At 45.3% G+C, this 144179-nt stretch overlaps 1 non-coding gene across 1 annotated transcript; it reads right to left on the minus strand.

Moving 5' to 3' along the window:
• Positions 1-42351: 42351 nt before the first annotated feature.
• Positions 42352-42426, minus strand: Trnas-uga (transfer RNA serine (anticodon UGA)). The gene has a single exon. It is a non-coding gene; the product is annotated as a tRNA-Ser (tRNA).
• Between the last annotated feature and the right edge of the window lie 101753 nt (positions 42427-144179).

A 144179-nucleotide genomic window follows, 5' to 3' on the forward strand; every position in this document is an offset into this window, starting at 1 on the left:
ACGAAGTGGTTGTAAGTTTTACCGCGAGAATGAATTAAAGTGCCAAGATCCGTCTTGCAGATAGTACCATGAGGTGTCCCTACATCGCGGGACCAAGCTCGAGAATTGGAGAGAATCATGATTGCAGTCTTTTATTTATTTATTAAAATGGTTCAAATGGATCTGAGCACTATGGGACTTAACATCTGAGGTCATCAGTCCCCTAGAACTTAGAACTACTTAAACCTAACTAACCTAAGGACATCACACACATCCATGCCCGAGGCAGGATTCGAACCTGCGACCGTAGCGGTCACACGGTTCCAAAGTGAAGCGCTTAGAACCGCACGGCCACACCGGCCGGCTTTTATTTATTAGTTGCTGTTGGATTCTACCCTAGAAGATATTTCAATCCGTGTTTGACAGTTATTTTTACTATTAAAATTCTAAAAAAATGTTCAAATGTGTGTGAAATCTTATGGGACTTAACTGCTAAGGTCATCAGTCCGTAAGCTTACACACTACTTAACCTAAGTTATCCTGAGGACAAACACACACACCCATGGCCGAGGGAGGCGGGACCAGCCGCACAGTCCATGACTGCAGTGCCATAGACCGCTCGGCTAATCCCGCGCGGCTGTTAAAATTCTCAGTGCATTAAAACCGCTAAGACAGTTCGATATGATAGTAGCAACAAAATTCACTAGATCGCAGTTCGAACAGAACCCGAGGTTTCCGAACTGTGACGTAAACTGTTCGGACAGTTAGAGTCATATTCAAACACAGCCCTAGTCAGCACAAATATCAGAGGAGGCAGTGGCATACCACCTCCAACAGGACAATGCCTAGTAAAACAATGAGATTTGTCATAACAATCTTCGAATTGATCACTGCTTAAACTTTTTTTGTATAAATCATGTAATATGTAACGTCGTAAGGTCTGTGAAGCTGTTCGCAGACGATGCTGTTGACTGTAGTGAGGTTCCGACATCATAAGATTTCAGGGATTTGCAGGAAGACCTGCAGAGGGTCGACCATTCGTGCAGGCTCTGATAGTTGATTTAAGTAATGAAACACTGCCCCAGTTAAGAGCTTTTCCATGCTTACGGGTTTCGAGAATTTATTCTCATCGTCAAGTGCACGTACTGATATAGATATTTTATGTAATGTTTCCATGTGTATTGTGTCGCTTCTCTTGCCCTGAAGTAATCGTTCTGTGGTTGTACTACAACTGGAAAATCGCACAAAACAAATCTTGGGATTTTTTTTTACATGCTAATGTTCCAAAATAGTATTTTGGTCTGTCTCCTTACAATTACTGTGCCACCTGCATAATACAGAAATCCATGCACATGCAAAACAATTTTTTTTTAAAAATCTCAAGTATTTTTCCGGTTGCTGTAAAACCACAAAAAGTCGACTGCAAGAGAAGAAAGGCTGAACGATACACATGCAAACATTACACAAAATATCCTTGTAAATATTTGCGCCATTGCTCGCTATTTGCTCGTCAGAGTGTGGGACCCTCATCAGGATGGATTAATAGAAGAGAGAGAGAGAGAGAGAGAGAGAGAGAGAGAGAGAGAGAGAGAGAGAGGTCCAACGAAGAGCGGCGCGTTTCGTCACGGGACCGCCTAAGCGGCGCGAGAGCGTTACAGAGCTGCTCAACAAACTCCAGTAACAGACGCTGTTGGATTACGGAGAAGTTTCTGAGAACGCACTTTCCAAGGAAAGTGAGGCAACTTACTGTTCCGTCCGACAAACGTATCGCGAAATGATCATGATGAGAATATCAGAGAAATTAGACCCCATACGTAAGTTTACCGACACTTACTTTTGCCGCGCACCGTTCGCGAATGGAACAAGCAAGAGCAGGAATCGTAGTGCGCCCAGAAGTACCCTCCGCTTCACTCCTTAAGATGGCTTGCCGAGTGTAGATGTAGATTGTATGAGCAGACGTCATGTTGCTGAAGGCACTGACGTTTTAACAAACTGAGAAGGGTATATTTGCCCGAAACCTTTTATCTCAGCTACATGAAAGCTATGTGAAACTTCAGGTATTGTCCCGGCAACGTATACACTGAGGTGACGAAAGTCACGGAATGCCTCCCAATACCGTGTCGGACCTGCTTTTGCCCGGCGTAGTGCAGTGTCTCGACGTGGCGTGTAGAAAACTATAAAACAGGCAAAAAACGTTGACATTCTCGATTCCCAGGATGGTAATATGTATATAATTGGTACACGTAGAGAGAGAACATTTAATAAGATACACTGAGGGGTCAGCGTATATGTGGTCTGCACGGAACCTCAGTGCATGAGTCTTACTAGCACGGGCTTTTTTTCTTTTTCCATTGACGCCGACTGTGTTCTGCAATTCTTTCCAGTTCCTATATCATACATGCATTTCAAAGTGCTCAATTCCTCTTTTACTTATTAGTCTTGTAGTCAACTATGAGTATGTACATTATGACTTTGTGATCTTGATGTGTCCACAGAAAGAACTAGGAAGAACACAACTGGTTTCTATAACTTTTCTTGTAAATTAATGATAAGGGAATCGAGTATAGTTCTAAGCAGGTATGCCCTAAACATTTAAATTAAGATGTCCACTTAACATTACATCATTGTTTTTATGAGTCAAAACTTTAATACTGCTTCTAGTTGTCCTACAAATATCTCAAAATCTACATCTACATCTACATCCATACTCCGCAAGCCACCTGACGGTGTGTGGCGGAGGGTACCTTCAGTACCTCTATCGGTTCTCCCTTCTATTCCAGTCTCATATTGTTCGTGGAAAGAAGGATTGTCGGTATGCCTCTGTGTGGGCTCTAATCTCTCTGATTTTATCCTCATGGTCTCTTCGCGAGATATACGTAGGAGGGAGCAATATACTGCTTGACTCTTCGGTGAAGGTATGTTCTCGAAACTTCAATAAAAGCCCGCACCGAGCTACTGAGCGTCTCTCCTGCAGAGTCTTCCACTGGAGTTTATCTATCATCTCCGTAACGCTTTCGCGATTACTAAATGATCCTGCAACGAAGCGCGCTGCTCTCCGTTGGATCTTCTCTATCTCTTCTATCAACCCTATCTGGTACGGATCCCACACTGCTGAGCAGTATTCAAGCAGTGGGCGAACAAGCGTACTGTAACCTACTTCCTTTGTTTTCGGATTGCATTTCCTTAGGATTCTTCCAATGAATCTCAGTCTGGCATCTGCTTTACCGACGATCAACATTATATGATCATTCCATTTTAAATCACTCCTAATGCGTACTCCCAGATAATTTATGGTATTAACTGCTTCCAGTTGCTGACCTGCTATTTTGTAGCTAAATGATAAAGGATCTATCTTTCTGTATATTCGCAGCACATTACACTTGTCTACATTGAGATTCAATTGCCATTCCCTGCACCATGCATCAATTCGCTGCAGATCCTCCTGCATTTCAGTACAATTTTCCATTGTTACAACCTCTCGGTACACCACAGCACCATCTGCAAAAAGCCTCAGTGAACTTCCGATGTCATCCACCAGGTCATTTATGTATATTGTGAATAGCAACGGTCCTATGACACTCCCCGGCAACGTATACACTGAGGTGACGAAAGTCACGGAACGCCTCCCAGTACCGTGTAGGACCTGCTTTTGCCCGGCGTAGTGCAGTGTCTCGACGTGGCGTGGACTCAACAAGTCAGCAGGAAGTCCTCTGCAGAAATACTGAACCACGACGGCTCTGCAGCCGTCCATATCTGCGAAAGTGTTGCTGGTGCACGGTGTTGTGCACGAACTGACCTCTCCGTTATGTCCCATAAATTTTCGACGGTATTGATGTTGGGAGCTGTAGGTGGCCAAATCGTTAGCTCGAATTGTTCAGAATGTTCTTCAAACCAATTGTGAGCATTTGTGGCCTGGTGACATAATATCGTTATTTGGGAACATGATTTCCATGAATGGCTGAAAACGGTCTCCAAGCAGCCGAACCTAACAATTTCCCGCTAATGATCGGTTGAGCTGAACCAGAGGAACCAGTGTATTCCTTGCAAACACGGTCCACACCGTTATGGAGCCACCTCCGGCTCGCACAGTGCCTCACTGACGACTTGAGTCCATGTCTTCATAATGGTCTCCGCCACACTCGAAGCCTACCACGACTCCTTACCAACTGAAACCTGGACTCACCTGACCAGGTTTAACATTTTTTAAATGTTCGGATAATAAGTTGCCGTCTCTTTATCTAAGAATACAGGGTTATTACAAATGATTGAAGCGATTTCACAACTCTACAATAACTTTATTATTTGAGATAATTTCACAGTGCTTTGCACACACATACAAAAACTCAAAAAGTTTTTTTAGGCATTCACAAATGTTTGATATGTGCCCCTTTAGTGATTCGGCAGACATCAAGCTGATAATCAAGTTCCTCCCACACTCGGCGCAGCATGTCCCCATCAATGAGTTCGAAAGCATCGTTGATGCGAGCTCGCAGTTTTGGCACGTTTCTTGGTAGAGGAGGTTTAAACACTGAATCTTTCACATAACCCCACAGAAAGAAATTGCATGGGGTTAAGTCGGGAGAGCGTGGAGGCCATGACATGAATTGCTGATCATGATCTCCACCACGACCGATCCATCGGTTTTCCAATCTCCTGTTTAAGAAATGCCGAACACCATGATGGAAGTGCGGTGGAGCACCATCCTGTTGAAAGATGAAGTCGGCGCTGTCGGTCTCCAGTTGTGGCATGAGCCAATTTTCCAGCATGTCCAGATACACGTGTTCTGTAACGTTTTTTTCCGCAAGAGAAAAAGGGGCCGTAAACTTTAAACCGTGAGATTGCACAAAACACGTTAACTTTTGGTGAATTGCGAATTTGCTGCACGAATGCGTGAGGATTCTCTACCGCCCAGATTCGCACATTGTGTCTGTTCACTTCACCATTAAGAAAAAATGTTGCTTCATCACTGAAAACAAGTTTCGCACTGAACGCATCCTCTTGCATGAGCTGTTGCAACCGCGCCGAAAATTGAAAACGTTTGACTTTGTCATCGGGTGTCAGGGCTTGTAGCAATTGTAAACGGTAAGGCTTCTGCTTTGGCCTTTTCCGTAAGATTTTCCAAACCGTCGGCTGTGGTACGTTTAGCTCCCTGCTTGCTTTATTCGTCGCTTCCGCGGGCTACGCGTGAAACTTGCCCGCACGCGTTCAACCGTTTCTTCGCTCACTGCAGGCCGACCCGTTGATTTCCCCTTACAGAGGCATCCAGAAGCTGTAAACTGCGAATACCATCGCCGAATGGAGTTAGCAGTTGGTGGATCTTTGTTGAACTTCGTCCTGAAGTGTCGTTGCACTGTTATGACTGACTGATGTGAGTGCATTTCAAGCACGACATACGATTTCTCGGCTCCTGTCGCCATTTTGTCTCACTGCGCTCTCGAGCGCTCTGGCGGCAGAAACCTGAAGTGCGGCTTCAGCCGAACAAAACTTTATGAGTTTTTCTACGTATCTGTAGTGTGTCGTGACCATATGTCAATGAATGGAGCTACAGTGAATTTATGAAATCGCTTCAGTCATTTGTAATAGCCCTGTAGATGGTGAATGCAACTAGCCGCTATCTCTGTGCAATATCTTGTCTGTATAGACGTGTATCTGTTGCCTTTAAGATACCTTCACCTTCACACATAAGTCTATACAGTAAAGTAAGGACTCTTGGCTGATCTGTGATAAGACAGCCGAAAAATTTGACTAGTGGAGGATTATTAGTATTATCTCTATTTTCATTCGCTCTCTGTCTCTTTCTCTCCTTTATCGATGTACAGTTTTTAATATAATATTTCATTACGTGAAATCAGCAAAATAGGATCTTTGGTGGAGTCCTTCGTCTTGGTAATCAGCGGCTGGCTTGCTGTAAGAGATCTTTACATTTATTATTACTGAAACATTGCAGTCAGTCGGGAGAATCAATCGTTTGGACAATTTGTTCCTTTTACGAAAGATTGCGAATTCCAGATGTGTACGAAGCCTTTTTGGACGCTTTAACACAGACTCAGTGATTGCAGGCTCTCTTCGACACAGCTGAAACTTCCCCACTAATTACAGGGCCAACGTGATCATCAAATGATTCAGAAAAAAACTCATTCGTTCATTCACTCCAGAACTAAAAAGTCACAAGCCTTATTTATGGAGGAAATTGTGTATTAAATCCATCTCCATTACATATCCAAATCTCCGGTGATTCCACGCCTTAATTATTTTCCTTTTACAGTTTCTTTCTTCTCAAACAAACCGCTAGCGGCACAATTGTTAATTGGCTCGCTTTAGCGAGAAGAAAAGCAGAATATGTATCTCTCAGAAACACGTAAATCCCTCAACGGATACTCCAGAAGCTGTCCTAGTTACCACTCTAACAACCATGGAGAATGCATATATGCATCTCTGTTATTTCAAAGAATAAACGCACTAGAAAATACTTTGGCGTCGTCGAGCTGTCGCCGCATATATTACGACAAAATCAGATCGGATAACTTTTCCAAAGTGAATGAATGTGGTAGGTTTGATTGAAAATGATTAATTGGTGCGTGGTAGAGGGTACTTTCTGTGGGGACATTACACAGGCCATGGTTTTCCAGTCGTCTAGGGCCCAACTGATTCTGTCACCAGCCCAGGAGAGGCGCTGCAGGCGACGTCGTACTGCTGACAACGGCAGTCGCGTGCATCGTCTGTCGCCACAGCCCATTAACGCCGCATTGTCCCAACGGATACGATCGTCGTACGTCTCACACTGATTTCTGCGTTCGCTTTACGCAGTGTTGCTTGTCTGTTACCACTGACAACTCTACACAAACTTCGCTGCTCTCGGTCGTTAAGTGAAGGCCATCGGCCACTGCGTTGTCGGTGGTGAGAGGTAATGCCTGAAATTTAATATTCTCGGCGCACTCTTGACACTGTGGATCACGGAATATTGAATTCCTTAACGATTTCCAAAATGTAATGTCCCATGCGTCTAGCTCCAACTACCAACTGGGTTGAAAGTCTGTCAACTCCTTTCGTGCGGCCATAATAAAGTCGGAAACTTTTTCACTTGAATCAGCTGAGTGCAAATGACAGCTCCACGAATGCACTGCCCTTTAATACTTTATGTGCGCGGTGCTTCCGCCATCTGCATATGTGCATATCGCTATCTCACGTCTTTTGTCACTCCAGTGTATGATAGAGTTCAAAGTTCACAACCACAATCGCGGAAGAGTAGTGTGGCAGGATCCAGCCATTATAGATTCCCATTTGCGTGTGCTCTGTACTTGGGCCAACTATGGCACTGCTTGAGTTAGCAGACTGTTGTGACCGTGGTCACACCGTCGAGTTTATCCCATTACACGGATGCTACGTTATAATCATCTATAGGCTTGAAGCTCTTCTGTCCGTGTTTGCTTACAAGTAAATTTGATTCTGGAGATTGCCTTGAGCAAAAAACAATTTTCATTTTTCTACTAGTTTCTTAAAACCTCAAATTTATATGTGTGCAAGTAGTAAAAAGCATTTTTCCTGTTTTATAGAAAGGTAATGAAAAGCCACTGACGATACTGAAACTTCAGCGAAACATGTCTGGAAAATAAAAATTGTGTTTTGCTCACTGCGGACACTCTCCAAAAACAAATCCATACTAGGTAATTTTGATACCACGTATTTTTTGTAGTCAGTTGTAGCTATGGAATCGAAATTTCCGGAAAACTGTAGTCTGCAAAGGGGGAAACAATTTTCTGAGTTGGTAACATTCTTCTCTTATATATCTGCGGAGATCTTCAGCGACTGTGTAATTTTTTATTTACTTATTTATTTATTTATTTTTACTATTTTTTCTGACTCTGCGCTTTGCGTTTTTATTGCGTCATTTGAAACCTCTTGTAAAGGAGAGAACAGAGAGAACAGTAAGCCATGTAAGCAGGAGATCCCGGGTTCGGGTCCCGGTCGGGGCACACATTTTCAGCTGTCCACATCGAGGTATATCAACAACACCTGTCAGCAGCTGAGGTTTTCAGTTAGTCATCATTTATTCCAGGGAAAAGCTGCACGGTCATCAACAGTAACTGTTCTTTCGAGAACATGTTACTGTCTTCGTATATATAGTTATTTCTTCTTTGCCTGGTTTGCTGTGAAGTTTCTGCAAACGTAGCTAGTTAACTTGCTAAATACAAACACAAAGGCAGGCGGTAAAACGCTCTTTTCTCCTCCCAAAAGCACAGTTGCCGCATCGGGTTGAGCCCTGTTTAGCGATGCTTACGCTTTTAGTACCCTCCAAAATGCACTGTCCGGTGGTTTGCGGCGTAACTACCTGTCATTTCGGATCCTAACCGGTCGCGTCTGGGACCGTTCGGTGCTGGTGTCACGCCTACTCGACGAGCTTTCCTGCCACTGGAGCAGTACTTCAGAATTTGTCGCAGCAACTTCTCGCATTCTGTTTACTTCACAGTTGCAATGGTTAAGAGCATTCTGAGTAAGTGGTGTGCGAGCTTGTCATTCGCCTTATGTCCTACTGGTTACCTTTCGTATCGCTGCCTAATAATACTGTCACGTGCTAAGAGAAGAGACTACCTCTACAAGTTTAGTTTGTTTCCACTGTATCTCACAGAGTGGGGCCAAATGGCACTGTACCTAGGCTCGACTTCTTCTTCGCTGCTATTCGAGAAGACGCTCCTAACGTTCTAAAGAGAAATGCCTGAAAAACTTTCATCAATAAATATCTTCTGGAGTCGTCCACTGTAAGGAAATGACACAAAAATTCACAAAATTTCTTACGTAACTAGTGGGATACTTGGATACTGGAGTAGTGCTAGTTAGTGTAAGGAAAACATGAAACTAACGAAAGTTATTATTTATTTAGCAAAAATTCTGAGAGATCACAATGGCACTTTTAGTTATGAATTGAACAAGTTATATCCTGGTTCTTTTCGTAATGTGAAGTTACCTCTCAAGGATAGGATTCGCTAATGAAATTTCTATACAAAGTTTAAGATGGTTGTTGACTTGGCAGAATGGCTGAGAGGCGCGCCTACTCAGCTTGAATAATTATCCTTTAGAATGTTGCTAGGTACAGTCGAGGCTGTCGCATGCAAAATGCAGTGAAGTGTACTGTTGTGGAGGAAATATGGGACTCGCAATAGCTGTAGCACACAATACCGTAAGCTGCAATGACTGCTGTCTGCGCCGCTCGCTGCTGACAAATAAGATAACTCTCGTTTTATCTGGATTGACCTTCGCCAATCAAACTCTCCCTAAGCCTTGATGAAGTCAAGGATTCCTATTCGCCCCTAGCCTAACTACTGGCGAGGTACACCTGCCAGATAACCAGTCCACCGCAATGCCACTCAAAAATTCGCTCGCAGGCGTTTAACTGTAACTCTGTCCGTTCACACCGCACAATAAGTGTGGTGGCCAACACAGTGAACAACGGTTAATCGCAAGGACTCAATATAGAGTCGCATTTCGATTAGCTCTCGACAGAAAAATGGCTCTGAGCACTATGGGACTCAACATCTTAGGTCATAAGTCCCCTAGAACTTAGAACTACTTAAACCTAACTAACCTAAGGACATCACACACACCCATGCCCAAGGCAGGATTCGAACCTGCGACCGTAGCAGTCCCGCGGTTCCGGACTGCAGCGCCAGAACCGCTAGACCACCGCGGCCGGCAGCTCTCGACAGAGGTTCTCTCCCAGTGAAGTACTGAGGAGAGACTTGTTCCTCGCTCCAAGAACGACAACAGAACGGCGCTTCTCCACGCCAGACATGAAGGGGTATATCTTTCGGTCTCTTCCATTACTCCTTCAGCTCAAGGCGTCAGAAATATCGTCTGCCAATCAGCATTGCGCTTCTAAAATGGGAGAATGACGTTTCGTTTAAGGCGACCAATCCGGAAACCTGTAGTATCGGCGTTTGGCCTTTGCTGTCTCGCTGTGAAAACCTCTGCAACTGCGTGCTATGTGTAAAGAATGCGTAGGCTGGCCGCTCCCACACAATGTAGCGGAATTTGCTTTTAAGCCGAACACGGGGTCGTTCCTCCTTTCCCTCGGGCGAACGCTGTCCGCTCCACGGGCGGCCACTGGCCGACGTAGATGCGTTGGGACTGGCCTCCTGGCTTGAGGTTGCCTGTCTCGAACTAAAAGATCCTGTGACCGTCGTATCTGGAATGTATGTGTTTACGCCAGCCTCGAGTATTTCAACCACGGTGCGCACTTGTGATTTATTAGTTATTTGCATATTGTTTACATGAATTCATACAATATTGACTTTATCTTATCGAGTTTGGGTTCGAATGAAATGTCTTGATGTGCGGAATATGATTGTGAGGGCGGAATATGTAAGCAATGAAGGTCAGGAGACCACGATGTCTTACAGCTGTCACTGGGTTCTAGATGTCTGTCCTTTCAAATCATTACCACGCTGCACATGACTGCAATGTCGTAGACATACACTTGATGTAAATCGTGGGAAAGTAGAGCATTTTATTGTATATCGCGACAGACTTACTTCAGCACAGATCAGTAATTTTTTTTCACATTACATGCATATGTTTTTACACTCTACTACAAATTTCTTCTTACTTCCATAATTGTCAGTAACGTAAATTAACTTTTCAGTTTGAGCAGACCGTATCTAACTAGCATCAAGGCATGTAAGAATTTGCACGGAAGCAGTTACTGTGAACGTGTTGTCGTGTCTCAGCTAGTGTCCCCCCCCCTCCTCCCCACACGCGCGATTTCACTTGTAATTTCAGGAGAAAAAGGTGAGGTAAGTCGGCCACTGCAAGGCAAACCACGGCTATTGACAGAAGTTTGCCGTTTACACTTTTTCGATCTACGTACTATAAGTTATCACAAGGAATATTTTTAAGTGACAAAGAATATAATAAACAGGAATTACATGCATTTTTCTGAAAGCTTACATAGTGACCACTTTTTCCCACCTAAGTGGGCAATACGGCGGGTGCCATCTCAACAGGGTCCCATGTACGTTGATCTTATTTCCGGACATATTTTCCAGGCATCTTGATGCTCTAGTATCTGAAACAGTACCAACTGGCCGCAACAGATCGACTTCAATCGGATTTTTATATTAGTCGAAACAGAAAAGAGGCGATTTTAAATAAAATAAATTACTTGATAGAAACTCGTCAAAAGGGGATACAATGACAGAGAACAGGTTAGTATATAAAAGGATTTAGACGTGAGTCTGGTCTGTAGTATCATACATGATATGTGGAAGCAACTAATTCTTATTAGGGTAAACACGTTTGCCACTTTTCCTGAACAGTAGTGTGGCCAGTTTTATCGATCGGACAGCATGTTGTCGTTAATGGTTCACAGATGAAACTATCGGAACGAAAGAAACAATTAGGAAGGAGCTATATGTTTAGGCTACAACGCGTTACTTCAACATTAGTATGGTAGGAAAGTATTAATTCTACGTTAACTGTGGTGACAAGAAATAAATGAGCTGCCTTACATCACATGACTGAAAATCAATAAAAATAACGGAACAAGCTTTCTTTGTCAAACTCACTGCCAACAGTGGTGTTCGCAAATCACTTTATGAGTAGGGCAATCACACCTGTAGAAATGCATTTGAATACATAAATATTCGTAACAGCTGGCATGAGAAGAATTATTGATCTATTGGTTCACAACTACACTCCTGGAAATTGAAATAAGAACACAGTGAATTCATTGTCCCAGGAAGGGGAAACTTTATTGACACATTCCTGGGGTCAGATACATCACATGATCACACTGACAGAACCACAGGCACATAGACACAGGCAACAGAGCATGCACAATGTCGGCACTAGTACAGTGTATATCCACCTTTCGCAGCAATGCAGGCTGCTATTCTCCCATGGAGACGATCGTAGAGATGCTGGATGTAGTCCTGTGGAACGGCTTGCCATGCCATTTCCACCTGGCGCCTCAGTTGGACCAGCGTTCGTGCTGGACGTGCAGACCGCGTGAGACGATGCTTCATCCAGTCCCAAACATGCTCAATGGGGGACAGATCCGGAGATCTTGCTGGCCAGGGTAGTTGACTTACACCTTCTAGAGCACGTTGGGTGGCACGGGATACATGCGGACGTGCTTTGTCCTGTTGGAACAGCAAGTTCCCTTGCCCGTCTAGGAATGTTAGAACGATGGGTTCGATGACGGTTTGGATGTACCGTGCACTATTCAGTGTCCCCTCGACGATCACCAGTGGTGTACGGCCAGTGTAGGAGATCGCTCCCCACACCATGATGCCGGGTGTTGGCCCTGTGTGCCTCGGTCGTATGCAGTCCTGATTGTGGCGCTCACCTGCACGGCGCCATACACGCATACGACCATCATTGGCACCAAGGCAGAAGCGACTCTCATCGCTGAAGACGACACGTCTCCATTCGTCCCTCCATTCACGCCTGTCGCGACACCACTGGAGGCGGGCTGCACGATGTTGGGGCGTGAGCGGAAGACGGCCTAACGGTGTGCGGGACCGTAGCCCAGCTTCATGGAGACGGTTGCGAATGGTCCTCGCCGATACCCCAGGAGCAACAGTGTCCCTAATTTGCTGGGAAGTGGCGGTGCGGTCCCCTACGGCACTGCGTAGGATCCTACGGTCTTGGCGTGCATCCGTGCGTCGCTGCGGTCCGGTCCCAGGTCGACGGGCACGTGCACCTTCCGCCGACCACTGGCGACAACATCGATGTACTGTGGAGACCTCACGCCCCACGTGTTGAGCAATTCGGCGGTACGTCCACCCGGCCTCCCGCATGCCCACTATACGCCCTCGCTCAAATTCCGTCAACTGCACATACGGTTCACGTCCACGCTGTCGCGGCATGCTACCAGTGTTAAAGACTGCGATGGAGCTCCGTATGCCACGGCAAACTGGCTGACACTGACGGCGGCGGTGCACAAATGCTGCGCAGCTAGCGCCATTCGACGGCCAACACCGCGGTTCCTGGTGTGTCCGCTGTGCCGTGCGTGTGATCATTGCTTGTACAGCCCTCTCGCAGTGTCCGGAGCAAGTATGGTGGGTCTGACACACCGGTGTCAATGTGTTCTTTTTTCCATTTCCAGGAGTGTAGTTTAGTGTCTATAAAGTCAGATTCCCAGGTGCCAAACAACACAGGTTTTCAGAGGTGGAAACCGTGCCTCTGTAAAACTTAGGACAACAGTCTGGCACTTGTGGATGTGCCTTTACAGTCACGAAACTAGTCGTGAACCGATAGGAGATCAGTAAATGTTCTCACGGCAACTCTTGCGATTATTTGTTTTTTTTTTTTTAAACAGTGATGTTGTGTATTAGAACTAATTTGACCACTTCTCGGCGGACGCTGATCACTCAGCGGGGCTAAAAGTACTACTTTTTGCTCCCTGGCCGCTTTACCTTGCTCCCCTATTCCCAACGCTACTGTGTCATGACGTTGTGCTATAGAAAACGAACTATGTTTAGTAGGAGTGGAGCTGATCTCCGTGTGTCGACTAATAATAGCAAAAAGAAAAATAAAACAAATAAATTAAAAAAATATAGAAAACAGGAAATGAACTTTCTTAAACTTGTTTTGGAGAGGTTTTGTTGAGAACTGGTGGTCGTGTTACGAGGTACATTACATTTTTAGGCAATCCGTGCCTCAGTCTGTAAAAACGGAGCCCTTGTAGGATCGCTTTCTTGCCCGTCGCTCTGTCTGTCTATTAAGACCCTCTTTTCTCAGGAAAATATGGCGTATCAAACCCTGTATAATATGGCTGTGTAAAAAGCTGAAGCTTCCAAGTTAATGCAATCAAAAGATTCTGCCATTTATGTCGTGTATTTTGATACAAACTCACTCATCAAAGACTTTAGGTTAGTTCCTGTTACCACAGAATCGTGAAATTTGTCAAGAATCAAGATTTTCACAGTGCAAGTAAAGTTAAAAACATCTGAAAATTGTTAAACTGTAATTAAATCGTCTCTCTCTACGTATATAAACTGAAGTTTCGTACTCGCTTCGTTATATTCATATGTATAAAACAAGCAAAAATATAAATATGTAGAAAACTATAAAAGAGGCAAAAATCGTTGAGATTCTCGATTCCGCCGTAGAGAGAGAAGATTTAACAAAATACACTGAGGGGTCAGTGTATATATAACCCTCAGTGCACGAGTCTTACTAACACGTGCGTCACCCTTTTTTTTTTTCATTGACGCCGACTGTGTTCTGCAATTCTTTCCAGTCCCTATATCATACATGCATTTCAAAGTGCTCAATTCCTCTTTTACTTATTAGTCTTGTAGCCAACTATAAGTATGTACATTATGACTTTGTAATCGCGATGTGTCTACAGAAAGAACTAGTAAGAACACAACTGGTTTCAATAACTTTTCTTGTAAATGTAATGATAAGGGAATCGGGTATAGTTGTAAAACAGATATGGCCTAAACATTTAAATAAAGATGTCCACTTAACATTACATCATGGTTTTTATGAGTCCAAAACGTTAATACTGCTTCTAGTTGTTCCACAAATATCACAAAATCTATATCTTCATCTACATCCATACTTCGCAAGCCACCTGACGGTATGTAGCGGAGGGTACCTTGAGTACCCCTATCTGTTCTCCCTTCCATTCCAGTCTCGTATTGTTCGTGGAAACAAAGATTGTCGGTATGCCTCTGTGTGGGCTCTAATCTCTCTGATTTTATCCTCATGGTCTCTTAGCGAGATATACGTAGGAGGGAGCAATATACTGCATGACTCCTCGGTGAAGGTATGTTCTCGAAACTTCAACAGAAGCCCGTACCGAGCTACTGAGCGTCTCTCCTGCAGAGTCTTCCACTGGAGTTTATCTACATCTCCGTAACGCTTTCGCGATTACTAAATGATCCTGTAACGAAGCGCGCTGCTCTCCGTTGGATCTTCTCTATCTCTTCTATCAACCCTATCTGGTACGGATCCCACACCAGTGAGCGGTATTCATGCAGTGGGCAAACACGTGTACTGTAACCTACTTCCTTTGTTTTCGGACTGCATTTTCTTAGGATTCTTCCAATGAATTTCAGTCTGGCGTCTGCTATACCAACGATTAATTTTATATGGTCATTCCATTTTAAATCACTCCTAATACCTACTCCCAGATAATTTATGGAATTAACTGCTTCCAGTTGCTGACCTGCTATATTGTAGCTAAATGATAAGGGATCTATCTTTCTATGTATTCGCAGCACATTACACTTGTCTACATTGAGATTGAATTGCCATTCCCTGCACCATGCGTCAATTCGCTGCAGATCCTCCTGCATTTCAGTACAATTTTCCGTTGTTACAACCTCTCGATATACCACAGCATCATCTGCAAAAAGCCTCAGTGAACTTCCGATGTTGTCCACAAGGTCATTTATGTATATTGTGAATAGCAACGGTCCTATGACACTCCCCTGCGGCACACCTGAAATCACTGTTACTTCGGAAGACTTCTCTCCATTGAGAATGACATGCTGCGTTCTGTTATCTAGGAACTCTTCAATCCAATCACACAATTGGTCTGATAGTCCATATGCTCTTACTTTGTTCATTAAACGGCTGTGGGGAACTGTATCGAACGCCTTGCGGAAGTCGGGAAATACGGCATCTACCTGGGAACCCGTGTCTATGGCTCTCTGAGTCTCGTGGACGAATAGCGCGAGCTGGGTTTCAGACGATCGTCTTTTTCGAAACCCATGCTGATTCCTACAGAGTAGACTTCTAGTCTCCAGAAAAGTCATTATACTCGAAAATAATTCGTGTTCCAAAATTCTGCAACTGGTCGACGTTAGAGATATAGGTCTATAGCTCTGCACATTTGTTCGACGTCCCTTCTTGAAAACGGGGATGACGTGTACCCTTTTCCAATCCTTTGGAACGCTACGCTCTTCTAGAGACCTACGGTACACCGCTGCAAGAAGGGGGAAAGTTCCTTCGCGTACTCTGTGCAAAATCGTACTGGTATCCCATCATGTCCAGCGGCCTTTCCTCTTTTGAGCGATTTTAATTGTTTTCCTATCCCTCTGTCATCTATTTCGATATCTACCATTTTGTCATCTGTGCGATAATCTAGAGAAGAAACTACAGTGCAGTCTTCCTCTGTGAAACAGAGAAAGACATTTAGTATTTTGGCCTTTAGTCTGTCATCCTCTGTTTCAGTACCATTTTGGTCACAGAGTGTCTGGACATTTTGTTTTTATCCACCTACCGCTTTGATATAAGACCAAAATTTCTTAGGATTTTCTGCCAAGTCTGTGCATTGAAGTTTACTTTCGAATTCGTTGAAGGCCTCTCGCATAGCCCTCCTCACCCTACATTTTGCTTCTTGTAATTTTTGTTTGTCTGCAAGGCTTTGGCTATGTTTATGTTTGCTGTGAAGTTCCCTTTGGTTCCGTCGCAGTTTTCTAACCCACCATCTGGAACCCAGAACATTGTCCATATTACTGTGACGTTTCCGTGAATTTCTACTTCTACATCAGAACCAGCAAAACGTTGTGCATAGCAAGTCTAAGAGTATCAATGTTCTTAGGTCTTTAATCCTTGTTAATAAAAGGGAAAAATGCAGCTTCAAAGTCAGTTTTCAGATTGGTTTGTATTCCGAGAATAACTTCCAGCATAAGGTCCACGTGCACATAGTGAAACGAAACAAAACTACACAACGACGGTAAATAACTAGAAGAACGAGACTCCGCCATGTTGTTGTTGTTGTGGGCTTCAGTCCTGAGACTGGTTTGATGAAGCTCTCCATGCTACTCTATCCTGTGCAAGCTTCATCTCCCAGTACCTACTGCAGCCTACATCCTTCTGACTCTGCTTAGAGTATTCATCTCTTGGTCTCCCTCTACGATTTTTACCCTCCACGCTGCCCTCCAGTACTAAATTGGTGATCCCTTGATGCCTCAGCACATGTCCTACCAACCGATCCCTTCTTCTAGTAAAGTTGTGCCACAAACTCCTCTTCTCCCCAGTTCTATTCAATACCTCCTCATTAGTTATGTGATCTACCCATCTAAACTTCAGCATTCTTCTGTAGCACTACATTTCAAAAGCTTCTATTCTCTTCTTGTCCAAACTATTTATCGTCCATGTTTCACTTCCATACAGGGCTACACTCCATACAAATACTTTCACAAACGACTTCCTGACACTTAAATCTATACTCGATGTTAACAAATTCCTCTTCTTCAGAAACGCTTTCATTGCAATTGCCAGTCTACATTTTATATCGTCTGTACTTCAACCATCATCAGTTATTTTGCTCCCCAAATAGCAAAACTCCTTTACTACTTTAAGTGTCTCATTTCCTAATCTAATTCCCTCAGCATCACTCGACTTAATTCGACTACATTCCATTATCCTCGTTTTGCTCTTGTTGATGTTTATCTTATACCCTCCTTTCAAGACACTGTCCATTCCGTTAACTGCTCTTCCAAGTTCTTTGCTGTCTCTGACAGAATTACAATGTCATCGGCGAACCTCAAAGTTTTTATTTCTTCTCCATGGATTTTAATACCTACTCCGAATTTTTCTTTTGTTTCCTTTACTGTTTGCTCAATAAACAGATTGAATAGCATCGGGGAGAGGCTACAACCCTGTCTTACTCCCTTCCCAACCACTGCTTCCCTTTCATGCCCCTCGACTCTTATAACTGCCATCTGGTTTCTGTACAAATTGTAAATAGCCTTTCGCTCCCTGTATTTTACCCCTGCCACCTTTTGAATTTGAAAGAGAGTATTCCAGTCAACATTGTCAAAAGCTTTCTCTAAGTCTACAAATGCTAGAAACGTAGGTTTGCCTTTCCTTAATGTTTCTTCTAAGATAAGTCGTAGGGTCAGTATTGCCTCACGTGTTCCAACATTTCTACGGAATCCAAACTGATCTTCCCCGAGGTCGGCTTCTACCAGCTTTTCCATTCGTCTGTAAAGAATTCACGTTAGTATTTTGCAGCTGTGACGTATTAAACTGATAGTTCGGTAATTTTCACATCTGTCCCTGCTTTCTTTGGGATTCGAATTATTATATTCTTCTCGAAGTCTGAGGGTATTTCGCCTGTCTCACACATCTTGCTCACCAGATGGTAGAGTTTTGTCAGGACTGGCTCTCCCAAGGCCGTCAGTAGTTCTAATGGAATGTTGTCTACTCCCGTGGCCTTGTTTCGACTTAGGTCTTTCAGTGCTCTGTCAAACTCTTCACGCAGTATTCTATCTCCCATTTCATCTTCATCTGCCTCCTCTTCCATTTCCATAATATTGTCCTCAAGAACATCGCCCCTGTATAGCCCTCTATATACTCCTTCCACCTTTCTGCTTTCCCTTCGCCATATTGCAACAAAATGCTGATTCATCGCACGCGATTCGTCAGACTGCAGAGAAATTCCGAGCGATCAGCGATCGATCTCTGCGGTCTTCGATTTGCGCATACAAGTCCGATCTGCGGGCAAATCACGCAGACCTGTAAGACTGGACTGCTGCCATCCGTACCCCCCGTTTGACGGCCCTTCGCATCCGCATCCCGTACGCTGCACAGCCTGTCAGGATGGTCCTCACTGCCAGTAAGAACTCCCCGATAACGCTTCAGTTCGACGCTGGCGCAACGTACCGCGAGGGGCTGCACTTGCTCTGCGCGCGCGAGCTTCCAGACGAAAGGCCCACCAGACCCGCAGCCGACTGTGGCGCGTGACGTCACAGCGCCGCTTCTCGGCCCGCTCCACATGTAGGCCAGGTGCTTCCCGGTCCCATCTGACGAGCTGCGCCCTGCTGTACAGTGCGCGCACTACCCGGGGCATTCGCCGCGGCCCCGTTTCGGGAGCCGTCCCACAATTATCCTCAGTAATGACGGGCACCGTCCACGGGACGTAATATGGGACTGGCAGGCGGGGAACTGAACCTCGAGCCACCAGTACTGCGCCAGTGCACCGCGTCGCTTTCATTTTCCGGTAGAAAGTCTCGTGATCCGGATCTCGCTCTCGCGATCCACTGATCGGGATCATCTTCGCCGCGGGAACCACTCTCCACATCGGAATGTCGAGTTTCCTCCATTTAAAATTCACGTTAGTGGTCGGTGGTCGCGCCTGCGTAGTTTATTGGTGAGCGTGTGCCAGTGCAATGCAGAGGATCTGGGTTCGACTCCCGGTATTGCCAGGGATTTTTCCTCGGCGGTGCGCTCAGGCTCGTGATGCCAACTGAGGAGCTGCGTGGGTGAGAAGTGGCGGCTGCGAGGTCTGAGAAGCCGACGACGGCCGTGACAGGCGGTGTGCCGACCCCACGTCCTCCACACCGCGTCCAGTGGCGCCGTTGGCAGATGATGGGACGGTGGTCGCTCGGTACCGATAGCCCCCTTAGGGCCAAAACGCGGAACTTTGCTTTGATAGTGGTTCGTACCGCTCTGTTTGGAATTCGACAGTTAACATCCCTGCATCGTGGTAATAGTGACGTCGTACTATTATGCAATACACACTGAGATGAGAAAAGTTACTGGATACCTCTTAATATATATACAGGGTGTTTCAAAAATGACCGGTATATTTAAAACGGCAATAAAAACTAAACGAGCAGCGATAGAAATACACCGTTTGTTGCAATATGCTTGGGACAACAGTACATTTTCAGGCGGACAAACTTTCGAAATTACAGTAGTTACAATTTTCAACAACAGATGGCGCTGCAAGTGATATGAAAGATATAGAAGACAACGCAGTCTGGGGGTGCGCCATTCTGTACGTCGTCTTTCTGTTGTAAGCGTGTGCTGTTCACAACGTGCAAGTGTGCTGTAGACAACATGGTTTATTCCTTAGAACAGAGGATTTTTCTGGTGTTGGAATTCCACCACCTACAACACAGTGTTGTTGCAACAAGACGAAGTTTTCAACGGAGGTTTAATGTAACCAAAGGACCGAAAACCGATACAATAAAGGATCTGTTTGAAAAATTTCAACGGACTGGGAACGTGACGGATGAACATGCTGGAAAGGTAGGGCGACCGCGTACGGCAACCACAGAGGGCAACGCGCAGCTAGTGCAGCAGGTGATCCGACAGCGGCCTCGGGTTTCCGTTCGCCGTGTTGCAGCTGCGGTCCAAATGACGCCAACGTCCACGTATCGTCTCATGCGCCAGAGTTTACACCTCTATCCATACAAAATTCAAACGCGGCAACCCCTCAGCGCCGCTACCATTGCTGCACGAGAGACATTCGCTAACGATATAGTGCACAGGATTGATGACGGCGATATGCATGTGGGCAGCATTTGGTTTACTGACGAAGCTTATTTTTACCTGGACGGCTTCGTCAATAAACAGAACTGGCGCATATGGGGAACCGAAAAGCCCCATGTTGCAGTCCCATCGTCCCTGCATCCTCAAAAAGTACTGGTCTGGGCCGCCATTTCTTCCAAAGGAATCATTGGCTCATTTTTCAGATCCAAAACGATTACTGCATCACGCTATCTGGACATTCTTCGTGAATTTGTGGCGATACAAACTGCCTTAGACGACACTGCGAACACCTCGTGGTTTATGCAAGATGGTGCCCGGCCACATCGCACGGCCGACATCTTTAATTTCCTGAATGATTGGCCTCCCTATTCGCCAGACATGAACCCCTGTGACTTCTTTCTGTGGGGACACTTGAAAGACCAGGTGTACCGCCAAAATCCAGAAACAATTGAACAGCTGAAGCAGTACATCTCATCTGCATGTGAAGCCATTCCGCCAGACACGTTGTCAAAGGTTTCGGGTAATTTCATTCAGAGACTACGCCATATTATTGCTACGCATGGTGGATATGTGGAAAATATCGTACTATAGAGTTTCCCAGACCGCAGTGCCATCTGTTGTTGAAAATTGTAACTACTGTAATTTCGAAAGTTTGTCTGCCTGAAAATGTACTGTTGTCCCAAGCATATTGCAACAAACGGTGTATTTCTATCGCTGCTCGTTTAGTTTTAATTGCCGTTTCAGATATACCGGTCATTTTTGAAACACCCTGTATATATATATATATATATATATATATATATATATATATATATATATATTGCGTAGTGCAGGAGCTAGACGTGGCATGGACTCAACAAGAAGTTAAAAGTCCTGTGCAGAAATAATTTGTCATACTGTCTCTATAGCGTGTATTCACTATTTGTTCTGGTACCGAGCTTTAGCGATATCACAAAGCATTTGCTTTGTTTACGCTACACTCACGAGTGAAAGTGTGTTAAGTTCAAGGTTACGGCCGAAAGCCGCTGTCCGTGTGGGCGGCCGATTTCACAGGAGCGGGAGCTGAAGAAAACGCCTGCCGTCCCAGCACAAAGACACTGGCCTCCGCGCCGAATTAGTTGCACTATTAATGGCTGTCACACATGCTTCGGGAACTGAAGTAGGAATCCCTGGATGCAAGGCGACATTCTTTTCTAGAAACACTACTGAGAAAATTTAGAGAACCAGCATTTGAAGCTGACTGCCAAACGATTCTACTACCGTCAACATACAATGCGCGTAAGGACCGCGAATATATCGCGAAAATATTGCCAACGTGCAGGATTTTGTGCACAAACTGACCTGTCGAACTATAAATGTTCGGTGGGATTTATGTCGGGCGATCTGGGAGGCCAAATTTTTCGGACAGAATGTTTTTCAAAGCAATCGCGAACAATCGTGGCCCGCTGGCGAATTTTCATCCATAAAAAGCCCAACGTTCTTTGGGAACATGATTTCTACGAATGGCTGAAAATGGTCTCGTCAAGTAGCCGAACATGCAGCGACCCAGTCCATTCCATGTAAACACAGCGCACACCAATACAGAACCACCACCAGCTTTCGAAATGGTGCAAATGGCCCTGAGCACTATGCGACTTAACTTCTGAGGCCATCAGTCGCCTAGAACTTAGAACTAATTAAACCTAACTAACCTAAGGACATCACACACATCCATGCCCGAGGCCGGATTCGAACCTACGACCGTTGCGGTCGCTCGGTTCCAGACTGTAGCTCCTAGAACCGCCCGGCCACTCCGGCCGGCACCAGCTTGCAGAGTGCCTTGTCGACAACTTGGTTCCATGGCTTCTGTGCCACACTCGAGCCTTGCCAACTGAAATAGGGACTCCTGTGAGCAGGCCACGGTTTTCCAGCCGTCTAGGGTCCAACCGATAGGGTCACGAATCCAGGAGAGGCGCAGCAGGTGATGTGCTGTTAACAAAGCCACTCGCGTCGATCGTCTGCTGCCATAACGCATTAACGCCAAATTTTCCCGCACTGTCCTAACGAACACCTTGATTTCTGCAGTTATCTCGCGCAGAGTTGCTAGTCTAATAGCACTGACAACACTACGCAAACGCCGCTGCCCTCGGTCGTTACGTCAAAGCCGTCGGCCACTGCGTTGTCCGTGGTGAGAGGTAATGCTTGAAATGTGGTATTCTCGGCACACTCTTGACACTGTGGATAACAGAATTCCCTAACGATTTTCGAAATACAATATCCCATGCTTATGATTCCAACTACCATTGTGCGTTCAAAATGTGTTAATATCCGTCGCGCGATCATAATCACATCGGAAACATTTTCACGTGAATCACCTGACTAAAAATGACAGCTCCGCCTATCCACTGTCCTTTAATACCTTGTGGACGCGATACTACCGCAGCTGCGTACGTCTGTACCGATATCTCATGACTGTTGTCACCTGAATGTAAGGCTCTGCCCCTCCTCTTCCTTCTTTTTTTTTTTTTTTTTTCATACAGTGTAGGTCGCGTAAGAGGGAATACTGCTTTTATTTCGGGAACGAACCTTTCGGCAAATGGTTTTACGCAGACGGGAAAAGGTTTGATCGTCTTGACTATTGTATCAGCGGATAAATTTAACCAAAATGTTTTTGTTTTAATGGCATGATATGCTTTCATTTAATAGCAATCGAAAGGTCTTGAAAAGTCGAGTGCAGCGATATAACGCTTCTCAACGTCGGCGTTGAAAGCTTGCGCAAATACACTCCTGGAAATTGAAATAAGAACACCGTGAATTCATTGTCCCAGGAAGGGGAAACTTTATTGACACATTCCTGGGGTCAGATACATCACATGATCACACTGACAGAACCACAGGCACATAAACACAGGCAACAGAGCATGCACAATGTCGGCACTAGTACAGTGTATATCCACCTTTCGCAGCAATGCAGGCTGCTATTCTCCCATGGAGACGATCGTAGAGATGCTGGATGTAGTCCTGTGGAACGGCTTGCCATGCCATTTCCACCTGGCGCCTCAGTTGGACCAGCGTTCGTGCTGGACGTGCAGACCGCGTGAGACGACGCTTCATCCAGTCCCAAACATGCTCAATGGGGGACAGATCCGGAGATCTTGCTGGCCAGGGTAGTTGACTTACACCTTCTAGAGCACGTTGGGTGGCACGGGATACATGCGGACGTGCATTGTCCTGTTGGAACAGCAAGTTCCCTTGCCGGTCTAGGGATGGTAGAACGATGGGTTCGATGACGGTTTGGATGTACCGTGCACTATTCAGTGTCCCCTCGACGATCACCAGTGGTGTACGGCCAGTGTAGGAGATCGCTCCCCACACCATGATGCCGGGTGTTGGCCCTGTGTGCCTCGGTCGTATGCAGTCCTGATTGTGGCGCTCACCTGCACGGCGCCAAACACGCATACGACCATCATTGGCACCAAGGCAGAAGCGACTCTCATCGCTGAAGACGACACGTTTCCATTCGTCCCTCCATTCACGCCTGTCGCGACACCACTGGAGGCGGGCTGCACGATGTTGGGGCGTGAGCGGAAGACGGCCTAACGGTGTGCGGGACCGTAGCCCAGCTTCATGGAGACGGTTGCGAATGGTCCTCGCCGATACCCCAGGAGCAACAGTGTCCCTAATTTGCTGGGAAGTGGCGGTGCGGTCCCCTACGGCATTGCGTAGGATCCTACGGTCTTGGCGTGCATCCGTGCGTCGCTGCGGTCCGGTCCCAGGTCGACGCGCACGTGCACCTTCCGCCGACCACTGGCGACAACATCGATGTACTGTGGAGACCTCACGCCCCACGTGTTGAGCAATTCGGCGGTACGTCCACCCGGCCTCCCGCATGCCCACTATACGCCCTCGCTCAAAGTCCGTCAACTGCACATACGGTTCACGTCCACGCTGTCGCGGCATGCTACCAGTGTTAAAGACTGCGATGGAGCTCCGTATGCCACGGCAAACTGGCTGACACTGACGGCGGCGGTGCACAAATGCTGCGCAGCTAGCGCCATTCGACGGCCAACACCGCGGTTCCTGGTGTGTCCGCTGTGCCGTGCGTGTGATCATTGCTTGTACAGCCCTCTCGCAGTGTCCGGAGCAAGTTTGGTGGGTCTGACACACCGGTGTCAATGTGTCCTTTTTTCCATTTCCGAGAAATGTTTCAAACTGAGAGGCACGGTGGGCGGAATCGGCTGTTTCAGTGTAATCACAACCAGCTGTGGTTCTCACACCAGGCGCCGTTGTTGTGTAAATCCTTTAGACTGTTTACTTTTTTTCACAAAAGCTATTCACCTTAGTCAAGGAAACAAAAGAAAAATTCGGAGTAGGTATTAAAATCCATGCAGAAGAAATAAAAACTTTGAGGTTCGCCGACGACATTGTAATTCTGTCAGAGATAGCAAAGGACTTGGAAGAGCAGTTGAACGGAATGGATAGTGTCTTGAAAGGAGAATATAAGATGAACAGCAACAAAAGCAAAACGAGGATAATGGAATGTAGTCGAATTAAGTCGGGTGATGCTGAGGAAATTAGATTAGGAAATGAGACACTTAAAGTAGAAAAGCAGTTTTGCTATTTGGGGAGCAAAGTAACTGATGATGGTCGAAGTAGAGAGGATATTACATGTAGACTGGCAGTGGCAAGGAAAGCGTTTCTGAAGAAGAGAAAATAGTTAACATCGAGTATAGATTTAAGTGTCAGGAAGTCGTTTCTGAAAGTATTTGTATGGAGTGTAGCCCTGTATGGAAGTGAAACATGGACGATAAATAGTTTGGACAAGAAGAGAATAGAAGCTTTTGAAATGTGGTGCTACAGAAGAATGCTGAAGATTAGATGGGTAGATCACATAACTAATTAGGAAGTATTGAATAGAATTGGGGAGAAGAGGAGTTTGTGGCACAACTTGACAAGAAGAAGGGACAGGTTGGTAGGACATGTTCTGAGGCATCAAGGGATCACAAATTTAGCATTGGAGGGCAGAGTGGAGGGTAAAAATCGTAGAGGGAGACCAACTGATGAATACACTAAGTAGATTCAGAAGGATGTAGGTTGCAGGAAGTACTGGGAGATGAAGAAGCTTGCACAGGATAGAGTAATATGGAGAGCTGCATCAAACCAGTCTCAGGACTGAAGACAACAACAACAACAACAACAACAATTCACCTGAACCTGAGCACTTAGACACAGTTCAGTAGCTCTTCTAAGAGCTTTGTGGTATACTAGAAATTAGCATATGGTTCCATTAACAATAGTCGTAGGTAACCTTGCATCTAGGTTGGTTCAAATGGCTTTGAGCACTATGGGACTTAACATCTATGGTCATCAGTCCCCTAGAACTTAGAACTACTTAAACCTAACCAACCTAAGGACATCACACAACACCCAGTCATCACGAGGCAGAGAAAATCCCTGATCCCGCCGGGAATCGAACCCGGGATGCATATAGGTCACATGAAGTACAGCCAAGTGGAATTACGTTATTCTTAATAGTGCAGCGCTATGTTCTTGCTGCATATTGATGTTATACTTGTCTAGGTGCAACCGATGGATCTCTTGTTGGTGAAGCCGCTATGACGCTGCTGTTTTCTCTTTGAGAATGATGGCTCGTTACAGTCTGACTTTCCCCCGACATTGATGTGACTACAACAAAGGGCTACATCACTTCGATAATACAGCAATTAGACGTGGCTACCTCTGCAATTTCCGTGAAGTGGTATAGGGCGCCACGGAAAAATGTACGTGTACAATGCGATGGGGATATCGACCACACTACGGGAGTAGGACTGCCACGCCCAAAAATAGAGAAACTGGACTCGGCGTTATATTCTGCCGGACTCTGTACCTTAAAGGCCAGACTACTTTTTTTGTTATAGAAATGGTCAGTTGTGTATTTTTAATTGTTTGTTAATAATCAATTGCAGTCAGTTTTATGCGGGATCAATCTTAAACTGGCTTAAACTAAAAATGACATAAACAGTAACCAGCTTTGGTATGATCCTTATGATAATATTATGTCAACGTCAACTAAAGACTCTTCATAAAGGAAAATAAGCAATTATCTGCACCTCTTGGACGAAAACGAAAGGATACTCGTTTGAACCCACTTTATCAAGAGTGTTATCTTTCTTGGAAATCATTTCGTGCGACTTTGTATTCTGTTCCTTTGTCTACTGGGCGTTGATGAAGGAGAACATCCTTTCGATATTGGTGTTGTGACCTGGAATAGCAAAGTAATATTCTGCTAATTTCAGTAATTCCGAATAAAATTCTTCATTATGCTGTGATCCGAAACAAGCTGTGCACTTTTTATGCACCAAAAGCTATTTAAACACAGAGTCGTCGTTTTTTGTGGCCTGAATTTCATGAAATTTTGCCACTCATCAAAGAATTTACCGCCACTCTACTTCACGTTTTCCTATACAAAATGCTACAGTTTCTGCTGTTTGTTTCCAGGTTAGAACATCAGCTAATGACACCCCCTGCAAGTGGTTTTGTTGAGTACTGAACCCACAGTTCTTGAAATAGTGTGTTAACCTCGTTCGGCCTATGAAGAAAAACATACGACACAGACATAAGAATATCAATGCTCGGTATGTCTATTATTCTTCTCTTATATCTCCTCATTCCTCGCGCTTACGTCATTAATTTGGAACAAACCTTAGTTACGCGTTCTCCTCTTCAACGCTAAAAGGTCTAACGAAAGACGGACACAGGCTTGACTTTTACATATTTGGTCGGAGACTACGCAATACGCGAGACCAATGACATTGTCTACATCTACATTCATAGCCTACAAACCACCGTGAAGAGCGTGGTACTTAACATTGGACCACAGTTATTGTTAATTCCCGATCCAATCGCAGCAAGAAATAGCGTTTAAATGCTCCGGTGCGCGCTATGCTTAGTCTAATCTTATATTTAAACTTTACATCGCGGGAACGCAAACGTACAGTAAATTCAGAGTAAGAATAAATTATCTGCAATCATATTTTGACATGGCCGACTTCAAGGCTTCAATCTTTATTTTCAGATGTACTTGTGAACAGTTCTCGTATTTTGGAAAGGTCTATACAGGCTAATTCAGTGAAGCTGGCAACCAAAAAAATTAGTCCGGAACCGTTTAAAATGTAATATTGTTTTCACCCAGATAAACTGTGAGAAAGTCCTCACTAAACAATCTATAGTACGTTTTCATAGCCTTATTAATTACAGAGATATTGCTATCAAGTTTGCTTTTATAATTACTATATTTAGAACTTAGCTAATTGACGCTGTACATATATTTCACCAGGCTACAGGAACGCTTCACAGACGCTTCTGAGGATGAGACTGGAGGCATTGAAGTCAGTACTATGAAAAACATTGAAGGTCATTTAATTGCACTCTCGCGTATATCCATTCTTACTCTCAGTTAGTCCAGTTTGTCTCCGCTGCTGTCAAGTGGTTTCTACTGACTCTTCTACTGGAGGATTCCGTCTGTATGGAAGACAGTAGCAATGACCTGAAGCAGCGAAAGAAGCCATAAATGGGAAGCTGGAGAGAGAGCAATTCCAGGTGGAGCGTGTCGCCTGGATGCTGGCGATTTTTGCCCAGCTGGAAACCGTGAGAAACTCGCGACAATAGAGCAGTAAAGACGGGAGAGTGTATGGAAACGACGAAAAGTGCTTCTGCTGTTGTGTTTCGTGCACTTTTTCGCCGATGTGGTTGAGCTGTGAGATTCTATAAACGTCAGCGTGTATTCACTATTTGTTCTGGTACCGAGCTTTAGCGATATCAGAAACTCCCGGCATTCGCTTTGTTTACGCTACACTCACGAGTGAAAGTGTGTTAAGTTCAAGGTTACGGCCGAAAGCCGCTGTCCGCGTGGGCGGCTGCTTTCACAGGAGCGGGGGCTGGAGAACACGCCTGCCGTGCCAGCACAAAGACACTGACCTCCACGCCGAGATAGTTGTACTTTTAGTGGCTGTCACACATGCTTTGGGAACTCAAGTGGGAATCCCTGGAGGCAAGGCGACATTCTTTTCGAGAAACACTATTGGGAAAATTTAGAGAACCAGCATCTGAAGCTGACTGCCATACGATTCTACTGCCGTCATCATACATTGCGCGTAAGGACCGCGAAGATACGAGAAATTAGGGCTCACACGGAGGCATACAGACTCGCTCAGTATGCGAGTGGAAACGACCAGTAGTGGTACATGTTACCCTTCGCTACGCACCGTACTGTGGGTTTCGGAGTATGTACGTACATGTAGATGTAGACTGCATGATTACAAGCATGCATGACCAAGTATTTTGCGCAAACACGCTTGACCGGTTCAAATGGTTCAAATGGCTCTAAGCACTATGGGACTTAACATCTGAGGTCACCAGCCCCTTAGAACTTAGAAATACTTAAACCTAACTAAGCTAAGGACATCACACACATCCATGACCGAGGCAGGATTCGAACCTGCGACCGTAGCGGTCTCGCGGTTCCAGACTCAAGCGCCTAGAACTGTTCGGCCACACCGGCCGGCACGCCTGACCGTCTGCAGAGTAATTTTGCACAAGCATAAGGAATATTCAAGCTTTTTGGCGATTGATCGTTATTCAGCATACAAGTTTGAGCAAGCATAGCAAAGTGCATATGCTTCAATAAGTATACCGGCAATGTGGACGCTTGTACAAGAAAATGTCAGTTGGGAGGCAGTCTTCGTAGCCGTCTCATATCTAGCAAATAGCTAAAAAAGCTTATACGAGTAAGCGAAAGCAAGCCTTGTTTCAACAGCCTTAAATCGGAAGCCTCCCGCAGAAAGTAAAACAGGTATGTTGTGTGTGTTATACGAGCGTCGCTCGATAAGTAATGCAACACATTTGTTTTCTGAAAGCAGACTGGTTCCATTCAGGATTCCAATACACCATAGTATGCCCCACGTGACTACAAAACATTATTTTGCAACATGGCCTCCGTTGACGTTCAATGCGACGGCCGTACTCCACCTTACTGGGCGGGTCTGTATGCCCGCGTGGTACCACTCTACCGAGCGATGTCGGAGCCGACTTCTTGCTGCATTAATAACCTCCCCATCATCCACGCACTGCTTCCGTGGAGTGTATCCCTTATTGGGCCAAACAGATGGAAGTCGGAAGGCCCGATATCCGGACTGTAGGGTGTATGAGGGAGAGCTTTCCAGTGAAGTGGCAACTGACCCTTAACATAGACAAATGTAATGTATTGCGAATACATAGAAAGAAGGATCCTTTGTTGTATGATTATATGATAGCGGAACAAACACTGGTAGCAGTTACTTCTGTAAAATATCTGGGAGTATGCGTGCGGAACGATTTGAAGTGGAATGATCATATAAAATTAATTGTTGGTAAGGCGGGTACCAGGTTGAGATTCATTGGGAGAGTCCTTAGAAAACGTAGTCCATCAACAAAGGAGGTGGCTTACAAAACACTCGTTCGACCTATACTTGAGTATTGCGCATCAGTGTGGGATCCGTACCAGATCGGGTTGACGGAGGAGATAGAGAAGATCCAAAGAAGAGCGGCGCGTTTCGTCACAGGGTTATTTGGTAACCGTGATAGTGTTACGGAGATGTTTAACAAACTCAAGTGGCAGACTCTGCAAGAGAGGCGCTCTGCATCGCGGTGTAGCTTGCTCGCCAGGTTTCGAGAGGGTGCGTTTCTGGATGAGGTATCGAATATATTGCTTCCCCCTACTTATACCTCCCGAGGAGATCACGCATGTAAAATTAGAGAGATTAGAGCGCGCACGGAGGCTTTCAGACAGTCGTTCTTCCCGCGAACCATACGCGACTGGAACAGGAAAGGGAGGTAATGACAGTGGCACGTAAAGTGCCCTCCGCCACACACCGTTGGGTGGCTTGCGCAGTATAAATGTAGATGTAGATGTAGAAGTCTTGTAAGCTCCGCAGACTTGCGTTGTCACGGAGAAGGAGAAGTTCGTTTGCATTTTTCTGGAGACGAACACGCTGAAGTCTCTTCAATTTCCTGACGGCAGCACAGTATACGTGAGAGTTGATCGTTGCCGCATGACAGAGGACATCAAACAGAATCACTGACAACTCCAGAGTCCCAGGAGGCCGTCGCCGTCTCTTTACCGGCTGAGGTGGTGTGGCGCCGCTCCATGGGCTGTTCGAACTGATGAACCCACGTTTCAACACCTGTGACTATTTTTGACAAAAAATTGTCACGATCAGCCTCGTAGTGAGGAAGCTATTCCGCACTGACGGTCCTTCGTTGCTCTTTATGGATTTCCAGTGACATTCTTGTTGCTATGTTTCCCCTTTCCTTAGGTTTTACTTTCTTATGTAGCATTTTCCTTCTTTTCCTGCTTTCTTTGAGTGTGTGCTTTAGTTTTCTTAGGTCTGTCCACATTCGTTCCTTTTAATGTGTGTCAGGGCGCTGATGACCCCGATGTTGAGCGCCCATAAGCCCCAACACACCACCACCACCACCACTGCCCCAGCCTGTGGACGAGTCTGTCAGGAGTACCAGAAGAGACGTTCAGTCGGGCAGCGAAGTCTCTGACTGCGTCTGAAAGTTATACAGGGTTATTACAAATGATTGAAGCGATTTCACAGCTCTACAATAACTTTATTATTTGAGATATTTTCACAATGCTTTGCACACACATACAAAAACTCAAAAAGTTTTTTTTAGGCATTCACAAATGTTCGATATGTGCCCCTTTAGTGATTCGGCAGACATCAAGCCGATAATCAAGTTCCTCCCACACTCGGCGCAGCATGTCCCCATCAATGAGTTCGAAAGCATCGTTGATGCGAGCTCGCAATCCTGGCACGTTTCTTGGTATAGGAGGTTTAAACACTGAATCTTTCACATAACCCCTCAGAAAGAAATCGCATGGGGTTAAGTCGGGAAAACGTGGAGGCCATGACATGAATTGCTGATCGTGATCTCCACCACGACCGATCCATCGGTTTTCCAATCTCCTGTTTAAGAAATGCCGAACATCATGATGGAAGTGCGGTGGAGCACCATCCTGTTGAAAGATGAAGTCGGCGCTGTCGGTCTCCATTTGTGGCATGAGCCAATTTTCCAGCGTGTCCAGATACACGTGTCCTGTAACGTTTTTTTTTTTTTCGCAGAAGAAAAAGCAGCCGTAAACTTTAAACCGTGAGATTGCACAAAACACGTTAACTTTTGGTGAATTGCGAATTTGCTGCACGAATGCGTGAGGATTCTCTACCGCCCAGATTCGCACATTGTGTCTGTTCACTTCACCATTAAGAAAAAATGTTGCTTCATCACTGAAAACAAATTTCGCACTGAACGCATCCTCTTCCATGAGCTGTTGAAACCGCGCCGAAAATTCAAAGCGTTTGACTTTGTCATCGGGTGTCAGGGCTTGTAGCAATTGTAAACGGTAAGGCTTCTGCTTTAGCCTTTTCCGTAAGATTTTCCAAACCGTCGGCTGTGGTACGTTTAGCTCCCTGCTTGCTTTATTCGTCGACTTCCGCGGGCTACACGTGAAACTTGCCCGCACGCGTTCAACCGTTTCTTCGCTCACTGCAGGCCGACCCGTTGATTTCCCCTTACAGAGGCATCCAGAAGCTTTAAACTGCGCATACCATCGCCGAATGGAGTTAGCAGTTGGTGGATCTTTGTTGAACTTCGTCCTGAAGTGTCGTTGCACTGTTATGACTGAGTGATGTGAGTGCATTTCTAGCACGACATATGCTTTCTCGGCTCCAGTCGCCATTTTGTCTCACTGCGCTCTCGAGCGCTCTGGCGGCAGAAAACTGAAGTGCGGCTTCAGCCGAACAAAACTTCATGAGTTTTTCTACGTATCTGTAGTGTGTCGTGACCATATTTTAATGAATGGAGCTACAGTGAATTTATGAAATCGCTTCAATCATTTGTAATAGCCCTGTAGCATTGCAGGCGTCACAGCTGTGCGCGGCGGGCAGGCAGGCCGGAGATGGGACAAGTCTGCGCGACCGTTTTGCGGTGGTAGCAGACTCATCGCCCAACGACTCACAGTGCTTTTGTTCACTGCCAAGTCCCCACAGACATTCTGCAAGCGTTTATGAATATCTGCGATGCTCTGATTTTCCGCAAAAAAAAAAAAGATAACGATAACTCTATGACTGCTCTCTGCTTCGAACGGACCTCCATTACGGACGTCATTTTGAAGTCTATCTACAGTGTCGCCACCTTTCGGAGCTTCATCAGACTATAGGGGCCGAAGCAGGGAGTATTCATCGATGTCCCACAACAAATTCGGAAATTATCAACCGGACTTAGCTGAGAAAAAAAATGTGTTGCATTACTTATCGGAAGATCCTCCTAGAGTAAAACAAGCGTACAATCAAGCAATGTTTTTATTTTCATTACTAGTTAAAACTTTGTTTAAAAATTTTGAGCTTGAAATATGAAATAACAGAACTGATTCTCAGGAAAATAACTGAGCAGTGCCCAAATTGCGTTTGTCTTATTTTCGGCCAGCTGTCGCGTCTTGTTGCACGTCAGCTGCGGCGTACAGCGGCAGCCTGAATGCAAGCAGGCAGCACACATTTCTACCAGAGTGGCGATGACTGACAATGCTTTTGAATTCATGAGAATCTCAAACTAAAAAAAAAAAAAAAATTCTGTCGCATGGTGTCATGATTCTTTCTCATTTTTAAACAGATTTTGTACCTCACTCCATTACTATCCAGTTTATCAAAACACTACCGAGTTCCACTTTTTTAGACGCCATTTTGTCTGTTGACTCAGTAATTCTTACATTTAAATACACTCCTGGAAATTGAAATAAGAACACCGTGAATTCATTGTCCCAGGAAGGGGAAACTTTATTGACACATTCCTGGGGTCAGATACATCACATGATCACACTGACAGAACCACAGGCACATAGACACAGGCAACAGAGCATGCACAATGTCGGCACTAGTACAGTGTATATCCACCTTTCGCAGCAATGCAGGCTGCTATTCTCCCATGGAGACGATCGTAGAGATGCTGGATGTAGTCCTGTGGAACGGCTTGCCATGCCGTTTCCACCTGGCGCCTCAGTTGGACCAGCGTTCGTGCTGGACGTGCAGACCGCGTGAGACGACGCTTCATCCAGTCCCAAACATGCTCAAGGGGGGACAGATCCGGAGATCTTGCTGGCCAGGGTAGTTGACTTACACCTTCTAGAGCACGTTGGGTGGCACGGGATACATGCGGACGTGCATTGTCCTGTTGGAACAGCAAGTTCCCTTGCCGGTCTAGGAATGGTAGAACGATGGGTTCGATGACGGTTTGGATGTACCGTGCACTATTCAGTGTCCCCTCGACGATCACCAGTGGTGTACGGCCAGTGTAGGAGATCGCTCCCCACACCATGATGCCGGGTGTTGGCCCTGTGTGCCTCGGTCGTATGCAGTCCTGATTGTGGCGCTCACCTGCACGGCGCCAAACACGCATACGACCATTATTGGCACCAAGGCAGAAGCGACTCTCATCGCTGAAGACGACACGTCTCCATTCGTCCCTCCATTCACGCCTGTCGCGACACCACTGGAGGCGGGCTGCACGATGTTGGGGCGTGAGCGGAAGACAGCCTAACGGTGTGCGGGACCGTAGCCCAGCCTCATGGAGACGGTTGCGAATGGTCCTCGCCGATACCCCAGGAGCAACAGTGTCCCTAATTTGCTGGGAAGTGGCGGTGCGGTCCCCTACGGCACTGCGTAGGATCCTACGGTCTTGGCGTGCATCCGTGCGTCGCTGCGGTCCGGTCCCAGGTCGACGGGCACGTGCACCTTCCGCCGACCACTGGCGACAACATCGATGTACTGTGGAGACCTCCCGCCCCACGTGTTGAGCAATTCGGCGGTACGTCCACCCGGCCTCCCGCATGCCCACTATACACCCTCGCTCAAAGTCCGTCAACTACACATACGGTTCACGTCCACGCTGTCGCGGCATGCTACCAGTGTTAAATACTGCGATGGAGCTCCGTATGCCACGGCAAACTGGCTGACACTGACGGCGGCGGTGCACAAATGCTGCGCAGTTCCTGGTGTGTCCGCTGTGCCGTGCGTGTGATCATTGCTTGCACAGCCCTCTCGCAGTGTCCGGAGCAAGTATGGTGGGTCTGACACACCGGTGTCAATGTGTTCTTTTTTTCCATTTCCAGGAGTGTAGTTTAAAGAATACAAAAGAAACAAGTGAAAAATCATGAAAACAAAAGGATTCCAAGTGAACGAACTGTGAACGAGACGTTGTCAAGGTTGTCGGTGAGTCGAAAATGTTTTCATTCGCTCTTTCTCTCACAGGTGCGTCGCTCGCTGAATTGTTGGCCTGCAGGTGATCGCGCGTTCTGTGTTGAAAGTATTGGAGCTGATCATGCGGACAAGAGATTGTGTAAATAATAAAACTGTAATAAATCATTGCCAGCTTCATTCACTGTGTTACGTGCATCGAGGTGAAAGTGCTCGATACCAGTAAGTGTCGAGACTGCCTACAGATGGTTAGCACCGCTGCCTCTAGATCGCTGGGCCGCAGGTTAAATTCCGGCCGGGTCGCAGATTTCCTTCGCTCAGGGTCTGGGTATATGCGTTTACCTAATCTTCTCATCTCATCTTCATCACAAAGACGCGCGTGTCACCGAAATGGCACCGAATAGAAAAATTGCTCAAAGCGGCCGAACAACCCCATTTGGGGTCTCCCAGCCAATAATATCATACAATCATTTCATTTCAGCGGTTCTCTTTCATCACTTTCCTCTACCACTGTTACTGGACTTCCTATGATAGTATTTGCTGTTTGCAGAATCGCAGATGCCCAGTGTATTGTAAAATGTGATAACATGTGAGAAAAAGGTAATGAAATGACACAATCTCAGAGGCTTTTACTATCTCATACAAATACCATTTTACGTAAATAGACTGAAGGGGCGAGTGAAAATTTGTACCAGAGCCAGCAATCGAACCTGGGTATCGTGCTTACTAGGCGTGTACGTTAGCCACTAAGCTGCCTGGGCCCAGCAGTTCACACACCTGCTTGCATTACTCTGGCACGCCTCCGTAGTAAGCAGGAGGCCTGGTTTCGATTCCTGCCTTTGGTACTTCAGTCTGCATACAAAACATCGTCTCTCTATGAGAGCACTAATGTTTCTGTAATTGCGTCGTTTCATTTGTATAAGTACCTGCACCTGGGTTTCAGGCTGGACCCCCGTTTACGTTCGATGCCAAGGTGCTATTCCAGAATATGGAGAGCCTCGGCAAATCCGTTCGTATGGAAGGGGGAATTTAAAGTAGACTGGGGCGTCAGGAAGAACTTATATCTAGGAGGGAGGCGTGCCAGGGTAGTCCGAGCAGTCGTGTGAACTGCTTTGCCAAGGTGGCTTAGTGACTAACGCACCTGCCTAGTAGGCAGGAGACCCGGGTTCGATTCCTGGCCCTGGTATAAATTTTCACTCGCCCCTTCAGCCTATATACGAAAAATATATTTTTTTATGAAATCTAAAAATAGCTTTCGCTTCATTTCCATTGTAAGGGCTTGGATCAGGGAACTGATGACAAGAGTGTAGCACTGTGTCCGAAGGCAATCGCGCTACAGTATTAACCTTTCTTTCCTGAAGACAGGTCCGACGGCTGGGAGTCTTTGGCCCTATTTGCTACTGACATTGCTTGTTCTGAGAGTGATAAATGGCTGGCGTGGTCGGCTGCGGAGGGTATCAAAGAAGGCGTTACCACGGGATACAGTGTACTTTAGAAACGGATGTATTGCATTTGATACAAAGGGTTGTACACAATAGCATCTGAGGTTGTGGGGTGATGGGGGAGGGGCAGCGGCTGGTCCCGGCGGAGGTTCGAGTCCTCCCTCGGGCATGGGTGTGTGTGTTTGTCCTTAGGATAATTTAGGTTAAGTAGTGTGTAAGCTTAGGGACTGATGACCTTAGCAGTTAAGTCCCATAAGATTTCACACAAATTTGGGAGCGGCAGGAGGAGTGGGGGCGAGGGCGGGCATTGTTTTGAGATTTTACACCACCACTTGCTACCACTCATCATCGGTTACATATTACAATTCCCTTCAAACTGATACCGAGTTGACACATCGTCTGTTTGACGAGGAAAAATTCGAATTCGGTACGCGAAGATTTTTTTTTTCCGGAGTGGGCGGTAGGGGGCAGCTGCTTCACCTGCCTCTCGCTCTGGCCCACAGCCAGGGTTGGATCTCTCTCTCCGTCCTCCTCCCCTCTCCCTCCTCCCTCTCCCCCTACCCCACCCCAATATAATTTGCCGTCTTGCTCACTTCTAGCGTACAACAGATACCTACGATTTTGGTAGTTGTTTGTTGAGGTCTTCAGGCCTGACACTGGTTTGATGCAGCTCTCCACGCTACTCTATCCTGTGCAAGCTTCGTCATCTCCCAGTACCTACTGCAAACTACATCCTTCTGAATCTGCTTAGTGTATTCATCTCTTGGTCTCCCCCTACGATTTTTACCCTCCACGCTGCCCTCCAGTACTAAATTGGTGATCCCTTGATGCCTCAGAACATGTCCTACCAACCGATCCCTTCGTCTGGTCAAGTTGTGCCACAAACTTCTCTTCTCCCCAATCCTATTCAATACTTCCTCATTAGTTATGTGATCTACCCATCTAATCTTCCGCGTTCTTCTGTAGCATCACATTTCGAAAGCTTCTATTCTCTTCTTGTCCAAACTATTTACCGTCCATGTTTCACTTCCATTCAGGTCTACACTCCATACAAATACTTTCAGAAGTGACTTCCTGACACTTAAATACTCGATGTTAACAAATTTCTCTTCTTCGAAACGCTTTCCTTGTCATTGCCAGTCTACATTTTATATCCTCTCTACTTCGACCATCATCAGTTATTTCGCTCCCCAAATAGCAAAACTCCTTTACTACTTTAAGTGTCTCATTTCCTAATCTAATTCCCTCAGCATCACCCGACTTAATTCGACTACATTCCATTATCCTCGTTTTGCTTTTGTTGATGTTCATCTTATATCATCCTTTCAAGACACTATCCATTCCGTTCAACTGCTCTTCCAAGTCCTTTGCTGTCTCTGACAGAATTACAATGTCATCGGCGAACCTCAAAGTTTTTATTTCTTCTCCATGGATTTTAATACCTACTCCGAATTTTTCTTTTGTTTCCTTTACTGCTTGCTCAATATACAGATTGAATAACATCGGGGAGAAGCTACAACTCTGTCTTACTCCCTTCCCAACCACTGCTTCCCTTTCATGTCCCTCGACTCTTATAACTGACATCTGGTTTCTGTACAAATTGTAAATAGCCTTTCGCTCCCTGTATTTTACGCATGCCACCTTTAGAATTTGAAAGAGAGTATTCCAGACAACATTGTCAAAAGCTTTCTCTAAGTCTACAAATGCTAGAAACGTAGGTTCGCCTTTCCTTAATCTTTCTTGTAAGATAAGTCGTAAGGTCAGTATTGCCTCACGTGTTCCAGTATTTCTACGGAATCCAAACTGATCTTCCCCGAGGTCGGCTTCTACTAGTTTTTCCATTCGTCTGTAAAGAATTCGTGTTAGTATTTTGCAGCTGTGGCTTATTACACTGATTGTTCGGTAATTTTCACATCTGTCAACACCTGCTTTCTTTGGGATTGGAATTATTATATTCTTCTTGAAGTCTGAGGGTATTTCGCCTGTTTCATACATCTTGCTCACCAGATGGTAGAGCTTTGTCAGGACTGGCTCTCCCAAGGCCGTCAGTAGTTCCAATGGAATGTTGTCTACTCCGAGGGCCTTGTTTCGACTCAGGTCTTTCAGTGCTCTGTCAAACTCTTCACGAAGTATCGTATCTCCCATTTCAACTTCATCTACATTCTCTTCCATTTCCATAATATTGTCCTCAAGTACATCGCCCTTGTATAGATCCTCTATATACTCCTTCCACCTTTCTGCTTTCCCTTCTTTGCTTAGAACTGGGTTTCCATCTGAGCTCTTGATGTCCATACAAGTGGTTCTCTTATCTCCAAAGGTCTCTTTAATTTTCCTGTAGGCAATATCTATCTTACTCCTAGTGAGATAAGCCTCTACATCCTTAAATTTGTTCTCCAGCCATCCCTGCTTAGCAATTTTGCACTTCCTGTCGATCTCATTTTTTGCCTGCTTCATTTACTGCATTTTTATATTTTCTCCTTTCATCAATTAAATTCAATATTTCTTCTGTTACCCAAGGATTTGTACTAGCCCTCGTCTTTTTGCCTTTCATCCCTCAAAGCTACCCATCCTTCTTCTACTGTATTTCTTTCCCGCATTCCTGTCAATTGTTCCCTGATGCTCTCCCTGAAACTCTGTACAACCTCTGGAGTCCACATCTGCCCCTGGAAACGTCTTACAATTTAAAACCTGGTCCCTAAATCTCTGTCTTACCATTATATAATCTATCTGATACATTTTAGTATCTCCAGGGTTCTTCCATGTATACAACCTTCTATCATGATTCTTAAACCAAGTGTTGGCTATGATTAAGTTGCGCTCTGTGCAAAATTCTACCAGGCGGCTTCCTCTTTCATTTCTTCCCCCCAATCCATATTCACCTACTACGTTTCCTTCTCTCCCTTTTCCTACACTCGAATTCCAGTCACCCATGACTATTAAATTTTCGTCTCCCTTCACTATCTGAATAATTTCTTTTATATCATCATACATTTCTTCAATTTCTTCGTCATCTGCAGAGCTAGTTGGCATATAAACTTGTACTACTGTAGTAGGCGTGGGCTTCGTGTCTATCTTGGCCACAATAATGCGTTCACTATGCTGTTTGTAGTAGCTTACCCGCACTCCTATTTGTCCTATTCATTATTAAACCTACTCTTGCATTACCCCTAGTTGACTTTGTGTTTATAACCCTGTAGTCACCTGACCAGAAGTCTTGTTCCTCCTGCCACCGAACTTCACTAATTCCCACTATATCTAACTTTAACCTATCCATTTCCCTTTTTAAATTTTCTAACCTACCTTCCCGATTAAGGGATCAGACATTCCACGCTCCGATCCGCAGAACGCCAGTTTTCTTTCTCCTGATAACGACATCCTCTTGAGCAGTCCCCGCCCGGAGATCCGAATGGGGGACTATTTTACCTCCGGAATATTTTACCCAAGAGGACGCCATCATCATTTAATCATACAGTAAAGCTGCATGCCCTCGGGAAAAATTACGGCCGTAGTTTCCCCTTGCTTTCAGCCGTTCGCAGTACCAGCACAGCAAGACCGTTTTGGTTATTGTTACAAGGCCAGATCAGTCAATCATCCAGACTGTTGCCCTTGCAACTACTGAAAAGGCTGCTGCCCCTCTTCAGGAACCACACGTTTGTCTGGCCTCTCAACAGATACCCCTCCGTTGTGGTTGTACCTACTGTACGGCTATCTGTATCGCTGAGGCACGCAAGCCTCCCCACCAACGGCAAGGTCCATGGTTCTTGGGTGGGATTTTGGTAGTAATGCAGTAAAATAAATTAAACGTTTTGATGTAATAATGAGACAATCAAGAACACACCCATCGACATACAATGAAGACTTTCACGACCGGATGGTACTGTTGTTGATAATTCTTCCGGGTTATATGGCCGTGGTCCATGGAATTCTTCTATTCCTAACGTTTCGTCCAATACTACGTTGGACATCTTCAGAGGTATGGCTGGTCCTCTTGAGTCCTGCTGAGTCCGGCAGAACTTGAATGCTGAAATAATTTAATGAAATGGTGGCACTTTCATTATTATAGTCAATTATTGATGGGTGATTAATAAATCAACACAGGATTGATCTTTTATAAAAAATTATGACAAAATTTTATTCATCATTATACAGGACAAACAATAAAAGTTAAGCAAGATAGCAAGTAAATCATAATCTCCAGATTGAAATTCTCACTCTGCAGTGGGATGTGCGCTGATATGAAACTTCCTGGCAGGTCAAAACTGTGTGCCATTCCGTGACTCGAACTCGGGACCTTTGCCTTTCGCGGGCAAGTGCTCTACCAACTGAGCTACCCAAGCGCGACTCACGACCCGTCCTCGCAGCTTTACTTCTGCCAGTATCTCGTCTCCTATCTTCCAAACTTCCCAGATGCTCTCCTACCAGGAACTTTCAAATCACGAACTGTTGGAAACACAAATAGATGCCACAAATAGTTAACACTACACTGGGTGGCGATTGGTTGGCAAGGGCTAAGGTTTGTCTGATTAAACCGTTTACTCTGACTCAGAACGTGGATAACGCATTCTGAAATTATCTGACACTGAATAAACTTGATGGATTTATTCTACCCGCAGGTTATACTTCGTTGGTGCAGATGAGAACAAATGGCGAGGCTGTGATTCCGCTTGCCCTAACAAGCCGGAGCAGCAGTGCCGTACTCACCCCTGTCTCTACGTGCAGCGCTGCCTCAGGGGACAGTCGTGGAGCAAGCATCTGTTGACTAGCGATGTGCGGCGCCTGTGATTCGTTATCACAGGCGCGAAGTATGCAAAGTCACAGCTGGCGCTCTGTTAGATGGATCACAGTTACTCTCTACTGGAGCCCTGAAGTCTCAGCGGATTCCAGCATGTGACGCTCCCGTTCGCCAGTCATACCATGGCCAATTTGACTCTCTTATATTGTACAGGGCTATTACAAATGATTGAAGCGATTTCATAAATTCACTGTAGCTCCATTCATTGACATATGGTCACGACACACTACAGATACGTAGAAAAACTCATAAAGTTTTGTTCGGCTGAAGTCGCACTTCAGGCTTCTGCCGCCAGAGCGCTCGAGAGCGCAGTGATACAAAATGGCGACAGGAGCCGAGAAAGCGTATGTCGTGCTTGAAATGCACTCACATCAGTCAGTCATAACAGTGCAACGACATTTCAGGACGAAGTTCAACAAAGATCCACCAACTGCTAACTCCATTCGGCGATGGTATGCGCAGTTTAAAGCTTCTGGATGCCTCTGTAATGGGAAATCAACGGGTCGGCCTGCAGTGAGCGAAGAAACGGTTGAACGCGTGCGGGCAAGTTTCACGCGTAGCCCGCGGAAGTCGACGAATAAAGCAAGCAGGAAGCTAAACGTACCACAGCCGACGGTTTGGAAAATCTTACGGAAAAGGCATTTCTTAAACAGGAGATTGGAAAACCGATGGATCGGTCGTGGTGGAGATCATGATCAACAATTCACGTCATGGCCTCCACGCTCTCCCGACTTAACTCCATGCGATTTCTTTCTGTGGGGTTATGTGAAAGATTCAGTGTTTAAACCTCCTCTACCAAGAAACGTGCCAGAACTGCGAGCTCGCATCAACGATGCTTTCGAACTCATTGATGGGGACATGCTGCGCCGAGTGTGGGAGGAACTTGATTATCGGCTTGATGTCTGCCGAATCACTAAAGAGGCACATATCGAACATTTGTGAATGCCTAAAAAAACTTTTTGAGTTTTTGTATGTGTGTGCAAAGCATTGTGAAAATATCTCAAATAATAAAGTTATTGTAGAGCTGTGAAATCGCTTCAATCATTTGTAATAACCCTGTAGTGCCCACAAGGAAATCAAAAGTCAGGTGGCAGACTTGACGTGAATAAGACTGCCCTCGGCACAACAAGTTGTCTGAGACGACTTAGGTCTAAAGTGTCGGTACAGCCCAGTCCTCACCACAGGCTCCCCAGTCCATAACAATGCCAGTGCGAAGTCACGCTCAGGATGAGCGTCCCAAGTGCAACCCACTGAAGGCCAGATTCCTTTCCAGTCTGAATCCGAGGACGAAGTTTCTATGCTCCTCACTTTCCATCAAACTCGGTGAACTCCACAAAAGCTCAAAACAAGGGCTTTGTGCCAATCCCAAGACTCCACGAGCTCCATGTGTCCCCTCTAACTCATCTGATCTACCCGTCGGCAAATCCTAATCAAAGTTAATAATATTCTTCTCTTTCCTGGAGAAGCAGCCAGTTCCTGACTCGTAAATTTCTATGCAGGGAGTAGAAGACATTGTGCTCCCGACATGTTTCTTCCCACGGCCACTTTAAGCAGCTTGTTTTGAGAATGAGATTTTCACTCTGCAGCGGATTGTGTGCTGATATGAAACTTCCTAGCAGATTAAAACTGTGTGCCGGACCGAGACTCGAACTCGGGACCTTTGCCTTTCACGGGCAAGTGCTCTACCAACTGAGCTACCCAAGCACGACTCACGCCCCGTCCTCACAGCTTTACTTCCGCCAGTACCTCGCCTCCTACCTTCCAAACTTTACAGAAGCTCTCCTGCGAACCTTGCAGGAGACGCCGGCACGGTAGCTCAGCGTGTTCGGTCAGAGGGTTACGTGCTCTCTGTAATAAAAAAACTGAGTTAATCCATCAACAACGAACTTCAATGGATGTCTTACGACGTCCGCCCCGAGCAGATGCAACGAAAAAAAAGCGAACAAAATGAGATTTAAAAAACAAAACAAAAAAAAAGTTGGTAGAGCACTTGCCCGCGAAAGGCAAAGGTCCCGAGTTCGAGTCTCGGTCCGGCACACAGTTTTAATCTGCCAGGAAGTTTCATATCAGCGCACACTCCGCTGCAGAGTGAAAATCACATTCTGGAAACATCCCCCAGGCTGTGGCTAAGCCATGTCTCCGCAATATCCTTTCTTTCAGGAGTGCTAGTTCTGCAAGGTTCGCAGGAGAGCTTCTGTGAAGTTTGGAAGGTAGGAGGCGAGATACTGGCGGAAGTAAAGCTGTGAGGACGGGGCGTGAATCGTGCTTGGGTAGCTCTGTTGGTAGAGCACTTGCCCGCGAAAGGCACACAGTTTTAATCTGCCAGGAAGTTTCAGCATGTCTTGAGTTTCTGTTTAGCCATAAAGTGAATAGCACATTTATCACAGAAATCGTTATCTGGACGGCCGAATGTTACACTGTGTCTGATCAAAGGCCTCACCTAAACTAAGAGAAGTGCTATTGTGTTCCAACATAGACCATTTCAGAGATGCCTTAATGTCGTGTTCCATCCTAAAATTCCTTCAAAGTCCTGAGGCTCCCCAAAAACCTCGGTAAGCACAGGGACAACACCACCTGGCGGCTCCATTGACAGCATCCAGTCCATGGTGAACATGGAAACTCGTGGAATTTTATGGCCGCTCTCCCTGTTTACAAAGGGCGTTTACAGCACTGTCGAAACACCTTGGCTGGGCAACCTACATATCTCCTGCACCTCTGCACCTGCCGTGGTAGAGGTAACTAACTGGTAGATCCAGTTCCCTCTGTTCGAAACATTGTCCGCTGACTGGTCCGAGAAATCCTTAGGACCAGTGTTCTGTCCCCGGTAAGAGCTTCGAGGTCGTTTCCCTAATAGCTGCACATGGCTTCCAAGCCCCAAACGTCTACTGCAAGATTTACTGTTAAATCACTAAAATGCCTGCTCGTTCCCAACTCCAGGAAATACTGTTCGAAGGAGAACCACCATAAGGATCCTGCATGTATTAACAACGTACATGCTCCCATTAATTTCTACTCATGTTTAAATCTTACTGTTGTCTCACAAAAATGATGTCTTGGGTGTAAAATCAACATTAAAGAGTAGCCTTGAATATGAAAAATAGTGAGGGAGTGATTCATCCTCTCTCACATTAATCATATTTTATTCACATTGTCTTTCCTATATGTGCTTTAAGAAAATCCTTGAAGTGCTTCACATGTATCACTCAAAACATCAGGCAGTACCTGATAGACGTCAGCTATTAAAATGCGAAACAATCACTGAAATAAATGTCTCCTATTCTAATACCCAGGTTGTAAATGTTCACTTTCTTCACTTTATGTTGATTGTGCAGCAACTACTGCTTTGAAATTTCCTTCTTAATTTTAATGAGAAGCCAGCGAAAAGCACCAACCGACATATGTGCAAAATTTTCGAACAATGCTAAGGAAAGGTGGACCTACATTTCTCGCTTACGTACAAATATAGACCCCAGTTTATCTTTCCTACGCTTTTAGCGTACTTTACCGAAAACGAAGAGAATCATCTTAGAATATCAAAGTGGCTCTAAATAGATAGTGTTGTATCCTGTGTACCGATTATTAGCGTACAAAACAAAAATACAGTGTTCATAGGCTATGCACGTAATTTCGCGTTATCTTTCGTTCCCTCCAGTGTAAACACTTGCTCACAGATGCAAGCGAATGGTAGCGAACACTGGGAAACTGTCTGAGAATGCTTGTTCGCTAGTGTTGGCTTCCAATCACTCCGGAGTAAACCAGGTTTCACGCTCATTTCCATTTCGTTCAGCTTTTTGTTTCTCAAGTAGTCTTTGACTTGGCGTAAGTTGGGGATGAAGCTCTCTTTGCTTACGTAACAACTTTCTAACACGCTAATTGAACCACTGTCCGTCCTTTCCATCCTTCACAACCTTTTTCGACATTGCTTGTCCAAGACTTATTTACATTGCCTTTGTGTTTTATCCATTTGTGTTAAACATTTCGTCCTCAGACTGAATATTCGATACTGACGGCTAGCCTATCCTTGCGATATACATTCCAGTCTGAATTGAGAAATTGCTGCTTATCTCACAAGAATGCTACTGCACCGCAGTTACGAATATCTTTGATTGGAACGATCACGTAGTTAATGCTGCGGGAAAAGCAATCCAAAGACTGCGATTTATTGGCAGAACACTTAGAAAATGCAACAGGGCTACTAAAGAGACTGGTTACACTACGCTTGTCCGCCCAGTGCTAATATATTGCTGTGCGGTGTGGGGTTCGCATGATATATGATTGACAGAGGAGATCGAAAAAGTTCAAAGAAGGGCTACTTGTTTTGTATTAACTCGAAATAGGGGAGAAAGTGGCCCGGATATGATAGCCTACGCGAACTGGAGTGGCAATCATATAAACGGCGTTTTTCGTTGCGGCAAGATCTTCTCATGAAATTTCAATCCTCAGAGGGCGAAATATTTTGTTGTCGCCCATCTACAAAGGAAGGAATGATTATCATAATAAAATAAGAGAAATTAGAGCTCGCTTGGAAAGATTTAAGTGTTAGTTTCTCCGGCGCGTTATTCGAGAGTGGAACGGTAGAGAAATAGCTTGAAGATAGTTCGATGAACTCTCTGCCAGGCACTTAACTGTGAATTGTAGAGTAATCATATAGATGTAGAAGACATCTACGAAATGTCCTTTACTTTATTACATTATCTGCACTTTTCTTTCAACGTAACAGAATTTTTAGAAACATTGGCTCTATGACTCCGTTGATAAGTGCTAGACGCAAATTCAGAGGTCGTGTGTTATATTCCCAGTAAGGCCTTGAATGTTTTCTGCCACCTGTTCCGTCCTTTCCCTCAGGCAATCATTTGATAATGTGAAAAATTACAGTTTGATGCGTTGGTGTAAGTGCGTACTAAATTGTATTATGGGTCCCCTATAACCGCTGGGTAAGTCAGTTCAGGGATCGATGGAAGACAAGGCGCGAGCGTGCGATCTCTAGTTGAACCGTGCCTAATGAAACACTTAAATTCAACTCAGTCTTCGGACTCTGGACAGCTTTACTAAATAATATACTACCATATACAGCTTAACTTGCGATCGTGTTATTGTAATGTAACACAATAAAATCTTGTGCCCAGGGACTCTGATTCTGTGGTAACTTCCTGAGAGCTACACGAATTGCATCTTTCAAAGTAGCAACCGTGTCCTAGTGGTTACCAAGACGCTGTCTGCAGTACGCGCCGACGTTCCAGCGTGGGTGCAGGGTAAATTTAGCTTTGGAAACGGCTAAGAGAGTCACGGCATCATCCAGCTTCTGGAGTCCATGGTTGAGCAATCGTTCCCGCCCTACCTATTCGTGTCGCAGAGCAGAACCACATGTGACCCAGAAGCGCTGAAAACAATGAAAACAACAGAATTGTCTCCGTCCTCTCCTGGAACATGTCGCGCTGAAACTGCACGGAATGACGTTTCTTTACTTTGGTTTCATCTGCAGTTCACAGACGGCTAGCCGAGGCCGCGTGTTATGAGTCCACATGATTTGGGCTATAAATAAAGCTACAAAAGCCGATCAGTAAGTATTATTGGTTTCTGTTACGAAGCGCAAAAGAGATATTTGATAGGTGGCAACAGCACCAATCCTTCGGACAACATTCTCTTTTCATTCTGTCAGATGAGACAAAACGCAGAGAAAAGACATCACACTCTACTGGCCATTAAAATTGCTACACCAAGAAGAAATGCAATGATAAACGGGTATTCATTGGACAAATATATTGTACTAGAACTGACATGTGATTACATTTTCACGCAATTTGGGTGCTTAGATCCTGAGAAATCAGTACCCAGAACAACCACCTCTGGCCGTAATAACGGCCTCGATACGCCTGGGCATTGAGTCAACCAGAGCTTGAATGGCGAGTACAGGTACAGCTGCCCATGCAGCTTCAACACGATACCACAGTTCATCAAGAGTAGTGACTGGCGTATTGTGACGAGCCAGTTGCTCGGCCATCATTGACCAGACGTTTTCAATTGGTGAGAGATCTGGAGAATGTACTGGCCAGGGCAGCAGTCGAACATTTTCTGTATCCAGAAAGGCCCGTACAGGACTTGCAACATGCGGTCGTGCATTATCCTGCTGAAATGTAGGGTTTCACGGGGATCGAATGAAGGGTAGAGCCACGGGTCGTAACACATCAGAAATGTAACGTCCACTGTTCAAAGTACCGTCAATGCGAACAAGAGGTGACCGAGACGTGTAACCAATGGCACCCCATACCATCACGCCGGGTGATAAGCCAGTATGGTGATGATGAATACACGCTTCCAATGTGCGTTCACCTCGATGTCGGCAAACACGGATGCGACCATCATGATGCTGTAAACAGAACCTGGATTCATCAGAAAAAAATGGCTTTTTGCCATTCATGCACCCAGGTTCGTCGTTGAGTACACCATCGTAGCCGCTCCTGTCTGTGATGCAGCGTCAAGGGTAACCGCAGCCACGGTCTCCGAGCTGATAGTCCATGCTGCTGCAAGCGTCGTCGAACTGTTCGTGCAGATGGTTGTTGTCTTGCTAACGTCCCCATCTGCTGACTCAGGGATCGAGATGTGGCTGCACGATCCGTTACAGCTATGCGGATAAGATGCCTGTCATCTCGACTGCTAGTGATACGAGGCCGTTGGGATCCAGCACGGCGTTCCGTATTACCCTCCTGAACCCACCGATTCCATATTCAGCTAACAGTCATTGGATCTCGACCAACGCGAGCAGCAATGTCGCGATATGATAAACCGTAATCGCGATAGGCTACAATCCGACCTTTATCAAAGTCGGAAACGTGATGGTACGCATTTCTCCTCCTTACATGAGGCATCACAACAACGTTTCACCAGGCAACGCCGGTCAACTGCTGTTTGTGTATGAGAAATCGGTTGGAAGCTTTCCTCATGTCAGCACGTTGTTGGTGTCGCCACCGGCGCCAACCTTGTGTGAATGCTCTGAAAAGCTAATCATTTGCATATCACAGCATCTTCTTCCTGTCGGTTAAATTTCGCGTCTGTAACACGTCATCTTCGTAGTGTAGCAATTTTAATGGCCAGTTAGCTATTGTTGACTGAATTTTTCTTCTTACTCGGAGTATCTTCAGCTTTATAAAACCCTGTCAACTGGTTGTCAGTTTCTCTCCTCTCTTTACGCTGTATAAGTTTCATCACAGTTTATCAACTCTTGAATTTTGACAAGCATTTCAATACAGTTCAATACAAGCATATTTTGGAGCCTCAAGGATCGTCGAAATTTCAGTGAACATATCGGGAGGACACTGGTGTACAAGCAGCTCCAGAAAATTGTAGCAAAGTTCAGCAAGTTTTGGAGACAATCGACGCTTGTTGCAAAGACTGGAGGTTGACAATCAACATAAATACCTTTACATTCGCGTCCATACTCTACAGCAGTAGCCGGTAGAGACACAAGCAGCAACAGGGAAGTAACCGATTTTGTGACTTTTACGAGTTCCTAAACAGGAGCGAATTTTGTAATCTGTGTGCTATAATAGTTTAGTTTCTTGAGTTTCTGCGTGTTAATTTAATATCTAATAGCTACAGTTCTCGCGTTTACGTTTGCGTCGGAAAGTAAACCGATTTTGTGACGTATTATAAGTTCCTAATTTAGTTCCACCTGAGTGCTTCGGTAGTTATGTTTTTGAATCTCTGTGTATTAATCTAATTTATTAGACACAGTTCGTGCGATTTCATCTGGCTCTACAGCAGAGTTGCGCATCACGTGCCGATAGTCCGTTTATCTGCTTGGTTTAGTTTTCCACGGTCGTTAGTATGGGCAGGGACTGCGATTGTTGTGTGCGGATGCGATCCAAGTTGGTGACACTTCGCTCTCAGCTTCAGGCTGTGATGGCTTCGGTTACACAGCTTGAGGCTGCAGTGGATGGGCACCACTGTTGTGGGCCGGCCGTGGGGATCCAACGGACGTCCAGCACGCCCGAGTCCTCCGATCGGTCCTTACCGGTGACCAGCCTAGTTACTGCTCACCCTCACCTGTGGTCGAGTGGGAGGTCGCTCTGTTCCGTAGCAAGCGGCGAAAGACTTTCCAGGCGGCCGCACGTAAGAGCTCCCCGGTTTGTCTGACAAACACGTTCCAGGTGCTGTCTGTGGCTGACACTGTCGCTCAGCTACATGCTGTCGCCTTTCCTGTTTCAGAGTAAATCTCTCAGTCTGCAAGATCCGGACAAACACAGAGGATGGGATTATTGGTAGTTGGGAGCTCCAACGTTAGGCGCATTATGGGGCCCCTTAGGGACATGGCTGCCAAGAAGGGAAAGAAAACCAATGTCCACTCCGTGTGCATACAGGGTGGAGTCATTCCAGATGTGGAACGGGTCCTCCCGGATGCCATGAAGAGCACAGGGTGCAGCCAACTGCAGGTGGTGGCTCACGTCCGTACCAATGATGTGTGTCACTTTGGATCAGAAGAGATTCTCTCTGGTTTCGAGCGGCTAACAGAAGTGGTAACGGCTGCCAATCTTGCTTGCAGAATGAAAGCAGAGCTGACCAATTTCAGCATAGTCGACAGGACCGATTGCGGACCTCTGGTACAAAGCCGAGTGGAGGGTCTGAATTAGAGGCTCAGACGGTTCTGCGAACGTGTAGGCTGCAGATTCCTCGACTTGCGCCAAAGGGTGGTTGGGTTTCAGGTTCCACTGAATAGGTCAGGCGTCCACTACACGCCGGAGGTGGCTACACTGGTAGCAGGGGCTGTGTGGCGTGGACTGAGCGGCTTTTTTAGGTGAGAGGGTCTCGGGAAAACACAAGAACGGCTTCAGTCACAAAGGGTGTAGGCCGAACACAGGAAGAACGTAGGGCCCCCGTGGGCAGGAAAAGTGCCGCAACACGACGTGACATGGAGTCAACTAATGTCTGAAGTAGTGCTGGAGGGAATCAACACCATGAAGCCTGCAGTACTCTCCATAAATCCGTAAAACTACGAGGGGTGGAGACCTCTTCTGAACAGCACGCTGCAAGGCATCCCACATATGATCAATAATGTTAGTGTTTCAACTCAGAAGAGTGTTCCCGAAGCCACTCTGTAGCAATTTTGCATATGTGGGTTGTCGCGTTGTCCTACTGGAATTGCCTAAGTCCGTTAGAATGCATAATGGACATAAATGGATGCAGGTGATCAGACAGGATGCTTACGTACGTGTTACCTGTCAGAATCGTTTCTAGACGTATCAGGATTCCCTTATCACTCCAACTGCACACGCCCCACACCGTTACGGAGCCTCCACAAGCTCGAACATTCCCCTGCTGACATGCAGGGCCTGTGGATTCATGAGGTTGTCTCCATACCCGCACACGTCCATCCGCTGGATACAGTTTGAAACGAGACTCGTCCGATCAGGCAACATGTTTCCACCCATCAACGGTCCAATGTCGGTGTTTTCGGGTCCAGAGGAGGAGTAAAGCTTTGTGTCGTGCAGTCAACAACGTCACACGAGTGGGCCTTCGGCTCCGAAAGCCCATATGGATGATGTTTCGTTGAATGGTTCGCCCGCTGATACATGTTGATGGCTCAGCGTTGAACTCTACAGCAATTTGCGGAAGGATTGCGCTTCTGCCACATTGAACGATTCTCTTCGGTCGTCGTTGGTGCCGTTCTTGCAGGATCTTTTTCCGACCGCAGCGATGTCAGAGATTTCATGTTCTATCGGATTGCTGATACACTCGTGAAATGTCGGACGGGAAAGATCCCTTCATCGCTGCCTCGGAGATGGTGTGTCCCATCGCTCGTTCGCAGATATAACACCGCGTTCAAATTCACTCAAACCTGCCATTGTAGCAGCAGTAGCCGATGTAAGAACTGCGTCAGACATTTGTTGTCTTATATAGGTGTTACCGACCGCAGCGCCGTATTCTGCCTGTTTACATTTCTCTGTATTTGAATACGCATGCCTGTACCAGTTTCTTTGGCGCTTCAGTGTAGTTTAGTGCGTTGATTACAGCAATGACATTCACAGAGACTGCAAAATGACGTTCGCGGTAAATTCAGAGAAATCGGACGTCATTCGAAGACCTACGGGCAGTTCTGCCCCCCGCGCTTCATTCTCAAATAGAATAGGGATGGGAGGAAACGTTAGTGGTGTACGAAGCACCCTCAGCTACACAACATGAAGAGTTGCGGATTATTAATCTAGATGTAAAAATGATGTTGTGTTGCATACCTTCGAGGCTAGCTCTCGTGATCTCTGCTGAGCAAATGAAATATTTTTTCATCTGTCTTTATAAATTTGTCCTGAACTTTTTTTTATTTTTAAAATTTCCAGCAAATCGCTGTAAAATCATTTACTTCGCTCTCTCGAGAAAAGTTTCAGAGCCACTGCGGCGGCGCGGTACTTTCCGTCACTTTATGACGGACGTGTGAACATTGTCGCGGCGCGGTACTTTCCGTCACTTTATGACGGACCTGTGAACATTGTCTCAGCAGATCATCAGTAGGAAAGCCGAGTGAAACCTGCTGTACTTCGACGTGAACCAGGTTGCTATTTAAGTCACTAATCTACGTTTCGGGAGAAAGTTTGCACACAAATGAAAGGTTGGAAATTTTGTCCTCAATTAATATATTCTGAAACTTGGTTGAACAAGTATCATTGCCAAGCCCGTGCTAGTCTTAACACAGTCACTCACAATCCCTTTCACTCACGTTAGCAAGTTTATGGTGTCGCATTTCCCGAAAACGTAATAGCTACAAAAATACTGATTGTTTTTGATTAAGAATGCTCGCCAAATATTAAGTCTATCGGTAACAAATGCAGTCACAGTTTTTAGCCACCGAACTGCTCAATACGCCACGCGGAATATATGTCTTTTTTCGTCACAAAATTCACTTAAAATTTCCGAAATTTCTATACGCCCTTCGTAATAATTATGCGGTCACTTTACCACAGTTTTTATGTATGAAACACTGCTAGGTCCGGCAACTTATCGTTTCCATCGGAACTACTACTACACACGTCCGACCTGTTTCATGGCTAGGCTCCCACTCTGTTGGGGTTACACCGGTTCTATTCATCTCCAGTATAACCTAACTGTTAAAATCGCTCAAAATAACTGGATTCGTAAATAAGCCATTTTCGGTATTTTATTAACTTCGGCAAAGATTGAAAAGCTCTGGTGAAGGTGGAGGAGTAGAAGATCACGCTCGGTACGGAGTTGAGGTTTCTGGAGAAATCAGTGCCATTGTCGCCAGCAAAGACTGCGAAGCTGGAGGACACTGGAGAGGCGGCAGCGACACCGAAGGGTCACAAGTTGATGTCCTCCCTGCATCGTCACTTTTGAATGGTATCCATTTTTCACTCTCAGACAACCACAAAATTGTGAATTAACTAAACAAACAGTTTTTTCCTTGCTTCACAAATCTTCTTCTGGTTATGCACAACCTAGGTTTCGGGTTAAGCCCATTTTCAAGTACATTACTGATTCCAAAGATGACAATGCAAAGATAAACATGAAGATAAGGCAAAGATACTCATCTCTACTTCTTAATGTATCGATCCTTGGCTTAACGTAAATGGTAATTGCAGCACTTTACATTAAGCCAAAATTCGATACATTAAGAAGTTGAGATGACTCTCTCTGCCTTATCGTCATAGTTATTTTTGCATTGTCATCTTTGGAATCAGTAATAGCCGGCCGCTGTGGCCGAGCGGTTCTAGGGACTTCAGTCCGTAACCACACTGCTGCTACGGTCGCAGGTTCGAATCCTGCCTCGGGCATGGATGTGTGTGATGTCCTTAGGTTAGTTAGGTTTAAGTTGTACTAAGTCTAGGGGACTGATGACCTCAGATGTGAACGTCCCATAGTGCTTAGAGCCATTTGAACCATTTGAATCAGTAATGAATTTTAAAATGGGTTTATAACCGGAAACCTAGATTTTGCAGTAACCGTAATAGAATTTGCGAAACAAGGCAAAAAAGAGTGTTTGTTTAGTTAACAAAATTAAGTGTTCAGTTATTATCCCAAGTTTATAGCAAGTCAATAAAATTATAATTAAATCAATAAAATGTAGCTGCTCTTCCGCAGAACATTCTGGATGTTTTCTCCTTAGATGATGTCTCAAGTATGTTGTGCTTCCTCCAGTTTTTAATCTTTTAAGGAAATGGAGCATTATACACTACTGGAAATTCAAATTGGTACACCACGAGGATGACGTGCTACAGATTCGAAATTCAACCGACAGGAAGGAGATGCTGTGATGTGCAAATGATTAGCTTTTCAGAGCATTCACACAAGGTTGGCGCCGATGGCGACACCTACAACGTGCTGACATGAGGAAAGTTCCCAACCGATTTCTCATACACAAACAGCAGTTGACCGGTGTTGCCTGGTGAAACGTTGTTGTGATGCCTCGTGTAAGGAGGAGGAATGCGTACCATCACGTTTCCGACTCTGATAAAGGTCGGATTGTAGCCTATCGCGATTGCGTTTCATCGTATCGCGACATTGCTGTTAGCAGAATATGGAATCGGTAGGTTTAGGAGGGTAATACGGAACGCCGTGCTGGATCCCAACGGCCTCGTATCACTAGCAGTCGAGATGACAGGCATCTTATCCGCAAGGCTGTAACGGATCGTGCAGCCACATCTCGATACCTGAGTCAACAGATGGGGACGTTTGCAAGACAACAACTATCAGCACGAACAGTTCGACGACGTTTGCAGCAGCATGGACTATCAGCTCGGAGACCGTGGCTGCGGTTACCCTTGACGCTGCATCACAGACAGGAGCGCCTGCGATGGTGTACTCAACGACGAACCTGGGTGCACGAATGGCGAAACGTCATTTTTTCGGATGAATCCAGGTTCTGTTTACAGCATCACGATGGTCGCATCCGTGCTTGGCGACATCGCGGTGAACGCACATTGGAAGCGTGTATTCATCATCGCCATACTGGCGTATCACCCAGCGTGATGGTATGGTGTGCCATTGGTTACACGTCTCGGTCACCTCTTGTTCGCAACGACGGCACTTTGAACAGTGGACGTTGCATTTCAGATGTGTTACGACCCGTGGATCTACTCTTCATTCGATCCCTGCGAAACCCTCAAGAGAGGGTACATACAACGCCATATTGATTAGAGGTCTCTTACTGCCAAGTTCTTTTTCAATGTCGCTATGAATTATACGCGTCGCTTGGATTCTGAGGCATCCTCGGCTTCTTTCGGCCGATGGCTGATTTGGTGAAGGCAACTAGCATAGCACGCGGGGTGCAGTCTAAGCTGTCTATTTGTAGCGTGGGTTCCAGGGTTGTACGCTGTCCTCTGGTTTGGAGCAGAGTGGAAGGTCTAAACCAGAGGCCCAGACAATTCTGTGACGATATCAGATGCGAATTTCTCGACCTCCGCTATCGGGTACAGAATTGCAGGATTCTCCTTAATAGGAAGCGGATACTAGGTTAACGGAGTACGTGTGACGTGTACATGGGGCGTTTTTAGGTTACAGAAACCCTCCCTTGGGAACATGGACGATTTGTCTGATAAATGTGCCACAGTGTCCTCTGAGAACATTCGTCGTCGCAAATCAGAGATAGGAAAGGTTAATAGACAAATCACAAAAAGATTGGCATAACCTCGGTTCCGAGAGTCCCGAAAGCTGTACAGAAAATTGGAATAGAGATCAACAAAAACATCATTTCCGCCCTTTTTATTGCTCATGAAAACCACACATTGCACTTTGTACCACCATACAGCGAGACCTTCAGAGGTGGTGATCCAGATTGCTGTACACACCGGTACCTCTAATACCCAGTAGCACGTCCTGTTGCATTCACGCCTGCCTGTGTTCATCGTGGCATGCTATCCACAAGTTCATCAAGGCACTGTTGGTACAGATAGTCCCACTCCTCAACGACGATTCGGCGTAGATCCCTCAGAGTGGTTGGTGGGTCACGTCGTCCATAAACAACCCTTTTCAATCTATTCCAGACTTGTTCGATAGGGTTCATGTCTGGAGAACATGCTGGCCACTCTAGTCGAGCGATGTCGTTATCATGAAGGAAGTCATTCACAAGATGTGCACGATGGGGGCGCGAATTATCGTCCATAAAGACGGATGCCTCGCCAATGTGCTGCCGATATGGTTGCGCTATCGGTCGGAGGATGTCATTCACCTATCGCACAGCCGTTACGGCGCCCTCCTTGACCACCAGCGGCGTACGTCGGCCCCACATAACGTCACTGCAAAACATCAGGGAACCTGCACCTTGCTGCACTCGCTGGACAGTGTGTCTAAGGCGTTCAGCCTGACCGGGTTGCCTCCAAATACGTCTCCGACGATTGTCTGATTGAAGGCATATGCGACACTCATCGATGAAGAGAACGTGATGCCAATCCTGACCGGTCCATTCGGCACGTTGTTGGACCCATCTGTACCGCGCTGCATGGTGTCGTGGTTGTAAAGATGGACCTCGCCATGGACGTGGGGGGGGGGGGGTTGAATTTGTGCATCATACACCCTATTGCGCACAATTTGAGTCGTAACACGACGTCCTGTGCCTGCACGAAAAGCATTATTCAACATGCTGGCGTTGCTGTCAGGGTCCCTCCTAGCCATAATCCGTAGGTAGCGGTCATCCACGGCAGTAGTAGCCCTTGGGCAGCCTGAAGGAGGCATGTCGTCGACAGTTTCTCTCTGTATCTCCTCCATGTCCGAACAACATGGCCTTGGTTCACTCCGAGACGCCTGGACACTTCCTTTGTTGAGAGCCCTTCCTCGTTCAGAGTAACAATGCGGACGCGATCGAACCGCGGTATTGATCGTCTAGGCATGGTTGAACTGCAGACAACACGAGCCGTGTACCTCCTTACTGGTGGAATGACTGGAACTGATCGGCTGTCGGACCACCTCCGTCTAATAGGCGCTGCTCATGCATGGTTGTTTACATCTTTGGGCGGTTTTAGTGACTTCCCTGAACAGTCAACGGGACTGTGTCTGTGATACAATATACACAGTCAATGTCTGTCCTCAGGAGTTCTGGGAACCGGGGTGATGCGAAACTTTTTTTGATGTGTATATGATTTTACTAAACTCCAGGAGCATCCAAGGTTAGATCCCAGAATTAGTATCGCCTACCGAAGGTTATAATGCATAGATAGTATTGGGAACAGAAACTTGGTTGGAAGCGGACGTTAATGACAACGAAATCCTAAGTTCAGATGGGAATACTTATCGTACGGATAGGTTAGTCGCCAATGGTGGCGGCCTGTTTATAGCAGTAAAGAACTCTAGCAAGGTTATCAGGAATTCCGATTGTGAATTAATCTCGGTGAATTTAAGTATAAAAGATAGGCCAAAATGTTAATCTGATGCTTTTATAGACCGCCTGGGTTCACGTCGACAATTTCCGGTGTACGCCGAGGAAGTGTGACAGGAAAAAGCGCAAAGCGTCGGATGCTCCCTAAGCTGTCCCCGGATGATGCGGTTGTCTATAGCAAAGTAGCAATGCCAGAAGAGAGTAACGATTTGCAGAATGACCTCCAGAGAATTGATGAAGGTTGCACTCTCTGGCAGTTGACCGTGAACGTGTATAAATGTAACATAGAAAAGAAATCCAGTAATGTATAGCTAACTCTTGATGACAAACACTGGAAACAGTACCTGCGGTAAAATATCGAATAGTAGTTATCAGCCCGCATCTCGTGGTCGTGCGGTAGCGTTCTCGCTTCCCACGCTCGGGTTCCCGGGTTCGATTCCCGGCGGGGTCAGGGATTTTCTCTGCCTCGTGATGGCTGGGTGTTATGTGCTGTCCTTAGGTTAGTTAGGTTTAAGTAGTTCTAAGTTCTAGGGGACTTATGACCACAGCAGTTGAGTCCCATAGTGCTCAGAGCCACCATTTTTTTAGTAGTTATCCGGCGCTATCTTACGTGGAATAGCCATATAAAACAAATAATAGGAGAAAAGATGCCAGACTCAGATCCTTGCCGCGCGTGATTAGCCGAACGGTCTAGGGCGCTGCAGTCATGGACTGTGCGGCTGGTCCCGGGGGAGGTTCGAGTCCTCCGTCGGGCATGGGTGTGTGTGTTTGTCCTTAGGGTAATTTAGGTGAAGTAGTGTGTAAGCTTAGGGACTGATGACCTTAGCAGTTAAGTCCCATAAGATTTCACAGACTTTTTTTCTCAGATTCATAGGAAGAATCTTAAGGAAATCTAACTCATCAATGAAGGAAGTGGCTTACAAGGCGCTTGATCGACCAATTCTTGAGTATTGTTTATCTATGTGGGATCCCCATCAGATAGAACTGATAGAAGTGGTACGGAAGGCCCAACGAAGAGCGACACTTTTTTTACGGGATCGTTTAGCTGGCGCGAGAGCGTTACGTAGATGCTCAATAAACTCCATTGGCAGACATTACAAGAGAGGCGTTGTGCATCACAGAGAGATTTACCATCGAAATATCGAGGGAACGCTGTCCGCAAAAAGTTGAGCAAGATATTACTCCCGAGCTACAGACGTCTCTCTTAGTGATCATGAGGAGAAAATTCGAGAAATAAGAGCCAGTACAGAGGCTTACCGACAATCATTCTTCCCACGCTTTATTCGCGTATGGAGAAGGAATGGAGGGCCTAGTTAGTTGTACAATAACTGCCCTCTGCCACACACCTTTAGCTGGCTTGTGGAGTATGGTGTAGATGTAGAATTTGACTCGATTTTGTAATCACCGGAATAACATCACGCACCCTCTCAACCTATGAAGTTCCGATCTCTCTTCGCCTTCTGTGTGCTTCACGCTTTGTCAGAGATTAGTTTTCGTTTTACTTGTAGCTCCAAAGCAAACGCCGGGTAACGGTTGCTAAGACGCCGTACGTCAAACGCGGAAGCAGGTCTGTGGTCCCGGAGCATCGATTTTCCGGGCTGTAAGAGCAAGAACGGCAGGAAGCGGAAGGTGGTCGGCCGGGACATTAGAGAGGTACAGAGCGCAGACGTACGCTAGGCAGTAATCTCGCGGCGCTGCCGCAGCGGGCGAGCGCAGAGGTGCGGACCGTGCAGCGCCGCTTCGACGCGCCTTTCGCCGCCGGTTTTCCCCTCTGGCTCCGGCGGGGCGCCTGCTGGGCCGGGCCAGCGCAGTGCCTCTCTGACGGCGCAGCCGCCCCCACACCGGCTCCTTCCAGACATGGCCAGCGGCGACCAGCAGCGCGCGCCGGCGCCGGCTCCAGCGAGCGAGCCCTCCAGCACGCCTCTGCCGGACGGTAAGGGAACTGCCCTGCTCGCCAACATACGCACAGCCGATTCGTGAGTCAGGAAATATATTCGCAGATGCGAATACCGACAGCGTCAAATGTACAGGGTGTTACAAAAAGGTACGGCCAAACTTTCAGGAAACATTCCTCACACACAAATAAAGAAAATATGTCATGTGCACATGTGTCCGGAAAAGCTTAATTTCCATGTTAGAGCTCATTTTAGTTTCGTCAGTATGTACTGTACTTCCTCGATTCACCGCCAGTTGGCCCAATTGAAGGAAGGTAATGTTGACTTCGGTGCTTGTGTTGACATGCGACTCATTGCTCTACAGTACTAGCATCAAGCACATCAGTACGCAGCATCAACAGGTTAGTGTTCATCACGAACGTGGTTTTGCAGTCAGTGCAATGTTTACAAATTCGGAGTTGGCAGATGCCCATTTGATGTATGGATTAGCACGGGGCATTAGCCGAGGCGCGGTACGTTTGTATAGAGACAGAGTTCCAGAACGAAGGTGTCCCGACAGGGAGACGTTCGAAGCAATTGATCGGCGTCTTAGGGAGCACGGAACATTCCAGCCTATGACTCGCGACTGGGGAAGACCTAGAACGACGAGGACACCTGCAATGGACGAGGCAATTCTTCGTGCAGTTGACGATAACCCTAATGTCAGCGTCAGAGAAGTTGCTGCTGTACAAGGTAACGTTGACCACGTCACTGTAAGGAGAGTGCTGCTGTACAAGGTAACGTTGACCACGTCACTGTAAGGAGAGTGCAGGCACTATCAGCAGGTGATTGGCCTCCAAGGGTACACTTCTGCGAATGGTTCATCCAACAATGTGTCAATCCTCATTTCAGTGCAAATGTTCTCTTTACGGATGAGGCTTCATTCCAACGTGATCAAATTGTAAATTTTCACAATCAACATGTGTGGGCTGACGAGAATCCGCACGCAATTGTGCAATCACGTCATCAACACAGATTTTCTGTGGACGTTTGGGCAGGCATTGTTGGTGATGTCTTGATTTTCTTCCACCTACACTCAATGGAGCACGTTATCATGATTTCATACGGGATACTCTACCTGTGCTGCAAGAACATGTGCCTTTACAAGTACGACACAACATGTGGTTCAAAAATGGTTCAAATGGCTCTGAGCAGTATGGGACTTAACATCTGAGGTCATCAGTCCTCTAGAACTTAGAACTACTTAAACCTAACTAACCTAAGGACATCACACACATCCATGCCCGAGGCAGGATTCTAACCTGCGACCGTAGTGGTCGCGCGGTTCCAGACTGAAGCGCCTAGAACCGCTCGGCCACACTGGCCGGTACAACATGTGGTTCATGCACGATGGAGCTCCTGCACATTTCAATCGAAGTGTTCGTACGCTTCTCAGCAACAGATTCGGTGACCGATGGATTGGTAGAGGCGGACCAATTCCATGGCCTCCACGCTCTCCTGACCTCAACCCTCTTGACTTTCATTTATGGGGGCATTTGAAAGCTCTTGTCTACGCAACCCCGCTACCAAATATAGAGACTCTTCGTGCTCGTATTGTGGACGGCTGTGATACAATACGCCATTCTCCAGGGCTGCATCAGCGCATCAGGGATTCCATGCGACGGAGGGTGGATGTATGTATCCTCGCTAACGGAGGACATTTTGAACATTTCCTGTAACAAAGTGTTTGAAGTCACGCTGGTACGTTCTGTTGCTGTGTGTTTCCATTCCATGATTAATGTGATTTGAAGAGAAGTAATAAAATGAGCTCTACCATGGAAAGTAAGCGTTTCCGGACACATGTCCACATAACATACAGTATTTTCTTTCTTTGGGTGTGAGGAATGTTTCCTGAAAGTTTGGCCGTACCTTTTTGTAACACCCTGTAGAATGGAATGGCGACACTGAAAATTTCTGCCAGACTGAGACTCTAACCCGAGTTTCTCGCTTGTCACGAGCACTTACCTTAATAGTTTCGGCTATCCGTGCACGATTCACGGCCAGACCCAAACTTGCATACGCTGTCGCCCAGGGGTTATTAACCTGCATTCGTACACTTACTGTAAATCCCGTGCAGGGAGGTCATTTAATCGACAGTCTCTAGCCTCGTCTCGGCGGATAAAAACGATATTTCAGTGTTTCTGGTCTGAGGGAACATTGCATGGTACTTCTCACAAACACGCGCACTTCACTATCGTATTTATCCGCCGATACCACTAATAATGTATGTGAAATCTTATGGGACTTAACTGCTAAGGTCATCGGTCCCTAAGCTTACCCACTACTTAACCTAAAGTACCCTAAGGACAAACACACACACCCATGCCTGAGAGAGGACTCGAACCTCCGCCGTGACCAGCCGCACAGTCCATGACTGCAGCGCCCAAGACCGCTCGGCTAATCCCGCGCGGCGCCGATACCACGCTAGAGACTTTCAATTAAAAGCCTACCCTGTACGCGAATTACAGGAAGTGTACGACTGCAGGTTAATGTCCCATGGGCGATGACCTATGCAAGTTTGAGTCTGGCCGTGAATTGTACACGGATAGCCGAAATTATTAACGCGACCGCCCGCGACAAGCGGAAAATTCGGGCTCAGGTCCCAGACCGGCATTAACTGTCACTGTCCTTACTCCCTTGTGCAGTTGTAGGTTGCCCGTATTCGAAATGCGAATACATTTCCTGTATTTCATAACGACTGTAGTCACCGCAGTGCGTGTTCCTTCAGACACGAATATATATCCGAAGGAACATTCCATCGTTCTTCTTACAAACATAGGCACTTTAATACCGTATCGGATAAATTAGTCGTCATCTTCAGCTAGAGGCTCATGCAGGTGGCGCAGAACGAGATGAACCGGCGTACCACTGCTTGGGAAGTGTAGACTAGCGTTCAACCAGTAAACACCTTCACCGCTGGTTTTTAAGTGATCGAACTCCCACGTACAAAACGTCATAGCTACCGATAAATGTCTCGTACAACGATATAATTTGGCAGGTTCATTCACTGATGGACATGGATACTGCTTCAAAAAACGTTACATCTCCCGATGTATGTCTCGTACAACGATATAAATGGTTCAAATGGCTCTGAGCACAATGCGACTTAACATCTGAGGTCATCAGTCCCCTAGAACTTAGAACTACTTAAACCTAACTAACCTAAGGACATCACACACATCCATACCCCAGGCAGAATTCGAAGCTGCGACCGTAGCAGGCGCGCGGTTCCGGACTGAAGCGCCTAGAACCACTCGGGCACCGCGGCCGGCTACAACGATATAATTTGGCAGGTTCACTCAAGGTGAATCTGGATACTGTTTGCTAAATGTGTTGTGCATAGAGCTGGGAGAGAAGAAATAATAAATTAAAAAGTCATGCCGGCATGTAGCTATTAACATGGTCTGTTATTTTAAGACATTGGTTTTACTGATGTGACAAGCCATTGATTCTAGGGTCTTAACTTTTACGTACAGACCGTTTGCCGGCCGGAGTGGCCAAGCGGTTGTAGGCACTTCAGTCTGGAACCGCACGACCGCTACGGTCGCAGGTTCGAATCCTGCCTCGGGCATGGATGTGTGTGATGTCCTTCGGTTAGTTAGGTTTAAGTAGTTCTAAGTTCTAGGGGACTGATGACCTCAGAAGTTAAGTCCCATAGTGCTCAGAGCCATTTTAACCATTTTTGAACAGACCGTTTGTATTGTTGTAGGGCGCAAAAACAACTGAGGTCAAACGCGCCCGTGTCAGAACCTTAGAACACTAATACGAAAAAGAAGTACAGACCGTTGTCGACACATTTCATGTGGAGACAGCTTTACTGACTGATTGCTACTGTGAAGTATGTTTCTTGTCCTTCTGATGAACACGGATTTAAATCCGTTGAAACCGTGCTAAAGGTTAATAGAAAATCACCATTTATTGCAGCTTTTTTTCTTTCATTATTTTGTGGAGGCTGTCAGCGAGAAGACGTTTCGAAACGGTTTGAAATTATATGTAAAGTCCGTTGGAAGTCGCAAGTGGTCTCATTCTCAGACATTCCATGAATGTAGGCTGGGTAACTGTCTGGGTGACTTACGCGTCGTGCAGAACACAGGACTCCACGTTTATCACGTTTTTTAACACTCTCACCTGGTGAGACAAGAGCGTGCTGTTAGAATACTCTTATTCACATTCTTTCTCACTCATCGACTGCCTTTCTGGCCCCGCCAACAGGCAGCAACAAAATTAATCTTTGACTTATGCACCAGTTCGGCGAAGCTCTCCTAAATATTAAAAAATCGTTCACTCTAAACATTCATCGATTTGCTGTGCAGTCGAATATTAAATAAAAAAGGCCCATTTTCTTCAAATATTTAAGAAAAAAATAGAAAATCATTATTTGCACAGACTACACACATGAAGATCTTTAGTTTTATTCGCCACCACGGGCGCTCACCGAGAGGGGAGTGGGGGGGAGAATCCCCCCTCCCGGAATCTGACTGCAGGTTTTTATTCATAACAGAGTACTCACGAATTTATGGCAGTGGTTGTCTGCGATTCTACTAAACCTGTCACAGGAATCGCCTGAGTGCAAATGACAGCTCGGCCAATGCAACTACCTTTTTATACCTTGTGTAAGCGATACTGCCGCCATCTTTACTCGTGGATGTCGCTATCCCTCAGTTTATCTTGGGATTTTGGTTGTTTCGTTTTTCACGGGTAATTTTGCTGATTTCTGGGTACAATGGCGGTTCAGAATTCAAAACAGCTGGGAAATTTTACAAAAACGTCCATTCATAGTGTTCTTAATCTCTTTTGTCACTACTTTATAGGTTGTTATTGAGCTGCAGGGAGGTTTATTATTGGCAAATTAAATTGTTTCTCATTACTCCGCAATTCACACGTAACTTCCGGGAGAGGGCTCTATATCGTTGCATTCTCGAAGACACGCGGGAAAAACGAACGCTTACATCTTTCTATGTGAGCTCTTATTTCTCTTACTTTATTGGCTCTAAGCACTATAGGACTTAACATCTTAGGTCATCAGTCCCCTAGAACTTAGAACTACTTAAACCTAACTAACCTAAGGACATCACACACATCCATGCCCGAGGCAGGATTCGAACCTGCGACCGTAGCGGTCGCTCGGTTCCAGACTGTTACTTTATTATGACGATCATTTCTTCCTATGTAGATGGGCGCTAAAAAAATATCTTCGCATTCGTAGAAGAAAATTGGTGACATAAATTTTCGAGAAGGTCCTGCCGCAACGAAAAACACCTTTGTTTTAATGATTGCCACCCAAATTCGCATATCATATCTGTGGCACTCTCTCCCATATTTCGCAATAATACGAAACGAGCTGCCCTTATTGTACTTTATCCATGTCCTCCGTAAATTCCATCTGGTGTGGATCCCATACTGTGCAGGGATACTCTAGAAGAAGACAGACAAGTGTAATTTACGCAGTCTCCTCAGTAGATCTGTTGCATTTTCTAAGCGTACCGCCAGTACATGGCAGTCTTGATACGAGTTCCTCACAACATTACCTATGTGATCGTTTCAATTTAAGTTATTCCTAAATGTAATCCCTAAGTATTTCGTCGAGTTCACGGCATTTAGATTTGTGTTCTTTATAACCGAAATTCAGCGTAATCCTTTTAGAACTCACGTGGATGACTTCAAACCTCTTCTTTACAGTTTTACAGTCACTTCCACCATACAGATATCTTGCCTAAATAATATGGAATTTCTTTTGATCGTCTGAAGACTTTACAAGACTTTAAATGACAGCATCATCTGCAAACAATATGAGGCCTGCTCAGATTGGGTCCTAAACCATTTATGTAGACCAGAGACAGCAGAGAGACTATAAAGCTTCTTTGGGAAATGCCAGATATTGCATTGAAATGGGGACCTAGAAACCCCACAACAGGGTACAGCAGTCCACTCACCCCACCGTCGCCCAACACCGAACCCAGGGTTACTGTGCTGTTCGGCCCCCATCGGTGCACCCCCACCCCCACCCCCCGGAACGTCTAACTCCAGACGAGTGTAACCCCAATGTTTGTGTGGTAATTATTGTGTACGCGTATGTGGAGAAACCGTTTGCGCAGCAGTCGCCGACACAGTGTAACTGAGGCGGAATAAGGGAAACCAGCCTGCAATTGTCGAGGCAGATGGAGAACCGCGTTAAAAACCACCCACAGACTGGCTGGCACATCGGACCTCGACCCTAATCCGCCGGGTGGATCACTCCTTCCCGCCCGGAAAGCAGTGCGTTAGACCGCACGGCTAACCGAGCAGGCTGCCAGATATTACTTCTGTTTTACTTGATGACGTTACACCAGTTATTAAGAACTGTGAGCTTTCTTACAGGAACTCACGAATCCAGTTGAACAGCCGAGACAATACTTCAGAGCCAATCAATTTCATTAGACGTCGCTTAAGAGGAACAGTGTCAAAAGCCTTCTGGAAATACACTGAAGCGCTAGAGAAACTGGTATAGGCATGCGTATACAGATACATAAATAAGTAAACAGGCAGAATACGGCGCTGCGTTCGGCAACACCTATATAAGACAACACATGTCTGCCACAGTTGTTTGATCGGTTACCCCTGCTACAATGGCAGGTATCAAGATTTAAGTGAATTTGAACGTGTTGCTATAGGTGGCGCACGAGCGATGGGACACAGCATCTCCGAGGTAGCGATGGAAGTGGGGATTTTTCCGTACGACGATTTTAAGAATATACCATGGATAACAGGAATCCGGTAAAATATCGTATTTCCGACACCACTGCGGCCGGGAAAAGATCCTGCAAGAACGGGACCAACGACGACTAAAGAGAATCGTTCACCGTGTCGGAAGAGGATTCTTAGCAGCAATTTGCTGGAGTTTTCAATGTTGAGCCATCAACAAGTGTCAGCGTGTGAACCATTCGACGAAACATCATCGAAATGGGCTTTCGGAGCCGAAGGTTCACTCATGTACCCTTGAAGACTGCACAACACAAACCTTTACGCCTCGCCTGCGCCAGACAACACCGACATTGGACTGTTAATAATTGGAAACATGTTGCCTGGTCGGACGAGTCTCGTTTCAAATTATATCGAGCGGATGGACATGTACGGGTATGGAGACAACCTCGTGAATCCATTGATCCTGCATGTCAGCAGAGGACTGTTCTAGCTGGTGGAGGCTCTGTAATGGGGGTGGGATATATGCAGTTGGAGTGATATGGGACATCTGACACGTCTAGATACGACTGACAGGTGACGCGTATGTAAGTATCCTGTCTGATCAACTGCATCCATTCATGTTCATTGTGCATTCCGACGGGCTTGGGCAATTCCAGCAGGACAATGCGACACCCCACAGGTCCAGAAACGCTACAGAGTGGCTTCAGGAACTCTCTTCTGGGTTTAAACACTTCTGCTACCACCAAACTCCCCATATATGAACATTATTTAGCATATCTCGGATGCCTTGCACCGTGCTGTTCAGAAGAGATCTCCACCCCTACGTAATCTTACGGATTTACGGACAGCCCTACAGGATTCATGATGACAGTTCGCTCCAGCACTATCTCAGACTTCAGTGGAGTCCAATCCACGTCGTGTTGCGGCACTTTTGCGTGCTCATCGGGGCCCTACACGATATTAGGCAGGTGTACCAGTTTATTTGGCTCTTTAGTGTATAAAAATATGGAATCAGTTTGACATCCACTGTCGACAGCACTCGTTAGTTTCGTGAGAATAAAGAGCTAACTGTGTTTCACTACAACGATATTTTCTGTATCCGTGTTAGCTGTTAGTTAATGAATCGTTGTCTTCGGGGTAGTTCACGTTGTGCGAATACAGTATATGTTCCAGACCCCCGCTGCAAATCGACTTCGGTGAAAAGGGTCTGTAATTCAGCGAATTACTCCTACTTCCTTTTTTTGAATACTAGTTTGACTTTCCAATCTGTAGAAACATATCTTTCGGTGAGTGAATATCTGGAACAGTCGTCTACAGCAACACCTTGTCGGCACTGGAGTTAGGTTTATCACGCCGCAGTTGTCAGTGAGTTGCTCTGCCTGCACTGCACCGCACGGCCGTCCCTCACCCCTCACCGCCCCCTGTTTCTGTGTTGCAGAGGCGGACAGCCTGGAGGCGGGCGCTGGCAAGCAGCCGCCACTCTCCAAGCCGGCTGCCATGGCCCGCAGGTGAGTCCACTTTCTATTCATTTATTTATTTTAATTTATTTGTTTATCTATTTGTTACACGCCTAGTTCCATAGGACCAAATCGAGGAGCCAATCTCTAAGGTCATGGAACGTAAATACAAATGAAATGAAATTGTTGTTGTTGTGGTCTTCACTGCTGAGACTGGTTCATGCAGCTCTCCATGCTACTCTATCCTGTGCAAGCTCCTTCATCTCCCAGTACCTACTGCAACCTACATCCTTCTGAATCTGCTTAGTGTATTCATCTCTTGGTCTCCCTCTACGATTTTTACCCTCCACGCTGCCCTCCAATGCTAAATTTGTGATCCCTTGATGCCTCAGAACATGCCCTACCAACCGGTCCCTTCTTCTAGTCAAGTTGTGCCACAAACTTCTCTTCTCCCCAATCCTATTCAATACCTCTTCCTTAGTTACGTGATCTACCCACTTAATCTTCAACATTCGGCTGTAGCACAACATTTCGAAAGCTTCTATTCTCTTCTTGTCCAAACTATTTATCGTCCATGTTTCACTTCCATACATGGCTACACTCCGTACAAACACTTTCAGAAACGACTTCCTGGCGCTTAAATCTATACTCCCAAGGCTGTCAGTAGTTCTAATGGAATGTTGTCTACTCCCGGGGCCTTGTTTCGACTCAGATCTTTCAGTGCTCTGTCAAACTCTTCACGCAGTATCGAACCTCCCATTTCATCTTCATCTACATCCTCTTCCATTTCCAAAATATTGTCCTCTAGTACATCGCCCTTGTATAGACCCTCTATATACTCCTTCCACCTTTCTGCTTTCCCTTCTTTGCTTAGAACTGGGTTTCCATCTGAGCTCTTGATATTCATACAAGTGGCTCTCTTTTCTCCAAAGGTCTCTTTAATTTTCCTGTAGGCAGTATCTGTCTTACCCCTAGCGAGATAAGCCTCTACAGCCTTACATTTGTCCTCTAGCCATGCCTGATTAGCCATTTTGCACTTGCTGTCGATCTCATTTTTGAGACGTTTGTATTCCTTTTTGCCTGCTTCATTTACCGTATTTTTATATTTTCTCCTTTCGTCAATTAAATTCAATATTTCTTCTGTTACCCAAGGATTTCTACTAGCCCTTGTCTTTTTACCTACTTGATCCTTATGAATGCAAAAAAAGATGAGCTATAAGTTTATATAACGCAGTCAACAATGTAACACAGGAATCAGCTTAATTTTTTAAGGAACTTCTCAACAGAATAGAAGAATTGACCCATGAGGAAACTCTTCAGTTTTGCTTTGAAAGCACGTAGATTAGTGCTAAGATTTTTTAACTGTTGTGACGGCTTACTGAAAAGGATGTGGCGGTATACTGCCTACTTTTCTGCACAAGAGTCAAGGAGGTGCGATCCAAATGCATATTGGATTTCTGCCTAGTATTAACTGAGTGAAAGCTGCTAATTCTCGGGAATAAGTTGATATTGTTAACATGAAACGACAATAAAGGATATACGAGTTGTAAGTAGGCTGTTTAGGTTTTTTATGTTGTTAACGTCAAGTAGCGCTCTATATGAAAATCATTGACTGTGCTGTGTGAAGTCTGTGGCTGGTCTGCATTGTTGGAATATTTGCTATTGTAGTGTTGGTCAGTTGTATGTGAACAGCGTGTAGCGTTGCGCAGTTGGAGGTGAGTCGCCAGCAGTGGTGGATGTGGGGAGACTGATGGCAGAATTTTGAGAGCGGACGATCTGGACGTGTGTCCATCAGAAAGAGTAAATTTGTAATATTGGATATCATGAACTGATATATATATGATGACTTTTGAACATTATTAAGGTAAATACATTATTTGTTCTGTATCAAAATCTTTCATTTACTAACTATGCCTATCAGTAGTTAATGCCTTCAGTAGTTAGAATCTATTATTTAGCTAGCAGTATTGGCGCTCGCTGTATTGCAGTAGTTCGAGTAACGAAGATTTTTGTGAGGTGAGTCATTCATGAAAGGTATAGATTATTGTTAGTCAGGGCTATTCTTTTGTAGGCATTACTGAAAGTCAGATTGCGTTGCGCTAAAAATATTGTGTGTCAGTTTAGTGTTGATCAGAATAAGTAAAGAGAGAAACGTCTGAGTACGTTCAGTTCTGCTCAGCTGTTTGAAAATCAAATAACGTAAGAGGTTTTCCAGCACAGTAATCCAGTAATTTTTCTAAGGGGAAGTTTCATAATATATTGAGAGGCCAATGTCAGAGTACGCGAACTGATGAACAGGGGTCGACAAGAGGTTGCAGAACTTACACCAGTTATTGCCCGAACTGCCCGTTTCTGAGCCAAAAATATCCTTTGAGAATGGGAAGAGTTTGCCCAAAATATAATACCATAAGATATAAGCGAATGAAAATAAGCATAGTAGACTGCTTTTCGTGCCGAACGATCACTTACTTTAGATACCGTTCGAATAGTAAAAATGGGAGCATCCTTTGAACAAGGCCCTAAATGTGGGCTTTCCACGACTGTTTACTATCTATCTGAACACCTGGAAATCTGAACTGTTCAGTTTCGCTAATCATATGCCCATTCTGTGAAATTAAATCGTCGGGTTTTGTTGGAATGGGTGTTACAAACTTTAAAAACTGAGTCTTGCTGTGATTAAGCCTTAGTTTATTTTCTACAAGCCATGAACGTATGTCACGAAAAGTACTATTTGAAAGAGAGCTAATGTTGCACACTACATCCTTTACTACCAAGCTAGAGTCATCAGCAAACAGAAATGTTTTAGAATTACCCGTAATACGAGAGGGCACATCATTTCTCAACCTATACCTCATATATAGCCAATACCACTTTCTGCTCCTCATTCTGGCATGTTTGATCCCCCACTCCAGCTGTTGCAGAGGAAGTCAAAAAGTCAAAGCCAGTTCCACACCGAGAAGGAGCGTTATTAACGCTCGAAGAGGAACAGGTGCTTTGTAAAGGCTCTACGATTTACGCTAGTTTGAGTGTGATAAAAAGACGCTGCAGAAACGAATAAGAATAAACCTACCTGAGGCAGCAATTAAATGATCTTGAATTTTATTACAAGGGCTTTTTTTTTTCGAGGCCAAATTCGTCGCGAGATGGAAATCACAGTAAAACTGAAAAATATTTTATTTGCAGTATTTTGCTACATCTTCCAGCTTCTTCTCTGAAACTCTGTAAATACCCGTAGGCTTTCATGGGATAGTTTACGTCTGTCTCCAAGAACCTCACACCTCAGTTTCTTCAGGATATCTGTGACACTTTCCACGTGTCAAACAGACCTGTGACTACTTGTGCTGCCCCTCTCCGTACACGTTCAGTATCCCCTTTAGTCCTATTTGGCAAGGGTCCCGCAAACTTGGGCATATTCCAGATTGGATAGCACGAGTGATTGTTAAGCATGTAAACTGATTGCATTTTCCCAGTATTCTACGAATAATCCGAAGTCTACCATCCACTTTACCCACGACTGAGCATATGTGATTATTCCATTTCATATCGCTACAAAGTGTTGCATCCAGGTATTTGCAGGAGTTAGCCGATTCCAATTGTGACTCATTGATATTGTGGTTTCGTTTTGTGAAGTTCGCAGTAATGAGGTATCTCCGACAGAATGACCTCCTCCATGTGGATCAGCAGGAATTCTGAAAACATCAATGATTGGTAAGCCAACTTGCGCTTATCTCAGTTCTTGAATTTCTAAAAGCATCTGACTCGGTACCACGACGACGATTATTAACAAAAGTAAGATTATATACGGTCTCAAACAAAGTTTGTTACTAGACTAATGATTTATTGGTAGGGAGGATGCAGTATGTTATCTTGGATGGAGAGTCATCGGGAGATGTAGAAGTAACCTCGGGGAAGTGTGTAGGAACTCACGTTGTTCATGTTGTATATTAATGACCTGGCAAGCAATATTAATAGTAACTTCAGTCGTTCTGCACATGATGCAGTTATCGTGAATGAAGTACTATCGGAAAAAGCTGTCCAAATATAGTGTCCGATCCTGATAACGTATCAAAGTGATTCAAAGATGGCAACTTGCTTTATTGTTCAGAAATGTTAAGTTGTACACTTCACAAAACACAGAAAACTAGTATCCTATGATTACATCAGTGAGTCACAGTTGCATTCAAGATATGAACTGGAAACGTCACATATACTCAGTCGGAGGTAACACAGGTGGCAGATTCAGTTGACTGGTAGGTTAGTAGAAAAGTGCAGTCACTGTACAAAGACGAGTGGTTGGAAATTGCCTATACATCCTGACTTACAGTATTGCTGAGTTGTGTGCGGCCCATACCGGGTAAGGGTAACACGCCTTACAAAGAAATACTGCTGGAATGGTCACAGATATGTTTGACTTACAGGAGACTGTCAAGGATGTGTTGAAAAACCTGGACTGATAGACACTTGAAGACGAAAGCCAGTTATCCCACGAGAGCCTACTTACAAGGCTTTGAGATCCAGTATTAGGTGAAGACTCTGGAGATATTCTTTATCCCCCCGAATCGATCCCATAGCGACTGTGAAGAACAGATTAGACTAATTACAGCACGAACCGATGCATTTGGGCAGTCACTTTTCCCGCTCTCTAGACACGATAGGAACGGGAAGAAACCCAAATATGTGCTACAATGCTAAGTACTCTCTGCCGTGTACTTCACAGTGATTTTCAGAGTATGTAAGTTGATTTGGACCGCACTGGAGGTTTGCCGTTAGCTTCCTCAGACCTGTTACGAATCGTCAGTCGCGTATCTGTGGTACGTGGACGACTGTGGTGATTGCTTGTAAGTCTACTCTCGAACAGCACCGAAGACAACGCTGAGCTCAGCGTTCCCATCCAGCAGTCAGGTTACCATTAACAGTGTCACACTCCTTGACCCCATGAGACACTCCAGAGAGTTTGGAAATAAACCCAAGGCATTGGCGCCAAGCCTAGTGGCCTCCTTCCCTTGGCGACCGAGTACTAGCGATGACAATTTCTTCCATCTTCAGTAATCGAACCACTTATCTCCGACTCGAGCACCATTTCTCACATAGACGTTAACATTCTGAGGGGTGTAGGAGGATGTGAGTGAAATAAAAGCATCTCCCACGGACCAGTATGCATCGCGACGTTAGATCCTGAGTGGGCGACTGCAGAATGCATCTGTACCGCATGTCGCTCCCGAATTCAGCAATTCGCAGAGCAATGATATACCGCAGCAGAAATTAACACTGCAAATGCAGTCTTCACGGTTTGTTTCTATGATGGCTTCTTTCCAGATTACATTTGTACCTAGTGTTAAATTAATCCTCCTATCGGATGTCTTCAGAGAAAGCGAGAGAGAGGGGTGGTGGGGCTGAACTTACGAGAACCAGCGCGATGTATAGCCGGGTGGGAGGCCTACACCCATATTGTGATTACTAAGTACGGCCCTATTGTCACTTTTTAGCCACTGACCACAGAAGTGGGTGTGATAAAATCTACTCACGTGACGAGCCGATTGATATCGATGTCTATTTGTAAATTTTCAGTGAATTTCGTACCCATAATCTTCGCATCACTTGAAGATAATGGGTACCAGACGCACTGAAACGTTGCGACTACACGTCGGCACCAATGAACTGGTCACCCGAGAAGATTTTATGTCTGGAATACGAGAAAGTCTACAGTCACATATACAAGAACAGACGTGTATTGTATTTACTACCACAGTGTAGCAAATGAGCCATTTTCAAAACGAATTTAAACCTTTCTCCTGGAAATTGAAATAAGAACACCGTGAATTCATTGTCCCAGGAAGGGGAAACTTTATTGACACATTCCTGGGGTCAGATACATCACATGATCACACTGACAGAACCACAGGCACATAGACACAGGCAACAGAGCATGCACAATGTCGGCACTAGTACAGTGTATATCCACCTTTCGCAGCAATGCAGGCTGCTGTTCTCCCATGGAGACGATCGTAGAGATGCTGGATGTAGTCCTGTGGAACGGCTTGCCATGCCATTTCCACCTGGCGCCTCAGTTGGACCAGCGTTCGTGCTGGACGTGCAGACCGCGTGAGACGACGCTTCATCCAGTCCCAAACATGCTCAATGGGGGACAGATCCGGAGATCTTGCTGGCCAGGGTAGTTGACTTACACCTTCTAGAGCACGTTGGGTGGCACGGGATAGATGCGGACGTGCATTGTCCTGTTGGAACAGCAAGTTCCACTATTCAGTGTCCCCTCGACGATCACCAGTGGTGTTCGGCCAGTGTAGGAGATCGCTCCCCACACCATGATGCCGGGTGTTGGCCCTGTGTGCCTCGGTCGTATGCAGTCCTGATTGTGGCGCTCACCTGCACGGCGCCAAACACACATACGACCATCATTGGCACCAAGGCAGAAGCGACTCACATCGCTGAAGACGACACGTCTCCATTCGTCCCTCCATTCACGCCTGTCGCGACACCACTGGAGGCGGGCTGCACGATGTTGGGGCGTGAGCGGAAGATGGCCTAACGGTGTGCGGGACCGTAGCCCAGCTTCATGGAGACGGTTGCAAATGGTCCTCGCCGATACCCCAGGAGCAACAGTGTCCCTAATTTGCTGGGAAGTGGCGGTGCAGTCCCCTACGGCACTGCGTAGGATCCTACGGTCTTGGCGTGCATCCGTGCGTCGCTGCGGTCCGGTCCCAGGTCGACGGGCACGTGCACCTTCCGCCGACCACTGGCGACAACATCGATGTACTGTGGAGACCTCACGCCCCACGTGTTGAGCAATTCGGCGGTACGTCCACCCGGCCCCCCGCATGCCCACTATACGCCCTCGCTCAAAGTCCGTCAACTGCACATACGGTTCACGTCCACGCTGTCGCGGCATGCTACCAGTGTTAAAGACTGCGATGGAGCTCCGTATGCCACGGCAAACTGGCTGACACTGACGGCGGCGGTGCACAAATGCTGCGCAGCTAGCGCCATTCGACGGCCAACACCGCGGTTCCTGGTGTGTCCGCTGTGCCGTGCGTGTGATCATTGCTTGTACAGCCCTCTCGCAGTGTCCGGAGCAAGTATGGTGGGTCTGACACACCGGTGTCAATGTGTTCTTTTTTCCATTTCCAGGAGTGTATATCAAGGTGTATACACTCCTGGAAATGGAAAAAAGAACACATTGACACCGGTGTGTCAGACCCACCATACTTGCTCCGGACACTGCGAGAGAGCTGTACAAGCAATGATCACACGCACGGCACAGCGGACACACCAGGAACCGCGGTGTTGGCCGTCGAATGGCGCTAGCTGCGCAGCATTTGTGCACCGCCGCCGTCAGTGTCAGCCAGTTTGCCGTGGCATACGGAGCTCCATCGCAGTCTTTAACACTGGTAGCATGCCGCGACAGCGTGGACGTGAACCGTATGTGCAGCTGACGGACTTTGAGCGAGGGCGTATAGTGGGCATGCGGGAGGCCGGGTGGACGTACCGCCGAATTGCTCAACACGTGGGGCGTGAGGTCTCCACAGTACATCGATGTTGTCGCCAGTGGTCGGCGGAAGGTGCACGTGCCCGTCGACCTGGGACCGGACCGCAGCGACGCACGGATGCACGCCAAGACCGTAGGATCCTACGCAGTGCCGTAGGGGACCGCACCGCCACTTCCCAGCAAATTAGGGACACTGTTGCTCCTGGGGTATCGGCGAGGACCATTCGCAACCGTCTCCATGAAGCTGGGCTACGGTCCCTCACACCGTTAGGCCGTCTTCCGCTCACGCCCCAACATCGTGCAGCCCGCCTCCAGTGGTGTCGCGACAGGCGTGAATGGAGGGACGAATGGAGACGTGTCGTCTTCAGCGATGAGAGTCGCTTCTGCCTTGGTGCCAATGATGGTCGTATGCGTGTTTGGCGCCGTGCAGGTGAGCGCCACAATCAGGACTGCATACGACCGGGGCACACAGAGCCAACACCCGGCATCATGGTGTGGGGAGCGATCTCCTACACTGGCCGTACACCACTGGTGATCGTCGAGGGGACACTAAATAGTGCACGGTACATCCAAACCGTCATCGAACCCATCGTTCTACCATTCCTAGACCGGCAAGGGAACTTGCTGTTCCAACAGGACAATGCACGTCCGTATGTATCCCGTGCCACCCAACGTGCTCTAGAAGGTGTAAGTCAACTACCCTGGCCAGCAAGATCTCCGGATCTGTCCCCCATTGAGCATGTTTGGGACTGGATGAAGCGTCGTCTCACGCGGTCTGCACGTCCAGCACGAACGCTGGTCCAACTGAGGCGCCAGGTGGAAATGGCATGGCAAGCCGTTCCACAGGACTACATCCAGCATCTCTACGATCGTCTCCATGGGAGAATAGCAGCCTGCATTGCTGCGAAAGGTGGATATACACTGTACTAGTGCCGACATTGTGCATGCTCTGTTGCCTGTGTCTATGTGCCTGTGGTTCTGTCAGTGTGATCATGTGATGTATCTGACCCCAGGAATGTGTCAATAAAGTTTCCCCTTCCTGGGACAATGAATTCACGGTGTTCTTATTTCAATTTCCAGGAGTGTATTTTGCAGTTCAAAGGCGCCTGAGAATAAATTCCACTTTGAGTTTAACCCGTCATGATGCATTTTTCAAGTATAAATGACTTCTTTGCACAATGCAAGGTCTCTTTTATGGGCGTCTGACGAATGATGTACGTACATACTTAGCATGCTGATGGTAATCTTAAAAGATTAATATAATTATTACCCATGTTAATGATGTTCAAATAATAGGCTGACTAATGTATTGATGCCGATGAATAAAATACTTATTGATGATAAGGATGAATAAAATACATTAACATATTTATGATATTTAAATAATTGATTATACTCCTATTGATGCCGTTAAAGTTGAATCTAATACATCTAGAATACCTAAAATAATTACAGAAAACTGCCGGCCGTAGTGGGCGAGCGGTTTTAGGCACTTCAGTCTGGAACCGCGCGATAGCTACGGTCGCAGGTTCGAATCCTGCCTCGGGAATGGATGTGTGTGATATCCTTAGGTTAGTTAGGTTTAAGTAGTTCTAAGTTCTAGGGGACTGATGACCTCAGATGTTAAGTCCCATAGTGCTCAGAGCCATATGAACCATATATATAATTACAGAAAACTATAATACCCCAGTGGAATGTATTTGTTCAATCTTGCATAAGGTGCCACCTGTTCCCATGTGCACTTAATGCCATTGTATTTAGTTCTACTGTGCATATTTCATGTTTAGAACTTGTAATTAAATTCATTGTTCCATATAATTCACTGTTATTGAACAAATAAGTGATCTTATTCTTCTCTACCACATTTAAATGCCTTTCGATTTTTTAGGTTCATATTTTACAAGTCGATTTGCATACATCATAGCCCTAAACCCAATGAACTTACTCATTACTGTTCCACTGCACTCGTTCTTCAACATACATCTTTTTATTCGCTTAGAATATACTGTACATATTATTACAAGAATGACCACTTGTATCAAAATGTTCAACCATATTCTTCATATCTGCTTTTACACAGTACTTCATTAATGTTGATATTGTATTTACGCCTATCAGTATATTGATGACATAGCCCTATCTTTGTGTCGTATTTTGGCTTCATTACATTGTAGTGGCAGCTGTACGTAATTTTTTTCACATGTCCAATATACAGGGTGTTTCAAAAGAATATACGCATTAGAAGTACTATTTTGTCCAAACCATCGACCGCTGCGCCTCGGCTGAGCTATTGGGGTTCAAAATGGTTCAAATGGCTCTAAGCACTATGGGACTTAACATCTGAGGTCATCAGTCCCCTGGAACTTAGAACTACTTAAACCTAACTAACCTAAGGACATCACACACATCCATGCCCGAGGCAGGATTCGAACCTGCGACCGTAGCGGTCGCGTGGTTTCAGACTGAAGCGCCTAGAACCGCTCGGCCACAACGGCCGGTAGCTATTGGGGAAACGAATACACAGTCTACTTTATATTAATAGCCGCTAGATGTCAGTTGTCTTCTGTTTTGCTTGGTAACTGTCATACGTTTAAAGTGGCTACTCCGCAGCAGACATCATTTTGCGTTCTCGAGTTTGCGAAGTGTAATTCCGTGATTACAGTTCAAAGACGATTCAGGCTGAGGTACCAAATTGATCCTTCGAATGGGTGGAACATTCGCAGATGGTATCGACAGTTTCTAGATACAGGATGTGTACGTAAAAGGAAGAGACCTGGCCGCCCTCGTGTTCCTGAAGAAAATGTTGCACGAATTCGAACTGCTTTCCAATGTAGTCCTTCAAAATCAACTCGCCATGCCAGTCGGAAGTTACAACTGCCTACAACAACAATTTGGTGTGTTTTGAGACGTCGGTTAGTTATGAAGCCGTACAAGTTACAGCTGTTACAAGTTCTGCGCCCTGATGACAAACGCAGACGTGTGGCTTTTTGTAACGAGATTTTTGATGCTATTGACAATGATAACACTGTCGCACAACGCATCGTGTACAGTGATGAAGCAACTTTCCATGTTAGGGGTCAGGTAAACAAACACACTGTTCGAATTTAGGGCTTACAGAACCATCATGCAGCCACTGAACAGGTACGAGATTCCCCCAAAGTCAATGTGTTTTGTGCGATATCCCGATCATCTGTTTACGGCCCATTCTTCTCTGATGGAAGCACGGTTAACATTAAGCAGTATCTCGCTATGTTACAAAACTGGTTGTTTCCGAGGCTGCACGAAGACAACTTCATTTTTCAACAAGACGGGGTACCTCCTCACTGGAGTCGCCAACTGAGTGAATATCTGAATGAAACTCTACCGAACTGTTGGGTTGGTCGTTAAGGAGGTGCCGACTTAGCATGTCTCAGCTGGGCTCCACGATCACCGGATTTGACACCCTCTGATTTCTTCCGAAGAGTTGAAGAACCGGATCCGTACTGCCATAACATCAGTGACGAAGGACATGCTTGCCCGAATATGGGATGTGAAATTGTTCATGTCGCCGATGGAGGACATATTGAACACCTGTAATCTGTACTTGAGAAGTTCGAAAATATGTGTGTAAAGTTTAATATTCGTATGTCTTAAAGTTTAATAAATATAAGCATTCGAAATACATATATTCGTTTTGAAACGCCCCGTACTCATACCAATGTAGATTAGTTTACTGAATTTAATTTCAGGCGGATTTTTTGTCACTCTTTGGTTTTGTTTAATGCCGTTCTACATGATAGTCTGGGCTAGCTATTGGTTTATTACATTTTTTTTTTACCAGAAGAGGCTAATTTTACATTCACACAATTAGCTACATTTCTGATGGTGTTACAAAATACACTGTTATTCATTAACTTATAAAAACCTTTTAAAATTCATTTGCAGCGTTATTTTGCTTCTTTATGTTGAAATCCATGTATTTTTGCAACTATTCATTCTGCTTGCATCTTAAAGTACAAAGAAGCAGATGCCATGATAGACCTGGTGCAGTACCATGCCCTGCGGGTCTAAATTTTCAAATGCATGTGTCAATAATAGAACATCAGCTTTCATATACAAATCGTGATATTTACCTATATCTCTAATATTAAATTTATTCCAAACTAGCTTTGCATGTTTATAACCCGATGTGGACAACATTTTGCATCGTGGGTCATGCCCTGGCGTGAATGCCAAAGCTCTGAGCCTCGTTGCACATTTGTCTCTCCCCCCCCCCCCCCCCCCCTTCATCAAGCCACGCTGCCTGCGTGCGAGTAGGGAGAAGAGAGAAAAACTACACCCGCGCCGCATTTAAATGGCAGTGCAGTCGCACTGGATACGACTTGCTTTTATATTTCACATTTCTCTACAATACAGATGACAGACAAAACAAATTTTCAGTATTATTTAGTTATTTGGGCGCGCTGAAGACATAATGTAATATTTGTCTGATACAAAGTGTCGGCATACAGACAGACGCAGAAAATTTCACAGAGCTTCACACTCAAGTCGCCACGTGATCGTGACATATTTGGTTTCATAATAAAAAAAGTCTTTCACACAAATATGTTGGTCGAAATATTGTAGCACTTTTGCAACCTCATTATGGAGACTGGGAAACTCTGCTTGAAGAAAGCAATGTAGACGTCCTGGACAGTTTTAATGTAAAAAGATCTGTCATTAAAATTGGGGGTTACCTTCTATGTCAGTCAGTTACATCTTCACATGTACAGGGCCGCTTTCAACTTAAATGCAAACGGTCTTGAAAACAGGCTGGAAAGAGATGTAGGATTTACAGTGTCCTCAAAACCTGCATAAAACTATCGTAATTCTTTCAAGGCCACAATGAATTCTTCAGACCTTGTGTTTTCTTTAACGCCAGTGATCTTGTGGAACAGGACTGTCTTTGTCATAGTGTCCGTTCTACAAGGTGATTTTCTTTTTAAACACATCCCCATCAAATCAGAAAGAAGTTACATGGCAATGTCTTTTCTGCAGTGTGCAGTCAAGTCGTCTTAAAATATGAAGTCTGCAATCCATTCCGGATGTTCTTTAGTTCCTGCACTCATTTTTCCTCCATAAATTCAACAATAGTGAGTTTTAAATCGAAAAGTCGTTCCAGGCATGCCTCTTTACATGACCAACGTACTCTGCAGTAAAACGCCAGGTCTCCATACTCTTCCTCCACTTCCATTGAAAGCTACTGCAACTGAAAATGGAATAATGGATGCAACATTTGAAATTTCACTATTCACAGCATCAATTTCTTCACGTGCTCCATGTCTGCAAATTTAGTATAAAGCGGTTCTTCATATACAGAGAAATGATTCCTGTCTGTCGATTGTTGTAATCGTTTGCTCTTCCGTTGTCAACTAAATCCTTAAATTCTTTCTGTACGGTACTGTAATGTTGTTTCATTGCAAATACGCGTTACCCGTCGCTTATGCGAACTGAGAATTCTCATCCGATCTTCTGTCATTGCCATTCATTTTAAAGGATTGTGACTATAGATCGCTACGCAGCCTCTTTTTGCGCAAACTGCCACTGGATCTGCGAACGTCCTTCGCACTACGAGCAAATGGCGAAGGGTTATCAGCACTGGCTGACACCTCGATTCTGCCGAACTCACGGAGTTGTGCCGACCAAAGATGTCGCACCGCAGTACTGAATGAAATGTCGAGCTGTGCCGGGCAGTTCCGAGAAGAACCGAGCAAAGCCGAGCGACAGGACAGACCGCACACACTGCACGCTAGAGATGGGTAAACTGAAACACGTAAATGATTCGAAACAAATGAAACAGTACAATGTAATGTTTCGATACGGTGTTTCGAAACAGTGAAACAGTTTGTTTTGTAATCTAATAAACCTACACATTTTATCATCTTGAATGTCTACTGTATAAGTATGTCCATATAAACACAAATGAGGTGCGAGAGCGCTAATCATATCGCAGAAAGTATGAAACTATCACTTAGGTGTCTTGGCAGTTTCGTATTTCCTGCAGCAAATGCGCTGCTTTTGTGTCATGTGACTTTCATACTTTTCAATTGGCTGAGGAAAGCCTTAGCTGAAGACAGAGGAACCACCATGAACGGAACTGGAGGTGGGAGCAAACTGCAGAAACAACAGATATGCTACTGGGATTCCCACATTCCATTACTATGGCTAATATACCCATCCTGCTAATTTCCATGCACACAAAGGGAATCATTGTGGATAATAGACACAGTGACTATAGACTTACAAATAACGCCAAATAATTCGAATAAATAACAAAATATAACAGAAAAAATTTGTGTTTCAAGGTGTTTCGAACCGTTACTATGAATTTACGATGCTTCCCGTTCACCATTACACTATCAGTGATATGTCAAACAGATTGCTTGCAATTATACCTGCATCAAATTTATATACATGTCTAATAACTGTCACTCTACGCCTTTTTTATTTAAAATGTTGTAGTCTTACTTGCGTTTCTTAATATGATTACTGTACATGAACAGAGAAAAGTATGTTATAAAAAAAAGTGTAATTTAACTGAATGATTTTCACATATTTACTATTTTGAATGCGAATAGTATGCGTTGTTTTATTGTTTGGTTAGTGTTTATAAAGCAGATGTTACGCCATTTCGGAATAGGACAGTCAGCTAAAAACGAAGCTTTATTTTCGGATATCTTGAGCTTCATGCTATTGCTTGTCAAAAGATTTTGACACTCTTGAAAGTGTTTCATGAAGTATTATGTTGTGTTTCAGTACCTGTGCCAAGCCCGAATCTCGTCCGGCACAGAGCGGAATGAAACATCACTGTTTCGATACAATTAGTCCGTTCCAGGCGCAGGTGGACTGAAACAGTCTTATTTTGAAACAACGATACAGTTTCTGTGTCTGGCTCGAGATCCGAGACAAGGGCGGAATGAAACACCACTGTTTCGAAACAGTGAACCATAGCCGTTCCGAAACACTGAAACAGTTCCAGGTATCGATACACTGTATCGAAACATAGAAACAGTGGCCAAGTCTACTGCACGCTGTCCGCACATGCTGCAAGCTGTGAAGGTTGGCAGAAGGTTCAGTGACGATGTAGTGAATCTAAGGGCAGTAAAAAATCTCTTCCGTAAGTTACTAAGTTGCTCACCAAAGTTTATGTACTTCTCTTCATTGTCTGCTATCAAATCAATCTCTTCCTCATCCTGTCCAGGCTCTATGACAAAAAGTGCGAATCGCAGCCAGCGGAACTGTGTACGAATACACCGTAGTAACGAATTTTGAACGTTGAAGTTTAAGATTACACTCATTACACAGTGGGTCTTTTGCATTCATGGAGCTTCACGTAATGGACATCAGATAGCTTTGGAACGAATGTTATTCCTTTGTCAACTCATTCATTGGCTGATGTGGTTAATAACAGTCGTTCAAATTGAAAAATTCTTTCATTATATTTTCGCTTGCCGAAACTCGTAGCGGAAATAAAATAAAAGAACTTCTCAATTTGCGAATTTCTTTATTAAAAATCTTTTATGTAGATTGACATGGGCTGAACCTTCTGAATGGAGATTTTGCGGCCAAAACCTTTTGCCACAGTCAAAATGAAGGAGGAACATGTGGCCACACCGAAAGAGGGGGCGCAGTGGTTAGCACACTGGACTCGCATTCGAGAGGACGACGGTTAAACCACGCGTCTGGCCATCCTGATTTAGGTTTTCCTGATTTCCCTAAACCGCTTAAGGCAAATGGCGGGATGTTCCTTCGAAAGGGTAAGGCCGACTTCCCTCCCCATCCTTCCCCAATCCGATGGGACCGATGACCTCGCTGTTTGCCCCCCCCCCCCCCCCCCACAAATCAGCCAACAAACCAACCAACATGTAGCCACACCTCCACCTCAACCTCCGTCTCAGCTGGCAGTCCATCAACCGCCCTGCATTGCAGTTATCCAGTAAACAAAACCTCGACGCCATTTCATCAAGACCACCATCCTTCACCTTCTCATAAAACCATTTGCCGTCCTTCTAATAAACATTAAGTAATTTACGACGCACAGAGGACACAACCGGACTGAATATAGTGGATTCGTCAGGAGTACTTTTTTGCAAGTTACTGCTGTTGTGATTTTTACTTACTTGTTGGAAATCATTGTACCTTCTGCTTATAATTAAAAGGCATCTACTCACGGCGGTCCAGTCTGGGCTCTATTTATCATATGGCGGCGAAGCTTGACAGATATTCTAATGCTTTAATGCAGAAGCGACTTACTATGGAAAAAAAATTAGTTCCAATTTGGCCACCAGGTGCAAATCTGGCGCTGTGAACGCAAGAAAAACGTCTAAAAATGTTTCTATGTAACGTATTGTAAAAATGTTTCCATGTAACATATTGTAAAAATGTTTCCATGTAACGCATCGTTACGAAGGGGACGGGGGCAGAAAGGAAAAACAAGAGAGAAATGCATAATGTTGATTTTATTATTAACCTCCAAGTACACAATTTTGTCAATATGAGCGCAGGAGACGTAGACGAGATGCTGCATCCGTAAAACGACGTGATCCACAATGGCTCACAGCAGTTCCGGTGAAAACTGAGCAGCGTGCTCTTGTGTATTGGTCTTCAAATCAGGTGGAGAGCGAACGCTTCTCTGGTAAACACGTTGGTTGAGAAGTCCCCAGAGGCAAAAGTCACACGGTTTCAGATCACGTGTGTTTGCAGCTCATGTATCTGGAGAACCTCTGAAGATTACACATTGACGGATGGTTGCATGAAGCAGGTCGTTCACAAGGCGAGCGACATGAGGTGTGCCCACGTTGCATGAAAAGATTTCCACACCGTTGCGCTCTTCCAAAGCTGTACAAGGAGGTCTCGATAACGTGCAGAAGACACGGTACACCCGACATGCCTTCTGGATGTATTATTTTCAAAGAATAATGGACCGAAAGTAAATGTGCTTGTGAACCGGCACCACAAAATCACATGTCCGCAGTACGTGGTCTAGTGGCTAGCGTTGCTGCCTCTGGATCACGGGGTCCCGGGTTCCATTCCCAGCCGGGTTGGGGATCTTCTCTGCTCGGGGACTAGTGTTTGTATTGTCCTCATCATTTCATCACCATCATCATAATTCGAGACAGCGGCTAATTGAACAGTGTAAAAATTGGAGTATGTCAAAAATGGGACCTTGTACGAGCGCTGATGACCGCGCAGTTGAGCTCCCCAAAAACCAATCGTCACCACAATCAGATGCGGCGACTGCAGTGGCTATTCGTACCCAATATTCTGTTCAACAGTACCCCAAAGTTCTGTGTATTCAATGCATCCTGTAGTGTAAAATACGCCTTGTCTCTCCACAGAATTATGTCACGCCAGAAACCGAAGAGCAACTTCAGAACGGTGCTGCGAATCACGAGGTTTCAGTTGCTGCACCGTCTGGATCTTGTACGGGTACCGGTGTAAGATAGACCGCAAAACTTTCAGTACTGTCGACCATGGGATAGACAACTCTCATCACTCTGCATGAATGCTAGCACTAACCGTGCCACGTGCTGCACGGTCAGTTACGGCACAGCAACCTCGTCAGTAACTTGTACGGGGTTAGGACGCCTTCCTCTCCCAGATGACGTATCAAGCTCAGGTGTGTTCTAGAATTTCATTATCATCTTCTTTAAAGCATTTAATGACACAAGGCCTCTCCTCAGACCTTTCATCAGTCGGCAATACTCTCCCAACGCAGCACTGTAACTGCTGCCGTTCACATAAAACAGTTTCGCTGACAGCGCACGGTCTCTCTTCTCGATAGCCGTGCTGTTCACTCACTGTTGTGTACATAGTTCCGCGTAGTCAGCGCGTACACAACGTTCCCACTAGAGCGCGCCTCGCTAAGCACAACAGCGCAGGCGCAGCGCTCGTCCGTCTCCGCACTACGAGATGGCGCTGTCTTAGAGACGGACCAAATTCTGCTACCGCCGATTCACGTATTAATATGTAACGCAGCCAATGAGATTGCTGCTAACGTAGAACCTTTTCTCCTCGCGGATCACACTCGCGCAGTGATACCTGATCGCTCGAGGTATTATAACGAGTGTACAGACCTCCGATGAGTCAGTCTGCATTAGTCTGCATCAGTGTGCATTAGTCTGTACCAGTCTGTACGAGTCTGCATTAGTCTACAGTCAAGTTTCAGTTTGCGCCTAATAAGATTATCATATTCCTGTACATAGCCATGAAGATAAATGAATAGACACTTTGTCAAGTATCAGAGATGTGAGAACAAGATTAACGTACCAAGACCAAAGGAACTTCAGATTGTCAATTGTAAACAGCATCCAGAATCAGGTTACATAATATCTATGATTTTTATTATTTTAATAAATGTGTGTGAAAATTAATCAAGTTCTGTTTAAAGTTGGTCACCGTCAATCTGCTACTCTAAGCGTGCAAGTGGCATTTCTATCATCTGACCTAACGGCAGAAGATAAACACGCCACGATAAGACCACGAGACATATTGCTGACACTCGCCTACTTCGTTAGAGCAACAAGTCAAATAATCTGATGGTGTGTGTACCGAAGGTCTTACAGTACGCACCCCACACTCACGTTATGGTTCGTTTCATAAAACCCTGGATGTCACGTCGTCATACAAGCAGTACACAACGCCAGATATGCATCTGGTGGCCACACTTGGAATTAATTTTTTTTTCAGCGTCGATCGTTACCATATTAAAGTAATAGCGTATCTTCCAAATATCGCTGTCATACGATAATTATACCCCACACTGGACTCCTGTAAGTAGATGCGATTTCATTATAACCACTGGATATATGTAATGGGTATTGTTCTTCAATTTGCAAAGCAAATGTTTTGCTGAAGTGCGTGAGAATTGGGCGCAGTTCCACTTCCTGATAAACACAAATAAAAGCAGAGGTTTTGACAGCAAAATTGCCTCATTAAATGAGCTGTAGCTCCGCTCTGCAGTGAGACTGGACTGACGTATCAAATAGCCAAACTCTCTTGACAGGCACGAGAGCACAGGAGCTTGAGCGCAGGATGGTGTGTTTATACTCTCCTACGTGTTCGTTTTCTTCGACCAAGTTTTCTTATACTGGCCTTTCTATCTCTCATAGGGCATTTGCAGATGCAGATTCGGGCCGTGTTACAGTCACACGCTCAACAATCCTACGCCTCGAATTCATTTAGAAAGGCCGAGGCCGCCAGCGTGACGGGGTCTTCTACAGCAGTAGCGATGTTGCCACTGTTTTATGTCGAGGACTTTCACTTTATAGCACAGCACTCAAGTTTTTTTCTCTTCGAAATGCCAACACCGGCCAGTGCGTGCGAAATCAAACTTCTTGATTGCAAGAGTGTGTAACAGCCGAGAACATCTGCAAGCAGCCATCTCCTGCCTAGTGTTTCACTTGCCAGTTCGGCGACCCTGATGTCGGCATCGTGGCCACTACATCATCAGCAATCCAGAACGAATTGTCACTCTGCAGCGGAGTCTGTGCTGATTTGAAACTTACTAGCATATAAAAACTGTGTGCCGATTCTGGAATCGAACACAGAACCTTTGCCTTTTGCGGGCGAATCCTTTACAGACTAAGCTAACGAAGCTTCAAGAACCAGCTTCACAACTTCCTCCAGTACCTATCTCCTACTCTCCAAGCTTCACAACAGTTATGCATAGCTTGCGGCACTAGTGATCTGGGGAGAGAGGATATTGCGGAGAAATGGCTTAGCCACAGACTGCGGCAGGGGCCGGGAATGTTTCGACGTTGCCGATTTTTCTGTCGGTGTTATGTCCGCACTATAACACAACAAATATTCCGTGAAAACCAAATTTATTTGACTTTCTGTCACTCAAAACAAAACTTAAGTTCGACTACACAACACTTCGCTGGCTGTAGCGCCAAGGAGAAATCAGTGTCTCTAGTAGAAAATACAAGTCCAAACCACTGCCAACCAGTCGATACCGACGCGTCGCAAGTTTCCAGCCAGGGAGGCCACAGTACGGTTCGGTCGTCGTGAAACCAGCAGCCGGGTAGTAACACAGTCATCGGCGAAGATTGAACTGATAAACGGGCTCAGGGAGCTCGCTTAAATCCACAGGTCCGGCCAATCAGAGTGTTGGTAGATGGCGCCCTTATACGGTTGCTCACTCTGGTGGAAAGGACAGCGCCGCCATGGTAATCCGTATCGATAGTGGCGTGTACGCTGCCGCTAACCCCGCGACGACGCGTTCACTGGCGCCAGTTGTTGACATCGTGTGCGGCGCCAGGGGTGCCGCGCGTGTTGCAGCACGCCGCGCCGAGTTGACGGCTGCTGTGCGGCGGCCGATACGACAGTCGGGTTTTGTCTGTGGTTGTTAGAAACTTTTCGTGCCTCTTTCCAACTTCTGCCAACTTACGCGGTTTGCCAATGCATGGCGCTGCAGTAATCATTAGGTAGTGAACAGTTCATCGTTGTTATCGTCGTTTTGTTGTGTGTTACGTTACATGGCGTGTGATGTGAACAAAGCTTGCAGTCTGTCGCATAATGTTCCGCCTCCCGTCTCCGTCCCCCAACCCCAAAGTTAGTTAAGAAGTGAACAGTCTACCGTGGTACGTCCAGGTTACTGGAAATGTCAAGTGGTACGCAGTGACAAAAAGTCTGGGAACCCCTGGACTAGGGAATCGTTTCCTTCCTTCCAGGAGAGCTAGTCCTGCAAGGTAAACAGAAGAACAAATGGTTCAAATGGCTCTGAGCACTTGGGACTTAACATCTGAGGTCATCAGTCTCCTAGACTTAGAACTACTTAAACCTAACTAACCTAAGGACATCACACACCTCCATGCCCGAGGCAGGATTCGAACCTGCGACCGTAGCAGGCGCGCGGTTCCGGATTGAAGCGCCTAGAACCGCTCGGCCACAGCCGCCGGCAAACTGTGAACTTCTTACGGTAGTTGTTGGCGAAGATGGCGCTTTGAAGGCGGTTCGTGTGTCGTGCTTGGATAGCTCAGTAGGTAAGATCACTGTGTAACGGAACATATTAAAGGCTTTACTTTACCGAAGTATGTGATACCCTCCAAATTCAACCAGTTTAACGAGTATTTATGATTATAGAAAAAGTTATTGTGTATGTTAACAATGATTGCATAACATGTCTGCATAAACAGTCAACCCATTAAATTATACTGAATAACTGACCCACACAAAAGTTAATATCACTTGATCACTGATAAAGCAAATGTCATCATGTAAAACACTAAGTTCATCTTAAATAATTAATATGAAGTACGAAAAATAGTGGCCAACTTAGGTATTTTGAATCTCCTTAAATAAAAATCACTCAGTGAAACCTATTTGTTCACTAGGAGCGTTTTCACTCAGTATTCACGTAAGCAATCATATTTTAGACGAAAACCAATGTAATTCTTAATAATTCATGTTATTTACTTATTTATGCAAATTAGAGAAGTCAATTGACAAACTTCTAAAAAACGGCCTTTTTGTATCAAAGAATTATTCTGTCAAGTCAACAAATCTGTCTTTCATTTTAATAACATGTTAAATTATGTCACTCGATGCAAATTAATAACTTTTCTGCACAAATTATGATAACAGATGTACATGTGACTTATAAACTATATCTCTTTTTAGTATTTCTTTGACAATGTTATAAATACAAGCAGCAAGAAGGGTCGAGGGGCAGTCGGAATGTCACTTTGGTAAAGTGTGTTTGTGTGTTATTGTTTGAGGTGGATAAACAATGCAAAGAACATGTAAAGGAAGTACTACTTTGTGTTGTGTCATGGTCTTTGGTGGACAGTGGAATTAAGATGGCCACCAGAGTAATAAATATTTGAAGTTTACATATTTGTTGGTTTCGCTCGTTCTTTATCATCAAAAGCACATAAAAAACACGGGTCCTCATGTTTTTAACCCTAGACAACCAGATTTATAGCTGGCATCAGCATCGAGACACAGCAGCGATCCAGCAAGTAGCAGCGATTACCACAACACAATGCATTTTAATGGCGCCAACCCAACATCAAGTGCTAGCAAGCTCCGTAAATGGGAGTGAAATAGTGCGATTATAGCAATTAGCTATATCTACGACTAGGCGACCATTACAACTGGTTCAAATCCCGATCCGATACATAATTCTAATCTGCCAGGAAGTTTCGATAATCAACAATGCTTTCAAGATGGCGAAAATACGAACTGAGCAACACATCGTTGGACTTCAACAAAACAAACAACATAACTGTTCTGACGCCGTCAGTATCATCATGGGCCGCCTGCAACACCCTCCCACACCCCCATTCCAATCTTAAGACGATCGTACTTCACGGATTTGAACAGATGTCACAGGCTACCCAATTTGATTGTGCAACTCAATAGCAGAATTCGATTTAAATCCCACGATATTCTATTATTAACGGTACGGCGGTCAGCAGGTCACTTTGCGCCAGAGATTAAGCGAGCTGAAACATCAATTTCCCACTAGTACCACCACTATCTTCTCATCAGAAAATTCTGCTTGCAGAATCATTAGGCACTTTTTAACAGATTGCAACCTGTGCATACAATTCTGTGTCCTGTCCTGGCGGGAGCTTGTGTACTACACCATGTCTGTCAGCTTCATCCAGTCCCAAACATGCTCAATGGGGGACAGATCCGGAGATCTTGCTGGCCAGGGTAGTTGACTTACACCTTCTAGAGCACGTTGGGTGGCACGGGATATATGCGGACGTGCATTGTCCTGTTGGAACAGCAAGTTCCCTTGCCGGTCTAGGAATGGTAGAACGATGGGTTCGATGACGGTTTGGATGTACCGTGCACTATTCAGTGTCCCCTCGACGATCACCAGTGGTGTACGGCCAGTGTAGGAGATCGCTCCCCACACCATGATGCCGGGTGTTGGCCCTGTGTGCCTCGGTCGTATGCAGTCCTGATTGTGGCGCTCACCTGCACGGCGCCAAACACGCATACGACCATCATTGGCACCAAGGCAGAAGACGACACGTCTCCATTCGTCCCTCCATTCACGCCTGTCGCGACACCACTGGAGGCGGGCTGCACGATGTTGGGGCGTGAGCGGAAGACGGCCTAACGGTGTGCGGGACCGTAGCCCAGCTTCATGGAGACGGTTGCGAATGGTCCTCACCGATACCCCAGGAGCAACAGTGTCCCTAATTTGCTGGGAAGTGGCGGTGCGGTCCCCTACGGCACTGCGTAGGATCCTACGGTCTTGGCGTGCATCCGTGCGTCGCTGGGGTCCGGTCCCAGGTCGACGGGCACGTGCACCTTCCGCCGACCACTGGCGACAAATCGATGTACTGTGGAGACCTCACGCCCCACGTGTTGAGCAATTCGGCGGTACTTCCACCCGGCCTCCCGCATGCCCACTATACGCCCTCACTCAAAGTCCGTCAACTGCACATACGGTTCACGTCCACGCTGTCGCGGCATGCTACCAGTGTTAAAGACTGCGATGGAGCTCCGTATGCCACGGCAAACTGGCTGACACTGACGGCGGCGGTGCACAAATGCTGCGCAGCTAGCGCCATTCGACGGCCAACACCGCGGTTCCTGGTGTGTCCGCTGTGCCGTGCGTGTGATCATTGCTTGTACAGCCCTCTCGCAGTGTCCGGAGCAAGTATGGTGGGTCTGACACACCGGTGTCCATGTGTTCTTTTTTCCATTTCCAGGAGTGTATATACGTTATGGTCCTGCTCCAGTGACAGTGACGCTCAACTCGAAAGCAAACACTTCGGACCTTGGCGACGGAATAAATATTCACCGGCAAATTTTACTGGCAAGAGGAGGAGAGGTGGCAATGTAAGGTTTCCGATAGCAACACTTTTCCCTACTGTCCTGGACTAAATTCCAGGCTTCTCCACAGTGTCTCGTGGAGTGTGAGTGTTTGCCACTGTTGATGGTGAACGGACCGCTGGATGGGGATGTTAAGCCCAGCAGGCTCCCCGGTGCTATTCTAAAGGAATAAACTCTGTGCCACCACCAAGTTCCATCCTCTCCCTTCTCTCGCCATCATACAACACAAACACGACTTCACTTTATACACGCACTTACCCATCTCAGCCACAGCCAGCAAACATATTTAAGACAACTCGCTCACACGATTAAGGAATGGTCCCCAGCAGTCGTGGTACCCGTACAAACCCAATGACTGAAAATGGGCAGACGAGCGAAAGTAAGAGAAATTATTCAGAAGCAAATGGAAAATATACGCCAGCTATAGAACTGACTGGCGAATGCGTGATAGAGAAAATAGGAAGTATATACTCGTACATTCTTCCCACTGTCAGGGAGTGACTTAGTATCAAATATGTCGATCTCCAGGTAAGACACACCCATTTCCTCACTGGGTATGGACCACTTATACCACTCTCCCATGTCGCGTGAGTCTCACGCAGGATGCTGTATGCACTCGCAGGGAAATAGGGTCCTGACAGCTAGGGACACGCTATCGAACGAAAAATAGCGAAGCCTTCGTAACGAGTAATGTTGTTGTTGTGGTCTTCAGTCCTGAGACTGGTTTGATGCAGCTCTCCATGCTACTCTATCCTGTGCAAGCTTCTTCATACAGTAAAGCTGCATGCCCTCGGGAAAAATTACGGCCGTAGTTTCCCCTTGCTTTCAGCCGTTCGCAGTACCAGCACAGCAAGGCCGTTTTGGTTATTGTTACAAGGCCAGATCAGTCAATCATCCAGACTGTTGCCCTTGCAACTACTGAAAAGGCTGCTGCCCCTCTTCAGGAACCACACGTTTGTCTGGCCTCTCAACAGATACCCCTCCGTTGTGGTTGTACCTACGGTACGGCTATCTGTATCGCTGAGGCACGCAAGCCTCCCCACCAACGGCAAGGTCCATGGTTCATGCACAAGAAAAATGTCTTACTTACGAGGGTTGCCCAGAAAGTAATGCACTGCATTTTTTCTCAGTCGAAAGCAATGCTACGAGTGCGAAACGTTTCGTATGTATTATGTCAAGTCTCCTGAGTGAGCGCGCCAAGTTTCCGTCACTTCCGACAGATACGTAGCGGCAGGACAGTTTCAGAGTAGCGTCTGTAGGTGACGTACGTTACAAGCAACGTGACGTCATTGAATTTCTCACTGCAGAGAGAGAAACTGTGGGGAATATTCAAAAACGCCTGTGCATAGTCTAGTGTCAATCAGCAAAGGAAGTGTGGATTCAATTAGCCGCACTCTTGGGTACTTAAAAGTGTGTGCAAGACGGGTGCCACGGTGTCTAACGGTGGATCACAAATCGCACAGAAAAAACATTTGTCTCGATTTGTTGAAACGTTTTGAAGTTGAGGAGGAGGCAATCTTGTCCCGGATTATGACAGATGATAAAACCTGGGTTCACCATTTTGAGCCCGAAACAAAACGACAGTCGATGGAATAGCGCCATTCCCACTCCCCACAGAAGAAAAAATTCAAAGGAATTGCTTCAGCCGGTAAGGTCATGATCACCGTGTTCTGGGATACCCTTAATTCAGAAGCATAGGTCAACACATTAACAGTACTCAAGACGCGCTTCTGGCGACTTCGATGCGACAGCAACTCAGTCTGACGACTGCTGAACACATCGCAAAAGAGGGTTGGACAGTGTTACCCCATCCATTCTACAGGCCTGACCTAGCCCCCTCGGACTTCCACTTGTTTGGACCATTAAAGGATGTACTTCGTGGAAGACATTTTGAGGACGATGAGGAGGTGATTCACACAGTGGAGCACCGGTTCCGCCACCAGGACAAATGCTGGTGCTGACAGGGCACACACGTCCTTGTTTCGCGCTGGAGAAACGCCATAGATGTACGTAATTTTAAATTGTTGAAGTAAAAATGCAGTGCATTAATTTCTGCGCAACCCTCGTACAAAAGTATTTAAAGAAAAGTATCTATACTCATCTTTGATGCTACAGTCCGGTTCACGAACTAAGACGGTTTACGATGGTCGAATCGCGGACGGGGACTGCATTATTGCCAGTTTTATGCGACAACTATGGAACGCTCATAGGAGTACACGTGCCTTGTGCCTTGGAGCAAGATTGTGTGCTTCAAATTATGTCTCTGGCTTCCTTCTGCAGAATTTGTCGCTACGATGACATTTAATGTTCGCTTTGGCTACGACATTCAGAACAGAGCGCTCAGACAGTAGTGAACGCTCTTTGGCTGTCGGAGAACGCATACATAGGTGCGCAGAACGATCGTAACCTCAAATACCATCGTCCGTGACTGCAGCTACAGTGTTAGAGTAGGTACTCTCTGTCAACCGTAACCGCTCCACCTCCTTTTGTTAAAATCTGTAAGAGAGAGAGAGAGAGAGAGAGAGAGAGAGAGAGAGAGAGAGAGAGAGAGAGAGAGAGTCGGCTTTCAGAAGTTTTCAACAGAATAAGACGAGCGTTGACCAAACAACGTTTTTATTTTAATTACAGATTAAGGTTTTCAAATTATTTTAAATATTTGGTACCTGCAATATGGAATTGATTGTTGCCAGCATCATATTTAAAGTACCAGGGAAGCAGGTTGCTAGCCTTACTTGCCCCGATAGTCAGGCAGCAGTTACAGTTGACGGTAAATTGAGTTCATGGTTCAGAGTAGTTTCAGGGGTAAGACTAGGCTGCAACCTGTCTCCACTATTGTTCATATTATTTATGGATCATATGTTGAAAACAATAGACTGGCTGGGTGAGATTAAGATATGTGAACACAAAATAAGCAGTCTTGCATATGCGGATGACTTAGTTGTGATGGCAGATTCGATTGAAAGTTTGCAAAGTAATATTTCGGGCCGGCCAAAGTGGCCGTGCGGTTAAAGGCGCTGCAGTCTGGAACCGCAAGACCGCTACGGTCGCAGGTTCGAATCCTGCCTCGGGCATGGATGTTTGTGATGACCTTAGGTTAGTTAGGTTTAACTAGTTCTAAGTTCTAGGGGACTAATGACCTCAGCAGTTGAGTCCCATAGTGCTCAGAGCCATTTAATATTTCGGAGCTAGATCAGAAATGTAAGGACTATGGTATGAAGATTAGCATCTCCAAAACGAAAGTAATGTCAGTGGGAAAGAAATATAAACGGATTGAGTGCCAAATAGGAGGAACAAAGTTAGAACAGGTGGACGGTTTCAAGTACTTAGGATGCATATTCTCACAGGATGGCAACATAGTGAAAGAACTGGAAGCGAGGTGTAGCAAAGCTAATGCAGTGAGCGCTCAGCTACGATCTACTCTCTTCTGCAAGAAGGAAGTCAGTACCAAGACTAAGTTATCTGTGCACCGTTCGATCTTTCGACCAACTTTGTTGTATGGGAGCGAAAGCTGGGTGGATTCAGGTTACCTTATCAACAAGGTTGAGGTTACGGATATGAAAGTAGCTAGGATGATTGCAGGTACTAGTAGATGGGAACAATGGCAGGAGGGTGTCCACAATGAGGAAATCAAAGAAAAACTGGGAATGAATTCTATAGATGTAGCAGTCAGGGCGAACAGGCTTAGATGGTGGGGTCATGTTACACGCATGGGAGAAGCAAGGTTACCCAAGAGACTCATGGATTCAGCAGTAGAGGGTAGGAGGAGTCGGGGCAGACCGAGGAGAAGGTACCTGGATTCGGTTAAGAATGATTTTGAAGTAATAGGTTTAACATCAGAAGAGGCACCAATGTTAGCACTGAATAGGGGATCATGGAGGAACTGTATAAGGGGGGCTATGCTCTAGACTGAACGCTGAAAGGCATAATCAGTCTTAAATGATGATGATGATGATGCAATATGGAATTACGGAACATATTATCAGAAAACAGCTGAACAGTATCCTAAACATCGTTTTAAGATATAATCCCTTGTTCCATTCATGTCGTCATGGATTTATACCAAGAAATATGTAATGCTCTATTTACTCTTTTTTATGCTGTAAAGTAAATAATTTTACCTTATTGTTGTGGTAAGGTTTTTGCTTGGACCCTTTTTTCATGCTTGGGGTATTTCTCAAAGACGTAACATTTTTGAAACAGTTTTAGATATCAGTCACTATTATCAAGGTTATCAAAACAGGGACACGTTTCAATTTTTGTTGACGCCAGTGTATCCGCTGATTCATTAGTTCACGAAGTTACATTTTTTTAAACATCGATACAAAGTCAAACAAGTAAGTCGAGTCGTGAAAAGAAAGGCATTCCAAATGAACCAACTGTGGAACGAATGTTGGTGAAAGCGTCGCAAATGTTTTCATACGCACTCTCTGTCGCTAGCAGTTGTTGGTCTGCTGGTGCTCGCTTGTACAGACGTTGACAGCGGCCAAAACTTTGATAAATAATAAAAAGCATTACACGGATCATTCTATATGATACTTACTGATGTGAGTGAAAGTATCATCTGAAAAGTTAGAGTAAAAGAGGAAACGATATCGAGATGAAAGACGTCGATAGCAAGAACTATCTATACTTTTTCCCTGTTCCTGGCCAAAACACACTTTTCTTTATTGTAGACAGTACAGACATCCGCATCAACAGTAGCATATAACAGTCTCCAGAGAAGTACACGGAGGGTGGCGGTCTAATGGGGCGTATAGGCCACGGGTTATGCCACCCAGCAGCACACACACACTGACTCTTCAAACTCCACAGCTTCGACTGGAAATGAAAGTGAAGACTTCTGCCTCCCTTGTGTTAGTAATGTTGTGGATTGGCAAGACAGCCAATCCACTATGAAGGAAGCCGAAAGGCACGCGTTTAAGCTCACGCAGGCTGGCGTGAGGTCTGGAACAGGACACGGATTTTAGACTTCAGAAAAAAGGAGGTAACTGGTAGAATACTTAACTTTAATCCATAATAGGTGAACATCGCTCTTGACGGTACATGTTTTACAGCATCAATAGTAACTGGTAATGGCGCCTTGCTAGGTTGTAGCAAATGACGTAGCTGAAGGCTATGCTAACTATCGTCTCGGCAAATGAGAGCGTATTTTGTCAGTGAACCATCGCTAGCAAAGTCGGCTGTACAACTGGGGCGAGTGCTAGGAAGTCTCTCTAGACCTGCCGTGTGGCGGCGCTCGGTCTGCAATCACTGATAGTGGCGACACGCGGGTCCGACGTATACTAACGGACCGCGGCCGATTTAAAGGCTACCACGTAGCAAGTGTGGTGTCTGGCGGTGACACCACAAGTAAAGTAGACAGTTCTACCATAGATTAGTGCAGTGTCTACATCTACATCTATATCTACATCCATACTCCGCAAGCCACCTGACGGTGTGTGGCGGAGGGTACCTTGAGTACCTCTATCGGTTCTCCCTTCTATTCCAGTCTCGTATTGTTCGTGGAAAGCAGGATTGTCGGTATGCCTCTGTGTGGGCTCTAATCTCTCTGATTTTATCCTCGTGGTCTCTTCGCGAGATATACGTAGGAGGGAGCAATATACTGCTTGACTCCTCGGTGAAGGTATGTTCTCGAAACTTCCACAAAAGCCCGTACCGAGCTACTGAGCGTCTCTCCTGCAGAGTCTTCCACCGGACTTTATCATCTCCGTAACGCTTTCGCGATTACTAAATGACCCTGTAACGAAGCGCGCTGCTCTCCGTTGGATCTTCTCTATCTCTTCTATCAACCCTATCTGGCACGGATCCCACACTGCTGAGCAGTCTTCAAGCAGTGGGCAAACAAGCGTACTGTAACCTACTTCCTTTGTTTTCGGATATCATTTCCTTAGGATTCTTCCAATGAATCTCAGTCTGGCATCTGCTTTACCGACAATCAACATTATATGATCATTCCATTTTAAATCACTCCTAATGCGTACTCCCAGATAATTTATGGTGTTAACTGCTTCCAGTTGCTGACCTGCTATTTTGTAGCTAAATGATAAAGGATCTATCTTTCTGTGTATTCTCAGCACATTACAGTGTAACGAGCAGTGTGTTAATGATTATACTTCCGCTACCTGAGAGGGTCCCCATGAAAACCGAGTAAGCGTAGGAGAGTGAAACTTTGTGAAAACAGTGTAGGGACCTGCAGAAGAGAAGTAACGAATAAACCATTGAACGAAACACATTTTAGTTTCCTCATGAGAGGATAACATTTGTTAATTGCGTAAGTTACCTACCAGGCTACAGACGTTGCTCAATGCGAAGGCCATTTGCATGCACGACAGCCTGGAACAGCACTAGTCTTTGACGACTGTTCGCAGCAGTTTTCGAAAGGTGGACCACGGAATGTTGAGCTTCCGTGACACGGCTCGTGCACCGCTTGAAGACGACACACCGCGTGCAGCATTCTCAGCCACGGCAGCAGTGGCTTCTTGAATAATTTGCGGCGCAATTGGCCGTCGGCCTCTCGCAGGACCAATTCCCAAACCGCCAGTTAGTTCGAACTACCGAATCATGTTCTTGAACCGCGGCACGGAAACAAGACGACTCCGTGTTCCTTCAGTGCGACCATAGTCGCGAAGAGCAGCGGCACGACTGCTGTTGTTTCGATAAAACAGCTTTACGAGTAAGGCCTGCTCATCTTGTCCAGACCCATGTTGACTGTCTACAACTGTAATACTCAGTCATGCTCGTGTTCGAACCCTACGTCGCCGTGTCAGTACCGGCGCCCAACGGTAAGTCATGACACTAACACTTGGTTTACGCAAATCGTGCAGCACACAGTCTGAACCTCGTTCTTGTAAGGTTGGGTACCCATACGGTAAATAGTTTCCCGTCTGCACTGGCTCAAGTAACGAAAGTTAAATTATAACTACCGTATACATTAATACTGGCGCAGATATAACTGAAAATATAACTACACATGGAAAACAGTCACCATTAAAGATATAACTATTACGAACACATACATATGATTGACAATAGCATATTTAGACACTTAGATTAACATAGAAATGATTAACATAGAAAAGAACACGTTTAATGTACACTTAAGAGACAAAACAGTATGGCAATCACCTACAGTGAGTCTGGATCTGATCTGGATGTGTTTTTGGCACTTGACGCGGTGAGGAAAATACACTGTAAGGACAAAAAGTATATCCACAAACAAACAAATTGAAACGTCCCCTTAGAACAATTATAAAAGACTGACACACAATATTTTTAGCGCAACGCAATCTGACTTTCAAAAATCCCTACAAGAGAATGGCCCTGACTAACATTAACCTATACCTTTCACAAATCACTTACCTCACAAAAATCTTCGTTACTCAAGCTACAGCAATACAGCGAGCGCCACTACTGCCAGCTAAATAAAAGATTCAAACTACGGAAGGCACTAACTACTGATAGGCATAGTTAGCAAATGAAATATTTTAATAGAGAACAAACAATGTATTTACCTTAATAGTGTTCAAAAGTCATAATATATACAGCAGTTCATGACATCCAGTATTGCAAATTTCAAAACTCCGCCATCTCTCTCCTCACATCCACCACTGCTGGCGGCTCACCTCCAACTGCGCAACGCTACGCGCTGTTCACATCCAGCTGCCGCTGCCCAACACTACAATGGCAGACAACAATGCAAACTAGCCACAGACTGCACACAGCACAGCCAGCGATTTTCATACAGAACGCTATGTAACGTTGCCAATAAGAAAACATAAACAGCCTACTTACAAAATGACTGAAATTTCAGAAAAACTGTATGACTTATTCAAGAGAAAGACTTCACAATTCGAACAAATTGAGCAGTTATTCGGCTTAGCTCGATTGACAGAGCTGTTGGATGGCTTCCTGAGGGATATCGTGTCAGATTCAGTCCAATCAGCGCGTTAGATCGTCAACATCCCGAGCTTGTTGGCGGACTCTGCCCATAATGCTCCAAACGTTCTCTGTTGAGGAGAGTCGCGGACACCTTGCTGACCAAGGTAGGGTTTGGGAGGCACGAAAAGAGGCAGTAGAAACTCTCGCAGTGTGCGGACGGCCTTTATCTTGCTGAACTGTAAGCCCAGTATGGCTTGCCATGAAGGGCAACAAAACAGGGCGTAGAATATCGTCGACGTACCGTACTGCAAGGGCGCCGCGGATGGCAATCAAAGGGGTCTATCTATGAAATGAAATGAAATGGCACCCCAGACCATCGATCCTGGTTGTCTGGCCGTATGGCACATCACAATCAGGATGGTATCCCACGGCTGTCTAGAGCGGCGCCAGACACATCTTGAGCCTGGAATCTCACTGACTGGAGTAGATTTGTTGTAAGTGATGATTCCAGCTTAGAACTGAGCCGCAGTGACCAGCTAGGCCAGCCATGTCGCCGGATCCCTCCGCAATAGATAACGTTTGGAGCATCATGGGCAGGACCCTCCAACCAGCTGGGGATTTTGATGATTTAACCCGCCGATTGGACAGACTCTGGCACGGTATCCCTCAGGAGGACGTCCAAGCACTGTGTCAACCAATGTTAAGCCGAATAACTGCTTGGATAAGGGCTAGAGGCGGACCATCGCGTTATTGACTTGCCCAGTTACTGAAGCTCTTTCTCTTGAATAAATTATCAAATATTTCTGAAATTGTACACCACATCAGCCAATTTCCGTCCCATTCGGATAATCACTTTGTGGTGCGTCGTTTTTCTTTTTGTCTTAAAAGTGTATATAAACGGAGAATAGACGAATAGGGAACCTTTCTATCTACGGTATGGGTAACAAATGGAAAAATCCACTCACTTATGGACTTTAAAATAGGGCGAATTGTTGTGGATTGGCACCGGCCAACGACCATCTCGGAAACAGCGAATATAGTCGGATGTTGGCTTGCTACTGTCGTTAGCATCTATGGGAAGTACTTGAAGGACTGCCAGACCAGGAATAGGCGAAACACCTCACTACAGTACACGGAGATCAGAGGCTTGCTAGCTCTGTGAAGCAGGGTTGGTGGCTATTGGTGGCACTCCATGTGCAGGAACACGTGTTTTGGAGCACACCGCCTGGCTCGCATATCGACCACGGGTTTCCATTGCATACGACCCCAAACGCGTTCCCATGTTGACCTGGCATCATTAGTTACTATTACAGTGGACACGGGATCGTCGAGACTGAATCGTCGATCAATGGAAATGTGTCAACTGGTCGAACCAATCACATTTCTTTTTACACAAGGTCGATAGTCATATCGGGATACGCCATCATTCAGGGAACAGCTGTTCGAAACATGCGCCGGTGGGGGCAGTATAATGGTATGGGGAACAATCACGTGAGCGTCCATGGGACCTGTGGTAGTAATCGAAGCCACCACGACAGCTGTGGGCTGTGCGAGCGTTATTGTCGACCATCAGCATCCTTCATGCTTAACGTCCTCCACGTTGACGAGCGCACTTTCCGGCAGACTACTTGCTCCTGACATAAGGTCAGAATTAATGAAATTAAATTTTAAAAAAAATTAAATAGTTACTTTTTTTATATATATTTTTTGTTATTATTTTTCTTCTTTCTTTCTGTACGAACTTCGTTGTTGAACCCTTATTTACGTGTGGTAATAAAAATTCATTTAGACAGAATTAAGTACATTTAAAATTACGTGAACTTAGTCAACCCTCTCATGCTGATAAATTCATATTAACTGATTAAGAATATTTAGTTGAGAATTAAATCCTTTGCATAATTCGGCCTTGGCACACATTTTCTAAATGCAGTGTTTTTTTTAAAAAAAATATTTACTGAATTCTTTCCCGGCGTTAGCTATGCAACACAAGACTGTCTCTATTAGCAGAAAATGGTTAAATATTGCCAAGCCGACGTTTAATTATCATTGATAAAACACACTTCACTATACATTTAAGTTATTTGAAAGAACCAACAAATTGTTAAATTTCAACGTTAACTATCCGCCTATGAATGCACAAATGTGAAACTACTAATAAGTTCCGTCAGTCTCAGGATCGCTGTAAAAGAAAAACATTTTCTTAATTCACTGCTAATTTTTATCTGCTCCCGATTTGCGGGTTTGGTTAATTTTTCTTAGCGGAACAATTTTTTAAATGTGCCGCCGCTGCAAATCGTTCGGTCGCGGCACAGCCCAGCAACACCAGCGATCATTGCTAAAAATGCTGAAAATTCTTTAAAGAAATATTATAGATGACATGGGCAAGCTAATTTACATTAGTGATACACACTTTTGATAAATTATAATGTATTTAGACCACAACAATAATTCAACTTACATTAGTTTGTAATTTCTCCTCTAATGGCGGCTAAATCTAGATACAGACAAATGAAGTCTACCCATTCATAAAATGCTACGTCACAGGTTCTTCTCTCTCTCAGCTCTCGAGGAAGACGACAAAGAACGCACACCATGCAGTGTTATTTATATTATTGCTGACCATTAACATCTCTTTGTAATCTTACAACATTATTTTCGTCTGTGGCTAAATTTTACATTTTTGTTATCGCAGATATTGACACATTTCGCAATTACATTATGAGTATAGAAATATTACAATCATAAATACATCGAGAATATTACTACAGAAAATATTACAATAATAACGAATGTCCTTTACACAAAATTAAATAATATTTTTTGTTAAAGAATTACAGTGTATACAAATTGCTTCATAGCGGCGTATATAGTCCAATTAAATTTTAGTTTATTAATAGTGTGAGTGTTGCCAGGGAACGTTACAAGTGGTTTGAAGAGCTCGATGGTGACCCCATGCGGATGCCTCTGCCACCAGGTTCGCCTGGTGTGAACCCAATGGAACACATCTGGGACGCTGTCGTGCAGTCCCACGTGTTGCCAAGGTTGTTTCGACTACGCTGGAAATGGAAATGAGCGTACGTCATCGTGGGCCGGGAGTCCCCCATATGGGGAAGTTCGGCCGCTGAGGGCAAGTACTTATTACGTTCGACGCCACATTGGGCGACTTGAGCGTCGCAAGTGGGAATGAAATGCTGATGAGGACAAGATACCCAGTCCCTGAGCGGAAAAAGTCTCCTGGCTCAGGTGGGAATCGAAGCCGGTCCCCTTGGTGTGGCATTCTGCCGCACTGACCATTCAGCTAACGGGGCTGGAAAAGTTTCGCTAAAAAGCCCTTATACACGCTATATACTCTCCTGATCTTTGCTTATGACCTTTTTTAAATTTTTGGTGCCCTGAAGAGAGATATTCGTAGCCGCTGATTTGCTTCGGACGAAGAGTTGCACGTGTGGGTACAACTGTCGTTGCGTGGGCAACCGCAAACATTCTTCCATGAAGGCATTGACTGCCTTGTCTCATAGTGGTATACATGTATTAACAGTTATGGCGCTTATTTTTGAAATAGTGATCAGTTTACTTACTGTTTTACCATTTACTTAGTTTTCATTTGACTGCCTCTTATAGGAAGAAAATTACGGAATACATACTATTACAACTCTTTCCTAAGCACAAAGAAATCATTGTATTACAGACGCAGAGTCAAATCTCTTTATTTTTTCTATTATTTTCTTTTTCCCATGTTCCTCTCTCTCACTTCGTATTTTTATTAGTTCTTTTTTTATAATTAGATTTTTATTTTGTAATATAGCTGACTATTAAAATTACGATATTAGGAAGGACAGTAAAGAAAGAAATTTTGCATGTTGCGGGTATGCAGTAAACGCTCACGAATATTGGAAAGAGCGCACCAAGAGGGGAGCATAGGATCGAAATTAAATTTGTTAGACGTTATGATACAGACGGGAGGTTCGCTTGATCCCAGAGTCAAGACAAGTAAACAAATGCAGGTGTGTACAAAGAAACAAATATAGTACCATATGAATAGCGCGATGGACCACCTTTCACTGCAATACGTCCGTCAACACTGCCCGGCATGGATTTGATTAGACGTCTGGTGTTGTCCTGAGGCAGACTAGCCAACAGATCTGGAGCAGCCACCTTCAGATGACGTACATAACGACACGGCGGTATCTGACGGTTCAGCTAGTGCCACAAAGGCCCTGTAGGAGACAAGTCCAGCCACGGAAAAGTCGGAAGATGATGTAGGAAGTCTTCAGAAAATCAAGCTGTTTGTTGACGAACATTATCTGGCTGAAAATGTGCCATTGATGGACCATGTAGGAAAACTCCCACATGAGACTCAAGAATGTCGTGAACATAACGCACGCCACTTAAGGTTCCACCTATCACAAGTAGAGGGAACCGGCTACCCTAGGCTGTGCCCCCCTCCCCAGACTACTACACCGGCTGTGTGGGCGGCGTGGCGCGCGACAGGGCGGGTGGAACTGCACCGATCACAAGGCTGCCTCCACACCCATGCAGCTGCCATCCGCCCCCAAGACGAATCGGGATCCGTCACTAAACACCACGGTTTGCCAGTCCGTGGCAGTCCACATCGTTCTGGCTTAGTACCACTGTAGACGGAGTCGCTGACACCTCAGTGTTGACATCAGTTCACGACAAAGGCGTGTGGAGTGGAAATTCGATCCGCAAGGCGTCTGGAAATGGTTGGTGGCACAACTGGCAACTCGCGTATCGTGGAGCGAGTCACTGTAGACGCTCTGACCTCTTGCAGCACGATCCTCGGATCCTGTCGCCTCGTCGTCTCCCTGGTCGCCGCACGTGGCTGCCGCCTCGAGTCCACTGGTCGCAACATCGTCTGGCCGAACACTCCGAAGGATCGACCTGGCGAGGCACACGGCGCGGCGCGGAGAACAGCCTGCGGTGTCCGTGCCGGTGATTAGGCCCCTCTCAAACTGACCCAACTGTGAGAAATGTCGCGCAACACGTCTGCCTGGCGTTCTGCGCGTAATCGGGTGCTGCTCTCGAGTCGGGATGTGGCCGTCACGTGTACGACTCGTGCACCATACGTCGTGTAAGTAGTTCCCCTGCCGACTACAGCGCCGCTGCAGTGCCTGTGGGCACGCGAATTGAAACCAAAATTGGATCAGTCGCATATCGGATCTCACTATAGTACTTTGCAAAGCTTCGCGTTTATACCTTCCTTCCCACTTGTTACGCTATTTTCAATTTTCTTGAATGCAGTAAAAATTTTCCAAAATCTTTATTGGCTAATTCTGCAATGTGATAGGTGCGGTACGCGATGATATCTCTGTCGACGACTGTTTGCCTTGCTAAGTCCCAATCAAGGTCACGCGCTATCGCGCTGCTGCTGCTGCACAGGCAACTGCATTGAACGCTGCCAAGATGCCCAACAGACGCTATCGTCGTCGTGCAAGGCAAACAGTCTATAAAACCATTGAGAACATAGAATTCTCAACGTCTGCCGCTGACAAGAAGAAGAATTTGTAGTGTTTTGTACGAGATTTAGTACACCGAGTTGCCACCTCTGGTAATAACGACAGCTGTAAGCCGGCTGGGCATCATATACAACAAAACTTGGATTATAATTATTGTTGTGTTGGCAGAAGAGCCAACACCGTGTTACTAGAGGAGGCCGAAATGCACGCGTTTTAGCTCACGCAGGCTGGCGTGAGGAGGGAAGAACTGTACCGACGGGAGGTCTGGAACGTAACAAGGAATTAGAATTCAGAAAGCGGACGTAATTACTTTGATACTTAACTTTAATCCATTAATGATGAACGTCGCTCTTGACGGTACACGATTGACAATATTATCTGTTCAGAATACATTAGCAATGATAGTAACTGAATATGGCGTCTTGCTAGGTCGTAGCAAATGACGTAGCTGAAGGCTATGCTAAACTGTCGTCTATGCAAATGAGAGCGTATGTAGACAGTGAACCATCGCTAGCAAAGTCGGCTGTACAACTGGGCGATGCTAGGGAGTCTCTCTAGACTAGACCTGCCGTGTGGCGGCGCTCGGCCTGCAATCACTGATACTGGCGACACGGGGGTCCGACGTATACTAACGGACCGCGGCCGATTTAAAGGCTACCACCTAGCAAGTGTGGTGTCTGGCGGTGACACCACAATTATGTCTTTCTTTGCTGCTTCGACTGCACATCAGAGTTCATGACTCGTAATGGATGGTCAGCGAGTCCCTTGGCAACCTATGACCAGATGTTTGGAAAGGGCGACAGCTCTGCCAACCATCGAAAGCCCTCTGTATGGAGGTACGTCAGTACAGCACGGATGGGATACGGTCTTGTTGAAAAATAACGTCACGGAGGTCTCGAAGACACAGCACAGCAATTGCCTTTAACTCGTGTGAAACACAGCGGCAGCTGTCCAGATTACCGCCATCCAAACCGTAGGTGATAATGTTTTGTCCCCGAAGCAACCACATACCATCGCACCACTTTCTGAGCCTGTATGACGGTGACGAGTACAAGGGGCGACGTTCATTCTCCTCAGAGACTCCGTGATGGAGTACCAAGCCGGGGACTTGTCTGCAAGGACGACGGCGGGTCGCCGCTGCTTGCAGTGTTGTAGGGTGGACGACTGCCGGCGCGTCCCTCTCTGCTGACGTGTCAGGAGAAGTCGCGGCTGCGGTCGCCGCGCTGACAGCCCTCGGTGCGCCACGTGTCGTCACACAAAAAAAAAAAAAAAAAAAAAAAAAAAAAAAAAAAAAAAAAAAAAAAAAACGGTTCCGAGTGCCAAACTCTGTGTCGACGGCCACGAGTAGTTTTGTGACAGTGTCAGTAAACGAAGAGAAGGATAACACTGGGACAATCGTTTGAGATGTCGGGTCACAGCCGACCGGTGTGGCCGTCCGGTTCTAGGCGCTTCAGTCTGGAACCGCGTGACCGCTACGGTCGCAGGTTCGAATCCTGCCTCGGGCATGGATGTGTGTGATGAGGTTTAGTTAGGTTAGGTTTAAGTAGTTCCAAGTTCTAGGGGACTGACGACCACAGATGTTAAGTCCTATAGTGCTCAGAGCCATCTGAACCATTTTTTTTTTTTTTTTTTTTTTTTTGTCGAGTCACACAACGGCGTGGGAGCCACTGTACACTTTTAACAGTGCCGTAGGTCGGCGCCAGTGGCATGCACAGTGTTTCCGTTGTAAGTAGGCTGTTTAGGCTTTTATATTGGTAACGCCACGTGGCGCTCTGTAGGAAAATCACTGGCTGTACGAGGTGCATTGAAGTTCTAAGGCCTCCGATTTTTTTTTTCTCCGGATTGGGAAGAGATAGAAACATGGGCATTGTTTTAAAATGGGGCCGCGTTCATTGTCAATACGTCCCAGAGATGGCAGCACCGTTAGGCAGATGGAATTTTACCGCCAGCGGTGAGAATGAGACCTGTTTTAAATACTTAAAATGGCGACGTTTTCCTTACTTGAACAGCGTGCAATCATTCGTTTTCTGAATTTGCGTGGTCTGAAACCAATTGAAATTCATTGACAGTTGAAGGAGACATGTGGTGATGGAGTTATGGATGTGTCGAAAGTGCGTTCGTGGGTGCGACAGTTTAATGAAGGCATAACATCGTGTGACAACAAACCGAAACAACCTCGGGTTCGCACAAGCCGGTCTGACGACATGATGGAGAAAGTGGAGAGAATTGTTTTGGGGGATCGCCGAATGACTGTTGAACAGATCGCCTCCAGAGTTGGCATTTATGTGGGTTCTGTGCACGCAATCCTGCATGACGACCTGAAAATGCGAAAAGTGTCATCCAGGTGGGTGCCACGAACGCTGACGGACGACCACACGGTTGCCCGTGTGGCATGTTGCCGAGCAATGTTGACGCGCAACGACAGCACGAATGGGACTTTCTTTTCGTCGGTTGTGACAATGGATGAGACGTGGATGCCATTTTTCAATCCAGAAACAAAGCGCCAGTCAGCTCAATGCAAGCACACAGATTCACCGCCACCAAAAAAATTTCGGGTAACCGCCAGCGCTGAAAAAATGATGGTGTCCATGTTCTGGGACAGCGAGGGCGTAATCCTTACCCATTGCGTTCCAAAGGGCACTGCGGTAACAGGTGCATCCTACGAAAATGTTTTGAAGAACAAATTCCTTCCTGCACTGCAACAAAAACGTCTGGGAAGGGCTGCGCGTGTGCTGTTTCACCAAGACAACGCACCCGCACATCGAGCTAACGTTACGCAACAGTTTCTTCGTGATAACAACTTTGAAGTGATTCCTCATGCTCCCTACTCACCTGACCTGACTCCTAGTGACTTTTGGCTTTTTCCAACAATCAAAGACACTCTCCGTGGCCGCACATTCACCAGCCGTGCTGCTATTGCCTCAGCGATTTTCCAGTGGTCAAAACAGACTCCTAAAGAAGCCTTCGCCACTGCCATGGAATCATGGCGTGAGCGTGGTGAAAAATGTGTACGTCTGCAGGGCGATTACGTCGAGAAGTAACGCCAGTTTCATCGATTTCGGGTGAGTAGTTAATTAGAAAAAAAATCGGAGGCCTTAGAACTTGAATGCACCTCGTACTGTGTGCAGTCTGTGGCTAGTTTGCATTGTTGTTTGCTATTGTGGTGTTGGGCAGCTGGATGTTAACAGTGCGTAGCGTTGCGCAGTTGGAGGTGAGCCGCCAGCAGTGGTGGATGTGGGGAGAGAGATGGCGGAGTTTTGAGAACGGATCATCTGGACGTGTGTCCATCAGAGAGAGTAAATTTGTAAGACCAGGTGTCATGAACTGCTATATATATTATGACTTTTGAACACTATTAAGGTAAATACATTGTTTGTTCTCTATCAAAATCTTTCATTTGCTAACTATGCCTATCAGTAGTTAGTGCCTTCCGTAGTTTGAATCTTTTATTTAGCTGGCAATAGTGGCGCTCGCTGTATTGCAGTAGTTCGAGTAATGAAGATTTTTGTGAGGTAAGTGATTTGTGAAAGGTATAGGTTAATGTTAGTCAGGGCAATTCTTTTGTAGGGATTATTGAAAGTCAGACTGCGTTGCGCTAAAAATATTGTGTGTCAGATTAGTGTTGATCAGAATAGGTAAAGAGCGAAATGTCTGAGTACGTTCAGTTCTGCTCAGCTGTTTGAAAATCAAATAATGTAAGAGGTTTATCAGCACAGAAATTCATTAATTTTTCTAAGGGGACGTTTCACCGTGCGATGTCGAGTGTTCTCGTGTGGTTTCGTTCTTCCGTGGAACAGTGCCTTGAAGTGTGTTCGATAGTGAACGAAATGCAGGAGCTAGGGCCTACGAATAGTGCTACTCCGGTCGGTGTGCGCGAGGGAACGAAATGACATTCGAAAACAATCTAACACTGTCGTACCGAACGTAATGCAGTTTTGTACTGATCTGACCGGGAGCTAAGAAGACAAGAATAACATAAATTTTGGGCAAGTTCATATAACGACAACAAAACATTGTGGTATTTCCGAATCAGCTTTATTCCGTATTAATAGTGCATTAAAATCGGCAGAATCTCTAGATGTGAGCACATGTTTTGGTTCTCCAAGAAAGGAATGCAAATGAAAATGGAAATTGCGGAATTCGACGATTTCGACCGAAAGTTAGTGCGTAGATCTGTATTTCGATAGTACAACAGAGACCAATATCCGATGGCTCGAAAAATATACAGTGATTTCCATCAAAAAGTTAATTATTCAGACTCAAGACACATCCCTTCCGTGTCCTCTCCGCTCACTCAGTTCTTGATTCTGAAGTATAACGATGCGCGAAAATTTCTTAATGGTATGCGGGGATATTGCAGCAGCAGTAAGACGGAGTTTTGCGTAAAATGCAGTTACTGTGTGCTGAGGACAACATGCTTGTAGTATACTTGGATAAAACTTGGGTTTCACGAAACCACATATAAAAATATATTTTGCTCGACTTCAACGGAAATATTGGCCTGAAACTGCCTACTTTACTTTTGTAGAGGATGTATCCGTCATTTGGTTGGTGTCTGCTTTGACGAAGGATCGGGAAGAAGCCGGCCGGTGTGGCCGTGCGGTTCGACGCGCTTCAGAGCAGCGTGACCGCTACGGTCGCAGGTTCGAATCCTGCCTCGGGCATGGATGTGTGTGATGTCCTTAGGTTAATTAGGTTTAAGTAGTTCTAAGTTCTAGGGCACTGATGACCACAGATGTAAAGTGCCATAGTGCTCAGAGCCATTTTTTTTATCAGGAAGAACTCCAAACAAAATTTCGTGACCTAGGAAACATTCTTGGTCGTATTAAGGCGAACCGTCGCTCGGAACTAAAATCCTGGCGGCGACGTCCAACTGCTCGTGCACTGTCGCGCACAGTCTCTCTCGTAAATAAAATCCGTTCATAAGTGACACGATATGGTAATGATGTCGTAGACATTACCAAAATTAATTTCATAGTTTTATTGACAAGTTTCTGTCTGGAAGTTTCTACAAGGTCAAACAGAACGCAAATTCATCAACGACGACAGTTTTCGTTACATATCTCTTCGACATTTCAGATTTTACCTCGGAATATTTTTGTGTTGTCACGATAAAATACACTCCTGGAAATTGAAATAAGAACACCGTGAATTCATTGTCCCAGGAAGGGGAAACTTTATTGACACATTCCTGGGGTCAGATACATCACATGATCACACTGACAGAACCACAGGCACATAGACACAGGCAACAGAGCATGCACAATGTCGGCACTAGTACAGTGTATATCCACCTTTCGCAGCAATGCAGGCTGCTATTCTCGCATGGAGACGATCGTAGAAATGCTGGATGTAGTCCTGTGGAACGGCTTGCCATGCCATTTCCACCTGGCGCCTCAGTTGGACCAGCGTTCGTGCTGGACGTGCAGACCGCGTGAGACGACGCTTCATCCAGTCCCAAACCTGCTCAATGGGGGACAGATCCGGAGATCTTGCTGGCCAGGGTAGTTGACTTACACCTTCTAGAGCACGTTGGGTGGCACGGGATACATGCGGACGTGCATTGTCCTGTTGGAACAGCAAGTTCCCTTGCCGGTCTAGGAATGGTAGAACGATGGGTTCGATGACGATTTGGATGTACCGTGCACTATTCAGTGTCCCCTCGACGATCACCATTGGTGTACGGCCAGTGTAGGAGATCGCTCCCCACACCATGATGCCGGGTGTTGGCCCTGTGTGCCTCGGTCGTATGCAGTCCTGATTGTGGCGCTCACCTGCACGGCGCCAAACACGCATACGACCATCATTGGCACCAAGGCAGAAGCGACTCTCATCGCTGAAGACGACACGTCTCCATTCGTCCCTCCATTCACGCCTGTCGCGACACCACTGGAGGCGGGCTGCACGATGTTGGGGCGTGAGCGGAAGACGGCCTAACGGTGTGCGGGACCGTAGCCCAGCTTCATGGAGACGGTTGCGAATGGTCCTCGCCGATACCCCAGGAGCAACAGTGTCCCTAATTTGCTGGGAAGTGGCGGTGCGGTCCCCTACGGCACTGCGTAGGATCCTACGGTCTTGGCGTGCATCCGTGCGTCGCTGCGGTCCGGTCCCAGGTCGACGGGCACGTGCACCTTCCGCCGACCACTGGCGACAACATCGATGTACTGTGGAGACCTCACGCCCCACGTGTTGAACAATTCGGCGGTACGTCCACCCGGCCTCCCGCATGCCCACTATACGCCCTCGCTCAAAGTCCGTCAACTGCACATACGGTTCACGTCCACGCTGTCGCGTCATGCTACCAGTGTTAAAGACTGCGATGGAGCTCCGTACGCCACGGCAAACTGGCTGACACTGACGGCGGCGGTGCACAAATGCTGCGCAGCTAGCGCCATTCGACGGCCAACACCGCGGTTCCTGGTGTGTCCGCTGTGCCGTGCGTGTGATCATTGCTTGTACAGCCCTCTCGCAGTGTCCGGAGCAAGTATGGTGGGTCTGACACACCGGTGTCAATGTGTTCTTTTTTCCATTTCCAGGAGTGTATATTAACTTTGGGAATATTCATATATTATTTTCTGTCCAAATAGGTAGGTGGCCCTGTTAGTTACACAGGTTTTATTATTATTTTTGTTAAAAATTACGCAAATCAAAAAAAGTTTTGCATCACCCCGGTTCCCAGAACTCCTGAAGATATACGTTGACTGTGGATATTGTAACACAGACATAGTCCCGTTGACTGTTCAGAGATGTCACTAAACCCGCCCAAAGAAGTAAACAAACATGCATCAGCAGCGCCTATTAGACGGAGGGGGTCCGACAGCCGATCAGTTCCACTCATTCCTCCGGGAAGGAGGTACACGGATCGTGTTGTCTGTAGTTCAACCACGTCTAGGCGGTCAATACCGCGGTTCGATCGCGTCCACATTGTTCCTTTGTGCCAGGAAGGACTCTCAACAAGGGAAGTATCCAGGCGTCTCTGAGTGAACCAAAGTGATGTTGTTCGGACATGGAGGAGATACAGAGAGGCAGGAACTGTCGATGACATGCCTCGCTGAGGCCGCACAAGGGCTACTACTGCAGTGGATGACGGTTACCCACGAATTATGGCTCGGAGGAACCTTGACAGCAACGCCACCATGTTGAATAATGCGTTCCGTGCAGCCACAGGACGTCATGTCACGACTCAGACTGTGCGTAATAGGCTCCATGAAGCGCAACTTCACTCCCGACGTCCATGGCGTGGTCCATCTTTGCTACCACTACACTATGCAGCGCGGTACAAATGGGCCAAACAACAAGCCGAATGGACCGGTCAGGATTAGCATCACGTTCTCTTCATCGATGAGTGTCGCATATGCCTTCAACCAAACAATCGTCGGACATGTGTTTTGAGGCAACCCGGTCAGGCTGAACGCCGTAGACACACTGTCCAGCGAGTGCAGAAAGGTGGAGGTTCCCTGTTGTTTTGGGGTGGCATTACGTGGGGCCGACGTACGCCGCTGGTGGTCATGGAAGGCGCCTTAAGGGCTGTACAATACATGAATGCCATCCTCCGACCGATAGCGCAACCATATCGGCAACATATTGGCGAGCATTGGTATTCATGGACGACAATTCGCGCCCCCATCGTGCACATCTTGTGATTGACTTCCTTCAGGATAACTACATCGCTCGACTAGTTACCAGCACGTTCTCCAGACATGAACCCTATCGAACAAGTCTGGAATAGATTGAAAAGGGCTGTTTATGGACGACGTGACCCACCAACCACTCTGAGGGATCTACGCCGAATCGCCGTTGAGGAGCAGGACAATCTGGACCAACAGTGCCTTGATGAACTTGTGGACAGTATGCCATGACGAATACAGGCATGCATGAATGCAACAGGACGTGCTACTGGGTATTAGAGATACCGGTGTGTACAGCAACCTGGATCACCAGCTGTGAAGGTCTCGCTATATTGTGGTACAAAATGCAATGTGTGGTTTTCGTGAGCAATAAAATGGGCGGAAATGATGTTTATGTTGATCTCTATTCCAATTTTCTGTGCACGTTCCGGAACTCTCGGAACCGAAGTGATGCAAAACATTCTTTGATGTGTGTATTTTTCTTCAAAAATTATTTTTCTTCCAAATTTCCGGTAATGTTAGTTCCTATTCTTTTCGTATCAGCTGGCAATAATTTTCTTCTGTAAAGTACTCCATCATGTTCCATACTAAAAACTGACATGTCTAAAATTGTTTTCGGAATTTTTACCAACATATGAAATGATCACTACCTTGCAATGCTTTAGGATGGTGGGATGACCTTGAGATGCTTATTTTGATTACGGCTGTTCTAGTATTCGAGACCCTTGTCAGTCACAACGAAGTCCTTTCGCAGTCTGCACAGTGTTTACCAAAAAAGTTATCCAGTCGCAGAGGACTGGGCAACGGGTGTTCCAAGGTAAGTAGCGTTAGATGCGGTAAAGGCACGCGAAAGCGTCCTCGACGGTGACGCGTAAATGTGGCAAGAGGAATCTTTCCGAAATGGGTACCTTGCCTTCCTAAAAGAGAAACGTCTTGGCAGACCGCAGGACAGTTACCCATGGAACTTACTGACACAAACGTAAACTATGGTATTTAACTTTCTCAGACGGTACGAGATGGGCAGCCTTAGCATCCTCGACGGTTGCTCGTCAAATTCTGTGGGTCCAAATACAGTGACATCGGTAGTAATGAATCCAGTTCCAAGACCCGAACATCTGGAACTTGGCAGTGTGGATGAGAGCCAAGTGGTCCTCTCGGGTAAATCTGGGGCAAACTGGCAAGCCTGAGGGTGCCTGGGTTCGACATGGGGTATGCCTGGTCATCTGTGAGGTTACAGTATCGACACGTTGTCCACTTTGCGGTCATCCATGCTGAGGGATCAGTTAGGTTGCACCCCGTCCTCGTGGGTCCTCGTGGACACTGACCAGCAGAATCGATTCCGATTGATGCTCCACATTGACGGTCTGACCCCCGAGGAAGGGGGTAAGTTTTTCTGGACCTGTGTATTTGGTGATGATGGAACTAGAGAAGCTAGATACGAAAGCATCCCCCATTTTACCTTTAAACACAGTCATATACTAAATATCTACGAGGGCAGTTCAATAAGTAATGCAACACATTTTTTTTCTCGGCCAATTTTGGTTGAAAAAACCGGAAATTTCTTGTGGAATATTTTCAAACATTCCCGCTTCGTCTCGTATAGTTTCATTGACTTCCGACTGGTGGCAGCGCTGTACGGAGCTGTTAAAATGGCGTCTGTAACGGATGTGCGTTGCGAACAACGGGCAGTGATCGAGTTTCTTTTGGCGGAAAACCAGGTCATCTCATATATTCATAGGCGCTTGCAGAATGTCTACGGTGATCTGGCAGTGGACAAAAGCACGGTGAGTCGTTGGGCAAAGCGTGTGTCATCATCGCCGCAAGGTCAAGCAAGACTGTCTGATCTCCCGCGTGCGGGCCGGCCGTGCACAGCTGTGACTCCTGCAATGGCGGAGCGTGCGAACACACTCGTTCGAGATGATCGACGGATCACCATCAAACAACTCAGTGCTCAACTTGACATCTCTGTTGGTAGTGCTGTCACAATTGTTCACCAGTTGGGATATTCAAAGGTTTGTTCCCGCTGGGTCCCTCGTCGTCTAACCGAACACCATAAAGAGCAAAGGAGAACCATCTGTGCGGAATTGCTTGCTCGTCATGTGGCTGAGGGTGACAATTTCTTGTCAAAGATCGTTACAGGCGATGAAACACGGGTTCATCACTTCGAACCTGAAACAAAACGGCAATCAATGGAGTGGCGCCACACCCACTCCCCTACCAAGAAAAAGTTTAAAGCCATACCCTCAGCCGGTAAAGTCATGGTTACAGTCTTCTGGGACGCTGAAGGGGTTATTCTGTTCGATGTCCTTCCCCATGGTCAAACGATCAACTCTGAAGTGTATTCTGCTACTCTCCAGAAATTGAAGAAACGACTTCAGCGTGTTCGTAGGCACAAAAATCTGAACGAACTTCTCCTTCTTCATGACAACGCAAGACCTCACACAAGTCTTCGCACCCGAGAGAAGCTCACAAAACTTCAGTGGACTGTTCTTCCTCATGCACCCTGCAGCCCCGATCCCGCACCGTCGGATTTCCATATGTTTGGCCCAATGAAGGACGCAATCCGTGGGAGGCACTATGCGGATGATGAAGAAGTTATTGATGCAGTACGACGTTGGCTCCGACATCGACCAGTGGAATGGTACCGTGCAGGCATACAGGCCCTCATTTCAAGGTGGCGTAAGGCCGTAGCATTGAATGGAGATTACGTTGAAAAATAGTGTTGTGTAGCTAAAAGATTGGGGAATAACCTGGTGTATTTCAATGCTGAATAAAACAACCCCTGTTTCAGAAAAAAATGTGTTGCATTACTTATTGAACTGCCCTCGTACATTAAACGAATCTGGGGAAGCAAGTCCCAAGCTTACTTGAAATAGGTAAAATACAAACCAGCATTAAATAATACAGTATAGTAGTAAAGTGGCGGGCAGGTACGAAAAGCAGTGCAGCACTATAAAGAAAGATGGACAACACGTCCAGCCCGTATGGGCATTGGTATTGCTCTAAACAGTCGCATTTCCTGACTCCTGACGCGTGCCATGGCTCTCCGATTCTGCATGGCTAAGCGAACAATATATATGTCCTCTCGGACACAAGTCGCGTTAGGCCACTGAGATCCTACTTGGCTTTCAGTATGGCCCTGCTGAACCCATAGATGCCGTATTGACACTACGGTCGTGTGATCCCGACTAACACAAGTAGCAAGTGGCTTACAAAACACTCGTTCGACCTATACTTGAGTATTGCTCATCAGTGTGGGATCCGTACCAGATCGGGTTGACGGAGGAGATAGAGAAGATCCAAAGAAGAGCGGCGCGTTTCGTCACAGGGTTATTTGATAACCGTGATAGCGTTACGGAGATGTTTAACAAACTCAAATGGCAGACTCTGCAAGAGAGGCGCTCTGCATCGCGGTGTAGCTTGCTCGCCAGGTTTCGAGAGGGTGCGTTTCTGGACGAGGTATCGAATATATTGCTTCCCCCTACTTATACCTCCCGAGCAGATCACGAATGTAAAATTACAGAGATAGAGCGCGCACGGAGGCTTTCAGACAGTCCTTCTTCCCGCGAACCATACGCGACTGGAACAGGAAAGGGAGGTAATGACAGTGGCACGTAAAGTGCCCTCCGCCACACACCGTTGGGTGGCTTGCGGAGTATAAATGTAGATGTAGATGTAGATGTAGCAGTATCGCAGAATGATAGACTGTAGTCTTAACAGGACTGCCGCTGTAGAATCCTGGAATGTTCTGATAGAAGACGTTCCTCCTCCTTACACGAGGCATAACACTACCTTCTCACACACAAGCAACATTCAAATGCGACATCTCAATGAGAAACCCGCTGCGTAACCTTCATTACATATAGCATTCACATGAAATTACTTCCTCGTACTTTATGTAATTGTGCTGAAATACGAGTCATTTGCAAATCCAAGCGTGTAGTACACTTGGTGGCAGTTTGACGAATACCACCTTCGTGGCCTTGCTGTATTAATGGCCAGTGGTGTACTAGATGGTGGGTAGTTTTAAGAAGTACATTTATTAATAGTGAATTAAGTTCTACAATTTTATTGGATCGACATGCATAGTGGAACGGTCGTCCGCTGAAACTGTTTATGAATACTATACAGCTAGTTCCAAAAACTGTTGTGTAACTATTATAGCGTATATTACTAACTTAGATGATGGTCCATTAAAAAAGATGAATAAACAAATGGAAGTGTCAAATGTTGTGGTATATTTGCATAAACTTATCAAATATGGACGTTTCTACTTACAAATTAGTTTGTTTTTATGAAGTAAAATAAAATAAATTTAGAACGCTGGAAGCTGATTCGACCATGTTTAATAAGTACACGAAGTCTGTGGACGCATCCTACTTCAAACTACGGTAAATCATTTTGGTAGAATGTCCTAAATGTTGAGATTATGACTTTATTGCTACAAAACTAAGCATGTAGAGCGGATCATACGACTGTATATGTTATTACCAGCCGTACCCAGCCACACATCGCTGTGCCTCTGTCTGCCTAAATGGAAAAAGAAAAAAGAAAAGAGAAAGCACATTGTCTAATATGAGTGGGAATTTGATATATATCCTAATCTCCTTCTCTCCCTTGCCTCTGTCCATCTCCCCCTGCCCCTCTCCCTTTGGCCATCGCCTCCTCCATTCTCTCTCTCTCTGCCCATCCCCTCCTTCCCCTCTGTATCTTCCCGTTTTCTCCTTCCCCCCCCCCCTCTCACTCTCCATCTCCTCCTGTCCCTCTCTGTCCATCTCTTCCTTCACATTTTCTGTGTCCATTCCCCCCCCTTCTGACCATCTCCTCTTCTTCCCCCCCCCCCCCCCTATATCTGACCTTGAGTCTTGTTTATTGTTATTGGAAATTCAGATACTGTAGTAGCATTGTAATCATAAAGCAGTAAGCTATAAATGCAGCTTTCCTGTTTGCTAACAACGTTTCACTGTTGTATATTTTATATACATATTTATACATTAAAAAGTGTATTTTGTCTATAATATTACAGTAACGAGTAAAAATGTGAAGTAAATCGGAAACGAACATTTTGAGATTTTTGGTACCAATGTTTTCCCTTTATACATTACACATACACACACACACACACACACACATATATATATATATATATATATATATATATATATATATATGTGTGTGTGTGTGTGTGTGTGTGTGTGTGTGTGTGTTAAAAATAGCCGGCCGCGGTGGACGATCGGTTCTAGGCGCTTCAGCCTGGAACCGCGCGACTGCTACGGTCGCAGATTCGAATCCTGCCTCGGGCGTGGATGTGTATGATGTCCTTAGGTTAGTTAGGTTTAAGTAGTTCTAAGTTCTAGGGGACTGATGACCTCCGATGTTAAGTCCCATAGTGCTCACAGCCATTTGAACCATTTGTCAAAAATATACGTACATTAAAGAATTAGGTACCTAAAAACATACGATGTTGTGTGAAAATGTGAAAGCAGTCGGTCAAGAACTTTCGGAGATCACGATTTTGAACAAACGAACATTTATATTTTAATTTATATGCACTGGTGTCCAAATTTAAAGCAACAAACAGAAATTTTGCAAAGTCGCGTTTATTTTGCTACAAAACTGTACAAACAGCTTATAGTAAAGTAGAAACAATGTAAAGAATACAGAACGTAAACAACTGAAACATGCATAACGGTAGACAAATATGGTCTTCGTTTTTTTTTCCAGTTTAGCGGATTTAGACACGCATTCTGACAACTGGTTAATGGGCTCAGTATTGGGTCTGACCACCTCTGGCAGCAACACAGACCTGACAACGATGGGGCATGCTGTGAATGATGTCATCAGTCTCATGTTGAGGCAATAACGCCCATTCTTCCTGCAGCGCTGCTCGCAAGTGTTGGAGAGTGGTTGGTGGATGCCCACGTGATGCAAGCCGTGTCGCTAGTGCATCCCAGACTTGCCCTATGGGACCCAAATCAGGGGCGCGAGCAGACTACGCCATGCGTCCAAATTCTTCCGTTTCCAAGAAAATACACTCCTGGAAATTGAAATAAGAACACCGTGAATTCATTGTCCCAGGAAGGGGAAACTTTATTGACACATTCCTGGGGTCAGATACATCACATGATCACACTGACAGAACCACAGGCACATAGACACAGGCAACAGAGCATGCACAATGTCGGCATTAGTACAGTGTATATCCACCTTTCGCAACAATGCAGGCTGCTATTCTCCCATGGAGACGATCGTAGAGATGCTGGATGTAGTCCTGTGGAACGGCTTGCCATGCCATTTCCACCTGGCGCCTCAGTTGGACCAGCGTTCGTGCTGGACGTGCAGACCGCGTGAGATGACGCTTCATCCAGTCCCAAACATGCTCAATGGGGGACAGATCCGGAGATCTTGCTGGCCAGGGTAGTTGACTTACACCTTCTAGAGCACGTTGGGTGGCACGGGATACATGCGGACGTGCATTGTCCTGTTGGAACAGCAAGTTCCCTTGCCGGTCTAGGAATGGTAGAACGATGGGTTCGATGACGGTTTGGATGTACCGTGCACTATTCAGTGTCCCCTCGACGATCACCAGTGGTGTACGGCCAGTGTAGGAGATCGCTCCCCACACCATGATGCCGGGTGTTGGCCCTGTGTGCCTCGGTCGTATGCAGTCCTGATTGTGGCGCTCACCTGCACGGCGCCAAACACGCTTACGACCATCATTGGCACCAAGGCAGAAGCGACTCTCATCGCTGAAGACGACACGTCTCCATTCGTCCCTCCATTCACGCCTGTCGCGACACCACTGGAGGCGGGCTGCACGATGTTGGGGCGTGAGCGGAAGACGGCCTAACGGTGTGCGGGACCGTAGCCCAGCTTCATGGAGACGGTTGCGAATGGTCCTCGCCGATACCCCAGGAGCAACAGTGTCCCTAATTTGCTGGGAAGTGGCGGTGCGGTCCCCTACGGCACTGCGTAGGATCCTACGGTCTTGGCGTGCATCCGTGCGTCGCTGCGGTCCGGTCCCAGGTCGACGGGCACGTGCACCTTCCGCCGACCACTGGCGACAACATCGATGTACTGTGGAGACCTCACGCCCCACGTGTTGAGCAATTCGGCGGTACGTCCACCCGGCCTCCCGCATGCCCACTATACGCCCTCACTCAAAGTCCGTCAACTGCACATACGGTTCACGTCCACGCTGTCGCGGCATGCTACCAGTGTTAAAGACTGCGATGGAGCTCCGTATGCCACGGCAAACTGGCTGACACTGACGGCGGCGGTGCACAAATGCTGCGCAGCTAGCGCCATTCGACGGCCAACACCGCGGTTCCTGGTGTGTCCGCTGTGCCGTGCGTGTGATCATTGCTTGTACAGCCCTCTCGCAGTGTCCGGAGCAAGTATGGTGGGTCTGACACACCGGTGTCAATGTGTTCTTTTTTCCATTTCCAGGAGCGTATCAACCACCTTGCTAGGTGCCGTGGTGGAGAAGAGTTTGTACCTCTTTAATTCAGACGAATCTTGCATGAGAACAAGACATGCACTCGACCCCCTCCTTATTTACCAGCTAATTAATTATGCGTACAACGGTAACGGAAGAAAATGATGGTGGACCCTGCTAGTTGGTAAACCAAGGAGTGCACACTCACAATAATTTAATAAAAATCGTAATCTACTCAGAAAAAGAGAACTTTATCATGGGATTCTGCCTATATCTACGAAATGATATGCGGATTAAATATCACAATGAGATTTATTATATATCAGAACATAAATGCACATGGTTGTCGACACACACAGTAGGTTAAAGGATAGGGTATACTGAAATATCATGAGAATAAGAGTTGGCTCGAGAACAACGTGCTTCTACTCTCTGTAATGCAATAGATTGACGATAATGACTGGAGGTCCTAATGAATCAAATATTAATCTCCCGACTACATAGCAGTATCGCAATTAGTAGTGAGAGCTCAAATGGGATCACATGGAGAAACAAGCAAGGTGGACTTGTAGCAAAGCGAGCGCGCCTTGATAAAATTGATAAGGTCCTACAATGCCGGAGCCGCAAAATACTGCACCAGTACTGAAATCTGCAGCACGTCGTCGGTAGGCAGCGTCCTGATGATGTAGGCGCCGACTTCTGCCGTGCAGCGACTCTGTGTCAACCCCTGGCCGTGAAGGCTGTCCGAGAATTGTAAGTTCTCACGAAAACGAGCGACCAAGTCGCAAGACCGTCCGACTCCGAGGAAGATCAGATTCCGAAACCCTCTGTGACGCGATGCAAGAGCGAAGCCAGCACTGCTCAACTCCCTACTCTCCTCGAAAACCGGGAATCAGCATTCAGTGGTGATTCCAAAATTCCCCCACACTGTCTCGGAACATCATTCGCGCCAATAGCGACCGTTCCCTCCAATTTCGAGCAGGGCTGTATGACGTCAACTAGCCTCAGTTTAAGTTGACCAATCATGCCTCTGCTATTCAGCTGAGGGCACTGAACTTGCCGGCTACGGAAACAACCTGCCTAGACCACTGGCCATTCGGCGCCAGATAGTCGCTCCCAGCAGGGCACGGACCACAAGTATTCTCAGAATCAAGAGGACAATGCAGTCAGTCGGTGCCAGGAGTCTTCGTTCCGGACGCGCCGGAACGGTAAACACGTAAACTGCGGCGACACTCAAACGTCTCGCAGGTCGGTTAGCCCTGCATACAATAGGAGAAACTTGACCGACGTCAGTCGTTCCGTCAGGCGCTTAAGCCTTTTGTATGAACCCCAAAGAAGTCAGGGAAGTGCAGCGCCCAACCGGAAATGCCGTGTGCCGCGTCCTCCGATGCCTGCTTCGCACAGGCCAACCATGGAGCTAAACCGACATGCATGAGAATCAAGGGGAAAGTAGTTTTTGAGCTCTCAGTACAAATACTCTCATTACAATAACATTATTCGGTCTGTTACTACCGTGCAATGACGTAGAACATTAATAAAATTGATGAAAATGAGAGGAGACATGCAAAAGAGGGCATGGAACCTCTCAACCTGTGTTCTACGCGATCGAGCATTATCGTCCATCAGAACGAGGTCTGGACCCACAGTACCTCGCAACAACACCACGTGAGGTACCAAGATTCGTCACAATACCTGACGGCAGTTAAACGTTGCCGATTCTGTTGTACTAGTTCATGAAGAGGCGTTCAATTGTTCAACATATTGCCTGCTCACACCATTAGGGGGACTACCGAAATCGTGTTGCACATTTCTTCCAGATGCCAATCCGTCGAAAATCACTTTTCACATCAAATTGGCACTTATCTGTGAAAAGAACGTTGGCCCAGTCTTCGACCGTCGAGGTGGCATGTTGACAACTCCACTCTAGACGTTCCCTTCTTTGAAGTCACGTCAGTGGTACACATACGACAAGTCTCCGGCGACAAAGGGCACTCTGCCGAAGCCTTCTGTACACCGTTTGCCTCGCTACAACACGGCCAGTGGATGCTGCGAGGTGAGATGCCAGTTGCCGTGCAGTACTAAGGCGGTACCGTCGTGCCCTTACGGCCAAATAACGGACCTCTTTTTCTGACATCACATCTGGTTGGCGATGCTCTGGTCTTCGGGATACAGTTCCAGTCTCTATGAACTGTCGCCACATTCGAAAAACAGAAGGATTCACGTTAACCCAACGGGCCATATCAGTTTGCGAATGTCCTGCTTCCATTCTTCCTATGTCCCTCCACCGCAGAGTGTCTAGTAAGTGTATTCACTACGCAATACAGCACCGTCTGTGTCCACAGCAGTTGTGGATTTGGACTAGCCGGCAAACACTACCCCGTTTGATAGGTGCCATGACGTCATCGTCGGTGAGGTTTATCGCTGAGCGGAATGCTATCTTTCGTGCAGAACACGATCGCACGGACATCCGTTGACGCTGTATACGATTATATCGTGAATTAGACACAGGACGGGGCAATAGTGGTTTGTGGCTTCAATTTTGGCCACCAGTGTATATAGTATTTGTTTGGCTTGTATCTATGTGGTCAAACTGTGCACGCTAGAGTGCGCGTCATTTTTGTTGGCGGCCGAGTTTAGGTGCGTTCTGCGCATCTGACGTCACAAAACACAGTCAGCCAATGAACAGAGAACGACGTTGCCAGATCTCGACTGCAGTGCAGAGCACAGACGAGAGTCTTCAGTTTTATAAACGTTCAGTCATAAATAAAGTAATAGAAAAAAATCAATGTCTTGATAGCAGACTTTCTGTTATAGAAAGTTTGGAAAAAGCATTCTTTATACCTATTGCTTCATGTTCTATTAATTAATTAAACCAAACAAACAATAAGCCTCCTAATTCAGGCGATAGCAAGGAAAGGTGTTTGTATCAATCTCACGAACCGTTTTTCGCAATAAAGAACAGTGGTAATTGTTTATTTCCTATTGTACTTCGATGAAGCATGAGTAATTCATAGTCATACCAACAGTGTTTGACAGTATTTTGCGTGACGTGTTAGAGTCCTCGAACGAGCTGCGTTAGCATAACGGGTGAAGTATTGGGTTATGAAGTGCAAGGGTCAGGGTCCAATCCTTGTGTGATGCTTAATATTTTTATTATTTAAAAACAATATCGAAGTGTCTTACTTCACGAATTTTATTCGTTTGAATGCAATTTTTGAAATTTCTAGTGCTTTGTCTCTTCATTAACCCTTTCGCTGCTGCAGACACGTGCTCCCCGCATTCCGCGCTGTGCGCGATTTTGTCATCACTGCACTGCTCGCCTGTGCAGACACATGGTGTTCCTACTGCTTTGACACTCTTATCATTCGATTTCACAAAAACTATTTGGCCAGAAAATTTGATTTTTACACATCTTGTTGACTGATACCTTCCCCCCACAAATGACTTAATTTTGTTTCGATGTTCAACGCAGTTATTGTCCAGCATTAAATGTAGTAAACCATTGCACGAAATTTTGAAGAGTTTGCAGAGGTAAAAGTCCATAGCGTATACTTTCCGTATGGTCGATTTTAATTGCCACAATGTTGAGAATGAAATGTGGACAAGATACCTAAATGTCATATAAAATTTACTGTGTAACAATATCTCATTTAATTTAAGTACCACATAGGTGTCGTATGTAATATTGAGAAATATTCCGTCTTTTGCGACTGTAATAAAAGTTTTATTTACACCGGGCGCGAATGATAAGAGTGTCAAAGCAGTCGGAACACCATGTGTCTGCACAGGCGAGCAGTGCAGTGACAAAATCGCGCACAGCGCCGAATGCAGGGAGCACGTCTCTGTAGCAGCGAAAGGGTTAATGCGACCGTGGTGGCTTTACTTCATGAACTGCGCGCTCCTCCCTAAACGTAAGCTTGCGAACTATGCTATACTATGGCGCTGCTTCTATTGGCCCGTGCGTCTTGTGCAACTGGCAACGCAGCAATCTCCCGCGCCTGGGCGGGCATGCGCGAGCCGCCAAGATAAAAGAATTGAACTATAGTAGTCGGGTAACGCGTGTGTTGCAGCTGTAACAGCTGCAGCGGGCTGTGGCAGACGGTGGGCCAGGTGTACGCACAGCTGCTGCTGGCGCTGGCCGCCGCTTCCAGTCTGCAGCAGCCGGGACCAGCCAGGAGCGCCGGGGCCCACCTCCAGGTACCGTACTGCTGGCGCGCCACACACTCCACACTCTACACTAGTGGTGGGCAGGAAATCGCGTATCTGTTAGAAATCACAGTGACTGAGAAGTCACAGATATCACAGTAGCAACTTTACAGAATCTAACTGCGATTTCAGTCACAGTTAGCAGTCGCAAGTAGTATTTCATATTCAAAGACGTGAGCCATCTATTGGTCGAATTTAGCACTACTTTCTGCGATTTCAGTGACAAGTCGCAACTAAGAGTCGCAAGTAGCAACTAAAAAGCGCAGTTAGCACTGCCATCTGTTGAGCAAAGTTCATACTACGCTATTCGCTACCGAGTCAAACTGCGATTTCTGTGACAAATCGCAACTAAGAGTCGCAAGTAGCAACTAAAAAGCGCAGTTAACATACTTTTCCTAGTGTCATCTGTTGACCGACGTACGTACTTCGTTATGAGAGCCTTGTGCCTCACGAGATCGATGTGCTGTGTGTGCATATGAAGGGCTTATTTCAGTAGTGGTACAAGTCCCTTTTTGTTCATTTTGAGATACAGAGTCGTAAAGTTAAATGAGCGCTGACAAATCTGCATTTGAGATACCAGAAATATTCAAGCATATGGCTTCTTGCTAGAGATGAACCTTTATTTATGTTTGTTTGGATCACTAATTTCAGAAGCATTATAGACAGAAAAGTGGAGGTAATGGACTTGTACCACTATTGAAATAAGCCCTTCATATTATATGGCGATATGCACATTCAGCATCAGTTATGGTTGGTCAAATACTGCTGTGACTCTGAATGTATTATATTAATAAGAAGCAACATTGCCTTTTTCTCCTGAAAATATCAAGTAACGTAACAAATGTGTTTGATTCTGCTTCCAATATGACAGTTTTGGTCAATACTCCACATGCCTACAGGACTTTGCAATGTTAACACAGCAGAACTCAGACATCTGTATAAGTGTAGAGAAATGAAAACAGTTATATGAATGCCTCACTTTTGTTCCGACACAGTTCAAGACTCGGGAGAAAAGTTTTACACCTGGTGTTCTACATGGCAACTTCACACACAAGAACTTTTTGCCGACACTACTGCCACCTACATAAGTAAGCTTTTCCTGTGTTACTTTCAAGTAATGCACTTAAGCTATTCCTGATTTAACTGGAAGATCTGTACTTCCCACTTTCATATCAACAGCCTCAAAATGCATATTGTAGACTTCGGGATATGTTACAGGTCAGTGTCACACCAAGATTGTGGAGAAAGGGGGGGGGGGCGGCATGTCACTCTCCAACAAGTGTTTACCAATAAGTAAGTGGCGGAAAATTATGGGTATAGGACGGCTTAAACATGTGGAAAATGAGATTTTTATTATTCACTCACTGTATTTGACATTTATTATTTCTTTAAAATCGCACAACAACTTCAATAAAACACAGTTTAATCATTCACACACTTATTTCACAATTATTTCACTTTTAAACTGCAAATCCTCTAAGAGCTGTCTTGAATCTTCACGAGTCTCTCTCAAAAACAGCCTTGATGTGGATAGATACGTACAACAACCAGTAATCAGAGTCAGAACTGTGTCTGCAAAAACACAAGGATTATTAAACAATTTTTGCTGTCATTAATTACTAGCAATATAATTAAACAGAGTAGATTGCTAATATTTGCTATAATGAATATCACATTTGCAAGAACGATCTCACTGAAGTAATTAACTCCATCGAAACGCTTAGAAACTAACCTCTCGTCTGACGAAAACGGTCTAAAGACACAGTGGCAATTTCTTCAGATCTGTTGACAATGATATTTTGAGTTGTCACTTTACTGAGTGGCTGAAATGTAGTTCAGGTACCTGTGAACATAACAATATGTTAGAATTCATTTTCTAAATACGAACTATTACGGTACTGTATGGCTACTTAGATATTAATTACACTATTAATATTTTCACAGTTGTTTCTTTAATACAAAATTAAAGCCAACGGAAGAAAAAACGTAAAACATACTTGCCAATGACAGGTTTGTTGAGATGCAATTTTCTGTGTTGACAGATGTAACTTTTTCATACGGTGGTAAGTCGCAGGAATCACAGAAATCGCAGAAGTAGCAGAAGTCACAGAAATCGCGGAAGTAGCAGAAATCGCAGAAATAGCAGTGGCGGAGGGATACACGACCTATGTTCCTTAGGCCGGTATTACACTATCAAATTTCTTTGTCCAATATCTTTGTCCAATATCTTTGTCAAAGATTTTTGATAGTGTAATAGGGATCTTTGACAAATGTCGTCCAATATTTGATCAAATCTAGGCCGAGGCCGTATATTTGATCAAAGAAATCGCTTGTCTTCTGTTCACTGCAATGCGATATGTTACCACGCGGAGCGCTAGCATCGCTGCAGCATTCTGTCGTCTGTAGTGTTTTTATAACCATTGCCAGTAAATACAATTGGTGTGTGCCGACAACTACAAAATTAAGAGAGATGTCTGAAGCTGATGAGGCGATTTACAACGTGAGGCACCCTGAATACAAAAACAGATTAAGAAGTTTGGAGACCTAACTTGACCTGACCTAACCTAACCTAACATAACCCTCTCCTGTAGCAAGGAATCGGAGTGTTATAGTGAGCCTGTCTTCTGAAGATGTAGCAGTTCTTAAGTGAATATTGTGCTTTGTGATATGAGGATACACTTCATTGAGCATATACAGAAATGTATGCTCATCCATTCTTAAGTAATTGATGTACGACTTGACGTCTTCCACTGTAAGCTCACGTAACAAGTTTTGTTGAATGCTTTTATCGTGTCGTCGTAAAACGCACGGCTTCACACAGATTAGATTAGTTTTTCGTTCCATAGATCCATGCTGAGGAGAGCCTCGTGGATGTGGAGCATGTCGATTTTTTTAAAGCTGAAATAACAATACCAATAGTATGAATAAATACAATACATCATTTGTTTCTATTAAAAATTTCGCCAATGGAGTAGAAGGAGTTGGCCAGTAGTAAGTCTTTCAGGCTCCTTTTAAACTGATCTTTATTTCTAACTAAATTTTTTATTTCCTGGCAAATTATTGAAGATGAGTGTTCCTGAGTAGTGGACCCCTTTTTGAACTAAAGTAAGTGCTTTTAAGTCCTTGTGCAGATCATTTTTGTATCTGGTATTGTATGTATGAACTGAGTTGTTTGTTGGAAAAAGAGATATATTATTTACGACAAATTTCATTAAGAAGTAAATATACTGAGAGGCAGTAGTTAATATACCCAGTTCTTTGAAGAGGTTTCTGCAGGAGGTCCATGAATTTACTCCACAAATAATACGTATTACACGCTTTTTGACCGTGAAAACTTGTTTGACTTCAAGATTTACCCCAAAATATTATCCCATATGACATTATGGAATGAAAGTATGCAAGCTTTTTCATTTTTATGTTGCCTATGTCTGCTAACACTCGAATTGCAAATACAGATTTGTTAAGGCCTTTCTGCAGTTCTGTGGTGTGCTCCTCCCAACTGAATTTATTATCAAGTTGTAATCCCAGGACTTTTAAGGCTGTCAACCTCGTATGTATGGTTCCATTTTTTCCCCCACTTCTTTTCCGCATGTGCACACAATGCAATTGGAGTACGTAGAACTGCTGCGGTTAATAACAAGTTGTTGTCAGCCATCTTGAACTTTGACGAAAAATTTGATGACAGTGTAATACCCCCTCTAGCGCTACGTCAAAGATCTTTGTCAAGTATATTGGACGGAATATTGGATCACATCTTTGATCAAATCTTTGACAAAGAAATTTGATAGTGTAATACCGGCCTTAACTGCGACTCTTAACTGCGACAAATCACAGTTAAGAATAACAGATACTGAAAAGTAGCATTCACAGAAATCACTGATATCGGAAAATCGCAGTTTAGCCTATCACTATTCCACACCAGCTGCTCTGCAGTCCCTAGCCTCGCTTGGCTGCACCGTCGTTGCGACCACACCTCCCCCCCCCCCCAATCAGTGTATTACTTTTGGGCACTGACTCTGTCTGTGTAGCCGAGGGCGTTAGTGCTCGCTTATGCGATAACCCTCACTGTAAGGTAGTTGGTGCCAACCCAGAGGCGGAAGAAATTGTGGGTCAGAAGAAATTTGCGATACTTATGTCTGTATTGGCAAGTGATATTGGGTGCTATGATCTGACTTCTTGGTGGGTATTTTGACTTCCATTGTTTGATAGTACAGGGTGATTGAAAAAGAATACCACAACTTTAAAAATGTGTATTTAATGAGAGAAACATAATATAACCTTCTGTTATACATCATTACAAAGAGTATTTAAAAACGTTTTTTTCACTCAAAAACAAGTTCAGAGATGTTCAATATGGCCCCCTCCAGACACTCGAGCAATATCAACCCGATACTCCAACTCGTTCCACACTCTCTGTAGCATATCAGGCGTAACAGTTTGGATAGCTGCTGTTATTTCTCGTTTCAAATCATCAATGGTGGCTGGGAGAGGTGGCCGAAACACCATACCCTTAACATACCCCCATAAGGAAAAATCGCAGGGGGTAAGATCAGGGCTTCTTGGAGGCCAGTGATGAAGTGCTCTGTCACGGGCTGCCTGGCGGCCGATCCATCGCCTCGGGTAGTTGACGTTCAGGTAGTTACGGACAGATAAGTGCCAATGTGGTGGCGCTCCATCCAGCTGAAATATGAATTGTTGTGCTTCTTGTTCGAGCTGAGGGAACAGCCAATTCTCTAACATCTACTCAATAACACAAAAAGCTTTCTGTTGAGCGGTCGCCATCTTAGCATCAACTGACGCTGACGCCTAGTCAACAGCACCTCAAGCGAACAAATGTACAACTAAATGAAACTTTATAGCTCCCTTAATTCGCCGAGAGATAGTGCTTAGCTCTGCCTTTTGTCGTTGCAGAGTTTTAAATTCCTAAAGTTGTGGTATTCTTTTTGAATCACCCTGTATTATTCGATGTCACGTTCTTGTCGGTTTCGAGAGAAATTATTTTTTCAATATCTACTGATCGTGAGAATCTAAATTCTGTCACCAGCCCGGCTAGCCGCGCTGTTTCCCGAGGGCGAAGGCGTGCTGGTCCCCGGCACGAATCCGCCCGGCGGATTAGCGTCGAGGTCTGGTGTGCCGCCCAGCCTCTGGTGCATGGTTTTTAAGGCGGTTTTCCATCTCCCTCGGCGAATGCGGGCTGGTTCCCCTTACTCTGCCTCAGTTATACACTACTGGCCATTAAAATTGCTACACCACGAAGATGACGTGCTACAGACGCGAAATTTAACCGACAGGAAGAAGATGCTGTGATATGCAAATGATTAGCTTTTCAGAGCATTCACACAAGGCTGACGCCTACAACGTGCTAACATGAGGAAAGTTTCCAACCGATTTCTCATACACAAACAGCAGTTGACCGGCGTTGCCTGGTGATGCCTGGTGATGCCTCGTGTAAGGAGGAGAAATGCGTACCATCACGTTTCCGACTTTGATAAAGGTCGGACTGTAGGCTGTCGCGGTTGCGGTTTATCGAATCGCGACATTGCTGCTCGCGTTGGTCGAGATCCAATGACTGTTAGTAGAATATGGAATTGGTGGGTTCAGGAGGGTAATACGGAACGCCGTGCTGGATCCCAAAGGCCTCGTATCACTAGCAGTCGAGATGACAGGCATCTTATCCGCATGGCTGTAACGGATCGTGCAGCCACTTCTCGATCTACGTCTCTACTCTTGATGAACTGTGGTATCGTGTTGAAGCTGCATGGGGAGCTGTACCTGTACAGGCCATCCAAGCTCTGTTTGACTCAATTCCCAGGGGTATCAAGGCCGTTATTACGGCCAGAGGTGGTTGTTATGGGTACTGATTTCTCAGGATCTATGCACCCAAATTGCGTGAAAATGTAATCACATGTCAGTTCCAGTATAATGTATTTGTCCCATGAATACCCGTTTATCATCTGCATTTCTTCTTGGTGTAGCAATTTTAATGGCGAGTAGTGTATGTTGTGCGGAATTGACCACTAGATGTCACCAAACATGGACCTGCCAGCATCAAACAAGGTGCGGGGTACTGTGTTGTCAAGCGACAAGTAGTAACAGCAGAATGTATTGGTCAAGAGAGCTCAGTGACTTCGAACGCGGGGGTGGTCGTTGGACGTCACCTGAGTGACAGCTTCACCGGGGACATTTCACTCCTTCTGCAGCTGCCCGAGCCCACTGCTGGTGATGTGATTGTGATGTGTGGACGTGAAGGAAGAACCGCAAAAGCACGCAGACCTCGTGCACGGGCACGTAGAGACCCTCGACACGGCGCAGCGTGGTTCTAAAAAATCGCCTGAAATCAGCGAAAGGAAGCGCTCGTGAACTGCAGAGTGCTACCAGTGGTCTGGTTAGGACAACGGCTGTGCGTGGGCGGGTAGAAACAATGCGGTACAACGGTCGCTCAGCCCCTCCCTCATAAGCCGACCGACGCTTGAGGTGACGTACAGGGCGAGGACACTGGACAGTGGGCGAATGGACTCGGGTGATTTAGAATGGTGAAGCACGCTGTACCGTACGGTAGTCCGACATGAGGATCTGGGCTCGACGAGTGCGTGGAGAGCGAGAGCTGCCGTCATGTGCAATGGCAACAGTAAAGTAGAGAGGATGGGATGTCACAGTAAGGGGCTGGTTTCCGTGGTTAGACTGTGGTATCCTTATGGCGCTTAAAAAAACGTTTAATGGAGAAAGATACGAGCGTATTCTGCGTTACTGTGTACTGTATAGAGAAGAGGAACAGTTCGGAGACGTTGAGGGAATCTTTTGTACACAGTAACATTGTAATTCTGTCAGAGACAGCAAAGGACTTGGAAGAACAGTTGAACGGAATGGATGGTGTCTTGAAGGGAGGATATAAGATGAACATCAACAAAAGCAAAACGAGGATAATGGAATGTAGTCGAATTAAGTCGGGTGATGTTGAGGGTATTAGATTAGGAAATGAGACACTTAAAGTAGTAAAGGAGTTTTGCTATTTTGGGAGCAAAATAACTGATGATGGTCGAAGTAGAGAGGATATAAAATGTAGACTGGCAATGGCAAGGAAAGCGTTTCTGAAGAAGAGAAATTTGTTAACATCGAGTATAGATTTAAGTGTCAGGAAGTCATTTCTGAAAGTATTTGTATGGAGTGTAGCCATGTATGGAAGTGAAACATGGACGGTAAATAGTTTGGACAAGAAGAGAATAGAAGCTTTCGAAATGTGGTGCTACAGAAGAATGCTGAAGATTAGATGGGTAGATCACATAACTAATGAGGAAGTATTGAATAGGATTGGGGAGAAGAGAAGTTTGTGGCACAACTTGACCAGAAGAAGGGATCGGTTGGTAGGACATGTTCTGAGGCATCAAGGGATCACCAATTTAGTATTGGAGGGCAGCGTGGAGGGTAAAAATCGTAGGGGGAGACCAAGAGATGAATACACTAAGCAGATTCAGAATGATGTAGGTTGCAGTAGGTACTGGGAGATGAAGAAGCTTGCACAGGATAGAGTAGCATGGAGAGCTGCATCAAACCAGTCTCAGGACTGAAGACCACAACAACAACAACATTCCTGAAATGGACAGGCCTATCCAAAGTCCCGACCAGAACCCAATGGAACACCTGTGGGATGAGTGACAACGGCGACTTCGCTACAGACCCGAGCCTCCGACATCATTACCTTCTCTGGATTCGGCTCTTCAGGAAGAATGTACTGCTATTCCTTCACAGACATTCACAAACCTCACTGAAAGTAAAACTTTGAACATAGCTGCTAAGAAACTTCCTGGCGGATTGAAACTGTATGCCGGACCGAGACTCGAACACGGGACCTTTGCCTTTCGCGGGCAAGTGCTCTACCGACTGAGCTACCCAAGCACGACTCACGCCCCGTCCTCACAGCTTTACTTCTGCCAGTACCTCGTCTCCTACCTTCCAAACTTTACAGAAGCTCTCCTGCGAAACTTGCAGAACTAGCACTCCTGAAAGAAAGGATATTGCGGAGACACGGTTTAGTCACAGCCTGGGAGTTGTTTCTAGAATGAAATTTTCACTCTACAGCGGAGTGTGCGCTGATATGAAACTTCCTGGCAGAGTCGTGCTGGGGTAGCTCAGTTGGTAGAGCACTTGCCCGCGAAAGGCAAAGGTCCCAAGTTCGAGTCTCGGTCCGGCACACAGTTTTAATCTGCCAGGAAGTTTCATATCAGCGCACACTCCGCTGTAGAGTGAAAATTTCATTCTAGATAGCTGCTAAGTTTCAGTGACCGTGTCAGAATCATATTAGAACAAATAAGCCCTCGGTCAGAAATATTAAGTCAGAATTGACAAGGTTTCGACGCTACTATGAGCGTCGTCTTCAGAATTAGACTAACTGTTCTAAAACATATTAGGTATATAATACACTAATAAAATTAAAGTTTGTACTGACTGGAAAAGATGCAGTACTTACAAGTCACATATTAAAAAAGATCTAAGCCGGAAAGGCTAACATTTGTTGCATCTCTCTTTCACTCTCTGCCATCACAACCATGGCGTCTGCAAATCTTATACACTCCACTCTCCGACCCCCTATGCAAGCTCCTCTCCTTCCGTCAAAACTTTCACTAATAATTTCCTCCAGATATATATTGAAGAGTGTTGGTGATAAACAACAACCTTGTCTTACACGACTTCCCAGTTCTATTTCTTCACTCATCACACCTCCTATTCTTACTCTTGCTGTCTGGTTCAAATATAAATTTATAATTAGCCGTCTATCCCTCCAGTCAACTCATTGTTTACTTAGGATTTCCATCAGTTTGCCCCATCTGACACAGTCAAAACGCTTTTCAAGATCAATGAACACAACATACACCTTACTTTTCTTTTCCATGTATCTCTCCCCTACCACTCTCAGTAGCTCAATGGCATCTCTAGTTCCCACTCCTCGGATGAAACAAAATTGTTCATCTCCTATTATACAATTCAGCTGTCCATATAGCCTTCTGTTGAGCGTCCTCAGCCGGCCTTTGTGGCCGAGCGGTTCTAGGCGCTTCAGCCTGGAACCGCGCGACCGCTACGGTCGCAGGTTCGAATCCTGCCTCGGGCATGGATGTCTGTGATGTCCTTAGGTTAGTTAGGTTTAAGTAGTTCTAAGTCCTAGGGGACTGATGACCTCAGAAGTTAAGTCCCATAGTGCTCAGAGCCATTTTTTGAGCGGCCTCAGCAAGGCTTTGGCTGCATGAGATATCAGGCTCACTGTCCTATGTTCCTCACACTTTTTGTTGTTCTTTTTCTTTTCTAAAGGTATTAAGATACTTTCTGTAAAGTTCTTTGGCCATTTTCCTGTCATGTATATTTGATTACATAATTCAATCAACTCCTTTTTCCCTTCTTTCTCCAATGACTTTAACAGTTCCACAGGAATCTCATCAGTTCCCATTGCCTTTCCATTTTTCATCTCCTTCATAGATTCTTCAATCTCACTAGTTACTATTGCATTTCCTTTGTCATCATCTGCAACTTTATCTTCTTCTTCTTCTATCCCAAGGTCTACATCTACTTCTACATCTACATCCATACTCGGCAAGCCACCTGCGGTGTGTGGCGGAGGGTACCCTGAGTACCTCTATCGGTTCTCCCTTCTATTCCAGTCTCGTATTGTTCGTGGAAAGAAGGATTGTCGGTATGCTTCTGTGTGGGCTGTAATCTCTCTGATTTTATCCTCATGGTCTCTTAGCGAGATATACGTAGGAGGGAGCAATATACTGCTTGACTCTTCGGTGAAGGCATGTTCTCGAAACTTTGACAAAAGCCCGTACCGAGCTACGGAGCGTCTCTCCTGCAGAGTCTTCCAATGGAGTTTATCTATCATCTCCGTGACGCTTTCGCGATTACTAAATGATCCTGTAACGAAGCGCGCTGCTCTCCGTTGGATCTTCTCTATCTCTTCTATCAACGCTATCTGGTACGGATCCCACACTGCTGAGCAGTATTCAAGCAGTGGGCGAACAAGCGTACTGTAACCTACTTCCTTTGTTTTCGGATTGCATTTCCTTAGGATTCTTCCAATGAATCTCAGTCTGGCATCTGCTTTACCGACGATCAACTTTATATGATCATTCCATTTTAAATCACTCCTAAAGCGTACTCCCAGATAATTTATGGAATTAACTGCTTCCAGTTGCTGACCTGCTATTCTGTAGCTAAATGATAAGGGACCTATCTTTCTATGTATTCGCAGCACATTACACTTGTCTACATTGAAATTCAATTGCCATTCCCTGCACCATGCGTCAATTCGCCGCAGATCCTCCTGCATTTCAGTACAATTTTCCATTGCTACAATCTCTCGATACACCACAGCATCATCCGCAAAAAGCCTCAGTGAACTTCCGATGTCATCCACAAAGTCATTTATGTATATTGTGAATATCAACGGTCCTGTGACACTCCCCTGCGGCACACCTGAAATCACTCTTACTTCGGAAGACTTCTCTCCGTTGAGAATGACATGCTGCGTTCTGTTATCTAGGAACTCTTCAATCCAATCACACAATTGGTCTGATAGTCCATATGCTCTTACTTTGTTCATTAAATGACTGTGGGGAACTGTATCGAACGCCTTGCGGAAGTCAAGGTCTCCTTCATTTGGTCGGCTGTCTGCAGCGTATAGCCATTCTACATATTCTTCCTGTCTTCTCATTATTTCTTGGGTTTCACGCACCGTTTTACCGTCTGCCGCCTCTACTTCCTTTAGTCCATTGTTGTTTCTCTTTTCCCTGAATGTCAAATCCGTTGCTTCTTTGTGCATCAAATCATATTTTCCTTCTTTCTCTAATTTCTCTATCTTGTCACACTTTTCTGTAAGCCAGTTCTCCTTTACTTTTTCTGTCTCACTTCTTAATTCATTATTTAACCTCCTGTAGTTGCACTTTTCTTTTTCTGCGTTTACAGTTTTCCATTTCCTGCGATCATCCATCTTGGTTATCATATCTGGTGTTACCCATTCTTTCTTTAATTTTTTCCTCTCCTTGACTCCAAGCGCTTCCTTAGCTGCCTTTTTGATCCGATTTTTAAAACGATCCCATCTTCCTTCTGTTTCCTGTCCTTTCATCATCATTTTACAATATGCATTCTCTAATTTTTCACAATTCTCAAAGTTAATGTGCTCCCTCTTCTGTCCTTTCCAGGTTCTTTTCAATTTAACTGGAACCCCAGCTATTACTAACATATGATCTGAATAAATATCTGCTCATGGATAGCTTTTGACACTCTTTAAGCAATTTCGGTATCTTTGTTGTGTCATTATGTAATCAATTTGATATCTTTTATTGTCAAATCGAGATATCCAAGTATACCGTCGTCTTTTGTGGTTATTAAATAGACTATTTCCAACTACCATGAAATTTTCATTGCAGTATTCCAACAATCTTTGCTCTCTCTCTTTTCTTTCTCCCAGTCCTAATTTTCCCAGAGCTTTTCATTCTGCAAGTCAAGTAAGTCAAGTCTCTGCTAAGTTTTCTATCGTCTCATAACATTCTTCTACCTCTTCTTCTGAATGATTACTTGTTGGCATATAGACCTGGATGATAACTAAGTCTTTCTTTTTCCCTTTCAGTCTCATCATCATTATTCTTCCACTAACATATTCAACCTTGATAACCTCGTCCTTCAGTCTTTTACCTACCAAAAATCCAACCCCATACATTACATTTTTATCTTCACCTGAATAGTATAATCGGAATTCGTCACTTTCTAGTTCTCCACAACCATCCCATCTCACCTCACACATTCAAAGTACATCCAATTTGTTTCTTGTCATTTCATGTTTGGCGTTTTCTAATTTCCCTTCCTGTAGAAGGGTTAAAACATTTCAAGTCCCAATCCTCAATAAGTCTTCCTTCTTCTTCTCCTTCCTTTCTTTTCCATTTGTCCTAATCTCTGCAGTCCTCCTTGTATTCCCCTCCTGGAGATCCGACTGAGGGGAAGCTTTACTTCCGGAATATTGTACAAAGAGGTCCATCCCATGAACTTCTAGGGAAGTAATGCCAGTGGTGGTTTCCCGTTGCCTTCCTCTGTCCTCCACATCATGTCAGCTCGCTGGCCCAGTTTCCCGCTAGGGGTTGGTTACCCAACCTTCCACTGGGTTGCTTAGCTTAACGGGGGCACCAGATGTAGGTAGGATTGTGAAGAATTGAGGCACATTTAAGACTTTTCCTACTGTTTATATTTACTACAATGTCAATAAGCAAGTGTGTGAAGAACCTAAATATTTCATTTTTGGGAATTATGCATTGGCTAAGTAAACTTTTTGTAGGAAGCTTACCATGCTTATTTTTGCCGCTGTTATATGGAAAGGTTAAGATTGTGGACAAAAGAAAAAAACGCATGTCATTTGTGGTTCTAGTGCTGTGGAGGGACCGAAAAAATCATCTTAATGACTCTTACTTCTGCTTAGGTAGTGTTCAGGGGTGCAGTTTGAAAAACAAGAGACAAGTTGTGTATCCAAGTATCGATTCAGCCATTAGGCCAGTTTGCACACTGAGAAGATCTGATTGCTCCTTCTCCAGCTGTTGTAGAGAACGTGGAAGAAGGTGATGAAGAAAATGGAGCTGATGCAATTACCGAAGACGATACTGATGTCCAGCAGCCTGAATGCGACTTTACTCCGTGACTGTTGTCTCAGAGTGAACTTAATGGTCTCGTACGAGATTTGAGGTTGCCTAATGCTTCAGCGCAGTAGGCAGTACAGTTGAAGAGGAATGGACATCTCTAAAAAGGGCCATCACAGAAGTTGGGAAGGAAGACATAGGTACAAAGAAGGTAGCTGCGAAGAAAGGAGGAAGTACAAACATGTTCCGGGAAAATCAGGAATACAGAAATACAAGTCGCTGAGGAATGAAATAAATAGGAAGTGTAGGGAAGCTAAGACGAAATGGCTGCAGGAAAAATGTGAAGACATCAAAAAAGATATGATTGTCGGAAGGACAGACTCAGCATACAGGAAAGTCAAAACAACCTCTGGTGACATTAAAAGCAACGGTGGTAACATTAAGAGTGCAACGGGAATTCCACTGTTAAATGCAGAGGAGAGAGCAGATAGGTGGAAAGAATACATTGAAAGCCTCTATGAGGGTGAAGATCTGTCTGATGGGATAAAAGAAGAAACAGGAGTCGATTTAGAAGAGATAGGGGATCCAGTATTAGAATCGGAATTTAAAAGAGCTTTGGAGGACTTACGGTCAAATAAGGCAGAAGGGATAGATAACATTCCATCAGAATTCCTAAAATCATTGGGGGAAGTGGCAACAAAACGACTATTCACGTTGGTGTGCAGAATATATGAGTCTGGCGATATACCATCTGACTTTCGGAAAAGCATCATCCACACAATTCCGAAGACGGCAAGAGCTGACAAGTGCGAGAATTATCGCACAATCAGCTTAACAGCTCATGCATCGAAGCTACTTACAAGAATAATATACAAAAGAATGGAAAAGAAAATAGAGAATGCGCTAGGTGACGATCAGTTTGGCTATAGGAAAAGTAAAGGGACGAGAGAGGCAATTCTGACGTTACGGCTAATAATGGAAGCAAGGCTAAAGAAAAATCAAGACACTTTCATAGGATTTGTCGACCTGGAAAAAGCGTTCGACAATATAAAATGGTGCAAGCTGTTCGAGATTCTGAAAAAAGTAGGGGTAAGCTATAGGGAGAGACGGGTCATATACAATATGTACAACAACCAAGAGGGAATAATAAGAGTGGACGATCAAGAACGAAGTGCTCGTATTAAGAAGGGTGTAAGACAAGGCTGTAGCCTTTCGCCCCTTCTCTTCAATCTGTACATCGAGGAAGCAATGATGGAAATAAAAGAAAGGTTCAGGAGTGGAATTAAAATACAAGGTGAAAGGATATCAATGATACGATTCGCTGATGACATTGCTATCCTGAGTGAAAGTGAAGAAGAATTAAATGATCTGCTGAACGGAATGAACAGTCTAATGAGTACGCAGTATGGTTTGAGAGTAAATCGGAGAAAGACGAAGGTAATGAGAAGTAGTAGAAATGAGAACAGCGAGAAACTTAACATCAGGATTGATGATCACGAAGTCAATGAAGTTAAGGAATTCTGCTACCTAGGCAGTAAAATAACCAATGACGGACGGAGCAAGGAGGACATCAAAAGCAGACTCGCTATGGCAAAAAAGGCATTTCTGGCCAAGAGAAGTCTACTAATATCAAAATCGGCCTTAATTTGAGGAAGAAATTTCTGAGGATGTACGTCTGGAGTACAGCATTGTATGGTAGTGAAACATGGACTGTGGGAAAACCGGAACAGAAGAGAATCGAAGCATTTGAGATGTGGTGCTATAGACGAATGTTGAAAATTAGGTGGACTGATAAGGTAAGGAATGAGGAGGTTCTACGCAGAATCGGAGAGGAAAGGAATATGTGGAAAACACTGATAAGGAGAAGGGACAGGATGATAGGACATCTGTTAAGACATGAGGGAATGACTTCCATGGTACTAGAGGAAGTTGTAGAGGTCAAAAACTGTAGAGGAAGACAGAGACTGGAATACGTCAAGCAAATAATTGAGGACGTAGGTTGCAAGTGCTACTCTGAGATGAAGAGGTTAGCACAGGAAAGGAATTCGTGGCGGGCCGCATCAAACCAGTCAGTAGACTGATGACAAAAAAAAAAATGCTTCAGCGGAACTACTTGGCTCCCGATTAAAAAGTGAGAATCTTCTGGATCCAGCAGCACATTATTCATGCTACAGACATACAGAAGAAGAATTAGTTCATTTATTCTCATAGAACGAATTCTTGGCTTACTGCAGTAACGTAAACGAGTTAATGCACTTCTGTGGCATTGAACATGATTCTACACAGTGGAGACTTTTCTAGACTCGTCAATGAGGAGCCTGAAAGGTGTGTTACTGCACGATGGAAACATGTGTGGGTCCATTCTTGTGGCCCATTCAGTTCATATGAAAGCGATATATGAGAACATTGAGATACTATTAACAAGTATCCAGTATGAGGAACACATTTGGCTTGTCTGCGGCGAGTTCAAAATTATCGGAATACTATTAGGACAATAAGCTGAGTTCACAAAAATTCCTTGGTTTCTATGCGAATGGGACAGACGGTTAAGGTGGAGACAGTGGAGTGTCAGAGTTTGGTCACAGCGGAGAAATTTAGTGCCTGTAACTAAAAGTATCCTGCACGAACCGCTTGTAGAGCAAAAAAAAGTCTTGCTTCCAGCTCTGCAAATGAAACTGGGCTTGATGATGTAATTTGTAAAGGCTCTACCACAGGATGGACGCTGCATCAAGTACTCTCCAAGAAATTTCCCTTCACCACATGAGACAAATTGAAAGCTGGAATTCTCTTTTAGTCATCAAATTAAGAAATTGATGAAGGATAAAGATTCTGAGAAGACAATGAAGAAAAGAGACCACGGTGCATGACATCTTTCGATCACTTACTGAGAACTTTCTATGGAATATTTAAGATTGGAATTACAAGACCGTTGGTGGAAAATGTTGCGTGAAGATGGGTTGTTAAATGAGTGTGAAAGTCCAATTTCTATACGCACATATCGACTACTTTCCGGAAATTTGGGACATTATATTGAAGAGCAGAGTGGACGTTTTCGCCTACATATTAAGAGGAGGTACCAGCGGCACTGGACAGCTGTTGTGTTGGCCGACTACTCTTGGATGTTGAAAGGCACAGTCATCATGGTATACGAGCATCTACAAGGAAGTGAAGAAGAGAAATTTCAAATAATTATGGAACACTATTGACACAAAGTAAACGCGAAACAAATTATGGGAGTTCTGAGGAGTATTTTTAAATGTATTACATTTTTTAAATGGTGTTAGAATATATTTGTGGGCTTATAAGTGAAAATTATCAAAATATTACTTCTTATTTTGTGTAAAAACCAGGCCTGATAGACAAAAACGGTAGTTATTTATGGAATCAGCATAAAAAATTGATTCAAGAACATCTACTTTCAACAAATCATCTGACAAAAAGTTTTTAAATGCTGACTAGTGTAATTATTTCATGTACTTCGTATGCACTATTTCGACAATAACTCTTGAGTTAACTGGGAACATCTAAAAGGGTTTTCTAATTTTCCTTTCTGGTAATTTTCAACATAAAATGAGTGGTAAAGATGTTGTCAAAATGTTTTGGGCGCCATTTTTCCATCAAAGTAACAAGGTGGATAACAGAAGAGATACTGAATTTAATTGATGAAAGGAGAAAATACAAAAATGCAGTAAATGAAGCAGGCAAAAAGGAACACAAACGTCTCAAAAATGAGATCGACAGGAAGTGCAAAATGGCTAAGCAGGGATGGTTAGAGGACAAATGTAAGGATGAAGAGGCTTATCTCACTAGGGGTAAGATAGATACTGCCTACAGGAAAATTAAAGTGACCTTTGGAGAAAAGAAAACCACTTACATGAATATCAAGAGCTCAGATGGAAACCCAGTTCTAAGCAAAGAAGGGAAAGCAGAAAGGTGGAACGAGTATATAGAGGGTCTATAGAGGGTCGATGTTCTTGAGGACAATATTATGGAAATGGAAGAGGATGTAGATGAAGACGAAATGGGAGATATGAAGACTTTGACAGAGCACTGAAAGACCTAAGTCGAAACAAGGCCCCAGGAGTAGACAACATTCCATTAGAACTACTGACAGCCTTGGGAGAGCCAGGCCTAACAGAACTCTACCATCTGGTGAGCAAGATGTACGAGACAGGCGAAATTCCCTCAGACTTCAAGAAGAATATAGTAATTCCAATCCCAAAGAAAGCAGGTGTTGACAGATGTGAAATTTACCGAACTATCAGTTTAATAAGTCACAGCTGCAAAAAACTAACGCGAATTCTTTACAGACGAATGGAAAAACTGGTAGAAGCCAACCTCGGGGAAGATCAGCTTGGATTCCGTAGAAACGTTGGAACACGTGAGGCAATACTGACCCTACGACTTATCTTAGAAGAAAGATTAAGGAAAGGCAAACCGACGTTTCTAGCATTTGTAGACTTAAAGAAAGCTTTTGACAATGTTGACTGGAATACTCTCTTTCAAATTCTGAAGGTGGCAGGGGTAAAATACAGGGAGCGAAAGGCTGTTTACAATTTGTACAGAAACCAGATGGCAGTTATAAGAGTCGAGGGACATGAAAGGGAAGCAGTGGTTGGGAAGGGAGTGAGACAGGGTTGTAGCCTCTCCCCGATGCTATTCAATCTGTATATTGAGCAAGCAGTAAAGGAAAAAAAAAGAAAAGTTCGGAGTAGGTATTAAAATCCACGGAGAAGAAATAAAATCTTTGAGGTTTGCCGATGACATTGTAATTCTGTCAGAGACAGCAAAGGACTTGGAAGAGCAGTTGAACGGAATGGACAGTGTCTTGAAAGGAGGATATAAGATGAACATCAACAAAAGCAAAACGAGGATAATGGAATGTAGTCGAATTAAGTCGGGTGATGTTGAGGGTATTAGATTAGGAAATGAGACACTTAACGTAGTAAAGGAGTTTTGCTATTTTGGGAGCAAAATAACTGATGATGGTCGAAATAGAGAGGATATAAAATGTAGACTGCCAATGGCAAGGAAAGCGTTTCTGAAGAAGAGAAATTTGTTAACATCGAGTATTGATGTGATGATGATGATGATGTTTGGTTTGTGGGGCGCTCAACTGCGTGGTTATCAGCGCCCGTACAATTTCCCAACCTTTGCTCAGTCCAATTTCGCCAATTTCCTGGATGATGATGAAATGATGAGGACAACACAAACACCCAGTCATCTCGAGGCCGGTGAAAATCCCTGACCCCGCCGGGAATCGAACCCGGGACCCCGTGCTCGAGTATTAATTTAAGTGTCAGGAAGTCGTTTCTGAAAGTATTTGTATGGAGTGTAGCCATGTATGGAAGTCAAACGTGGACGATAAATAGTTTAGACAAGAAGAGAATAGAAGCTTTCAAGATGTGGTGCTACTGAAGAATGCTGAAGATTAGATGGGTAGATCACATAACTAATGAGGAGGTATTGAATAAAATTGGTGAGAAGAGGAGTTTGTGGCACAACTTGACTAGAAGAAGGGATCGGTTGGTAGGAAATGTTCTGAGGCATCAAGGGATCACCAATTTGGTACTGGAGGGCAGCGTCGAGGATAAAAATCGTAGAGGGAGACGAAGAGATGAATACACAGATTCAGAAGGATGTAGGTTGCAGTAGGTACTGGGAGATGAAGAAGCTTGCACAAGATAGAGTAGCATGGAGAGCTGCATCAAACCAGTCTCAGGACTGAAGATCACAACTAAAAGTATCCTGCACGAACCGCTCGTAGAGCAAAAAAAAAGGTCTTGCTTCCATCTCTACAGATAAAACTGGGCTCGATGATGTAATTTGTAAAGGCCCTACCACAGGATGGACCCTACATCAAGTACCTTTCCAAGAAATTTCCCTTCGCCACATGAGATGGATTGAAATTTGGAATTCTTTTTTAGTCATCAAATTAAGTAACTGATGAAGGATGAAGATTCTGAGAAGACAATGAAGAAAAGAGAACACAGTGCATGACTTCCGATCACTTACTGAGAACTTTCTATGGAATATTTAACATCGTAATTAGAAAACCATTGGTGAAAAATGTTGCAAGAAGAAGGGTTGTCCACTTTCTATACGCACATATCGACTACTCTCCTGAAATTTGGGACATTATATTGAAGAGCAAAGTGGACGTTTTCACCGACGTATTAACAGGAGGTACCAGCGGCACTGGACAGCTGCTGTGTTGGCCGACTACTGTTGGATGTTGAAGAGGCACAGTCATCGTCATATACAAGCATCTACAAGGAAGTGAAAGAAGGGAAATTTTAAATAATTATGGAACACTATTGATACAAGGTAAAAGCGAAACAAATTTGGGCAGTTCTGAGGAGTATTTTTAAATGCATTACATTTTTAAAATGGTGTTAGAATATATTTGTGATCTTATAAGTGAAAATTATCAAAATATTACTTCTTATTTTGTGTAAAAACCTGACGTGATGGACAAAACGGTAGTTATTTCTAGAATCAGCACAAAAAAATTGATTCAAGAACATCTACTTTCAACAAATCATCTGACAAAAAGTTTTCAGATGCGGACTAGTGTAATCATTTCGTGTACTTCGTATGCACTATTTCGACAATAACTCTCGAGTTAACTGGGAACATCTAAAAGCGTTTTCTAATTTTCCTTTCTGGCAATTTTCAACATAAAATGAGTCGGAAAGGAGATGTCGTCAAAATGTTTTGGGCGCCATTTTTCCATCAACGTAACAAGGTGCAAACACGTCGAAGTCTATGAAAGTACAAATTTTCGCAACTGCCGGACAGCCGTCCAGGTAAGCGCCAGACGAGTGCAGGTGGGGTGTGGTGTGTGTTGCAGTGGTACGTGCTGGTGTGGTGCCACGCGGGCGGCGCCGCCGTCATCACGTGCTGCTACGTGCGGCTCGTCGCGTCGGGCGCGCCGGCCGACAAGCTGGGCTCCCTGCGCAGGGCGCACAGGGCTGCCGGGCAGCACGCCTTCCTCAGGGCCGCCGCCGCAGGTCAGTCCCGCTGCGTGCAGCATCAGGCTTCTGACTGGGGCCCTATTCTGTATCGTTTATACCGATCGGTGTAGTAGGTTAGTCTCGGTAGTGACGTCATTTTCGGTTCTTTATCGAAATATTCTATTCGGTAAGCTTCTGAGACTTGTTACCGAACGGTCCTCTCACCGATTTTACGACAATTGTACCGAGAGGTTTTGGATTTCGGTCTGGCCCTGTCGATCGGTGAGCTGTGGTTTATGTACACCTATAATTTGATATTTTAAACATATTTAGCGGTTTTAGCTTTGGCTTTAGTGATTGTGTTACTAAAGAATCACCAGAGGACGCATCCGGTTGGAAAGTGAGTTCATAATTGACTATTTTCCTTTGTTAGAAATATGGTTAGGTTGTTATTGTGAATGATTACATCAAAGAGAAAACGTTTTTATACAAATAAGAGTGTAAAGACCATTAAATATCAACACATCGGCTCTGCTTACGTATGTTACATGAGTGTGAACTGACGTTACTAGTGTCTTTGTGTATTCCCCCCCCCCCCAAATGGTTTAGTTAGTAATTATCGAAACGTGTTTACAACTTTTAAGTAACAATGGAAAGCAATTATATGACACCAGATCTTGGAAATCTTCCAAACTATCACGCATTTATGACTTACGCAGCACCGTTTGGCAACCGAGCCAGCCTACGTTCCTCTACGTAATAACACAAGAATTGAGGCCCACGTTACCGTTGTTCAATGTGCCGAAGTGGTTAGCACGCGAGAATGCGATACGAGAGGTGATTGGTGGATGGGGTGGATTGGGTGGATGCAAGAATTTTTTTTTTTTTTTTCCTCTTCATATATGCAACACGTTCTGAGACATTGTTATTGGTGTAAGTTAAGATTTTCCTGCAATATTCGTTATTCCTTAGATGTAAGAGTGCACTTCCTCAGTAACGATTTCGTGATTTCTGTGTGTTTAAAATACGAAATATGAAATCGTTGGAGATGAAATTGCTGTGAGTGAAACAACCGAGCCGGCCGAAGTGGCCGAGCGGTTCTAGGCGCTACAGTCTGGAACCGTGCGACCGCTGCGGTCGCAGGTTCGAATCCTGCCGCGGGCATGGGTGTGTGTGATGTCCTTAGCTTAGTTAGGTTTAAGTAGTTCTAAGTTCTAGGCGATTGATGACCTCAGAAGTTAAGTCTCATAGTACTCAGAGCCATTTGAACCATTTGAAACAACCGACAGTGACCTTTATATTTTTTTCTTGTCAGAAATAATTCACCATGTTTTCCGAATATGTAGCGTATTCCGAGTATGCGGTTAGACAGGAATCTAAGAGCACAACTTAAGTTACTGGGAATGTAACTAGCAGCAGTCATCTTCATAATACTGCTTGTCACAAGTATTTATCTGCGATCTAATCCTCCACCACAGTAGACAGAGATGAAAGATCTCTGTCGTAATATTTTTAGACTGTAGCACCATATACGAAACATTTTCATTCATGAGATGCATGCTATAAACTTCGACGAACTGCAGGAGCTCTCGAAAATGCGTTTTTTCTTTCAGTTTTGTTTTTAAGATTCAAATCGTTGACCTATCATATAGGGAAGTGGGCTACTTAATCATTTGCATCTTTAGGAGCGAGTTATAACCACATTCTGTTTATCTTCTTATTCTTTGAAACTCTCTGAATCAATTTTTCGCGTGTTTTTTATAGATGTATTAGTACAATGTGGTACTACACATTATTCCCAACTCATTTTCCGAAACGTAAAATCCAAAACACGATGTCAGTGTGAATGAGAATAAGATTACATAATGCGGCGTCTACGACAATCTGCAGAATACAGTCAAATACGCTATCGTTATTACGCATGCATGGAAACATGCGGTCAGAGAAACTAAAAATTTTTATGCATTTCAGCTGAGAATCATGCAAATGGATATACTGCGCCTGATATTGTTAAGGAGGAGGCAAGGGCGATGAAAGCGGGCACGTCAGATCGATGGAATGCGGCGTCATTCGTTATGGCAACGTAACTGCAATTTTCGGTACTTGTAAGAACAGCGCGCCTGTGTCGTCTGCTAGCCGCTTTGTGTTCGTGGCGCTGTGAGCGCTGCTGTGCGCATGCGCGGATCTGCGGCCGCCTGCTTTTGATTGGCTTGCACGACACGAACCGACAACAGCGCTTCGGTTCTCTAGACCCGAACGGTATCGCTACCGAAATGCATACTGAATAACGCAATGACTCTAATTCGAGTACTAGACCGTTCGGTGCTCTTGAGTACCGAAACGATCGGCACAATGGCAGAAAGATACAGAATAGGCACCCTGGTTTGATGCGTCCTGCCACGAATTCTTCTCCTGTGCCAACCTCTTCATCTCAGAGTAGCACTTGCGACCTACGTCCTCAGTTATTTTCTGGATGTATTCCAATCTTTGTCTTCCTATACAGTTTTTCCCCTCTACGGTTCCCTCTAGTACCGTGAAAGTCATTCCCTGATGTCTTAA

Source organism: Schistocerca cancellata, chromosome 8 (genome assembly GCF_023864275.1).
Source record: "Schistocerca cancellata isolate TAMUIC-IGC-003103 chromosome 8, iqSchCanc2.1, whole genome shotgun sequence".
Classification (NCBI taxonomy): domain Eukaryota; kingdom Metazoa; phylum Arthropoda; class Insecta; order Orthoptera; family Acrididae; genus Schistocerca; species Schistocerca cancellata.